A 144,179-nucleotide genomic window follows, 5' to 3' on the forward strand; every position below is an offset into this window, starting at 1 on the left:
TGAGGTCAGAATAGGCTTAACAATGGAAGAGTCAGCAACAGGATGATTAATTAGTTAACAATTTATATTAATGTTCATTGAAAGACCTCCACTTAGAGTGCAATTAATTCTAATTAAAAGAGCAGCTACGGTTATATCGGCAAGTAAAAAAACCTAACAATATAATCAAGCTAATTAAATGGGGGTGGTCTGAAACCCTGCAGTTATCAAGAACTGATGATGCCTGAAAATCAAATGAAGTTGATCCATGTGTTTATGCACAAACACATAAAACAGCTTGTTTTACAACCAAGTCACGACAGTATCTCAATTCATTACGAGAACAGAAGATTACATACACACAGCGGAAAAAAAAGGAAAACCTTAAATCACAGCTTTCTCAAAGTGGGAATTTGGTAGCGCTGTACCAAACATTGAAAACTGAAGAGTACTGTCGATTCACACAGTCCCGTTCTTTTCATCTTTTATTCCTATCTCTGCCCTCCCTGTTTTGTTTAAGTTTGAAATCCCCATAAGACAGCTGGAGATTGACGTTTGCTCAGCAGAGTTCACAGTGGAGGAGCTGGTGTGATGCACTGAGCCCACCCAAAACTGTCAGGGCCGACAAACAGCCCGTCTCCTCGCCGACGCCAGCTGAGATATCACAATGCGTGTCACTGCAAATGGACCACATCCTCTGTGTGTCTGTGTGATAAGGCCACTCACCTCCATGTGACCTGATCCCTCTTTCTCCTGGCTTCCTCTCTCCTTCTCCCTCATCCTACATCCCTACTTTTTGTCACTTTAATTCAGTATGCCCTCCTTCCTCCCTGCTACACACTACTGCTCTTGTCACACACATGCAAATGTGCACACATGTTAAAACCAGCAAAAATTCTCAGATAAGGCTCCCTATGCCAATCAAACTTCACTACTTTTACTCACCGTGACAACCCTCTGTCTATCAGGCGCCACAAATGTCGCATTTCAGTTGCCTTATGTCTGATGGTTTTCAGTGTCACACACCAGCTTAGGCTTGTCACACTCCATCTGTCTGTCAGCCTCTGTCACTCCTCTGTGGCCTCGCTTTCAATCAGGCCTGTCACTCAGCTTGTCCCCTTGCCTGTCTTTTGGTCTGCTTGTCCATCAGTGACCAATTTAATTTCTTCATCAATTCTTGAATCCATTTGCCGCTTTCCTCTTAGTATCTGGGGACCTACATGAAAACACCCATTGAATAACACTAACATAATGGTACGGCGAGCTCCACACAGGTAGCTCTGAGCCCGGCAGCACTGACTGACAACTCATGATTGAACCTGTTCAGCGGTGACATGTCCCAGGTTACTTTGATGTCATGGGTGGCTTGGGAGATGATGGAAATGGGCGGGAGGAAAATTCAACTTCATTCACTTTCTCTCACACTCTTTTTCTCTCTCACTCCGTCTCTCCCTGTCTCTTTTTTTAATCTAACTTTGCGTGTCAAAACGTCAATTCCACACCGAAGGGATGTGACAAGCTCCAGGGCCTGGGGGGGGACAGCTCCGAATAGACGGCCGTAGTGCAAATTGATTTTGATTTTCCTCCAAATCAGTCAAAGTGTTTAGCTTTAATACGAGCTGATCAGAGAGCCACTTGGAGCACGACAGGACGAGGAGAGCGGGACAGTAACTGGGGAGATTAGCCCTGTCATTCCAGAGATCAGTGCCCGTCACTGTCGTTCAGCACACATTGGAAGTAACACACATAGGAATCGTCACACTTATGTTTCAGGCCCCCGTGTACATGTACCTCATACATTATCAAATATCATACATTTATCATGTTTTGTATGTCACACAACTTGCATATTTGTCCAAACACACACCTTCTCTTCTTATCTTTGTATCTGTCAGCTGTGTAGTGCACAGTTTCCAGAGCACTACTGGATCTTTTACATAACACAACTACAAACTGCAGAAGAGCCACATGCACTTCTGAGTCTCGGCACAAACAAATCAATGTTGTTGTATAACTGTAAGGAGTGTCTTTAGTTGACACTTGGGAAAGTGAGTGTAAGAAAGTGGAAAGCATAACTAACACAACCATTTATATTCAGTAAATGATAATATTGCAAAAGATTATGGCATTCACATACACACATCACAATCGATACTATAAAAGCCAAGGAGCCTCTGTGTGTTTGCGTACATGTGTGTGTGTCTGGGGATTCACACAAAATCCAGAAAGAGCTGACTGCTGCAGTTTGGCATACTTACATATTTTTGGTCAAGGAACAGACTAGTGAAAACGGCAAGTTGATAGGACTGATATTTTGGGAGATATTAGTAGTTTTGGAATACAATAGCTTTACAATCATATTGCTATGGCCAGAATGCTTTGGCAGTGACTGCGGGACAAATGCAGTACAGCATGCATGAACACACAACAGCATAAAACCTACCATATCTAGAACGCTAGAACCTTATTTAACCATATAGAGCAGGGGTCTCAAACTCATTTTCTTTCAGGGGCCACATTCAGCCTGATTTGATCTCAAGTGGGCCGGACTAATAAAATAATTACATAATAACCTATAAATAATAACAACTCTAGATTCTTGTCTTTGTTTGTGAAAAAAAAAAAACCACGAAATTATGAAAATATTTACTTTTACAAACTATCCAATCAAAAAAGATGTGAATAACCTGAAAAAACTGAAATTTCTTCAGAAAAATAAGTGCAATTTTAACAGTGTTATGCCTCAACTTATCATTTCTACATGTGCATTATGGATTGGATCTACAAAGACACTAAACCCTTAGTAACAGGCAGAAAGTTGTTCAAATTGTGCTTAATTTTCCTTAGACATTTCAGGTTGTTCATATTTGTTCAGGTTATTCACATTTTATTGTTACTGGATAGTTTGTAAATGTAAATATTTTCATAATTTAAGGTTATTTTTTGCACTACAACAAAGACAAAAATTTGAAGTTGTCATTATTTATAGGCACAGTGTAATATTTTTTTCTTCACATCAAACCGAGAAGAAAATATGGAGTCATTATTTTTTGTAGGTTATTATGTTATTATTTTACTTCATCATCATATTGGTCTGTATGTGGAAACTGAACTAAAATGAGTTCCACAGCCTTGACTGAAATTTTTGTACTTTACAAATTCATCCCAGGGGACGCATTGGAACCTTTGGTGGGCCGCATTTGGCCCCCGGGCCGCATGTTTGAAACCCCTGATATACAGGGTGGGGAAGCAAAATTTACAATATTTTGAGGCAGGGATTGAAAGACAGTGTATGACCAATTAGTTTATTGAAAGTCATGACAATTTATTTGCCACAAGAAAATTGACATAATAGAAAATGTTTTTATTCTATGTGTCCTCCTTCTTTCTCAATAACTGCCTTCACACGCTTCCTGAAACTTGCGCAAGTGTTCCTCAAATATTCGGGTGACAATTTCTCCCATTCTTCTTTAATAGTATCTTCCAGACTTTCTCGTAATAGTTTTGCTCATAGTCATTTTCTTCTGTACATTATAAACAGTCTTTATGGACACTCCAACTATTTTTGAAATCTCCTTTGGTGTGACGAGTGCATTCAGCAAATCACACACTCTTTGACGTTTGCTTTCCTGATTACTCATATGGGCAAAAGTTTCTGAAAAGGTATGGATAATAGTGTTAGGTATGATTATGACATCAATATATGTTTGGTTTCAAAACAATTGACATAGTGCCTGCTGAGAAAAAACAACTAAATGTTCATTGTAAATTTTGCTTCCCCACCCTGTAGAGTCAGAAAAAACATATAATACTGCTGCAGCAGTGAAGGCCATTTTGATGATAGAAGTTTTTTAAAAGTATATTGCAAAGATGTTCCTTTTATTTGTTAAATGTAGTGTGACTGTTTGGGATTGGTTAAAGGGGTTATTCAACCACATGTGAAGTCACATACCACAATACACTTACGACTACCAAAAAACACCAACAAATCAACACCATGTATCCACAGATTGTATCACTCACTGAATAAAGTATAAAGCTCATTCTTTGACACCACACATCTGTGCTATGGGGTTATCAAGTTGTCACCTTCAAATGAAAAACAGCTGGCTATTTTGACAGTCAGTCAAAAAATAACACTGTGTCTTATAATATAATGTTCTTGTGCCACATCAGCTGATAGTTTACATTATAGCTAGCTGTTAGCTTAGCTGTTTTTAGACTGAAAACAGCCACAGTAAAACCACAAATCACCTCTGTTTTCAGTACGGTTTGTGTTGTTAGTAGTTGAACTAAAGATCTGTCTGGAATCCAACAAACAAGGTCAGAACTGTCGCAGTTTAGTCTGAACCATAGATCAACAAAAGGTTGATTTAACAAAGATAACATCACATAATAATGTTATGTCTTCATAAGCCTCATAATTAAACACACCTGTGTAGAAGATACACTGATATTTCAGTATCCAAGTCCATTCTTTTCATTTTCAGCTGTAAATGAAAACAACAGTTCTTCTAGCTTTTATCACTTTGTCATTTTCTTTGATTCTAAAATGTGTTTCTTAGCGGTTTCATCCCATATGTTTACATTCTGACACTTTGGTTAAAGGCCCTGTGGTAGTTTTTCTTGCCATAGAAGACAGAGTGACTCACTACTCCATCTAGTGGTCATATAAATCCACCAGCTCATCGGTGTAAATAAATTAAGTTCATATCTCTTCAATCCAATACACTGGCATCTACATAGAAATACTACATAGAAATACTACATATAGACCAGGGGTGTCAAACTCATTTTAGTTCAGGGGCCACATTCAGCCCAAATTAATCTCAAGTGCCAGTAAAACAACAGCATAATAACTTGTAAATAATGACGACTCCAAATTTTTCTCTTTGTTTTAGTACGATCAAAATTAAATAATGAAAATATGTACATTTACAAACTATCCAAACATAAATGATGTGAATAACCTGAAAAAAATGAGATTTCTTGAGAAAAATAAGTGCAATTTTAACAATATTACACCTCAGCTTACCATTTATACATGCAAACTACGGAATGGATCTACAAAGGCACAAAATATTTCATAACAGGAAGAATAATGTTAAAATTTTACTTACAAAATTTCAGGTTTTTCACATTTTATTGTTCAAGGATAGTTTGTAAATGTTAATATTTTCATAATTTAATATAAGTTTTTACACTAAAACAAAGAGAAAAACATGGAGTTGTCATTATTTATAGGTGTAATGTATATTATGTTTTTCACATTAAACTAAGAAAATTTGGAGTCATTAGTTATAGGATATTATGCTATTATTTTATTTAAGATCACATTGTCCTGTATGTGGAACGAGAATTAAAACGAGTTCGACATCCTTGATTGTTAATATCTTAAGTGTAGTTTTGCAAATTCATCCCGCGGGCCGGACTGGAACCTTTGGCGGGCCAGTTTTGGCCCCTGGGCCGCATGTTTGACACCCCTGATATAGACCATTTAAAGAACAGGACTAATGTTATTATGTTCAAGTTTTGTTTTGAACTTCTATTTCTCTCACATATTGAGAATACTGAAAATTCAACCAAGTGTGGTAACATTTTGTGCTGGATGATTAAATTAATGTTTGCTGACTAAAACAGTTATAAAGTGAACCTGAAACTAGGGCAAGACTAGAGGAACAGGTGCAAGGCCAGGAACTTAAATGACAAGGTGAGTATTTCAAAATAAAACAGGAATCACATAAAAGCTAGGTCAACAGAATGGTACCACAGTTATGTTCTGTCTGTTAAATCTCCATTTATCATTTTAATGGACATTTTCAGGGCAGGGAAACAAATAAAACATAAAATGCAGTATAAAAAGAAAAGCAACTCTTACCTCAACAATAGATGAGAAGACAGTGGATGAAGCAGGATAAACAAACTCTATAATCCATTTGACATTGAAGAGCTGAAGTAGAGTGGTCCACATACAACCTGAGATCCATGACAGGAGCCATGTGGAGAATGATGGACAAAAACAATCCCACAGCAGATGAGGAGCATCAATATATGGGTCCAAACCAGAGGAAGAGGTTTAGAGGTTCATAATAATCAGGAAATATACAGGAAGTGAAATGACAAGAGAAGTGGCTTTCAAAATAAAATAGGAAGCATAAAGAAAACAGATCAACTAAATAATACAGTGCCATCATTTTTGTCTTGAGTCTTGAATTTGTTAATTTCTGCTTCACTGAAGACCATTTACCACTCTTTATGTGATAAAAGACACATGAAAGATACCAAATGTTTTTGACTGTCTCTTATATATATTCATCCAAAACACAGAGGCAAAAAAAGAAGAAAAAAAAAAAAAAAAAAGCATCTATTCAGTTATGTTTCTGCCCATTTGCAGAATAGAACTCAAATAAAAACTGACTGTGCTGTTAAATCAGTTTATCGTTTCACACAAAATGTCAGCCAGACTTAATTTAGCATTTTACAAAGAGCAGTAATATGTTTAGGGCCTTCCAGTCCTGCCTGTCATTGAAAGAGACCTAAGCTAATTTTATTCAGTGGAAAAAAAAAAAAAAAAAAAAAGCACTAACTTTTCAAACCTGTCATGTTGGCAGGGATTGATCCTAAAGGTATGTAAACACTTAAAATAAACACCTCACATGTTATTTAAGCTACATGTTGGGTCGGATCAGACCAGTTTGAAAGAGTGCAGCAGCGTTGCACAGCGCTGAACATGGGGACGAAGGAGATGCCCCTGGCCTCACACTCAGAACAACTCTCTGTACCGGTGTCTCCTCATTTGCAAGAGCTTGATGGCCTTGAACTCTCTGAGTGGATGGGAAGTGACAGCATCAAAGCCTGAGCTGAGCCAGTCAAACTTCACAGCCCCTCCTGTCAGCACGAAACTCCCACGGGGAGGGAGGGAGGGAGGCAAAGAAAGAGAGAGATAAAGACAAAGGAGAGGTTTTCAGGGAAGCAACACAGCTCAGCCCTTCAGTTTACCAACCAGCCCCTGCCAACTTAGTGGTCTCCAAACACTAAAAGGTAAAAAGCCTCCTCTGTGACACTAACACCGCTCTTTGGAAATATGCATGCATATCCGTGCATATATACAACCGTTTATTTCTTAGTCAGGCCTCTGATCTCACTTTCATGCCAGCTTAAGCCCTGTTATGTTTTTTTATGTACTTTAAAAGGCTGGAGAGAGGATCAGAGGCCTGTTTTCCATGAGGTCAGCACTTTCCTCCAGCGCCAGGGATGGGCTTTAAGGTGCCTTGTAATGTGCAAGGAGACGAGACCTAATAGATTGATACACAGGTTTTGACATGCTATTTGAGCGTGCAGGCCCGCTGTAATTGGCCACGTCACCATGCATTAAATTAACGATATATAGAGGAGTGCCCTGAGACGAGTGTCTTGGCCCGATCCGTCAGCCATCAGTGCAAAGTGCATGTGACAGGCCTCTCTGAGAGGAGGAAGAGGAGAGAGGAGGAGGGAAGTGCTTTTTTAAAGTATTACTCTGGTGGAAATCTAATCTCTAACTCTGTCCACTCTGTAGCTTTCTTTCTGGTTATCTACGAGTCATCAAGCCATCAATAACTCATTCACACCTGGCATGTGATAATCGTGCTTTTAACTACCTTACCTTAGTGCATCTTCAGGGTCCAGGGTGTCTTTCTATACTGTTGAATCCAGGTCCAAGGGGCAAACTCTTCAAAACTCACTTTCCTCTGTGAGGCTTCACTCTGCAGTTTTTTGTGTCGGTCTGTTGGTAGTCTAGAATCCACAAGTCTGGACGTACAGTGACCACAGATGATCAAGTTTTGGCTGGTCTAGGTCAAAGGTCAATGTTAAAAAAAAAAAAAAGAAATCCCAAATTCCCAGGTGTTAACATAAGATTTGAGGCAGCGATGGCTCTGGAAGTAGAGTGGGTTGTCCAATAACCAAAGGGTTGGCGGTTTGAATCCCTCTCTGTCCTAGTCAGTCCATTGTGTCCTTGGGCAAGACCCTTCCAGTGCCACTCACACTGGTGTATGAATGTTCGGTGGAGGTCGGAGGGACCATAGATGCAAATTGGCAGCCATGCTTCTGTCAGCCTGCCCCAGGGCAGTTGTAGCTACAGGTGTAGTTGACCACCACCAGAGGGGGAGTGTGAGAGCGAATGAATAATAGGTCAATAATGTAAAGTGCTTTGGGTGCCTAGAAAAGCACTACAGAAATCCAATCCATTATTATTATTAAAAGCACATCTCAATCAAAACTCATTTACTATGTACCTGAAATTGTCAAGACTTAGTGTTGAAAGGTCAAAAGGTCACAACAGATGATGATCTAAAACCACTGTATCTCAAGATTTTGATGCATAGTGATTTCTTTCAAGACCATTTCCTTATAGAAAGCTAAAAATTTATGAATTTGCATAATCAGGAATTAATGGATGTAAGCAGTCAGAGTTAGGGTTTGGGGTGCATACTGGGACTGAGTAAGGCATAAAGTGGTGTAGTGTTCTGGGTAATTTAACTGTTTGAGTGGTGTCTCTTTGTTGGTGTTCTGCCTTTTGTTACCCCACCCACCCAAAGGGGAGGCAAGGGGTATTGTTTCTGGTTTGGTTTGTTTGTTTGTTTGATTGTTAACACTCTGGCAGCAAAACTATTGGTTGAATGCATACCAAATTTGGATTATAGATTGCCAGGGACACAGAATACATCTCAGTACATTTTGGGAAAAGTAGGTCAAAGTTTCCATTTTATATGAATTTTTTAAAATCTTTTTTCCTTTCCCCCAATTATTTATAATGGGCAAAATTTCACGTCTGTAGCTTCAAAACTATTGGTTGAATTCATACCATTTGGAAAAAAATGAAAGTGTCTGCCAAATGCATAATACCAAATTTGGTTTATAGATTGCCAGTGACCCAGAATAGATCTCATTACATTTTGGGAACAGTAGGTCAAAGTTCAAATATTTTTATGAATTTCTAAATTCTTCCTGTTTACTTACAATGGGCAAAATATGTGAGGGCCGTTGTGCCTGGCACCACTTGTTTTGTTTTGGTTGCATCACAGGGCAAAATCTTAAAATAACATTTTAGCATATTGTTTTTCAAGATGACACTGGCAAACTAGATTTTCTACACTTCTTGGATGTATTTTCAGGCTTTATTTATATAGATTATGGCCATGTGAAGATAATGTAGTCTTTCCAGACAGGTAAAACATCCAAACAGGTGACTGACACTGGTAATGACTAATCATAATCAAAATCCACTCAACGTTGCTCTTCATAGAAGCAAAATTGCAGCTTTCCTAACTGTGATGTTGTGGCTTCATTTTTGCATAATGGCATTATATTGTTTATCAAACAACTGATTTGGTTTGAAATTATGACTCAAATGGCATTATGGAGACATCTCTGTAGAGTTGGTAGAAGAAAATACAACATGATTTACACTCCCATTCAAGAGCAACACAATTGCCTCTTCAAAAAATACATACTAAGTTGAAAAAAAAGTAATGGGGGGTGTCATTACATTTATTTGTGGTAACAATTTTGTAGCATATGACTATAATTTCTATGAGATATTACTACCCTCCAGCAAGTGAGTTTGCATCCCCAACACATATCCACATAACTTACATGTCCATGCTTCTTCTGGTAACACTCACAGTCAATATCAGGAATATGTAGATATGAATATATTTAAGTATCATCTTTCAGTTTCAGGAAAATGTCAGTTAATAAGACAGAACTTAAAAACCATCTTTTGATTTAAAAGGCTGTATTTCTGACTTCGCCTCCTATGCCTGTATGGTGTCATTTCCTATGTATGGATAATGAAGCACAATACCATTCAAAATTAAATATACTTTAACCTAAAATTGGAGGATTCTCTCATTAAAACCTTGGCATGTGTAACTAGTGATGCCATTTTCATAGGTTCATTTAAAGAAGTAAACAGAGATGGCTGGGTATTCATTACCTTGTGCAGCGCTTGCCTAAACAAAACTACAACATTCTTTGAGAAATGGTTCAGACACTTAAATTTGAGGTAGAGCATTTAGGTTTTGAACATCTGGCACATGATAATCATGCTTTTAACTACCTTACCTTGGTGCATATTCAGGGTCCAGTGTTTCTTTCTATACTGTTGAATCTAGGTCCAAGGAGCAAACTCTTCAAAGCTCACTTTCCTCTGTGAGGCTTCACTCTGCACTTTTTTGTGTTGTGTGCATTTGTTGGTCTGTTAGTAGTCTGCAATCCGCAAGTTTGGACATATGTATACCTGATGACAGTGACCATAGATGATCAAGTTTTGGATGGTCTAGGTCAAAGGGCTACGTAAAAAAAATAAAAAAATAAATAAAAAATCCCCACATTTCCATGTGTTACCATAAGGTGAAAAAAAGAAAATCATATCTGATCAAAACTCATGTGATTTGATTCTAATTTACTATATACTTGAAACTGTCAAGATCCAGTGTTGAAAGGTCAAAAGGTCAAGGTCACAATAGATGATGATCTAAAATCACTGTATCTCAAGATTTTGAGGTATAATGATTTCTTTCAAGACCATTGCCTTATAGAATGCTAGAAATGTATTAGAGCTACACGATATATCATTCCAACATTGTCATTGCGATGTACGTGTGCGCAATAGTCACACCGCAGGTCCTACAATGTTGGAGGCAGATGAACTCACCATGTTCTCATCTAATTTCAAGGGTACCTGACACACACTGCACAGTGATCCACCAATCACGTTCATTCTTTATCAGTTTGCCGAAGCAGACCACGCCCCTGCACCTGGAGTTTGTCTTTCCACTGGTAAGGTTTTGCTGTGGTGCAGCGCCACGTCCTACCCCCTCAAATTAAAGTTTGCGAAGCTTCAGGAGGTAGGGAAAAGACAAATGAGTGTTAAGTTTCACTTTTACTTCTGCAGGCGGTGTGGTCCGCACCGCCCCGTACCCCCATAGTATTATAAATTGGATGGAAACCGGTCGAATCTATCATCATGATTAATCTAATTAAAAATTTTAACGCAATTAACCAATCTACAGCACAGAATGACTCTGAACGTCTCTGGCAACGCATTTCGGACAGTTTTTCCAAGTAGAGGTACCATCACGTATGAACAAGTGGGCAGTTGGTCCAGCAGTGACAGGCAGTAGAACCAGCCCATAAAAATGGAAGACACTAAACAGCATGTTGTCCCTTTGAATGGAAATATGAGGACCAAAAAAGCCAAGACGGAACAGCTGTTTCAAGTTGTTCTGTTGAAACTGTTGAAAGTGTTTAACACGTTAAGTGCATATATATTCCCTTTTTTCGTGTGTCTGTTTGCTCATGCAAAATGAAATGCTTTTAATATATATTCAAAATGAATGATATTTAATTGAAATTAATCCAAAGTAACCCTGTGATTAATCTGATTAAAAATGTTAATCATTTGACAACACTAATTTAAACATATTGTTATTCAAAATGTCTGAGATGAGAAAGATACTGATACACTAGACATTCTACACTTTTTGGGTCTATTTTCAGGCTTTATTTCCATAAATTATGGCCATGTGAGGCTAATGACACATCTTTCCAGGCATAAAAAATCCCAAAATTCCCATGTGTTAATATGAATATCATATCTCAATCAAAACTCATGTGATTTGATTCTAATTTACTATATACCTGAACTCCTGGTCAGAAGGTCAGGGTCACAATAGATGACGATCCAAAATCACTGTGTCTCGAGATTTTGAGGTGTAGTGAATTCTCCATTATTTAGTGAACAAATAGATCATCCTTGTCCTTTGAAAAACCTAAGTGAGCTTTAAAATGTTTGAGCTTCATTGTGAAATTACACAGTGATATCTGGGAGACTGTAAATAGATTTAATTTTCTACTCACAAGCAGGATATTTGTGCTATCACAAACGCTCTGGAGTCAATTGTAGTCTATCCTGTAACTTTTATAAGTACCCTGTAGAAACCTGTACTGGGATGTCTGCACATACATTGAAAATGGATTTTCAAGACAGAAGAAAACCACTTGTGTTCAACAGCATTTCCAGATTCAGAGATGTTTTTTTTTTTTTTTTTTTTTAATGAGGTGACTACACTTTTTTAATCAAAATCAAATTATCATTCAATATATAGTCTTAGGAGACGACTGGGGTGAATTTACAAGTACACATACCATACTTTAGCCTAAGCTAATTGCCAATGCCTGACCCCCTCCCAACAAAGCCTGATAGTGCACCTTTAACTAAGTCAGAATTTGCATCAAATTAGGTGCTGATGAGCAGTTTTCAGCAGGCCCTCACACCAGTCAACGACAACATCTGGAGCTTCTCAGCATGGACAGTTCTTAATGACATTCAAATCTGTCAAACAAGAACTTGACTCAAAGAAAAGAATGGAAATTCAATCATTAGCTGCTCTGGGAATTAGTGTTGGACTTTACTTAGGTATGTGCAAGTGGCGCCCAGATTCGTTTGCACGTATGAAGAAATGATTAAAAAGTCTCACCTCGGTTCATCTCACCTAAAGCCCGCTGCTTTATTTGAACGACACACGTGTGCGTATCTATTCATGTACATATACCTACTTATACATGTCCGCATGTGATGGAAACAGTGACTCCACTAATCTTTAAATTACCTCCAAAAAGGAGAGCATTGACCTTTACACAGAAGTTATATAAAGTTCAATTTAACAAGCCTCTACTCTGTATGATTTATTAACTCGAAATCTGAAGTGGAGCCAATTTCTTTACTGCTGTGGCACTGTTTTAGCTGCAAGAAGTCATGGGCAGAGAGAAAAGTCACCTGTGGAGAATTTCAAGTGTCCAACTCTCCCAAGTTTCTATCGGTGTGCTTTACATGCTGCTTTTTTTTTTTTTGTCTCAGCTATTTCCCAGCTGAACATTAGCGCTTGTATATTAGCTCGAGTGGCAGCTCAAAAATGGCTGGAGTATTGAAAAGCAATCATGAAAAGTGACTCATGCTTGTGTGCCGTCTGTGTCAGTTCATTTCCCCCTCTTTGGTCTTAGGTTTTTGTTGGCTGCTGGTGTCATTTCATCCCTTCACCTCTTTATCCACTCACTCTCCTTTTCTAGTTCAAAAAAAAAAAAGGAAAAAATATATGCTCCTCCCTTATCCTTCTTACAGTACAGCTAGAGCTCAAAGAGCAGGTTTATGTTCTTAAGACGGGAAGAAAGGAGGGGCAGTTGTAGAATCAAGTGAGAGAGAGTGAGACAGACTGAAAGGACAGAGGTAAACAATTGAGATGAGAGGGTAAATGACAGAGAGAGAGAGAGAGACAGAGAAAAAGAGAAGATGGGAGGAGGGAGATCTCCACAGAGCAGCCAGGCGGTGTTTGAAGCAGGAAGCTGGCTAGACAACAGAGGCAGCTTTATTCCACAGACACAATGAACGAACGCCACAATGGGAGTCCTGCCGAGAGCAGGCCTGCACTACACCGAGCACACACACAGGATTAAAGCAAACACACACTTCACGATCCTCCCCATGAAAGGAAAGGGAGGGGATATCTTACACACAGACACCAACAGAGAAAAGAGAACACAAAAAGCTATCTGCTGGTTTCTTTTTCTTTTTTTTTTTTTTTTTTTTTGTAAATGAAGGCATATTGTGAATAGTGTAATGTTTGCTCACCCTTTCATGGTAGCTGTAGGTGTATTGTGTTTGCCAGGCACCTTTTTGGCATTTTGAGAGATGATCCTAGCATTATGGCAAATAGAAAGAGGGGGAAAAAAAAAAAAAGGTACAAGTGGGGGAGCAAACATCATAGGTGCAGTGCTGCTTAAACAAACCTCTTGTCCAAATCGGCTGTTTGTCATTCGGCGGGGATTTTTATTTATTTCTTACCCTCCTTCCTTCTGTACACCTGGGCCTTGAAGCCACTCTTTTGCTCTGTGTCTAAAGCTGTCGAGACAAATTTGCATAGAAAAACCGTTTGCATATCAAACAGCTGGGACGCAGAGCTCACATCATCTTTCATTGATTTACAGGGAGATGCATGTTGCGCTGACACGCTGGAGTGCATGTCCCCTTTACCTCCGTCTGCCCTTTGTGGGCATATCTTAAACGATCACCGGCGGCTGCGCTGAGGGTGTGTGTTTGCCCATGTAGGTGTCTATTTTGCGATAGTGCGTGCGTTTGTATGCATATTCTCCTGGTGTATGATGGAGGATGTGTGTGTGAATGCGCGACAGCATACCTTCCCACTACCACACACTCTCCTGGTTAGCCCCCTTCTTGACAGGGTGCACTGTGGCTGCTAATAAGGGTATTCGTCACGCCAGTGGCTCGCCTGTGACAGCACTCTCCGACCGGCCGCCTCACAATTGTCCCCCAAATATGAACTTATCATTTAATTACACTTGGGGAGGGACTTGATTGCCTTGTCAAGATGCAGGTTAGTTAAGAGGAGAGAGATCCTGGATAGCCACGACCTCGCCGTCTTGACAAGCGCTCAGGCTCATCACAGAATCATCTAAGCTTCACGCAACGAGATCTCATTTCACTGCCTGGTCTTCTTCTCTCATGTCCAAGCTGGTCCGCTCCGTCTTATTTGCACGTTTCTAATTGATCGCCCTTTCACCAGGCGGAACTCCAAAGGGGAGTCGCTTCCAGAACGTGAGGCAGTTCAGTGGATTTTCCATTGTACCTCTTTTCTGCTTCACATCCCCATTTGTTTTCATTTATGAATACTGTTTTGTATGAATTCAGAGTTCTGTGGTTTGCTGGTGGGTAAGTGTCTCTGCTGTTCGCATGTTGAAATCCCATTCCTTCACTTGCTCTAAATTAGTCCAGTGTCTGAGGTAATGAAATCACTCACGACATCAGGAAGTAACTTGGCATATCTTTTTATTTCCTGTGCACTGCTTAACAGTTCTCCTGGGGGAAACGGGTTCTTGCCAATAAAAGTTCCACCCTGGCACGAGCTGAGCCTTCACAAATGAAGACATATGTCACTAAGAGTGAGAGAGACTGGAGCAAAAAGGCCTGGAGAACTTTTTAATCCGGCACATACCTCTCTGTTAACAAAAAGCCCTCATAAATTCAACCTTTCCAATGAGACACAAATGAAATTTTGAGCCTGAAGTTTTGGCCGTTTCTCTCCTGGATGATTGGAATGAATATGGGGTAGTTAAAGTTTAATATCCTATTATGTGTGTCTGTTTAACTCGCCTGGTTGCCTGGACTGCCAGGAACCTCGCTCTCCCTTGCTCTCTTTCTTTGTCTCTCTCTGAGATTTTTCAATATTTTCCAGTGCATACAAGTGTTTGCAAGAGCTCAACCGTGCTTTTTCATTCGACAAGTTGTCCCTCCAGAGTAAGATTTGTGTCATTTAAGGAGGTTGAGTCTGTAGCCACTGGGTTATTTGTCACACAAAACCTCATGATATATAAACCACATTCAAAATGTGCTGTTATGGACTATTTCAACTAAAAAATGGAAAACATTACACAAATCAAAGAGAGCAAATGACAGAAAAATGGAATCTCATCATATAAAAGCAGCCACAATTTGTTGGAATATACAAATTTTCTATGAATGATATTCTGTATAACAAATATTACTACACAGAAAAGCATGCTGTGTTGTGAAGTTGTATACTGGGAATCTAACATTGATATGATTTACATTAATCATTCAGATTTAGAGTTTAGTGGCAGAAACGCAGCAGGTTTAGAAAAGGATCTAATTTATAAATCCATATAATTGTCATAACAGTCATTTTTTCAATTCCGAGTAGGACAACATAATGGAGATAGTTAACAGTATTTCTAACTTACTGCACATGAAACAATTGATGAAAAAAATAAATACACATTATTTTGCTGTCAGACCCATTATAATCTAGAAATCAATGACAGACAGAAGAGGACCTCAAATTATACTATAACAAAGTAGAAGATGCAAAGGACAAGGAAAGCAGCTGAATAATAGGAGGGACACTTATAATACAAATGAATCTCTTATTTATTTCTTCTGCAAAAATAAAAACAAGAAAGAAAAAAAACAAGGGAGGGTAGACGTCTGGAGCAGGACCCCTCTAGTGCATTTTCAATCCTTGGTTCCTCACACAACCAAAAATATTCATGCATCAAATCATGTTTCAGTCCCTGGATCAGGCATTGACGTTCACATTCCACTTGTTGCCTCACCAAGATCAGGTTTACTTCCTTTGTCTTTTGTGAATCAGGGTGATATGTGTTGTACCATTATCGCTGGTAGAATTACTTGTGCCGGAGGGAAATGCTAAATATATAAACCACTTACATGAGTCAACCATTGTTCATCAAGAGAGCTGAATGTACGGAAAATCTAAACTGAACAGATACATGAGACGTCCCAGAATGTTAGTGCATGTGTTTATGTGTACATTTTCATTCATCCCAAGGCTGTTTTAAATTTTATGGATGAATTGAAGTTCATTTTTGAGATTTAATATAACTTTAGTTTCCTTTTTTTTTTTTTTTTTACTTCCTCTCTCAAGATCCATATGGGATATGCTCGAGACACAAGTGTAAGACAGAATCCACGGTTATAACCAGCCCAGTGGTAGTGGTGTCTTCATGTTTCTTTTAATTAATATCTTAAATTGCTTAAAAAAAGTCATTTATTTTATTTTTTATTTCTTATTTTTTAACCTGGGTTTTCCCTCTCTTCATGCCCCCCCATGACTGTGATAAACCTGCTAATGTGCTGAATGCACCATACACACATTCCAAATCTGCATCACATTCTGATGTGACAAGCGTGGAGGAGTAATTGATTACATTAATAGCTAATTGCTGGCTCATAATTGGATCTGACTCAATTAAAAAACCTCTGGGTGATAGTAATGAAACAGGGCGCTGCGGCTGAGCGGGTGGCGCACGACCACGCTCGCCTTGTGCTATTGGCAAAGAGAGAGTGAGTGAGAAAGAGAGAGAGAGGAGGGGGGATGATACACCTGCAATGCTAAATCATAAGCGCCTCAGTAGATAGAGGCCGGCCTGGGAATGCTTTGTGCTGTTTTTGCAATTCCTCAATGCGGATTTATATCTTTTGCTTTGGGAAAGGTTGTAATATTTCACAGGGCGTGCGGCAGTGGGAGTGCACACGCGAGGATTTGGAGTTGGGGGAGTAGCAGAGATGGGGTGTGGGGTGGTAGTTGCTGAAATACGGTATCAGCATATATTGTAATTTCATTTTGATAAGGCCATGCTTATAGCCTGGTATGGCTCATCTTGAGCAGAGTGAAGCGGGTGTTATTTTACATATTCCCACAGCTCAGGGACACTGAGGTGCCATCATTAGCAGGGCTGTGCTAAAAGGGGATAGGATCTGCAAATTAGGACAGGTGCTCAGCTAGCGTCGCTAGCACAACACACTGGGATGCTGTGATAACACACATACCCAGCTTGAAGTCAGTTTATTTCCCGAAATGTAGATCTGATGCGTGCTGATGTTTGTGTCCATACATGTTCAGATCAGTTTGTATGCAAATGGTTACACATTAATATTCCTGCACTAGTGTGTATCTTGTGTCTCAATCTGACTCCGTGTGTGTATATGTGTCGTTTTTTTTCTGTCTTTGTATCCCTCGTCTGCGTACGTCTGTGTGTGTTTGAGTGTTGCGTTCTCTACCTCCGCCGCCCTGTCAGAGTTTCCTTTCAAAGCCGTCTGATCGGGTCGGGCCTCGTCAGCCTGTCACCAGGACCGGCGTTTCATTAGGGCTGCCGCTCTCCGTCCGTCCGCCCCGCCGAGCACAAGAGCTCAAACACATGTGCAAATTAAATCGACATCCAAACTCACTCCCATACACAAAGCAATTTAAATGATATTCATTAGAGCGATGACAAGTCCTGATGAGCCTTTCAGTACTGCAGAGAGGAAGAGACAGAGAGAGAGGGAGAGAGGGAGAGAGACTGAGTGAGGGGATGAGTACTCTTTTTTTTTTTTTTTCCCATCAGCTTTTTGCCAACTCTGTTTCATGGGCACTCAGGCATGGCGCCCATCAACGCACCTCCACTTAAATAAAAGAAGAGATACAAAAAATACCCATGATGCAAAGCGTATCCTTGTACACCTCAGATACACTCACCTGTCCAGTATCATCACACATCACACAGTACGAGCTACACTGTCTTCACGAACTTTAACCTTTAACAAATAATCATGATGGTCCTTTTTTCTTTATTCAATCAGATAAAAAGAAACTCTGCATTGTTTTTGCTTTACAACTTTTTCGCCTGTGGTTTCTGTAGTCTCTGGTAGCAATACCGGTAGTTCAATGTTTTTTAATGATTTGTTGAACTACTAATTACCAGTCAGAATGTCTATTTAATTCCCATTTTATGCATAATTTCTGTTCTTTTTTTTCCATCGGTGAAGGAATGTTAATTTTATAGTAATACCAAGGTGGAGGAGGTATTATGTTTAATAACCAAAGTTATTTTTAGTATGCAAGCTGCAGTGGTATTAACTACTTATTATTCATTACAGTCAAAGAAATATGTGAAGATGTCATCTTTCTTCACGTCACAACATTCCTGGCTACAGAAAGATGACATCCTCATTCCTTTTTTTTATCCTGCTGTCAATAAGGAACATCAGATCTATGTGAATTGCCTAAAAAATATATATACTTGGAACAATTCAAACAATCGCGCTAGCTGTAATATTAATAGCAGCATGACATTGCAAAGCAAAAAAGTGACAAACTGGAAGATCCAATATCAGTATGCAGTATTTGCATACGCTTATGCTTATTACATGGGATTTGTGTTGGAGTCTGTAGCCACTTTTACACAGAGATCCTGGAAAAAAGATGAGATGGTGATCCCAGCTTTTTTCCACCACTGACCAATTTCCACAGCCAAGCCGAAGGAGTAACAGAGGTGAGACAGGCTGGACTTTTATACACTGGACCTGCATTCCAGAATCAAAGGGGCGGTGATGCCGTGCAGCGTATAGTATGACGCATAAGTTCCGGACAGAAATACCCGAGCATAGTGGTGTTGCTAACCTCTTCAGAGTCTTTCACCATTCCACAAATGTTAGCATGGATAGAGTTCTCCTTCTGAAGTGACAGCAGCTCATGGATCTCAGCGTCTGCCCAGTTCAACATCTTTCTGGTCGTATTGATATGTTTGTTTACTGTACACGGCCCACACTCATCCCCACCCCCCCAAGCATGGGGGTTGCATACGCAATACACCAAATAACACCTTGGTTGCGTAACAAGAGGTGTTCCTTTTCCATAGCATTGTTGAATCATGATTCCATCTTTATCACGGCTCTGTTACTAGCTCCAGAGACGTTACAGAGCCGCGATAAAGGTGGGACCAAATGATCCCACCATTTTGTTTACACAGACGTCATTCTGGAATAAGGGTAAAATATTCCCGTAACAGCAGTGCAGTGTAAAACAGGCTCATGTTGTGCTTAGTTCTGGGCATTTGTTGATGTTAGCTGACTCCATTTCTTAGCTAATGGTAGTTTGTGTTGCATTCAAGGATTAAGGATCCCACCTTGAAATCGAAGCCAATGTAGAGGGAATTATGTGTTTTATTGCTGATGGACACTAAATGCTAGTTTCTAGAATGAATGAATGACTGAAACCTTTATTTCGAACATGTCGACAGTGAAATCAAAACAAAAATTAACCAACAAAATATAAGTACTGGTACGTAAATGATTGATAAGCAAACAAACAGCAAAATAAACAAATAAATAATAATAGTAATAGTAAATAATTAAATGAATAAATAAATAATACTAATAATGATAATAATAATAATAATAATAATAATAATAATAATAATAAAACAAATGAAATGAAATTATACATGCTCGAAAAGAAATACGAAAATATGGGACAAAATCTTGGCTCCCATAGATTTATATTCAATTTCTTATAAATACTAAGTCAATAACACTTTCTGGTCTTATTTGTTTTATTTGGACGCTCTAGTACGTGTTCTGGTGGACCATCTTTACTTACTTAACTCTAGTTGTGGGTCATAGGTCACACTAGGACCATCAAATTATTTTCTTACCCAACCATTTAATAAATCTTTACCATGCCAGTAAGGTCGGATTCTCCCATTAGCTCACCCATTGCCCCCAACCCAAATATCCAAAATGTAGGTTGTTATGATGGATTGATACTGACAAGAATGTTTGGGAAGGTGCTCATTTGTTCAACCATATTCCATTTGGTTGGACATTAATAAAAAGCAAATAATACATATTGTCGCTGTTGGGCAGAAACCTCGTAAGTCCATTTTTGTTCTTTTTTTGTTGTTGTCACAAAACAATTCTATTGGTCAGTCTTAACATTGGTCTGAGGGTTTTAGAAATATTTAACCAATGAAAAGTGTTGAAAACAGCTTGTGACTACATCTCTTAACTCCATTCATTTATTTAGAATATACATCGTTTTTCCAGTTTCCTGAAAATTAACCATTTTGGACATAAGAGGTTTCCACCCGACAGCGACGATATGTCTTTATATGTGTTGCATTGTTAACTCCAGACACACTAAAGAATATTTTCAGGTGAAACTGTGTTTCTTCAGGCACAGTAACAAACAAACACTTGACAGTTACACATTGTTAATCCATTGGAAACTGGTGTCACATTTACCAAACTACAATGACAAAGTAGGTTGTTGGATGCCTTTTTTTAGTTCTGAGAATGTCATCATCTGGTTTCAGCTTTATCTTCTACACTGTGTGTGTCTGAAACAGTATGTTCGTGTTCCATCAAGCACATACTAATTGTTAGACTTGTAGTTGGCTGAGGCAAGGCAACACTGTCAAGTAATTCTGATGCATAAAAAACGTCACAACTGTTCTCCTTCTCCCTCTATTATTTTCTCTGTCTTTTCAGGCACAAGCCAATTAATTCCGGCCTCTCCTCACAGCCCCTAATTAACCCCTTCAGGACTGAAATTATGCTTAACACTAGTGATTGAGGCCAAGCCTGAAATTACCCATCCTGCTCTGTCGTAATGACAAAATTCATGTCCTCTGCTTGAAGTGTGTATTGCCTTTCTATGTGTGTGTGTTTGTGCTACCGTGCATGTGTGAGTGCACGCAGATGCCTGTCTTTTTATGTGTTTGTGTCTGATACCTCTTGATTACCACTATCCCTTTGTTAAAGCTACATGCATGCATTACTCCCCTCCCTCATTAGCATGTGCATAGAAGTCACCCTTTTTTTGCATGCACACACACTGCGGGGAGTATGCTGTACATTATGTGGCATATGTAATATGTTTCTGCAGCCGTAAGAGGCCTACAGGCCCCACAGTGGGCCAATTCGCCTTTTGTTCCTGCGGAGGCCAACCACGCACAAGCACTAACTCTGATGTTGTAATCAATTTGTGCGGCCAGACGTGGTCTGGACGTGTGTGTTAATTAACATTCTTGTGGGAGGAAATAATTTAACCGCGATAATGAGCTTGAAGAGGAGAAGTGAGAGGGGTGTGATCTCCTGGATAGCAGGCAAACAGAAGAGGGAGTGTCCTAAGACTTCCACTCCTGAAATCAGCCGGACACAAGGAGGGCAACTCCAGAGGTGGGTTAAAAACAGTGTAAGGAGTGGTAGTTCATGTAAATGTGATGGGGGGGAATGTTAACTATGAAACCACTGAAATATCCTGAATAAATTAATAAACAAATGATTTTTGCAAGAGTCAGCTCTGTTACAATAAAACCCCCAAAACAATTTACATTTATATCCATATACTGTTATTAAAAACTGAAATGTAAATAGCATTTTTCATCACCTTAAGTAGTGTTATTTATTTATTTATTTATTTATTTATTTATTTTATGTAATTTATGTATTTATTTATTTAATCCTTTTTTTTTTTACCATGTACTCTACTGTAGATGTGCAGATAAAACAGCAAACTTATAAATAGAACTGTAACATGCAACTACTTAACATTCTAAAATATGATCAAGTAATTAAACAAAAAAGATCTAAAATCCTAACAGCATTAAAAGCTGGTTATGCAGGGCTCAATGACAGGTGTGGTTAATTGTCTATTCCTGGAGGTAATGCTAATAGAAGCTATGTAAAATTACATTCACACATGCTAAAAGTGTTAGCAATAACTGTCTAAATCTGGACAGAACTTTAACACTCTAACAAATTTCAGAGAAACTGCTCAATGTTGTTTATATTGGTGTAAAAAACAAGTTAATTCATTTGTATATTAGCTGTAACTTAATTCTTAAAATGACTGTTTTGTATTATCTTTTGTATTTCAGTTTACTGTTTGCACTAGATTCTCCCTGCTCTGAGAAATAGTGAAACTTGCAGATTTTTTGCGTTTATGTACAATATTAAATGGAAACACATAGTATATACATATCTGAAAATAAACAAGTTTCAAAGCAGAAAAAAAGGAAAAGACAAATGCTGAGTAAAAAGTCAGTTTTCTGTTTAACTCCTAAAAATGTCTGTTTTTCAAACTGTGTCAAAATACTGTATGTCACAAAAAGGAGTGACCTCTGACTGGATACACTGAACACAGTACACTCTGAATTTGATAAATCCACTCTCAGCTGCTAATATTTCTTGCTTTACTTAATAATCATATTAAAAGTCAGTCCTCGTCTGTTTCAGTGCAGGTGATACTGTTCATATCTACTGCACTCACCTCACAGTGAATGAACACTTCAGTGTATATGGGTCCTGTTTTAGTTCTGCAACACTAAAAGCCACTTTTGACACCAGATTTCCAGAGAGAAAACATTTTTTGCTTGGGTTATAAAACCATACCACCGTGTTATAAAATCATAGAGCTTCTGTGTGTAGATTACTGTCAGTTGGCAAACGACGCTGTACCAGCCAAATGAGTTTTGCCAACTTTTCGTAACATTTGTCACTTGAACTGAGAGCCAGAACAGCTCAGAGAAACACTGTCCTCCAGTTCCATAGTAGTTACTGGTTCAGTCCATTTTGGAGAGGTAGTGGACCCTCTCCCTCTCCCATCTAACCTCCTGCAACATTGCAATAAATTATAGTTACTGTAGGAGTTACACTATATTTGGGGTGCGACCAGTGTTGGGAGTAATCTGTTACAAAAGTAATGCATGACAGAAATGGATTACTTTATGTGATAATGTAGTAGTGTAAGGCATTACTAATCAATTTTTGGTAATATTTTACTCAGTACATGTTCAATAGTGCGCCCATAATTTAACTGCTCAACTAAAAAACAAACAAAACAAAAAAAACAGTAAGACCTTGAGGAGTGAGACCTTAAGGAATCAAAAATGCAGCAGGAAAGTTCTATTTCCTGTTGGTGCTCAGCCAATGGGTGAAGATGGCAGAAGACAGTGTATTGGCCACATGGACGTATGCTCATTACTAACTCTAACCCTGCTTTACAGAAGCTAGTTAGCATGATCCCTGTGATCAGCAATGACAAGATAAGCTAACGTTTCTATAGCCACTCTTACACAGAGATCCTGGAAAAAAGATGACATGTTGATCCCCCAAAAAAGATTAACAGGCTGGACTTTTACACAGTGGACCTGTGTTCTGGAATCAAAGAGGCGATGATGCAGCACAGTGTATCGTGTGATATATAACTTGCGCATCGGAAATTCCCTGAGCATAGCAGTGTTGCTAACCTCTCCAGAGTCATTCATCGTTCCACACATGCTAGCATGGATAGAGTCCTCCACCTGAAGTGACAACAGTTCGCGGATCTTGGCAACTCCCCCGTTCGTCATCTCTGTGGTTTTGTTGATACGTTTGTTTACTGTACACGGCCCGCACTCATTTTTAAATCCCCCTAACGCAGGGGTTGCACATGCAATACGTCATCAAAAGGTCACATCTTGTTTGTGGAACGAGAGGTGTTCCTTTTACATAACGTTCTGGAAACATGATTCCACCTTTAACACGGCTCTGTTACTACCTCCAGAGGTGTTAGAGAGCTGCGATAAAGGTGGGACCAAATGATTCCACCATTTCATTTACACAGACGTCGCTCCAGAATAAAGGTGAAATATTCCCGGAACGGAAGTGCTGTGTAAAAGGGACTTATGACTAGTTAAGGCAGCAATACACTGTGCGAGTTTAGAGACGGTTTCTCACTCGTGCGACTATTTCTGGGATCGGGCCAGATGTGCCTCTAATCGTGTGTCGTGCTTCGTGCAGTGTACATGGGGTAAGGAGAAGCCATTAACACCTCACGACCACCTCACGACCAGCAATCGTCTGTTTGCAAGGAAAACGGAGCTGTTTGAAATCCTGCTCGCTCCTCGTGAGGGTATCGCACTGTCAAAGCAGTGCCACGAGCTGATGTGCCTGAAACTCTCACACTGTGCATATGCGAATACAATAATAGCCAGCTACTGTAACAATAATAATAATAATAATAATAATAATAATAATAATAATAATAATAATAATAATAATGGATTGGATTTTATATAGCACTTTTCTAGACACCCAAAGCGCTTTACATTATTGATCCATTATTCAATCGCTCTTACATTCTCCCTCTAGTGGTGGTAAACTACATCTGTATCCACAGCTGCCCTGGGGCAGACTGACAGAAGCGTGGCTGCCAATTCACGCCTACGGCCCCTCTGACCACCACCAAACATTCATACACATTCATACACCAGTGTGAGTGGCACTGGAGGCAAGGAGGGTGAAGTGTCTTGCCCATGGACACAACAGCACATGGACAGAGCGGGATTCGAACCGCCAACCCTTCAGTTATTGGACGATCCGCTCTACCACCTGAGCCATGGTCGCCCCCCCGTAAGCTAATTCTAAGCTAACAGTAGCTGGCTATTGGCCTAGTGCAGTTTAGCTGTTGCAGCTTACCTCTAGTTCCCTTTGCTGTAGGACTGACAACCCATACTGTCCACGTCTGGACAACCAATTCCTGCACCAAACACGTCGTCGTCTTTTCTTCTTTTTTGATTCCCTGCAGATAAGGGCACACATTGCCAAAGCAGCTCGTTGGTTTTTGTTTAGCACTACCATTTCGTGACTCACGCCAATACACAATCATCTATGCACTTCCAGATTCCTTGGTATTTTAACGTTGTATTTCCGGATACAACACTGGAACGTGTGGTGCGTCCTCCGGTGTATGGTCCTACAGTGTGAGCAGTCAGGTCGCATACGAGCATCGGTCTGTACAGTGTGAGAACATGAGTCGTGAGCCTGACTTTACGATTGATTCACACAGTTTGAGATGGAGCTGCGAGCAACGATCGAAATAATCGCACAGTGTATGGCCGCCTTTAGAATTCTTTATCAGTTGCGGATTTATCTACCAGCATCCTCAGTGGTAAATGCAAGCATTCCTGAAGGGATCCGAAGAACGTAAACTGTCGTGGTACTCACAGAGCTATCCGTCAACATATACTTCGGGCGCAAATTTATGCATCCCAAGGGCTAACACTAACACTAACCCTACGCGCCATTTATGACGAGAATCTGTATGTAACTCTAAAGTAATACAGGAGTGATGTAACACATTACAATTCTGAGACAGTAATATTGTAAGGTAAGGAATTCCTTTTAAATAACAACAACAAGTAATCTGTAATGTATTACAGTTTGGAGTAACTTGACAGACTGTGATTGGCAGATGCCGCTAAAAAACAGAATTTAACTGAGTCACGATGCAGAGTTTTCTCAAAGTACCTATAACTGGTTATCAGAAATATCTTTTTGTAAATTTTGTAATTTCATAGATTTCATCCTTAATTAAACTTTATTTAGTTTATATTCAGCTTTTTGTCCCCAAAATTTGGTTGAGTCTCATATACTCATCATACTTAAAAGCAAAATCTGTGCCTTCACGGGACTCGATAATGAAAGCCAGGAAATAAATTTGTAAGAGCTGCACATTCCAAACACTCCCTGTAGGTCCCTCTTAGGTCTCTAATGTTACTTCCTAATGACTAAACCTTAGATAATTTGCTGATCACACCAAACAAGATCAAACCAGCATGCTTTTATGTTTGTTTTTTTTTACTGTCAGGCTACTAATAGAGCGATAACTAAGCCAGTCAATAGCTACTCAGATCTTCTCTCTCCACCATCAAATGATGTGCTATAACAGTCTATGTGGTATGCTTCTGTATCAGTGTTAACTGATGAATTTCATTGAATGACAAGTTTCCAAATTAGAGTAAAACCTAATTTGCTCTAATTTGCTGATATGGTAGAAAGCCTAAGCATGAATGGGAACTCTGTTGTGTCTATTAAAGGAAAACACAGTTCATCCTTTGGTATGGGGGTCACACATTTGACCGCATAATGTAGCCATACCATCAGCACCGAAGGCTGTGCTTGGGGAAACAGGGTCCTTAAGGATAACTGCACACTAACACACACACACACACACACTAACACACACTCTCCCATATGCATGTATATACACATTCACACATGAGCACATACATGTAACACTCGGGGCAAATCTGACTGCTGAAGGGATGTTATTGTGAGTCCCTTTTAATGGCACTAAGCACTTTCTCTTATCACAAAGGTCAGCCTGTTTCACCTCTGAACCTATTGACACTTCATCACAGCCTCCGGTAGATTTTCAGTTCCAAACTTGTCTCAGATGCAAGATGCACAAGTCATACGGATGACATCAATGCCAGGAATAATGTAATTTGTAATATTAAAGAATACTATTTTTTTGGGACATTTTGGACATGACTAATATGTATGTATGTGTATATATATATATATATATATATATATATATATATATATATATATATATATATATATATATATATATATATATATATATATATGTCGAGGCCCAAAACGGAATCTGGCCCGATTCAGAATGGAATTCTATTCTAGACCGGCCTAGAATGGAATCCTGCTGCTATAATGTTATTTTTATACCATGTTTAATGCAAATGATCCATAATTCCATAATTTGTCATAATTTTACATTTTCAGTCTTACATACCTTGAGTAACTCTTGTCAGTTTCAGTCGATTTCACTGTACCATATATTGGTGGGGAGTACCACTAGGTTCTATTTGTAAATAAAGTGTATTATAGTTTACAATTAAAATGTTGTTTGTTTCATTTTTTTTTTCACATATTTGCAAATTCCATGTATTGATTTTTGTAATTATTTAGATCATTTGCATTAAACATGGTATAAAAATAACATTATAGCAGCAGGATTCCATTCTAGGCCGGCCTAGAATAGAATTCCATTCTGGGCCGATTCCGTTTTGGGCCTCGACATATATATATATATATACATAGTTTTTAAGCAAACAAGATTTGACAGTGTCTCATGGCCCTGGTGTTTTAAATTCATTGAGAGAGTCCAAAAAAGTGGGGCCTGTTCCATAGAAAGGAGGTCCACAAAGTCCCCATACCAAATGTCTATTCTAAAACAGTTGTGTTTGCGTTCCTTCCAGTTTATCATTATAATGTGCTTTGCTGATAGGAATCCCAGGGACAGTATTTTGTCAGTTATACCTGATTTTACGTTTTGGCTTCTTATTCACAGTAGGGAATAATATTAAATATTAATATTAAAGAATACTTTTGAAAAAGTGCACATGTGTAGTAGATGATCATCTCTCCATCATCTTTCCATCAGAAAGCATTTTATTTATATTTTATGTGTATGATGTTAAAAAGGCATTCATATAACTAGTTATTATTATTAATGTACAGTATGTTCATGTTTAATTAGGAATTCAACATTTGATTTTTTTTTCCATATAGCAATGTGCTGTGTTGGACTGTAATTGTAACCAATGATAGTATGCGTGTATTTGTACCCCTTCATTTTTTTCGCTGACTTGAACTTCTTTTCGTTTTGCATATAACGCTCTATGAACAGACTTATTTAGGGTATTTTCTTACAGGGTCCTCCACCCAAGCCTCTGACCTCTTCACCAAATAGTGTCCCTGGGGAAAGCATTTAAATAAAACCTTCAGACTTATATTTGTAAAACACTAATACAACTACATTTTACTGCAACCAATAATAATTACACATTAAGTACAACAGTGCATTTCCCCAGCTGCTAAAAACAAAGCTTAAGCCTTAGATATGGAGTGAATTTGTACCGTTTCCCTACAAATTGCTGAATATAGCCAAGGTGCGGAACAGCATGTGAATGTGACCTTTCATCTTTATTGCGCACACACACAGTTAATGTAGTATATGTGACCCTGCAGGGAGCATCACAGCTTATCTGATGGGTACCATAGCAAACCAAGCCAAGAACAACAGCACTAGCACATCCTCTGTATTGTTCCTGTAGGACCAGGAACAGATAGCATCTGCACATAAGAGAATGGATTATATTTGGTAATGGATATGGTCTGAACTCACTTACCTAGAACTTTCCCTCTGAGGAGAGCTATTTCTGATTAAACTACATTCACAGATGAAGCCCCACAGAAGTCTTAATTAGCCAAGTCTTCAGTTATGTGATCATTGGTTAGAATTTTAAAGCTTAAAAAAAAAGAAAATAGTAATAGTTGCATGTGCTAATGTTATATGAGAAAAAATAATGAAATAAATAAAGAAATAAAATAAAGTAGCCATCAAAAGGCTTTACTCACACAATAGTATTTTGAGGGAATAAACATCTGTCCTACTGAAATCATTCTAAATGATTTACCTGTGTCCATAAGAAAATATAACACACCATTATTCAACATTTTTACTTTTTTTTTTTTGTAAATTCTGTTATTTAGTGCAGACACATGCCCCATACATATTAATACATAACATAAAGTAAGATAATACATAACATATCTGCACATGGAACTAAAATCAGCTTCTGACACGCTTGCCAAATTTAACTGCTTCTCCCTCTGACACCCTTCTCATGTTTTTTTTTTTTTTCTGCAGTAGTATACACAACTACACACACTTAATGCCAATCAATACTGCCTCCAATTATACATGCTATATTAACTGAAATAGCACACTTTCACTGTGTCACTTGCTTGAACCTGTAGGTGTTGTAATCCGTGATGTCAGTAACATCCGTGACCCTGTTAGCTGCTGCCAACTTCTACAAACCATCCATATAAAGTGGAATAAAGAAAGAAGTGTGAGCTACTGTACAAATGCAGCAGATGTGGTCAGTATTATTACTGATATATATTCCTTTTCTGTAATTAGATCCCCCTTACAAATTCTTCTACGTATGTTTTTTAGAAGGTGGCGTTACATTCAGGTACATTACCATCATCTACCATGTCTGTCTGAGATCTACATGTGATATTTTTGGTCTTATTTGACATAAATCCTATTAATTCTACTGCTCTATTCTGTGAAAAATAGAGTGGTTTCTCTATTCCACCAAAATGTGAAACTGCATAAGATAATATATATGTTTTTTTTTTTTACCTCCGTCAAGGAGGTTATGTTTTTGCCGGCGTTGGTTTGTCTGTCTGTCTGTGTGCAAGATAACTCAAGAAGTTATGGATGGATTTGGATGACAATTTCAGGAAATGTTGATACTGGCACAAGGAACAAATGATTAAATTTTGGTAGTGATTGGGGGTGGGGGTGGGGGGGCCACAGGGGCCCACTGATCTGCCTTGGCGGAGGTCTGCGCTCAACGAGTGCTTCTAGTTTATTTTTGTTTTGGAGCAACAGGAGAGTCAGACGCAAAGTGTGCATTGTCTAATTCAGTTTTTTTTTTGTTTTCTTTTCTACAGGGTGTCCCATAAGTCTCCATACATAGGAAAAATAAACGTTTCTTGACATAAACCATTTTTATTTATATAATATGCTCTATATGACTGCCATTTTGTCTGGAACACATTTCAATACGTGTCCTCCACTGCTGAAGAACTATAAAGAAGAAATATAAAGAAATACATGTTAGAACCATATGTATTATGTCTCCTATGTATGGAGACTTATGGGACACCCTGTACAATTTCAGCTCCTGCAGCCATGGACAAAGCAAACACTGGCTCTAACATGGATATCCAGACTGATCTCATGAAATCACGTTGTATGTGACGCCAGTTTATTGCATTTGGCATGCTATACATATGCATTTTCATCCTTTTGCATGTCATTTAACACCATTTGATGGCGTGTCAATGCGCTAGCTGCTAATTGTGCTAATCGCTAACCCTAACCCTACACCTAACCCTAAACTTAACCCTTACCGTAACTGCTAATCGTGCTAATAGTGTGTTATTTTACGCGGCATAAATATACACGCTGAAAGCTTATAATGCGTACAGATAACATGCCAATTAGAAGTGGTGTGTTACCTGTACACAATTCATGATATCACAATGAAATATCACATACTGCACCTCTACACTTTTGCACAGCTGCTGCAAGTGGATTTGGTAACGACAGTAAATTAACATACAAACAGCTGTCATAATTTGTCATAACTTCCCAAAAAAACATTTCATGCACATCCAAAAAAAAAAAAAAAAAAAATAGTGTAAAACATGTAAACAACAAAAATATACTGTACACAACACATTATGCAAATTGAAAAGTAAACAAAAAAAATGCACTTGCAAGCAAATACAATCCACTCACTGAAACACACCTGAAAACACACACATGGATATACACAGCCCTTCTGTCTCCTATACACACACACCAACATGCCCGATGAGTATGCATCTACTTGACTGTGTGTGTGACTGGGATTCTATTTGTGTCGGTGAAGTGGCTGAGCTGTGTTTGTAGCGTTTAGAGGAAATTACCCTGTGAGCGTTGCCTCGGCCACAGTAGATAGTGGGTCGCCTCTCCAGGCAGCATGGCATATTGATTTCTTGTTGTGAGGAGTGCTGTTCAAGCCCCATTTAAGATTTCCATCCAGCCCACAGCCCTGAGTGCGGCAGCCAGCCGTAAATTAGGGAAATTGCACATTCATCACATGCGTTATTTTAAGATACTTTGGAAACGTGTGAGGCCTGAGAAGATGCATGACGCTACAGGTAAACATGCAAAATGAGTGACGGACTGATGCACCGTGGGAGCCGGTAGGCGTGGACTCAAATGTATGTCACAAAACAGAGTGAAACATAGTTAAAAAATGATCTGAATATAGTGCAAACAGTATCTGAACTCTACAACAGTGACAAAAAACAAAACAAATGATAATATCGAATGAAACGTGTAGTTCAAACAATGCAGAACAAGTAATGATTTACATTTTTTGGTTAGTTTTCTGGTTATTAATCACCACTGAATCAAATATAAAAGTCCTTTTACAGCCAATTTTATGTGAATGTTTAGGCCAGAAAAATATCAGATACTGTTGTATAAAGAAAAACACTAATGTTGTTGATTATTAATGTACAGGGGTTGGACAAAATAATGGAAACACCTTAAAAAATCAACAAAATATAATTTAATATGGTGTAGGTCCGCCTTTTGCGGCAATTACAGCCTCAATTCTCCGAGGTATTGATTCATACAACTTGTGAATTGTTTCCAAAGGAATTTTAAGCCATTCTTCAGTTAGAATACCCTCCAACTCTTTTAGAGACGATGGCGGTGGAAATCGACGTCTTACTTGAATCTCTAAAACTGACCATAAATGCTCAATAATGTTGAGGTCTGGGGACTGTGCCGGCCATACGAGATGCTCAACTTCATTAGAATGTTCCTCATGCCATTCTTTAACAATTCTAGCTGTATGGATTGGGGCATTATCATCTTGAGGTGAAGGTGTTTCCATTATTTTGTCCAACCCCTGTATATAAATCACACGGTATGACTTAGTATGTCGGGTTGTACTACTGCAAACCAAGTGTACAAATGCATATATTTATTTCATCTTTAAGTATCAACACCTTTGCTTTGACTTATATGGTGTTAATTGCAATACTGGTTTGACATGGAAGCATAAAATTTCCTGTTTTTGTTCTATGTTATTACCAAATGATGTACTATATTGAGAGTATGTAAAGTTACACAGTTAAATTTATTGCCAACATGTTATTTGTCCATATCTTATGATATTTCTGAATGATATCTGCATTTGATTGATTCATGTTCCTATAGACAACAGGAGAAACTGTATAAGTATAAGTACACTAAATCACTGTTACATCTAGAATGTTATAATACTATACAGGGTTTCTGCAGGTATCAGTAAATGTAATTTAACGCTTTTTCCATGCCCTTTTTAATGCCACTTTAAACAAATTTAATGCCCATATCCAACTGCAGATACAGTTTTATAAATAGTTTTATGACAGTTTATCGTCGACAGGCTTTAACCCTGTTCTGAATAGTTCCTCCTCCAATCACTTCTGCTCAAACTTGCATTTTCCCATCTTTCCAACATTTGCTAATATTCCTTCTGCTCTTTCGTCACGGCATGAGCACACTCACAGCACGTCACATTCCAAGCATCCGGTGTTGTGACTTCGTGTATCGGCCATAAACAATAGCCAATTAAAGGGTTCCACCTGTCAATCATCGCACTATAGTTCTGATCAAAATTATTAAATGTTTATATAATCAAAATAAACCGTGAATAACAATGCTTTTTTTTTCCATCAAGTGTATCTAATTTTTTAATGCTTCTGGACATTGAATTTAATGCTTTTTAATTCCATTTAAGGCTTTCATTTTCACAAAATCTCTTTAATGACTTTTAATGCTTTTTAATGACCTGCAGAAACCCGGCTATAGTCAAAGTTTGATTATATGACTTGATTTGATTTGACTTTCAGCAGAGAAATGCATTGGTTGAGCTTAGGAAAAGATTGTGCTTAAAGCTAGAATAACATGATAATGTGGGTTACAAGCAATGATATTTACTTTTGGTTTAAAATGGGAGACAGACAGTGATCTCCTGTTGGTCAAACACTGACCTAGATGTCACTGAACAGCACTATGTACCTATGTGTTATAAAATTATTCTTGTATTTTATTCTTTTATTTTGGCTTTTACCCTGTAAGTCGCTTTGAATAAAAAACGTCTGCCAAGTGCATAAATGTAAGTGTAAAATACATGTTATTAAAGTGACCTGAACTGGACAACAGGCTCTATTTGCATGTCTTTCACATGTATTTTTAGTCTATGCTAATTGTTTTGCTTCGTCAAAACTAAATATAATGAGTACAAACTGAGCACAACATGACACACGTGTATTCCTCCTGAGTCCTCCTGTTCTTGACAGTGTTATGTGATCAGACATAATCAGAGCAGAACTGCCTGTATGTAAGAAAATGCGTCATTATAGTAATAATGAATAATGAGAATTATTTCACTTCGAGTAATGGAATAAGGTTTATATATATAAGCCTTTGAAAGCTGTGATGACAATTAATCAAAACATATTTAATGCAACCTATAACTACACCTTCAATATTTAACTGATCTTACACCTGTGAGATACATATAAAAATAGGTAGAACATATATCTGATCAGTGGGCATGTGTGTAAACTATGTTAGAGACATTAAATAGAAAAAAGTATGTTTATTTAAATATAATAACATCAGTGCAAAGATTTTTTTTTTTTTTTACAGCAGCATTACATTTGCTGCTTTTTTTTGCTTCTAGTCTAAAAGTTAACCCATGTAAATAATCTTTAAATATTTAATTTAAAAAACCAAGTAAATGTCATGATTCTACCTTGCAGCTGTTTCTAATGTGTGACTTTGATGTGTAGCTTCCCAGTCTCTTGGCACAGCTCCCATAGACGTCTTAAGGAAACCAGCCCAAGAACCTGCTCAGACAGAATTTCCATATGCCATTCCTATGATCTGAGACATCAGTAGCTGTACAAATGAATAAATCTCTCCCATACAGTAGCAAAACATTAGTGAATCAAGGCCCTAGTAATCTTACCAAGAGGAGTTTGCTGAGAGGCAGGAAGAGTGATCTTTTGGGCTCGCGGAGTGTTTCTTTGATATTTCACACCCGAATGAGTTACATTTAATTTGTTTCTGTGTTGCTAATGCTAATGCTAATGCTGTATATGGCTCACACAAGAATAAGTGTTATTATTATTTTTTCCCAGTTTAAACAGAATGGTCAAATTCCATATTCAGGTCAAGCAGTAGCACTTATAGTAAAGAACAGCTTTTTTAACCCATAAAGACCGGCAACCAAAACCATCTCCTGATCTAAAATGTTTAACCCTTTAACCCCTGACGTGTCTGTGGTGAGCATTCTCAATGTATGATTTATTTTAAATATTCATGAACATTCAATCACTTGCTCAATAAGAACATTTTCAAAACGTGTTGATAGAATAGACCTTGTGCTTTCCATAGACATATGAGCATGTTCAGTGCACCCCCCCCCCACACACACACACACACACACACACACACACACACACACACTGTCTGTGTAATAAGGGGGCAAAATACAGTGAGTGAGACCAACTCACTGTAAAAATAAATGGTTTGGACTTCTTTTTTTTTTTTTTTTTTTTTTTTTTTTTACACCATTTTCCTTGTGGTTTTTTTGTTTGTACTGTCGTGGTTTTCCTTTATTTATTTTACTGTGTTTTTCCAAGTTTTGACTATGTAACTGCTTTTGGAGTTCACTATGGTGTCAAAAAGCAACGTCTCAGAGGTTAAAGGGTTAATACCTATTGATCTACTAATCCTATCAATACGTGTAAATAATTAGGGTAAAATGTAGTTTGTCATCTTTTCATGGTCATCAGATATGACCCACTTTAATTGTGTTTTATTTATTTTAACAACTTTGTACAGTGACCTTGAGTGTCCTGAAAGGCACCTATAAATAATATTGATCATTATTATTATTATTATTATTATTATTTGGACATTCAGAGGCTCCATAGTGAATGTGGAAACACTGTTATCGTCTACAATATTGATTCACCAGTAAAAGCCATGGAGTTTGAACAATGACAGAAGTCGTAGATAATAATAATAATAATAATAATAATAATAATAATAATAATAATAATAATAATAATAATAAATTTTGTTTGTAACGCACTTTACATTTGACACCAAATCAAAGTGCACAATAATACCACAAAAACAGCAACAATATACGATTAAAAAAAAACAAAAAAACAGAACAGATAAAATCAAGATGCTTAATGCTTGTTTTTATGTTCAATCATTGATATCCTTGCTGATAAAGTCACTTTTGCTTGAGTTTTCTCTGCAATAAAATAACCTTTGAATTTACAGAGTTTTCATGAACAGCTACATAATCAATAAATAAAACATAGCAAAAAATATCTGATTTACACTGAAAAATGCAAAATACAAAGGATAATATTACAATAAATGTGGATAAATCACTTAAGAAAGGTTAGAGAGATAAAAATCATTTGGGAACTGGCACAGATGTAGCACTGGGTCTTTAAGGGTTAAATCTGTTCACAGTGGGATGAAAATGCTTTCTATTTGGCCAAGTAAGAAAAAAACTCCCCTATGTACTAACTTCAGGACTGTTAAATGCCTATAGACTTTGCCTGATGTGGTGTTTTGATGATGATTTAGTGCAGTGGTTCCCAAACTTTTTTGGCTCGTGACCCCATTTTAACATCACAAATATCTGGCGACCCCAGACATTCAAAACGGAGACTTTTTTTTTTATAAAATTAATTTGTTTTTGATCATGTATTAGTTTGCTACACTATGTTGCAAATAAATGTTAATTTTAGATGACATTTAGTCTATATAACGTATATTATTCTGGACGGAGGCAGTAAAGCCAGGTGTAGATTACTGCACAAAGTGAGAATTTTATTTTCCTTGGTCAGGATACGTACAGTCAGTCCAGCTTGTATTTACAAGGCTGACAATTAATACTGAACAAACACTAACTCAAACTATGAATTATGAAAGAGCTGCAGCATCTGAAACTGACCACAATGAACATTTGACAGATAAACAGTACCACAGTGCTTCAGTTTCAGCTTCAGTTTGTCATGTCTTTTATGGATTGTGATTGTCTCTGTAAACTCAGCATATATTTTTCATTAGTAAGGTTTTTTTTTTTTTTTTTTTTATCAATTACTAGAAATTTCAGGTGACCCCCTTTGAATTCCAGGCGACCCCATGTGTGGGTCCCGACCCCAAGGTTGAAAAACGCTAATTTAGTCCATTCTGACTCAGGCATCATGCCACATCAGTAGTGTTTCTCTTCGACTATGTTTACTTCCTGATTTGGTCATTTTTTGAGTTTTGTGATGATAGCATCAATAGGTAATTTGTTTCTTTTTGTTGATTTTAATCATTTTTATTGTGCTGTTGCTTACAGTTAATATAGTAATACCTAATAATGAACGACACAGATCAAGTACCTGCGTCTGTATTCTTGTTGTTAAAAATACATTTATCCTCATCATGATTCCATATCAATATTTTAATGCTGTGTGTTCATTATTGATGTTCCTATGGCGATATTATACAATTGGTAGTCTGCACAGGGAATTTAATTACATGGACTGGATGCTCTATGCCATTCTCAGGTCTGACATCCTGTCTGTCTCCTCTGCTCTGTGCATTCTGATGTGGCATCCGTCAAAAAATAGACTCGTATTTTTAAAGTGGAAGTAAAGTGAAATGCCGGTTCTGAGAAATGTCTGACATGTGCTGTGGTGTTTCTGGTGTAGAGCAGCTGCAATCAGTTCAGTGACTGTAACCCTACATGCCTTGGTAGTTCCCATATGTATTATTTTATTTAATTTGTTTACAATATACTCTGTGTAACTTAGTTTTTGTTTGTTTTTTTTCCCACATCAGTCATTGAAGGTATGGTGTGTTAATTCATAACAGATGTCATCCATGGTATCGAGGTAAGTCCTACCCCTTCTCTGAACAGTTCAGTACAAGATACTTTTAGCAGCTTTGTAAATAAATGTGAATTTGTGTTTTATTTAGTCATTTTAGACCAGGGGTGTCAAACTCATTTTAGTTCAGGGGCCAAAATAGGGATGCACCGATCTGACTTTTTCAGTTCCGATGCTGATACCGATGCTGGGGCCTTGCGTATCAGCCAATACCTGATACCCGCCCAATATGATTTTTTATTTAGAGCAGAAGCAGAGGTTCTCAACCAGGGGGGACACTCTCCTGGGGGGGCAGTGATATTGGCATGCATGCAGGTGCGTTAGCGACTACTGTTGTACATCACAACAGCCTAAATCACTCAGCACATACTCCTCCCCCGCTCACAGATCTCAATCCAGTCAGAATTTTTTTTTTTTTTTTTTTTGGGGGGGGGGTGGGGGGGTGGCAGCAGGTAGTCAATGATAAGGGGAGGGGAGGTCACTTTCACTTTCTCACAGCTTTATCTACAGAGCTATATAACCCACTATGTCCTCCACAGGTATGTCGTGTTACTTTTAGAATTACGTTTAAAAATTTAAAGAGGGAGGATCGGTTTTTGATTTGATTTGATTTCTGATCTCAATATCGGATCAGTGCAACCTTAGCCCAAAATGACCTTAAGTGGGCTGGACCAGTAAAACCAAAGCATAATAAGCCATAAATAATAACTCTAAATTTGTCTATTTTAGTGCAAAAAAGTAAAATTACGTTATGACAGTGTTTGCATTTATAAACTCTCCTTTCACAAAACAGTAAATAACCTGAACAATCATAAACCTGAAACTTCTAAATGAAAATAAGTGCAATTTGACAATGTTATGCCTCAGTTTATCATTTACACATGTACAACAACTGAATCACAGTGAATGTACAAAGACACAAAACATGTCGTAACAGGCACCTGGAACTGAAAAATATAGCATTTAACTTTATGATATGATTAAAACAACATGTCAAGACTCAGTGACATCCTCGACTGTTAATGTGGTCTGTACAATTTTTGGACTTCACTAATTTATCCTGCAGTCCGGATTGGACCCTTTTGTGGGCCAGTTTTGGCCCACCGGCCTCATGTTTGACACCTGTGCTTTAGAGCAGGGCTATTCAACTATATTTTCCAATGGGCCAAATTGTCTGAATGCTATGGACTGTGGGCCGGACCCCTGTAGTATTACTCTAATATTGGATGTACAGTTGACACATACCGCCATCACATTTTCAACACTTTTATTCAACTGTCAACCTGTAACTGCTGGCTTTTAGCACACAGAAGAAATGTAAACAGCATTTTTAAAACAATTTATGAGCATCAATATTGCTTTGTTCTCTGATCAAGACAAATCAAATTGTTAGACTTTCTATTTTCACTGTCAACTTTGTGTCTCTTCTCTGTTGAATGTGCGTGTTTTCTATTGAAGCTGGTCTCTCTGGCCTTCCGTAAACACTGGCGGTGCTGCAAAATGATGCTAAGTGTCACAAAATGGCACAAAGTGATGCAAAATGGCGTAAAGTGATGCAAAATGGTGGGTCCTGGCCCTGTGTGAACAAATTTATAGAAACAAATGATCTTTATTAGATGGGAAAATTAAAGTAAATCTTTGTATTTAAATGGAAGCACCAGTGGCGCCAATCAGTTTCCTCAAACGGCCAGGGATGGAATGACCAACCTTCTGAAGGACATCGTCTGGGATATTGTGTTTTCATATTGAAGCCAGTCTCTCTAGCCTTCCGTAAACAGTGGCGGTGCTGCAAAATGATGCAAAGTGCCACAAAATGATGCAAAGTGTCACAAAATGACGCAAAGTGTCACAAAATGATGCAAAGTGCCACAAAAAGATGTAAAGTGCCACAAAATGATGCAAAGTGTCACAAAATGACGCAAAGTGTCGCAAAATGGTGTAAAGTGTCGCAAAATGGCGTAAAGTGTCGCAAATAGCTGTATGTACAGTTTAGTGGCTGTTGAACTATTTATTTACTCTTTGTGGGTAGAGGGGCTGTAGGCCGGTCCACTTTGATTGATGGGCTGGTTCTGGACCGTGGGCCGCCTGTTGAATAGCCCTGCTTTAGATGGTTCTTAGGCCCTGTGTGAACATACTGGTCATTACTGAATCAGCTATAGGGAAACTTCAGCTGATTACTTGCAGGTTTGAGTTAGACTTTTACATTTTTCTGATCTTAAACTGCCATCATTAGAGAAATTGCGGCAGTATTTGCAGACTTTATTGACAAACTTCTGCCGTCCAAGACACCAAGTGGAAGAAATCTGTGACCACAAAGTAGTCCCATATGTGGCACTTGTAATTATCACTAGGGGGCTGACATAATCTGTTTTTCCCAATTGACAGCTTGTATTTATGGAATGTTGGATTTGATTAAACACAGCAACATGGCCCATATCTCTGTATAATTAGTGCGTACTGTCAGTGTAGCCACAGAAAAGTCTAAGTGATGAGCCTGAGAATTTGTTTCAATAATCTTGTCTGTTTGTCTGAACTAAAGCGAGCAGCATGAAATTGTAAAGAGTCTGTTACTGGATCTACACCACTACATGTGAATTTTAAGGGAATAATGCCTTTAAGATACAAGGCGAAAACATGTTGTAAAAACTGTCTGAAAATCAATCTGAAGCGTTTCAGGTCAGCGAGTCGACTGGTTGAATTTGACAATGCTGAAGCAGAGCAGTGGAGCCTTTTAGTGGCTCCAGGCGGATACTTGTTACGAGGCCCTCTTTGAGTTGAAACCCCAGTCAATCAATATCAACTGAGTAAACACAGTATTTGATGCTTTGAATTTTGTTTAAAGGTAAAAAAGAACAAGGCTTCGCTAAAGTATGTAGGGCTGTCAAAATATTAAATTTCACCTTGAAAATATCAGAGCAAAGCATTAGACTGTGATCCTGTTGTTTCCTGTTTGATTGCGTTCAGTGCATAAATCCCTTTTTTCCCCCCAAAAAAAGAGCATTCAACAAAGAGTAGACGTTTTGAACATGATTATTTCTTTGTAAATATGTTGTTTCATAGAGGTTTTTGGCAAAAAGCAAGCGATTTCACTACATACCTAGACATGGATCCTCAGCAGTTTGTGTAGTCTCTAGAAAAAAAATGGAACTCTACAGAGAAAAGGTTTTAATAATAAACACGGTGGGAAACTGAAACCTTTAGTTCTAGTGATCCATTTCAGGTTTCAATCATCCAGCGAACATTGTGATAAACACCTCTCTGTGGGCGAGAAAACACATGAGCTGTATGACAGAGGAATCAAATGTTATTTTATTTTTAATATTAACTCACTTTTCTATTATTTATTACATTTATTCAAACCAAAATAGATAAGGTCTTTTATAGAATAAACATTGTCAGATTACTTTTAAGCTCACGGGCTGATTACATGTAATAACTGCAAGTGAAATCATCTTCCTCTTCCTGTAGATGTTGAGGTTTCTGTGCAAGTGTCTCTGTGGAGGAGAGACAGGGAATGGGAAACGAAAAAAGAAATCAAGAGAAAGTGAGACATACAGGACGCTCTCCCCGTATGTCTTTGTGTAAGGAGTTGCTTGTACCCTGGCTTTATTTGTGTTATGCCGTGTGATTCCATTGTGAGGAGTAGATCCACTGAGCTTGTACTCCCACCCTCCCACCAACCCCCACCTTCCCCCTGCTTTAGATAAAGCTATGTGGATCTGCAGCACACCTTCCTCAAATGCATGCGAGCGGCTTACTGTTGTGGAGGCTTCTCTCAATGTTCCTGGGGGATTCTGACGGTTGCATTGTGTGGGCTACAATGAGGGTGTGGTATACTGGTACATAGCACCATCTCCAGAACCACTATTAAGATGTTAATGTTCAGTGGCATTGCTGGTTTCAAGCAGTGCAATTCCTTTACAGTTTGCGAAGTGTACTTTCCGTCAGATGTTTGTATAGGGCAGTGGAAGGCAGAATATTTTGCAATTACTGCTTTTTTAAGAGGGCCATGTGTACATACTATGTACAGGGTGGGTGAAAAGTAAGTAATAAAATTTATATTTCTATTACAAATTTATTGAACCAAATGATACATGTTCTTTATTAGATGGGAAAAAGGAAGTAAATCTTCATATTTCAACATAAGCACCGGCGGCGTCAACCAGTTTCCTCAAACGGTGAGGGATGGAATGACCAACCTTCTGAAGATCGTCATCTGGGATATCATTGAGAACCTGCTGAATCTGTGTCTCCAAGTCCTCCAGTGAGCAAGGTTTTGTCTTGTACACTGGGGCGCCGATAAGGGAGGGTAAACATGACAAATTCATGGGGCCCAGTGTTTGTGGGGGGGCCATAAAGCAGTGGAGGGGGCCCAGTGGAATTAGAAGTTGTGAAAATTTTGTGTAAGATCCGCTGTATAAGAGAGATGTAGAAGTCGGGAGGCTAACGTTAAAAGGTATGAATGCTAAGTTTCATTTTCATGGTATAGAGGGTATGCACGTGACGTCACTGCAAGCGGAAGTCACCGCGGTTCTGTCCACTGAGTGGCAGAAAGAGGGAGATGAGTAGCGGCTTTGGCTTGAATACTGCAAAAACTTTAGAACAATCTAAAAAATGTGGAACAGCTGTTGTGTGTTGATCACACAAATAGGTTTAAAAAGCACTCGGAGCTATCAGTTTAGCGGCGACCTAAAGCCAAAGACAGAAGAAGCAGATGGATCGCTGCAATTGGTAGAAATAACTGGAATCCAGGCAACGAAACCTGGATTCGTGTCAGGTAACGTTAATTTATCCTGTATTCTTGTGTAAAATCACACCTTAAATTACACATTGTTTTGGCTAACGTTACTTCCTAGTAAAGCTCTTAATGTTAGCATCTGTCATTTAGTTCTAGGTTTCATAACTGAAACATTTTTGTCTTCAATTGTGTGACTGAACCTTGTGCTCTACATAATTTGTGAACTAGCTTAAACTGAGGCTAACCTAGTTTTCCAAATAAGGGGGTACTCTAGCACAAAGCTGTTGTAGTTGTGTCGTATCAAGTATTTGATGTTAACTCTACTTAAATCTCCACAGTACCAGTAGATCATCCACTCACTTGGGTCAGTACTAAGGGTTCAACTCCAGTAAATTAGTAGTGAACTGTGAGCACTACTGCTGGGCCTTTACCTTGGAAATCACCGCCAAGAAAATACGTCTGCACTGACATAAAACCTCCAAAACAATAGTATGTTGAATTGAAAGCACTCACCAGCTGGAATCCTCTAATTAACGATGACGAGGATGTCAACAACTCTTTGTCTTTTGTATGCTTTCAGCCTTTGCATTGTGAATTTTCCCGGCGTTGGAATCAGGTTCATATAAATGTCAGGATACGTGATTTCTGTCCACATATCAATGTTGGTAGACCACTTGTTGTTTGGTAGCTTGTATGGATCCGTGTCAAGTCCAATTGTCTTTAATTTCATGTTATATTCCACATTTTTCCCGGTCTCGCTGTAGTTACTGCTATGCTCCGCCATGTTGAGCTGGTTTGTTTTTGCCACTCAGTCTGACTTAGAGGGGCGTGGCCCAGGGGGGAAGTGACGTATGTGTATTCCCTCTATTGTAAGTGACGTTGTGTATAGACTACACCCCCACATACATACCCCCCTCCCCCTCCCGGCCAGACAGATGGAGAAGATGGTCAATTTCTATAGGGCCCACAACAATTATACTTCCATGGGGCCCATAACTGGTAGCGGCGCCCTTGCTTGTATAGCTCCTCTTTTGTGTAACCCCACAGGTAAAAATCACATGGACTGAGATCTGGACTTCTTGGAGGCCATTCATGAGGTCAGCCTCATCCTGGAAAATGTCGGTCTAACCACACGCGCAAAATGGGGTGGCGCATAGGGATGGGAATCGATAAGAATTTAACGATTCAGTTATCCATTTTGCCTGTCGATCTAATTCATTTTCAATTCTCTTATCGATTCTCATTGAGTGAGGGAATAAAAGAGTACAAATGGGTTTGTTTGTATTAACTGTCTTTTATATTTCCATCTGCACAGAAAATATAACATATACAGTATGCACAAATAATAACAGATGACGCTGGGCCCGGTTCAGGGCAGGGGTCACACTGTACGACCCTACAAAGTGAAACTGAAACTTAAGACGCATTACTAATTCCTCTATGTCTCTCGCTGTCGTGCATCTCATTTTCCTTTTCCCTACCTTCAGAAACTTTTATTTGAGGGGGCAGGACGTTTGTTGCCACCCCCCCCCAGAACTGGGCCCAGATGACACCCTGGTGTTTGTTCTGCCGCTAGATTCACAACTATCGGTAAGTAGTGTATGAAAAACATGACATTCCTGCAAATGAATTACATGCAGTGTGGACAAATGTTTGAGCATACTGGAGGGATTTCCCCCTTTGAAGAAATAAAAGCTTTACAAGTGTTACAAACGGCCCTGGTGTCATCTTTAAGAGTGAACTATAGCCATACTTTGGAGAGTTTCTGCCTTGACACCATGTTGGCTACGTTCTAAACCAAAGCAATGCAGCATACATGTAACATCATCACATATGCGCAACAAAGGTGGGATCGATAAGCAGAATCATTAAGCAGGCAGGCAAACGATTCCAAGGAATTGAGCTACTGCGGACCAGTTCTCAAAAAGAACTGGTTCTTGATTCCCACCTAGTGGTGCACTATCCTACATGAATATTAGGTCACCAATGTTATCCTGAAGAATAAAAGCCAGAATAGATGGCTTTGATAGCAGGGCCCTCAGAACCATCGAAAACATCAGGTGGCCCCAGCGGGTTTCCAACAAGGTACTTCGAGCCCGCACATGCCAGCCCAAAGCATCCAGCCTGGCCGCGCAACGTCGCACCCGCTGGTTCGGTCATGTCCTCCGCCTCCCTCCTGACCATCCAACAAGAGCCATCCTTCAATTTGACCCAAAGGCCACAGGCTGGAAACGACCACGAGGCAAGCCCCGCACCCGATGGCTCGACGTCATTGCGGGCGACCTCCAACAACATGGAGTTACCATGGAGGACACAGAGCAGCTGGCACAAGACCGCCAGCGATGGAAAACACTGGTTCACCTGGTTGGCTCAACACACCGGGACGGGACACCCGCCCCATCGCAGGAGTCCTAGTAGTAGTAGTAGTAATGTTATCACAGCCAGACACCATGGGCCACATGTAATTTTCGAGCATCTGAAGATAACAGTCTACATTCATGGAGTCACGCAGAAGATATGGGCTGACGACTCTTGTTGTCGTCATTCCGCACCACACAGTTGATCCCACCATTGCTTACTTTGAAATATGAAGATTCACTTTCATTTTTACATGTAATAAAGAACATGTATCATTTGTTTCGATAAATTTGTAATAGGAATATGGATTTTATTAGCAGTTTTTAATGCCTAATTACTTTTCCACCACCTTGTAGAGTGCAACTAATGGTGGTCTAAATTACCTGCTAATGCTTGTTAACATCTGAAAAAGTAAAAAAAAAAAAAAAAAGCATATTTGAAGTACTTGTATAACTAATGACTTGTTTTAATTATTGTCTTTTTTTTCATCCAATGACCATAAAAATGTATAGTTACTCTATTGTCAGGCAGTTGTAAGTTATGGCTCTGTGGAACACTTTGTCATCAAATGTACTTGAATTCTACAGTTGCACTTTTTTTTTTTTTTTTTTTTTACCTCAATCCATACCCATATCTATTTACTTTTCTAGCAGCCATTATATCCATCTGCAAAGTACATTATGCAGACAAATGCACAAAACAACATCTGTTTTCATTCATATAACAAATTCAATAAATTACACAAATTTGTAACATAAAATTCATTTAAATATAATGCAGTTAGATTCAGTTACAATACTATAAAACCTTAAACAGCTGTTTGGAAGCAAATCAGTTTAAGGGTTTGTTTTGCGTACGCCATGTAAGTTCGACATAAACCACAATATGTATATTTTTACTTGGTTAAATGTACTGAGCCACAGACTCAAATGATAAACTGAAGGTAAGTGAATGATGAAATAAGTGGAAAAGCTGGAAGTGGAGGGGTCAAATCCTTGAGCAGGTGAAGGGCAATGAAGAGCAGAGTCTTTTGGACAGGTTACAGGAAATGATGAGGGGGAAATCTTCAGGTTGATAAGGGGAGGATAGTGAAGAGGCTGAAAGGAAGAAATGGAAATGGGCAGTTTTCTCGCTGAAGAGGAGTGAGGAGGATGAGGATGTCTGGACAGAGGAGAAGTGAGTATGAAGAGGAACTTAATACTGAAGAGAAATGAGTATGAAAAGGGGTGAGAGGAGATGCATCCCTGCACACTAGGGCTGGAGGAGCCTCGAGTGCAGTCGCGAAGGGATGGCGGCCAAGTACCGGGTGGAGCAGGTGAAGCAAAGTCTACCACACAGGCCAGGGTTTAAAAAAAAAAAAAAAGAAAAGAAAAGAAAAAACTAGAGACGGGCTTGAGAAAGAGTTGAAGGGTAGACTCAGGAGAATAAGGAGGAACGTTGGATCAAAGAGAACAGGTGTAGAATCAGAAACCAGAGGAAAACAGTGGGGGTTAAGACCATACACAAAGGTCAAGTAATCAAAAAAAGGCTGTGAAACCTCTGTGAATGCATGCAAAGATTATCTGGTGAGGAACAAAGGGAAGATGAGCTGAATATATAGTGCTCTGTGGAGCTTCCTGAATGGAAACAGGTGAGTATGGGTTGGAGGATTAGAAGATTACACTATTGGCAGCAGGTGAGCGGATGGGGGAATGAAGACAGGGTCCTGGTGAACACACGGGACTGGAATGGGAAAGAGCCCCAACAGTATTGCTTTCCCTCTGCTTAACCCTATATCGGGTAAGTGACTATTTTTGGTCATTTCTGCATACATTACAAGACAGTGACAGTAACAGTTACAGTCCGTGCGTTTACATGACAGCTTTTATTCCTGGTTTAATGTGAATAAACATTAGATCCTATTTAAGATGCCCATGTAAACACCTTATTCCAGTTGAAAAAGAAAAGTTCGGATTAAATTTAAACCCGATTAAAGTCACTGTTTTAATCCCCTTTTAATTCCGATCTAAATTCTTCCTCGGACATGTAAACCCTTTATTCCGTTTGGACTTTATTCCTGCCATTCTGCACATGCTCGTTGTCTTGTCCTGTCACGATGACGCACACATTCTGCGCTGGCGGAAGAATACGCAATGCAGTCTAGTCAACCCAAACCGTTCCAGTGGGCTATTCTGATGGGATCTACCAGCCTGGAAAACCCTGAAGAGGTTCACCACTTGTTTTCACCACTTGTTTTTTTATTAATTCATTTGTCATGCACTAATGAGTTCGATAAGTGGGCAAATCAGTTTGCACTGCAGTGCACCGACTGCCTTGTTCTTGCAGCCCTTCCATTAGCTTAGCTTAGCCTAGTTTAGCATAATCGCTTCATTCCTATGGTCAGATGTAGGTGATCTTTTATAGGTGATCCGTAGTATTTTATGAGTGATTTTGTGAAATTCAGTTCTCCCTAATCATTACTTTAGTCCAATGGGGTCAATATGATTACAAATTGAGGCTCAATTCATGGCGATGTGACTTACTTCACTAATAAAATCTTGGGAAATAAAAACTAATGCAAAGCTAAAACGGTAAAGCAAAGCTAATTTAGCGCATGCATCCCTTCCAACAAAAAAATTTTCCAACTTCTGTCAACACAACAGTCCCAAGATTGTATGAGTGCAGTAAGTCACAGATCTAAATAAATAATTAGGGAGAATCAGATTTCAGAAAATCACTTACAAAAGACAACAAATCACCTTTAAAAAACTGGCTACGTGTGACCATGGAAATGCAGTGACTATGCTAAGCTAAGCTAACAGAAGGGCTGCGAGAACCCTTTTGCTCACTTACCTACCTCATTAATACCTCATGTAAACCTTTATTCGGGTTTAAGATTTTCATGTAAACAGAAGAGAAAATACTTTAGCTCCGAATTAATTTCTTCTGGAAAAATAAATCGGATTTAAAAAACATCATGTAACCGTACCCAGTGAGTCAACAATCTCAGGTCAGATGTGGTCTACAGGGTCTGTAAGGTCCACCTCTGCATGAACAGTGAGTGTACCTGCTTTGTTAGGTACCACAAAGTAATGGTACTAATGTAAGGAATGAGGTTCAAAGTAGGGCTGGGCAATAAAACGATAACGATATATATCACTATATAACTTTTCCTCGGTAGACATATGAGACATTCTCAATCCAATTTTCAAAAGAAGTCATTACCTTCGCCATGGAACGGCGAAGGTTATGTTTTCATCAGGGTTTGTTTGTTTGTTTGTTTGTTAGCAAGATAACTCAAAAAGTTATGGGCAGATTTGGATGACATTTTCAGGAAATGTTGATACTGGCACAAGGAACAAATGATTAAATTTTGGTGGTGATCGGGGACTGATTTGCCTTGGTGGAGGTCTGCGCTCTCCAAGTGCTTTTCTAGTTTGTCCATATTTTGACCGACATAAGAACAGCCAATCATAATTAAGTAGCGCCGCACCAAACCAATCACACTAGAGCCACGGCAAGTTAGGTTGAAGCACACAGCACAGGCGTAAGATCACACGCTAATGTTTGGGCTGCAGCAGGAGGTAATGAAGGTTCCCTCAGGAGAAAATCTGACTGAGAACTCGGGTGACTGGGTTACCAAAAAGTAGGGTGTGGCATAGAAGCTGGGGGTCATACGGTCAAAGCATGTTAAGTTTCATTTTCAGTTTACGCCAGTTATGGCAGTTAAGGAACACACCCCCTCGTATATATCCCTGGTATTGTTTCATGAAGATGGTCTGTTTTGTTTGTGTTCTCGTTTAAAACTTGAAAGGTTTTGCCTGCGGTCAGACTTTTAGTTTAGTTTTAAATATAAGTACCTGTTTTATTGATCTGAAACAGTTGTATAATGTTCTTCAGCACATCCGTCATGTTCAACCTCTGACAGAAAATAAATCATATTTAATTAAAAAAACTTTCTGATGTCTTCACAACTAACTTATGAGTAATGGAACATTTAAGCTTGACAAAAATAGTGATTTGATTTATAACGTGATACATATTGATATGGTCTGATATGAAAAAAAAAATATCGTGATGATTTTTTCCCATATCCTCCAGTGATATTGTGTATGTTAACAGGTGTCTGGATCAGCACTTATGTTGTACTGCACTAAAAGTGATGTGCTAATGTTCTAAAATACATGTTCCTTTCATGTTACATGAATTTTTTATATTTACTTGTTGGATTTAAAAAAAAAAAAAAAAGTATTTATATTTTGCAACTTACGGGTAAGTAACCAAAGATGGTAACTTCACTGACCAGGATTTTCTACATAACAATAAAAAATGTTGAAAAATTTCACAAAAGTAATAAAGTCTTGTTTTGTTCAGCAATAACACACTAAGGCTGAAATGTTGCATTTCAGAGTTTTTCTGAGTGCCCTATAAGGGGTTAAACTCAAATTTACTTTAGTGCCACACAGATTATATGGCGGGTTGATAGTGTGTTTCAGATATTTGTTGCTCTGCATATAAGGAAATACATGGGTGCATCATTCTTCTATTTTTTTTTATTAGTTATTATAAAACCCTGAGCCCAGCCATAAGGCCCCCCAGGGTACAATAGCACCATCTCCAGGAACTACTTCTCTGTATAACAGTTTTAGTTTCTTTTGTGTGCACATGAGATTGACTGTAATGCGTGCACATTCTGGAAATAATGCAGAAGACCTCAGCCATGGTCAAGCAGTCATTTTTATTTTTAGTAATTCCTAGAGTTGAAACATGGTGGCACATTGTATCCTTAGCATAATGTGTTGTTTGTTTGTGCTTAAGGAGACACAGTAGTTGTTTTTCCTTTACATTTTTAATGAGCAGCTGGTCAAGACGTTTGCTGCCCCTGGTGGTTGATAAACATGTATGGTTAAAAGGTCTTATGGGTAGCACTCAATCAACTGAACTGATACTGATTTTGTAAGAATTTTATTGTCTATCTGGTACTGGTAATCAGACATATAGCTACATTGATATTATATGAATATGCTGTTTAAATGGAATAAATAAATAAATAAAAGAATAAATGTTAGTGTTTGTCTTAGGATCATCTGCGGCTACAGGTCAGCATTTATTCATCACTTTACTCCACCGACTGTAACTAATGGGCTTTTGTGCACATTGTGATTACACCGAGATACTCTGTAGCTGTATGAATGTGAATATGTTTCTCTGTGTGTGTGTGCATGTCCCGGCAGTGGTACCCATTGTCTCCTGCATGCTAGTTTTGAACCTTAATAAGCCCTCGCTTCTGCTCGCCGGATGTGAAGGCAGGGAGAGAGAAAATGGCTTTCTTACACTTCAATTTCACGCATATTTTCTTTGAGGCTAATGAGAGCCTTAAATACGGTGCCAGACTTCAGGCTGCACTGTTGAAGGTTGACATTTTCACACACAGTGGCACCTTGTCACTGCGGATGAAGTCCTTCTACCTGGCTGTTGAGAGGTGTGTGTGTGTATATATGCACATTTTGTGCTTCTGTGTGTAAAAGGAAAGGAATTTGGTCTGTTAAAACCGGTCTGTAAAATTCAAATGTGTGTTTGCATTGCGTACTAGAACTATGTGTACTTACCCACGTGTGTATTTTTTTTTGTAGCGTGGTGTATTAAATGGGAGAACGGAGCAGCAGAAGTAATGTAGTTCAGCAACAAACAGCACTGTCTCACTTTGCTATCTTATGTGTGCCGTTTCTAGTGTTCTGTGTTTGTTAGCGTAAGCAGATTTGTGTTGTTCCAGATGATGTGTGTGATAAAACATTTCTTTCTCAAGCTATTACCTACCTGTGTATTCTCGCTGCTTTATCTGTACTTAACATATAGTGATTCTCAGGTAGATCTTTGGACAGAAAGCTGCTCTTGTACATTTCTTAGCTTTCCATCTCCCTTATCTACATTATATCGTACTGTTGTGCAGCACATATTATCGCATTGATAGTGATACAATTCCTATTTAATCACAGCTGTGGACAGGGGGAAAAAAAAACAAAACAAAAAAAAAAAAAACAGTATGAATAAATAAGTACTTGAAAGGACCTGCTCATCCTGTCAGCATTGTTGTCATCTCCCATGAAGCCTAAACAAATATGTCTGCCAAGTTTCTTACCTTGTGGAGGGTAGTCACAAAATGGACGTCGGTGGTAATTATAGAGCAGGAGATGTGGACGGGAAAAATGTGTGTGAGTGTGTGTGTGTTTACACTTTTATATCCAGCGTGGAAATCTCAGTTGCTCGCTGGTTGACTGATAACTGAAAGGGAATGGATGAGCTGTGTTATTGTATTACTGTGTTATACTACATGACAGGAATGGGCACAGTGCTATAGACTATGTATGCATGCAAACCTGAAAATGCTTACCATGTCCATTACAAAGGCCAAACACAGTCAAATGGCAGCTACTCTGAATTTCTGAACCGAAATAGCTTTTGCATCTAAAATGAGCTTGCATGACATTTCCACATATTTGTTAAACCATGCAATCAAGTCACAGTGGTTGTATGTGCATAGAACAGCTTTCACGCTTTCCGCTCAACTAGTGCGATCGGCCGCCGTCGAGCAAAGATAAAAACAAGTTCTGGTCATTTTATTGTTAATTTTGTTTTATTTTTGGTTTTTTTTGGACGGCCTTTTGCATTCACTGTTTCCCTTACCCTAAGCCACTGGGACAAAAGAAAAGGCTACTGGGAAAGCCCAACAATGATGGTGTCTGAATGTGTGTGTGTGTGTGTGTATGTATGTGTTTTTGTCTCCCACACGGCCCTGCTGCTGCCACTCACTGTAAGATAGTCTGCAGCTCGTCACAGACAGACGTTGACACACTCCCAGTCTAATGTGCTCATTAGGGACTGCACAGCACACACATAATTGATAGCCATGACACACATGATGCACACACACATTATTGCAAAAAACAGGTTCCTTTTTTTAATGCTGCAGTAGAAAACAAGGTTATATGAAGTCATATAATGGGGGTTCATTGTCAAGAACAACAACAACAGAAAACGAAAGAAGGAAATGAAAGGACTAACGGCACAGAATTCATAACAGTATCTGTGCTGTTTACATGCCGATATTTTACACATAAGGATTTTTTTTTTTTTTTTTTATTTCTCTACACTGGCAGCTGTCAGTTACTTCAGCAAATTAACTGCCAAAAATGTAGCAGAACTTGTCACTCAAGAGGTTAGTGTAACCATGGTTACCTTTCATATCCCAAAAAGATAAAGCTGCAGTGTGGATTCATGGCAGAGTAATTAGACAGAACAAAAAAAAAAAAGAAAAAAAAAAAAAAATAGGACCAATTGAAAAGGCATTCAACGATATGAAACAACCAAGAGTGCTTATAAATAACTTTATAAAGTAACATCTTTTTTTGTACAACCTTTAATATCTTTTCATACAGCGGCACATGTAGAGGAGTGTCTGGTAAAAAGAGTCTTTAACCCTTTGAGCACGAGGTGGGAATAAAAAGATTCACCTGTTGTCATCCTTTTAGTCTCCCATTTTTCATATCATTTGATTAAATAACACATTTAGAAAACTATTGTGCAAAACAATTTTATTAATGTCTTCATATACTGTGCACCAGCAGATAGTCATAATCCTTTTAAATTAAAAATATAGAAATGATGCATAATTTAGACAGGAATTCGTTAATATGTTTTTATGTACATATTTTACACAGACCTGAATTAGTAAAGGTCCCTGATCAACCAAAGTAAAAGACATTAGACTTCTTTTTTTTTTTTCTTTTTCATCTTTTACCATATAGCTACAATGCTTGTGTCAAGTCCTTTGAGCATTTTCCAGACCAAGATTACTGTAAGCCCAAAACGTACAACTTTCAATGAACCAAAAATCTCTTAATAAAAAAAAAAAAAAAAAAAAAAAATGCTTTCATGTCAAGGATTAGACTCGTCAAATGTCTGGAAACATAGTAGACACAATGCACATGTTGTCCATCTGGCTCTCACAATAGCTTGAAAAATTTCTAATCTTGAATTTTGTGTTGATGGTGTTTTCCTTCTTGGATCTTAGAAGTGCTTTGACGTACTCAGAGGGTTAAATATAAACTGCCGACTCCAGCACAAAAATGTTATAGAAAAAAAAAAAAAGTAGAACGAGCGGGCAAATAGAAATAAGTAAAAAGTAAATCATGGAAAGTGCACCAGATTTAGTTATAAAATGTTTAACTAAACTGTTTTATTTATGCATGCAGCTTATCACACCCCAGTGATGCCAAAATATAAAGGAACTTAATTCCATTTACACAAGTTTTCAAAATACACACCACTTCATTTTAGAATCTCTTTTTTTAAACCTTCATATACAGTATCATTTCAGTGACGACAGCCCCCATCTGCACATATTGAAAAAAAAAATCAGTCTATCTCTGTCAAATGAGAGCGCAATAAAATTGAATGTCTTGGGCCAGAGTGAGTCTACCTCCCAGAAAACAAAATAAAAAAGAACAAACAACTGCTACAACACAAAATGTAAAACAATGTGCCAAAACTCAAAGCAGTAGTTATATGGCATCCTTGTGCAGTTCCATCACATTAATGGTCCTTTTTTTTCTCCTTTGCAATTAAAGTCTGTGAAAGGCTAAAGAGTAACAGAGCAAGAAAGAGTGAGACGTTACGAAAGAGTGCAGCACTGTCCCCAGCAAACGCTACTGTTTCTCTAGCTCACACACATACATGAGATGATCCTCAGGGGACTTCCCATGAGTCTTGCTCAGGTGAAGCTTGACCGCATGCTTGCTTGCAAAAGTCCGATTGCAGAGCTTGCACTGGTACACGGCCCCACTGTCGTCATCATCGGGGGAGGGGGAGGGGGATTCAGTTGAGGGCAGAGAAGTGGTAAGGGAAGAGGGAAGAGTAATGGGTAAGGATGGGGGTAGTGCTGTGGGTAGAGAGGAAGGAAGAGGGTGGCTGGATGGGTGAATATTTGAGAGCAGTTTTTCAGACAGTCCTTTGGTGTGCCGTTGTTGATGGGGATGCTGTGAAATCTGACTTAGCAGCTGCTCCCCAGAAAGCTTTGCTAGGTCTCGCAGACGGAAACCCAAGTGGGATTCCAAGTGACTGACATAAGTGGATGGGGAGCGAATCTGTGAGGCACAGTCACTGCAGAAGAACACTGGATGGCCCGAATCCAAGTTCTTCAAGAACTTGGTGCCACCGGTTCTCCTTAGCTGGTACTTCACATTAGCCAGCCAATGGGATATTGTAGTCATCGATAGGCCAGTGAAGCGCGAGATGTGCATTCTCTCCTGTGGGCTCAGGTCCGACATCATATACTTGCCATCACTTGTTTGTCTCAGGCTTGAAGCGAACTGGGCTTGGAGGATGAGGAGGTGTTGAGGGTTCCAGTTGGACTGACGGCCTTTGCGTTTCTGGGCTGGTGAAACATCTTCTGTCTCCTCTTGTGTGGCACCTTCGATGTCAGAGCGTTCGGACAGGCTGGTCGGTGTGGAGGCCTTTGAAACCGCTTGACTCTCAGTCAGATTCCGTAGCATGTCAGAGATATCTGACAAGGCATTCTCTCTCAAAGGGGAGGAGGACATAAAAGAAGCTACTGCAGCTGAGGCTTTGGTCATAGTGATAGTGGAGGAAGGTGAAATTGAGGATGGGGTGGAGGTGGTGGAAGAGAGAGCTGTTGAACCCATAGAACCACTTGTGCCATTTTTGTCAGCAGTCTTGCCTTTGGTGAGATCTATGGGTTGGTCATTGTTTAGATGTTGCTGGTAGAAGTAGCGGTCTAGATGATCATTGGTGGGCTTTTTGGTTGGTGCTGGTGGAGTGGAGGCAGCCACTGCTGCTTTCTCGGCCAAGCTGTTACTCATCTTAAACAGCATACTCATGGGGTCAAGGGAAGGTAGGGCAGGTTTGGCAGCCTTCCCCAGATGTACGTTCATTACTGACTGCAGTGCGCTAAGAGGGTTGACGAAGGGCTGCTCTGGAGGTGGATGGTCTGTGATGATGGCTGTGCTGCCACACAGGGAGGCAGGCAGCGGGGATGTCACAGCAGTGGACTCCACTCCGTTTTCCACAGATTCCTTTATATCTCCATTTGATTCTCTGTGATTGGCACCATTTGCATCTCCTAGTCCTTTTTCCACACAACTTGTACTCTCAGGAGTTTTACAGTTTCCTGTTCTATTGTCTTTGGGAGACTCTCCTCTGGCTGAGTCCCCTGCCTCGCTGTTGCATGGTGATGGTGTGGTACGTCTCGGGGGAGATGCTCTAACAGCACCACCAGGCTCTCTCATTTTCTCTTCAACCTTAGCCACTTTTTCTGTCACTTTTTTCACTAGTTCCTCCATAGCATGGAAGTTGTTCTTAGGCAGGGGGGAGGTCTGGCGACTGGGAGGGGAGATGAGAGGCTGGTTTTTACCAGTGGGAGAGAGGATCTCTCCTCCGGGGAACATGTACTTAAGCGGAGAGCTCTTGCCAGAATTGCCTAGAGATAGCTTCATGATGTTTGGGAGCTGGTAGGCAGCATGGATACTAGGATAGCCACCCCAGCTTGGAGCTCCATTCTGAGCTTTGTTGATAGCTGAGGTCACTGTGTTCTCCAGGGACTTGAGGATGTCAAGACCCCCTTTAGGGCTTTCATCCAGATCCTCTTCTGTCAGATAAGTATATTTTGATGAAATATCAAACTTCTCTTCAGCCTCATCTTCACATCCTGCCTTCTTCTCTTTATTTACAATGTTACCATTATTGACAATAGACTCTTTAGTGCATTCCTCCTCCTTCTCCTCCTTTTTTATCTCCACAACCATGGCAGTGGGGGAGATGCTGGCCGGTGGGGGCACTGGGGCAGGTGGAGGGGAGAATGTTGTAGCAGCCAGAGGAACAGACTGCACCTTTTCTTCAGCTGTTGAATTGGATGTTGGAACTGGGGTGGGGGACTCGATAATTGGTTTGCCTTTCTTAATAGCAGAATTTGTGACTTTAATAAAGTGTCCAGTGACCATCATATGAGCTGTCAGCTCCTGCAGCGTGTCATGAGAGCTGCCACACTCCATGCATTTAAGGATCTGTGACTTCCTGGATTCAAACTGCCAGGCATAGCTGGCCCCATTCTGGTGTCCATATCGGTTGTTGGGTGTGATGTAAGGGTTGGTGGCTTTCTGGAGTATATCATTAGAATCATTTAGAGAGGTGGGCTTCGGTGTGGTGCCCCCATTGGAATCTGGTGAGCTGGGGATTTCAAGGTCAATAGGAGCTCTTTTTCGAGCAGAGGAGATAATCTTAGCTGCCACTGGTGTAACAGGCTCTTTCAGAGGCACTTTCTGGTAGTGTTTTGTCTTGATCATGTGAACACTTAGGTCCTGGAGAGATTCAAAGGAGTGACCACAGTACATACACTTCAGAACTTTCTGTGCATCCTCTTTTCCTTCCATCTCTAGCAAGGACCGTTTTCTGGGTTTTGACCACCGTTTAGCACCCTCACTATCTGTCTCATGGTTGTCATCACGATAATGGCCTGTCTCATTCATGTGCACTGTTAGTTCCACAAGTGTGTCGTAGGCAGCACTGCAGTCCTTGCAGCGGAACTTGCTGGCACCGGTAAATATGGAGCCATACAGCTTGGAGCTCTGACGATACAGCTGGACGGTACTGAAGAGGTTGGGTTCTGTGGATGCTGTGGATACTGCCACCGTGGGATGGTGAACCAGTCCCATTCGATTGTGGTGGTTCTGCGAGGCCTGCTGGAGAGTTTTAGCCATAGCAGTCTGGTGCCAGTCATAGCCTCCGCTTCCACAGCTGCTGCTACTACTGCTGCTACTGCTGCTACTGTGGCTTCGAGGAGGTTTTTCTGCAGGTGGCTGGCTCAGGTTGAGATTCAGAGTGGACCAATAAGAGTTGGTCAAGAAGGAGGTGTAAATAGCCTTCATCTTCTCCAGGCTGTCAGCCACAGACCCTGTAGTGGCTAATATAGCATCATCTACACTTATTGGTGTAACGGGGTTGGTAGCAGTCATCATGGAGGATGAGGAAGACAGGGAGAGGGCATTTGCAGGGTCTTTAGAGAGGAGGACATCCTCCTCATTTTTAAGTGAGGAGCTTTCAAAATCAGACATCCTGTCACTGGATTCACTCAGGTGAGATTCACTGTCCAGCTCCTGACCAGAAAAGTCTGCTGCATTTGGGGAATCATGGAAACCAGTGGATCCTGGTCTGTCTTTGAGAAGGAAGTCTTTGTCTTGACACAGGAACTTAGCAGCGGGCTCCTCCCCTTCCTGGGCTGAATCGTCTCCATCCAGGTCCTCATCCAAGAGGACAGCTTCCTTCTCATCTTCAGGTACATATGCTGCTTAGAGACAAGAAATAAAAGAGAGAAAGAAAGTCTTGTTAGTACTATATTCACAACATGTCTACCGTTTTAACTCTGCATTCCTGGATTTCTTTAGAAAGCCAAGGGATGATAGAAACACAAGATAGTGGCATTCATTCTTTCTCTAAAGGAAACAGAGCAATCATCCAATAATATTTACGACAGAGTATTTCCTATCATAAACTGTTGCAGTAATTGTGTTCTAACTTCGCCCATTTATACTGACGTTGTTTTCAAATTGGAATCAAGTCACCACTCCTTCTCTTCCTCTCTCCACCCCCAGGTCTTTGTTCTGTATTGCAGAAAATCAGAGACAGCCAAAGAGAGAGAGAGAGATGGAGGATGGAAAGAGAAAGATGGAGGGAGGGAGAGGGGAAAAATGTCTCTTCAAACAGAACTTGCCACCTTATTCTTCTCAAGGGGCAACAGCTTGAAATTAAAACTAAATTTGAAATTAATGAAGCACATTCTGGCGGTGGCATTCGTTTCTGAAGTAATAAATTACTTGTATCAACCTCGGAGACAGCGGTTCCTGTCTGTCAATTAATATGTCTTACGCTTCTTCTGCAGACTCTAATGCATTCCCTAACAGACACACTCGCCATTTAAATTAAGCATGCATTTTCACTCATTACACTGCTCAGCCCTCGCCTCCTCGTAAATAAAAATGAATGTATGTACGTTTGCCTGCAACAAATCTCTCCTCGCAAAACCCATTTGCTTCAATTACCAAAGATTAGAAAAAGTTTAGAGTTATTATTTACAGTTTAGCTTCAGGGAGTGGGCTTGAGGCTTTCAATTTATATTCAAATCCCTCTAGTTTAAGAATAGTACAATGGAAATCAGAGAAAAGATGTATCAAGACAAATCACAGTCTTGCCTCTCTGTACATCTGTGAGTGTTTTCTTTTGTTAATAAGTCTATCAAAAGGATAAAACAACAACAGATGAGAAACCCTGAATGCTCACACTTTGTCATTAATGCTGAATTTCTGAATAACAATGGGCGCACACACAAGGATACACGCATGCAGTAGACGTCTTCCTCCTTTCAGCAATTACACTGGTAAAGAAGATGAGCCTGTTTGTGGATATAAGTGGCCTTGTGCCTAGTGTTCCTTTCTGTAACAGGCCATCATTCATCTAACCTGGTATGTAAACACAGTGAGCCGGTTAGTGAGATGAGTTTGGCAAAGAGGCCTGATTCCCCCACCACTGTCATTGATGCATAAAATGTAAATAAATGAACACTAAGTCAAATTTACAATGGGTGTGAAGTAAGTAATGAGAGATGATAGTCAAAGCCTGTATAAACAGAAGAAAGGAGTGAAAACAATACGTGCAAGGTGAACGGAAAAAGAAGCCAAATCACACCTCCAGGTTTGGTAAAAATAGGGGTGTGTGCACAAAATGCCTACACAACCTGCCAGTTGTATCATACAACACACTCCAACTGTTGCAGACTCCCATCTCTTACTATGTACTGGAAGTTGTGTGTTTGTGAGTGCTAGTACTGCATCAGCGGCAACACAGAGAGAAAAGTCTCTGTCATTGTCAGGCCACTGGTTGCCATCGGCGATGATACGACACTGCCGTGGGATAAACAGATGCACAGAGACACAGATATCCCAGAGCCCATCACATATCACACACACAAGCAGGCACACACGCACCAGTTGTACTGTATCTGCTGCAGTCGAACAACTCTTTGCCTCCAGGCAATCTCAGGAGCTTCTCTGTCGAACAAGCAGTCTGCTCCAGCATTCAATCTAACAAAAAGGATCCATTTGAAACACTTCAAACGTGTTATATTAAATGCAGTTATGTGCAATTTAAAAATTGAGTGTCAAGTGATGCTCTCATGCTGTGTGGCTTACTGTTGTTTGTCATTTATTTTATTGAAGTACAGCTATCTTAGAACCTTGATGATCTATTTCAGGGTGTGTTTTAAAATTTACGTTTATAAAAATACACACACATACACACACACACACATCCTCACACCCTCCCTCTCTGAGATCTTCCCCGTTTCCCCCTCTCTCTGTCTCGGAGACACATCCACCGCCCGCACATACGTGCAGCCGAGCAGACCCACATGTACATGCCATCTGTTCTGAATCAGCCAAAACGACAGCTGTTTAAGAGAACAATGCTCCGGCTGAGGAAACAGCCGAACACAGCGGCCCGGTGCTCTCATCAAGGCCAAACATCAATGTGAAATCTCCTTTAAAACACAACATACACACTCCCCTTCAAATTAGCTGCCTTTATGTGATAAGAACACAGTGTGTATACATGTCTATGCCCATCTGTGTACCTGCAAGTGTGTGATATGTATGGAGAGAAAGAGGGAAAAAAAAATAATGTGTGCCAGCACCACGCTGAATGAATCCTTGCTGTGTAGGCTACATCCACCTACATGGAGCATGGAGAACACTACTGGTTTCTAGACTTGTTTGAGGAAGAGGGTGTTGAAATATGGAAACATTCTGAAATATAACAGTGGCAACATTATAATAAATACATGCGATAGCCTGCATGAAATAGGCTAAATTAGCAATCAGACAGTTCAATCACAGCCAAGTCTGTTGTTTTGTGATATCATATAGCTAGTAAAATAGCCATGACTAATCTAACCTGCAGACTATAATATATCCATTTTACCTCACCATAATATGCAGCATATGTATTTTAGTGTCTCATGATTTGAGTTGATTTTTTTTTTTTTTACCTTACTGTTGTGCACTGTCATCTTAGTAAACTCACCTCCATGTACAATGTTCTGGTTTCTAAATTAATTGATGTCTGACTTCACATTATCTGCCAAATGTTTCTAGTTGATCGTACTGGAAGATCATTTCCATACCAGACATGTTGGTCCTGGAAATGTTTGTTCAACCTTTGTCAAATTTACACTTTTCTATACTACTTAAAGTTGCAAGAGGTGAACTTTGCAGTCACGCAATTTCTTCTAGCTATTTATTTGACCTCTTTGCTATCTGGTGCAGTAGTTTTCTGAAACTCTTCAGGTGTTAGGTGGTGCTTAGCTGCGGTTGCTGGAAACCGCTTTTCCTGTGCAGCCTGTTATAACTGGTAGTTTTCTGGGTATTGTGCCAGTGACCATAGTAACAAAAAACCGTAATCCCCACATTACTGATTTGTATTCATGGATGTGCACCTTACTCACAAGAGGATGTATGTCTGACCCCAAAACTCACTGCAATATTAATATTACAATGGCTGAGGATGTTCAGTGTCCCACTCACAACTCTACAGTCAACACTTTGCCCAACATGGTTTTGCTAAATTTGGGGGAGTACAAGACAGGAAGAAGGCCACGCTTACCCTTATCCATTATTATATGTAGTACTTATTTTTGTGTCCAAATGCAGTCAAATAATGTGGATGCAGAATTTACAGTGCAAACCCAAGAGAAGGAGAAAGGAGACATGAATAAATGTGGTGGAAGGAGAAGACGCTGAGGGGAGAGGATGTGGAGGAGGGGAGGAAAGTCTTGGAAGAAAGTCAAGACTGAGGCCACACACACACACACACACACACACACACACACACACACACACACACACACACGCAGAGATGATCCCTAAGGCCACTGGCTTAGGTCCAGACTGTGAGGTTCACAACACTATGACCCAGGATACTGAGATAAATATGGAGAAACACATTAACACACATACACACACATGCATAAAACCGCTGGAGTGGAAGAAGCCTGGGCCAAACACACCAGGCATGCAGGTGCTCTTTTAATTAGTAGAGAGAAAGAGAGAGAGGGAGATAGAGAGAGCTCTGGATGAGTTATCAGCAGGGTGGAAAACAAGGTTTGATCTCATTTTCAGGAGATGGGGGCCAGCTGAGATAGCTGATTCCGAAACTGAAGTGAGCGAACAAGCAAAGGGATGCCGCAGTTGCACTTGAAAATCACTTTTGACATCCAGACATATTCACGAAACATTTCTCAGAGAGGAATTAACGGCAATAGTAAGCCTTCGAATATAAGCATAAAGGAACATTTGTGGATATATTTACAGTGAAAATCCTTTAAATAGAGATTATGAGGTTGTGATTATGATCCACGTGTCTTGATTCTTGTCTGTGAATTAAGCAAAGAAATGCTTATGCACTCTGCAGATGTTATGTTGTTAGGAAACAGTTTCTCATGCTTATATAACCACTTAACAGCCCTATCAGACACACAGGCACGTCAACGCTGTCTGTTTACACTTCTGCTTAGACTGTGCAGTTAGAATGTGTGTGTGCGTGTGTGTGTGCGTGTGCGAGAGAGAGAGAGAAAGAGAAAGAGGGAGACTGTCCACATCAGTCTCATGTCAACATTTTTGTTGAGACTAAGATAAAGACAAGCCTGAGATGAAAGCAACCCCCAGTTAGAAATTTTTCCACATGCACCCAAAACTAATGTGTGTTTACAAGTGTTTGTGTGTTGTGTTACACACATCCACCCCCTTGCCATTTCTCACTTGATGAGATCCTATAATCTCCACCCTCACCTCCCTCCCTTCCCTTCTTTCCATCCCTCTCCAATCACCAGTGCAACCCACGTTAATGAAGTTAATTGAATCTTAGATCGATAATGCTTAATTATTGTGATTTGACATGCACAGACAAATTGGTGGAATGGCTTCTGTGTGTGTGTGTATGTGTGTGAGAGAAAGAGTGTGTGTGTGTGTTTGTGTTTGTGTGTGTGTGTGTGTGTGTGTGTGCAGTGGGGGTGATTAAAGGGGCATGGCTGTCTGCAGTGAGTGCCGTGGGTTTGGCGAGGCGTGCCATCGATCCCAAGGGGTGTTCGATCGACCTAGGCGCCTGACGAATGGAGCTGTTCCTTCAACCAGCTACACGACTTACCAGACCTGTAAAATATTTACAGTATCACTGGAATATGACACACTAATTCCCTCTCTATTGGCCACCATGCTCCAAGAAAAATTACCTAACGTGCACCAGTCAAATAATCATCATCAGAGTCCAGGGGAAAACAAAAATGAGTCTGTGGAAATAATACATAAACTACTCTTACTATTTAATTCTGCTTTGCATTGATGTTTATATAGCATTTTTTTCATCAATAGATATTAGTATGGTATAGTAATATTAATCATGCACTTTATATTCTTCGCTTTGTTTTGTAGGATGGCTGTAGAATTAATAGTGACAATATTGTGTTAATGTTGCAAGATTTTTTAATTACAAATGCATTGGCATAATGCTAAGATAAATACATACAGTATGATGCAACCACTGCATGATGTGAATACTGCTAACAAATATGAAAATGGAGGGATTTTTATTTTCAAGACACTTTCAAAAATATATCTATTTTTGTTTAGAAATTGAAAGCAAATTTTGCACTGAAGAAAATGGTTACCGTATCATAAATATACATATGAAAATGTTGCATGTTTTTCCCTCCGGATACACAGATTTAATCAAGATATGTGTGATATTATAGAAAAGTCATCTTGTTTATGGAAACAATACCTGTGACTGACAGTTCTAATCAAAAATAGCCCCTGCACAATTATTTGGACTAAAGTCCACAGCAATAACAGAAGTCCATGTATCCTCAAATAAGGGTTTTCAGTTTTTATGCTCTTATATATACATAATTTATACTTTTATGACACCTAAAGACGATTGCACTTCCAATTTCGTTGTCCCTGTACAATGACATGAAGAATTCTATTCTATTCTATTCTATTCTAAATAGTAAAGCGGGATTTGTGATGGCACGGCCATAATGTGACATAGATGTGTTCTTGTAGAGAAATAAGTCGAATCTGGTATGGCTGCAAGAGCTTGAATATGTAAGCATGTACTACAAACCAAAAACTTATTTTGCTGTTGCATTTATAAAGCAGCTACATTTTCATTCATCATCCATGTTTGAATATGAGAACTTATAAAAAAGAAACCCATTGAAAGTTAATGCAGGGAAAGTGATTAGAATATCATAAACAATATATCAGGATGCATCAAGGTGCTATGAAAAAAAAGCTTGTAAGAAAAAAAAAAAGGCTTGTTTGTAGTGAAAACAGTTTGTTTCTCTTTGTTTTTCCTTGTTAGATGAAATAATGTTGATAGACACAATGCATGATGAATATTTTGCCTTTGTATATGCATCATCAAAAGATGTCACGCTGTATTTTTTTAAAAGTTTGGCATACAGCATTGTCTTGTAATCACGCATAAAAAGGCTAAATTCTTGAAATGACAAAAACAAACAAACAATAGCTTATTTATTTTATTTCAATAATAACTCCTGTTTGCTGTGTCCCTCTAAAATGTGTTTTACATTTGGCTGCTTCTTTTGCAGGCTTCTATCTTTGTGCACTGTATACATATTATTTGTGGAACTAGCTCTTTACTGATAAGTGGTAATGAACAGCGTGATAGTCCAAAATATGCAAAATGCCTTTCAAAAAAGCTGTGATAATATTAGCATATACAGCACATAGTGGCAGTGGCGTTGCAGAGACAGAGGGAGCATGAGAGAGGGGAGATTAGATTTGGAGTGGCAACAGTTAGTGTGTCTGTCTGTGGCTGCAGCAGCGTCGCAACACACTGAAATACTGCGATTATTCAGAAACACAGATGCTGTTGTATGCCTGTGTGTCTGTAAATGTTTGTGCATGTGTGTGTGAGAGAAAGAAAGAGAGAGAGAGAGGGACAGAGAGAGAGAGAGAGAGAGCAGTGTTAGACTGGCTAATCATCTCCCCATGCCACTCAGCTGGGGAGCTGCTGAAAGTGTATTTACATGGTGCTGATACAGTGCCAATACAACAGTGTATGCTTGGGCTGGTGAGCTTCTGACACTCTGTGTGGCGTGCGTGTTCATATGTGTGGGCATGCGGCATTTAGTTCATTTTCTGCACAGATCATTTGCAGCACCGTCCCAAATTAGTTTGCCTGCTAAACAAAGCCAACTCAACACCTAAACACTCCCTGTTAACTCAGGAAATTAGAGGCTGTGTGTGTTTTTTGTGAGTGGTGGGGGCGTAGTCGGAAAGCAGCCGCATTTAGTTATTTATTTATTTATTAAATGGTAACAAAAGTGTAAAAAACTCAGCGCCAGCTAATTATCAAGTCAGAATTTCCAGCCACGTCTGACTCTTGGCATCCTAAACACACATGAGAGAGGTGAATATTTTACACTCTCACACACATGCACACACACACACTTGTCGTCAATGGCACCAAGCCTCGGTGTAACCTCTTTCTCTGACACACTCCACAAAATTATCCTGACAATAAAGCTGCTTGTTAATTATGACGAGCTGTAACTGAATAACAGACATTGTAGACATTATCTCATTTAACATCTTAAAGTGTGTAGCTGACAAGAAAAAAAAAAAAAAAATGGACGAGAATCCGATCAAAAGCAGGTCAAAAAAATGTGCATTTGGTGACAGCGGAATGTGGCGAATTCTAACATACTATAAATAGAAGAAATGTTAAAATGAGCAAAAACAAGTGAGAAGGAATTGTGACAAATGAATTGATGTCTTAGTATTAACACTTGAAAGGGTGTCTTTTCTCAGGTACAGACGATATCATGAGGCAAATTAAATCTCAGCAGAAAGTACCTTTAAATATGTATATCATTCGAGTAGAGTTCCGCATCTCTCTCAAAACCCCACTGAGTGTTAAAGGTGATGCTAGTCAAGGTGCAACTCATATATTTACAGTATATAATATTCATTAGTAATTTTTATATGGTTTTTCACATAGGCTATAGTATATTCACAGCTTAGTGCTATATCATTTAATGCTGCTCATCATTTACCCTTAATGCTGTTAAAAATACATTTTTGCACTTTTGACATAATACTAACAACCTGATATGGTGTAATACAGACACGGTGATATGGAGCATAATTTTACAGCTCGGGTTATCTTTTATTTAGCAAATCACTTGTGCATCATGCCATGTCGAAAGAAATAAAAAATGATATTATACTGGAATCCTTTAAGTAGTACAGAGAAACAATATGTGTGTAGGTAGCAACACACATGCAACAATATCTTGCTTTCATTAGAAGAAAAAAATAACAGTGGCCAAGTGTTTGTCAGTAAATAATCCACTGGCTGTCCTTTGTTATTCAGATAGCTTGCACTTGGAGCAGTCTTACTCTGAAAGCCCACAGGGCAACCCAGGGTCATGAACACTTGTCCCAGGGGATGTGTGTATGTGTGTGCAGAAAGAAAAGCCAGCGGGGTGTGCAGAGTTAGCCAAGCAGGGCTGCACAAGATCCATCATTTCCACCGTCTTTCATTTGTTTCTTCTCTCTAAACTTCCTCCGTCTTTACCTCCCACTTGTCCTGAGCTCTTCCTCTCTCTCCCACTGCCATTTTCTGCTCCTTCCCTTCGCCTCTTCCTCGGCGCTCTGCCTCCATCACCTACTGTACAGTCCACCTCACACACATGTTTGCTCATTCAGTGCTTTGTTTTTCCTCTTCCTTTGATTCTCCTGTCTTTGTCACAGGTTTTTTTGTCAGTCTTCCAGAGAACAGGCTGAGCTTGCCAAGAGGGCATGGGTGCTCATTCAAATGGGCACTTGAGACTGAAGGCACACAATAATATAAAAATACCACATCTCTCAAAACAGGAACAGCATCTATATTGAAAGAATGATATAGTAACACACAGTACAAAGGAAAATGCAGCTGTATGCTAGTGATGATTTTGTGGTAATGCCAGTGCTTTTACACTTTGAATTAGAGAATGTAGTGCAGAAAATGTCTATGTTTTCCATTCCCACGCACACAATCGCACATCCACATTGCTGGAATACACACACGCAGTCTCTTTGCAGTGCAGTCTGGTTAGTTGCTGGGTATCTATTACCTGCCAGTCTGCTCTGATCTCTTTGGACAGCTCTGATCAAAAGATGTCATCCGACCTACTCGACTGGGCTCGCTAGGGAAGTTAGCAAAGGGGAACGTATGTGTACGTGTGTGTGCATGCGCGTGTGTTTTGGAGTAAATCACACAGTGGTCTGGGTGTAAATAAAATGACAGGATCACTTTAAGGTCCTGTCAAGTAGGCAGGAGGCGATTATGATAACGCCCGCTCTGTTCCAACGCAAACGGACACAGTTAAATTCACTGGCCGGGACATAATATACATGTTATAGCTCTTTTTTTTTTTCCCCGCCCGCCTCTCTTCCTGCCTGCCTCTGTGTCTCATCTGTATTTTTTCTCATCTCTTTTGCAATAATGTCCTTTTTTTTTGTTTTTGGTTATCACTTTTATAAACCTGTGGTACATCTGCTGAGACCAAAGTCACTCAAAGACAGAATTAGGCCTTTAAATCCGGCTAAAACAAAGGGATGCGTGTGCACAGGCTCCTCATCCTCACACACATTTGTATCATCAGTCCTTACACACACACAAACATCCGGCATTTACAATTAAAAAGAAGCCCGCCGTGAAAAATTAACCATTCTTTGAATTTAATTTGTAAAAACAAACAAAACCCAAAAACACAGATGTAAAAGAGAACTGGCAAAGCTCCATGTGAGCAATAAAAGGTGTGAAATGTGAGGGGTTTTAGAAGTAAGAAAAACGGCTGGCAATAAAGCTGGAAAACAGCACTGCTCCGAGGCAATTTAGACTGCAAAACACAAACCATTAAGTTTGTGCATTATCTTTTAATTTAATCTTGAATGATTTATAATCCATCACGCAAGGCTTCAACCATATCCAATTATTCTCTGCTGCTTGATTGACAACAAAGGTGATTTATTAAGCTAATAAAAACTGATGTGCTCTCCACTTGCTCTGAAAATAACCAGCCGGACCAAGAGCTTAAAGACACACATGAACATACATCCACACACCTACACACACCTCCTTCTTAAGAGGTACAAGATCAATATTGTGTGCACACGCATGTTTATTCTGAAGTGTGTGTTTTGTGTACAAGGTGAAAGTGTGTGTGGAAACCCTTTGAACAATCACTTAAGTATCTCTCCCTCTCTACTTAAAAGAGAAATCAGTCTCCATCTGTCCCCGCCACTTTCGTGCCTGTGCCAGAAATGTCGGAAATCAAAATGTCAGGCATAGTGACGAGAGATGGTTTTTCCTTATGCAAGACCGAGTGATTATATTAGGCTTTAATTCCTCCATCCATGGCATATATGTCATCTTACTCTCCGCTTTATCTGCTAATGTTACGCTCAATCACTTGATATTAATGGAAAAACAGAGAGCCAGGGGGCCCCGTAATGGCGGTGAGTGTGTATGTGTATATGTAGGTCTTTGTTGATGAGCGGCAGGGTGGGGGTGGCAAGGAGGGGGTTAACGGTCTAGAGTTCACATGCATATCAATGTAGGAGAGTGCCATTAAGAAATATTAGCATGTTTACAGCACCAAGCCATGTATGAGGCTCATTTAATGAGGCTTGGAGTCACAGTCACACATGTTTTCATGTGGCCTGTTTTCCTGCCATACTGGCATTCTTTTTTTTTTTTTTTTAACAAGAAATCAAATACTGTTGTCATTTATGATGACATGTTTGAAAATGTGGACTTCATACGGTTGGGATTTAAGAGCATCTGTGTGTGAATTACAACTGTAGGCCTATACTTATAAGGAACAAATGTTTTCAGAAGCAAAAAAAAGATGAAGAGAAAATATTTAAAAGGAGGGCCGTTTGCCTTTTCTGACTCTTTAAGCATTTGGTTCAAGTTAGGTTGAGGTTAGGAAAAAGTTCAGGCAAGGTTAACCATGCAGCGGTGACTGGTAAATGTAGGAAACTAATAAACGAAATACACGCACTATATTTAAAAAAAAAAAAAAAAAAAAAAAAACATTGACCAAGGATAAAGAAGTGAATGCGACGTCAAGTGTGATCTTTGCAATAAAAATAAAATTCTCAACATGATGTTTTAAATCAGTGCAAGCTGTTTTGGTGTCTAAATAGCCTTCAGACTCATTAATGTAATCCTTAAACTTAACCTCCAGGATCATGTTTCATCTTTTCATCAAAACCTGCAGCAACACACCCACACCGAAGAGCTGCCTGTTTTTAATGTAGCACCAGTTTCAGTCTTCACAGCCACAAAAGGGTGGAATTCCGAGGTCTACAAGTCAGCGTTTTAGGATTAAAAAATGTATTAGACAAGCAGAAGAGAGTAATACAAGGAGGAAAAAGGATTTAAAGTGTGCTAAAGCTCTACAAAGCTACATCAGAAAGACCCTTATGCACCCAATAACAATGTTTTGTCTTTTTTAAAATTCCCATGAATTTCAATAAAAAGAATAACTACTATATGCGTTACCCTCTTACATGAGTGACAGCTGAATTGGGTCATTTAGCTGTCATAATTTTTACCATATGAAAAGAAGGAAAACAAAAGGAAACAACTTTAGAAAACATCAGTTGAAGTGGTGTAACTCAGGAACAAGAGAACAAACATAAACCTGTTTTTTTTTTTTTTACATGCAGTTACATGTAATCCCAAAGGAAACCATCATATTTTGTTTGAGTTTTACTCTCAGTTGTTCTGAGATATGTTATGCCAATGATGAAATGAAACAAAGTTGGAATGCACATAAAGACTCACATAGAAATAAACATAAATATAATGTCATTTGAACTAATGTCCCTCTAAAATGGCCTTAAAGATTATTTTTAAGCTTCATTTCAAATGGTCAGAGCTACTTTTTTTTTTTCCACACTTCCTATTTTCCATGAAAAAAATTAAAGAAATGTTGATAAGATGTTAATTCTGCTGCTTGGAGAGCTTGTTTGTGCTGCATTTGACTTTCCCTTTCTCACTTTAACTTTCCGTCCTTCATCTTCTTTATAGCAACATGCAATTAAAATGCAACCTGAGAGCTGTAGGTAGTTAAAAACAAGGTCACTCCTTGGCTTTGATTTGCAGTTAGTGTGTAGTTAGCATGTTAGTCACATGATGGATCTCTGGTCCTTGCAAGCCATCAACACCTTTCTTCCTGGCCATGGGGTGCAGTGTGTGTGTGTGTGTGTGTGTGTGTGTGTGAGAGAGATTGTCAAGGGAAAAGATGGGTTTTCAGTTTCAAAGTACTGGATGTGTGTGTCTGTGGAAGTGTGCGTGTGTGTTTCCAGCAGGGTGGTAAATACACAGACAGCGATGAATTATGTCAGGAAGGAGACCGCCATTTTTAATCATGTAATTAGGTCTGAAGACCAGAAAAAAAAAGAGAAGAAAGGTCTTTAATGTCATGCAGACGATGTCAAAATGGTTCCAGTGATGTTTGTGTGTGCTTATGTGTGCATGGGCCTTTATATGTTTATCTGTAAAAACACCCCTGTATATGAAAGAGCCCATAAGACATGTCACCCAGGCTACAGGTAGAGCAAGAAGGCAAACAAGGCCCTGTCTAACTACACAGCCCCAGACTGCTGTTATAGCAACCGAGCCTTAAGGGAATACATAGACATGCACATGCAAACACACACATGCATACAAGAGGAGATGAAAGAGCTGAGAATACAGACAAATTGAAAAAGGTGAACTGAAATACGATGGTACTTGTTTTTATACCCTGAGCTCGGCAGTAATATATACACATTTGTTTTTCCTTATATCTTTATATACCGTCCAATTTGTATCAAATAACGTTGAGTGTTGCACGCTTTTCAAACCACCCTCACTGACATGAATTATGAATGGATCAGAAAACGGGACATGAAGATAAGCCTGCTGCGACTGGGACTAAAGGTTAAAAAAGCATGTGTTGTTCTGAAATAATCAAGTTAACCCACTCTTTGTTCGGATATCCTGCTATGGAGCTTTGGTTATATTTTACACCAGCCTTTACTCAGTCCTCTATTTGTCCCAATATATACAAAATATAATGATCTTGCTTATCAAAAGGGTCCAGTAATTATAAAGGTAAAAACAATACAATAAGTAAAGAAAATACTTCAAATTGTGTTACAACAGGTGATGCAGTAGGTAAGACCTGTACATACAGTCGCAGAAAAAATTATTAGACATTCAAAAGTCATCAAAAACAATGGTTATGCAAGCAAGTACTAACTCCTGTGTGTATCATGTGACTAAAACAGACAGAAAAGAAAACATTGAATGCCTAAAAGCACTGTTCTTGTCAGTACAATGTCATAGCTATTGATGTAAGAACTCAAGTGATTTTGGCTATTATCAAGAAAACACGGAAAATGTCTAGATATCAGCTCTGAAATTAAACTCTTATGAGCTACTTTTGTTATCATTATATTTGTCCAAACAAATATACCTTTAGTTGTACCAGGCATTAAAATGACCAAGAAATTGAAGAAAACAAGGCGTGGTCTAATAATTGTTTTCTGCGACTGCATAAATGAGATTACAAGAGCTGATGTTTACTCATTTAATACAATACATACAGTGAATTATCTGCTAGAACTTAAAAAAAACAAACAAAACAAAAAACACTGGCACTAACACTGATTAATATTTAAGTTTAGAAACACATTTGAAGTTCATAGCACATTTTATCTCCCAGTTGTGGGTGGAGGCTTGAACTTCTGGAGTTGTCTGTTGAAATTTTAATAGAAAGATGATGTGCAACCACACAACAGGACACTGTACAAACATGTGTGTGCCAAGAATAAAATCACCGGTCACATGTTGTCCCGTGTATCCTCCCTCTGAATGAACCCTTCAGCATCATTTAAAGCCATAATGATGATGAACAGATAGCGACTGCGTGTTCATCACAGCCTAACATTTGAAAAGGTGAGGAAAAAATCAACACCTTGTATCACTCCCTTTCACCGCTCTAACGGATGATGTTAAGAAGATACTCCCTGACATATCCTTGTATAACTTAGACCAGCACACACTCACACTCAAACACACAATACATACAGTAACTGTGGTGTTAGAGACACATAACTGTGATTTGTGACAGCTGTGTGCAGGACATCATGTGACAGCTGCACACATACACACAAACATACACACACATCCCCCCGATGTAAAACAGACCGTTCGCCATGTCTGGCATGCCTTGACACAGGCCACGATTGATTAGTGTGATTTACAACATAACTCCCACGCACACAGACACACAGTATGCGCACATGCAGACAGTCGCTGTCACTAAGATGTGTGTGTGTTTTTATGTGTGTGATCGTTAGATACTGTGTGTGTTGGTCTGCATTTGTATAAGGCCAGCAAACTAAGTCTTGTCAGGACTATGTCTAACACTGTTTCCTCTTTGACAGGAAGAAACGAGCTGTTTTTCAGTCACACGTACACACACATGCGCACACAGTCTCGGCACACATTTGCTAACATTTCTTATCAAAGCTGCAGTAAAGTTCCGAACTACATCTGAAAATAGACGCATCCCTGGTCCAACAACAGCAACACCAAGATCAGTCTGTTTATTTAGAATTGTGAACATTTATGTCTGTTTTTAATCACAGCCGCTGAAATCCTATGGTCAGATTGGCGATGGCTCTTTAAACAAAAGCAGCCAAACTCGTGGTGTTACACTAAAAATAGCTTGTATATAAAAGTGAATTCTCAATCTAAGCTTGATCACATTATCTCAGTGAGACATAACACACAAAACTACATTTGTGCTCCATCACCGTGGGCACTGTGAAGAAAACAATGGGCCACATTTATCCAGCGAGATGTTGACAAATTTGACCACACAGCCTGTTAAATATGTGAAATGGCACCAATAGAACACAATTTGGGGTCTTTACAAGGACTCAAAAGCTGAGTTACAGTGTTGTGAAGAAAATATATAATTGTTTTTTTTTTACTGTATATAAACCTTAATTTGGAGTAAATGATAGAAACATGGCTAGACCTCCATCATATTAAGTCATTTTACACTATGTGCACTGCCAAACAAAACTATCTCATATCAGCGCTCATTAATTTTAATACACAAATATTTACATTTTCTTCGATACCAGCTTAAGTTAAAGCCTTGAGATGCTCCATAACTTCAACATTTCACAGTGAGTTTAACTTTTGAGTCGAGCAATTATTTTTGTTTCTTGTTTCGCTGTGACACCAGAGTATCAACTGAATCAGCAGCTGCAGACACACTTCCTGTGACCATCAGTCTTGATCACTGAAGTTCTTGACAGAACTATGCAATGCCTGCTCTGTCTGAAGTACCACTTCATACCACAAAACGAAGAGAAAGAACACTACTATAACACTAAGAAATTGTATTACACACAATAGTGCGAGTTCCCTTGGCCCTTAGGCTTCTGTAAAGGCAAATTTTCATTTTTCACACATGGAAAAAAGTAAGCATCACCATAAATGAATCATTTTTCAGTTAATTAGAAATAAGTAAAAATTATTTCAGAAAGAGTCCACTCATACCCTACTGTGAGCAGCATGGGGAGGCTATTTAACACCTGAGCTTATAATGGTCGATGAATCAATAGCAACAAGTTAACCAATCAAGTGTCTATTGACTAGGTTATAAGTGCTAATGAAAGGCATACATGCACTGCCATTCTCTTTCTGCTTCTCTGACTGTGCATGGCTGGCGATTCTATGTCAATGTTCCTTTAAGTAGCCTGTGTTCTTTCATTTAGTTCAGTCAAAAGAGATACTTTCATTTCTGTGTCACTAAGTTGTGTGATATTTATAAGATAGAGTGTGTATGTCTATGTATGTGTGTGTGTGTGTGTGTGTGTGAGGGAGAGAAAGAGAGTGAGTGAGTTCAGGGAGACTGGATATAACCTAGGGCAAGGCTTGAGGCTAAATCATTCCTGGAAGAGCTGCAGAAAAAGGTAGAAAGCAAAATGTTAAATGCTGACGGATGCACTGTCTGCTGCTTCCATCTCTGCTCTCTCTGTGCCTGTCTCTGTCTCCCTTCATCATGTCTATGTATCTGTATAGCTACATGTCTTCCCTCCGGTCTCTCCCTGTCTATCCTCCCTAACTACCTGGGCAAAAAAAATCTGCCAATCTGCGTAGTCTTTCTATCCATCCTCTTGTCTAGAAACCTCCCTCCCTGACATTATCTACATTACAAAATATGTTAAAACTGTATTTTTCATTACACAGATCAGTGTAATCGCTTTGCATCAAGATATGTTCGGTCATTTATTTCCTCACAGTGAAAGATTATTGTGTTCATTCCAACAAATTCCCCTTTAAGGGAAATCTCACCTTAAGCTGAAATCTCCTCCAACACAGTCTTCAATAGTAGATAAATCTGTACTGAATTCTTGGTTAAAATGGACACGGCAAAACTGTAAGCCTTCTTGTTTGCTATCAAGTATTGTGCATCACGTCTAACAGTTTTTTATCTGAAAGCTGCAAATCTGCAAAAGATAATGAAACATTCTGTTTTGCTAAAATGTGTTTTTGGGTTTGCTATTTTCTTATATGAGATTTTATGACAGCCCATTTCTTGGCCAGTTGGCAGATGATTCAGTCTCAGGTCCATTTATACAGTAAAAGTTGTTGGGGAAACAACTCGGGAGCAAGTACAAAAGTTTAAAATAAGCCAGCAGAAAACTTTTAATACCACAGACACCTAAAAGACGCAGCGTAGACAGACAGATTGCCAACCTGGCAACAATAATGCTAAAAAAAAAAGGAACCATAATACTACGTCGTTTTAAAGTTATGCAAAAAGGTAGTAGTCATTTAATCCACGAACTTAGTGGTGGATGTTATCAAATGAAGTATAAGACATTACTAGAAGTAGATATTCATAAAGTCTTGAGATGTTCCAGGTGAAACAACACTGACTAGTTACTGCAAGAACAGAAATTTCTATTTGATTAAAATTTATGCAGAAGATGAAATCCTGTCTGTTTTGTCTTTCTGTCAGTCGTTTTCTCCCTATATTCCTCTGTATATCTGTATATTTCTCTCCCATGCTCTTGTTATGTCTTGGAACCCGGTGGTGTGTACAGAACGTTTGGTTCCTCCGGTGTGCTCGCTCTGTATAAACTCCAGATAATAAATGGTGGTGAGAAAATGAGGGACGTCAAAACACACAGGGACCCGGCTTTGGGAGATCAAAGACGTGACATGGAGGAGAAGGCTCGAGATCCTGTCTGATTCTTCACAACTGACGTAAAAACCACCTATTCGGGTTAAGGCGAGCATTACTGAACACATGCATACTCATTTTCATATCAGAAAAAAGGAAAATTTACCACAGAATCACATTAAGTCGTATCTTTTCTTGGGGGAACAATTTAACCTCTACCACAATTAGAACAGCTTGTTTTTGACAACAAATATCCTCCAGTTTTAGAGCTAAGTAGCAAAGTCTTAAATATGTCTGTCAGTCAACTGAAGTGTTTGTGTTTAATTCTATGCTAACAATAATCGGATGTCTTTACATCACTTAACAATTGCCTTACAAACTTATACTATTTTACGGGCAACAACACCAGTGTTTTGACAGTGCTTTTCCGTAGAACTCTAAATTGACATTGATACTCTCCATAGAAAGCCACAAAGTAACGCCCAAAAAAAGGATAAAATGAGATTAACTCAAAAGGAAAGTTTTGGTCAAATTGGTAAATCAAAATCGTCGAAAAGTGGTGAAAAATTTGTGGTGCAACTTGAAAAATTCCATGAGATACCAGCATTAATTGAAAGTCTAAAAGAAAAGAGACACGTTTGGTTTCTACTACGGAAATTGGAAAGCCTAATCAAATATTGTATTCATATGAAGGCAAAACACTCCAAATTTAACCACAACCTCATTTAAACATTCTACATTCAACTAGAGATTTTGTAGACGACAGCTAAATGTTGACAAGGAGTGGCATCTGGAGACAGTCATAATGATATATAATGTGACTTAATGGGAACAGTAGTTTTTATAATACTAAAAAATTAACTTTGAAATCAGTAAATGCCCATATTGAGAAGATAGTAATTTAAAGAAGGGATTGTGAGACCATTAATTTTATTTGACTAAAGAAAGATGGTGAAAGCTAGTAGAATGTGACACAATTGACTCTTATTGATGAAGCAGAATAATTCCCACTGTGTAGAATATACATATGGATACAGTGGTTGACACACAGCTGTAGAGAGGGGACGTGTACCCTATGGGAGCTTACTTTAGAAAAAAAAAAAAGTATGACATCAATTGTATAGATAATTTTGTCAATTTAGAAGTCAGCATAGTTGCATGTTGTAAAAATTAGAGTAGACTGAGAAAGTTACATCTTTAAAATTTGGGTTTTTCTGTTTTTTTAAAAACATTTTTCCACCTGGATAGGGGGGTAAGTTCACAATTTTTGTAAGAACTGCTTTAATGATGTCAATGTTGTTGATATGGAAAAATTATATATAAAGTTGTAAAAAAAAAAAATTGAGGCAGTTATTAAGTTATTAACTTACAGAAGTTTATTTTAAAGTGATTAACATATTTATCATTCAAAAAAGATAAAAAAAAACAAAAAAGGATTGCCATTGACTATCACACACACTTTTTTCAAAGCAAGACTTTTTTGGAGGCTACAAATGAGACGTTAAAGCACTATAAAGGCTTATTAAAGGTCTAGGGGGTTTGAAGATGACTACTTTATGTGTCATACCAACCCTATCGATCAACTTCATATTCATAGCTGTCCACAATTAAAGCTAGTTTTTTAAGGATCTTGTGAGAGAAAGTTTTGGAAAGTTACAAAAATCACCCTAGAAATATTATGGGGACAAAACTTCAAATGCCGTTCAACCATCCTGTAGGGCACTTTAGGTAAAGTATATTAGCACTATTAGAGTTTTCCTGGCTCCATCTGACTTCAGATCTCTGTCATATCATTCTGTCCTCTCTCCTTCCATTTTCTTCCTTACGGTAAGACTGTCCAAAAAATACTTAAAATGCCAAAAAAAGCAATCTCCGAAACATTGACAGAGCAGGTGGTTATCACTCAGTCTGGTCTCTACATATAGCTGCATATGTGTGACTAGAGGTGACGGATGAATCCACACCAGCTTGAAGAGCTCTTTCATTCTCTCTGCCAGCCCCTTTTTTTCAATTCTTTCTCTTTTTTTTCCAGCCCATCTCCTCCTAATTAATTAGAGCAGTGCCACTGACTAACAGGAGAGCCTGTTTTATCAGCACTCACTCATTCCACTCCTCCACGTCCCTTTGAGTGTTTGGGGGAGGGAGGGTTGGAAAACGAGGATAGAAGTCCACTGCTCAGGCAAACTCTGCAGTCATCAAATTTGAGATTCGTTTGAAGCAAAGTATAATGTTAAAAACGCTAAACCATTTGAATGCAATACTGCAAATAACCTTAAAAGGATTTGTCACACCAAAAACATTTCTGTTTGGTATGGTCCTTTTTTTTTTTCTTTTTGCAGTACAGCAGTGACAAATAATGAAGAGTCCTCTTCTTTTCACCTTTCCTATTTTTTCCTTCTCCCCTCCTCCCTGTCTTCCTGGGCAAACCCGGGACCAAGTGCCAGCAAGGGTCATATCTTTTTAATTATCTTTCCCGCCTTTGATTAATTATTCGGCGTGACAACGGCGCGTTCGTAATGCTTTTCACCTGCCGCCGCTGACTGACGGCCCCTCTGTCGAACTCAAAAGCAAACAGCTGCTGCCATGATCGCCTAGCAACCGGCCGGTGATGGATGAGTACGAGAGATGGATGGCCACAATAAATCACCACGTCTGCCTTGGCGCTATAGAAACCTGGGAAGAGTGAGAGAGATGAAGGGGAGTGAAGGAGGGAAGAGAAGGAGGGAGCATACCAAAAAAAAAAAAAAAAAAGAAACAAAATGTAACTGTTTTTATTTAAGATGGTTTGTGCATATGGAAGGAGTTTTGGGATGAAACCACACAGACAGAGCTTTTCTGTCTTTACTCTCAGATTTCCTCTTCTGTGAATATGAGGAATTTCCAACCAATGTGCTCGAAAGGTACTACTTCAATTACAGTAATTATTACTATCGAGTAAAACATTTTTTAAAAAAGGTACAAAGGAACAGTATTTTTAGTTTGTTGAAAGTTCACATGCAAATATCATGTAATATTGGGTGATACTGTGGTATATGGTATGAAGCGGTAGAAATGCATCCATCGGTAATACCACCTCAGTGTAGGAGTGTATCCTTCAGTGTCTCCGATAGATAAACATGACAGGGTAGGTAGCAAATCAGGGCTGGATTCTCATAATTTGATATTGCAATTGTCGCCTGTTCTTGTGATCTTCTGAGTCCAGGTACCTTATGAAGTAACGTAGTTGAGACCACAGGACTGTATAGCACATTGTAATGTGACAGTTTTGGAACCATGATGCCCCTCTAAAGGCCTATTTATGGTCACTTTACATACGTAAACAGGTTCGCTCATTTCAAACATTGTCCACCATTATACGTTCATGCATCCACTGTGTTGGAATGAGCGTTTGGTGATCAATCCAACAGTTTTTTGAGAGAAGGAAAAGAAGAAAGTCAATAATAACAAACATAAGGATGAAAAAGGACGCATTACTAATCTTGATATTGAGAAGGGTTAGTTGTAAATTTATAGTTGGTTTTTCACCAACTCATAGAGTCACTTTTTTGACAAATTCCGCCGAGATTATTTTCTTTCAATCTCAACATTGCCCCTGTGAGTTCTCCGTATCCCATATTCTCCGTCTGGGTTCGCATCCATCAGCTCACAGAAAACGGACAGAAATACGCACGTAATGAACGCAGAAGACGGACAGAACGCTCCATCCGTATACGTGTTTAACATTAAGTATAAATGGGCCTTAAGAAGAAAGTGCCGAGAAAACTCGCAAGAGGAAAGTGAAAATATAATACCAAAGATCATTTTCACTGCAAAATTAGTCATTTGTAAGAATGTTACTTTTACTATTTTGAGTTTATTTCTTTGTTGTTTTTTTGGTATAGAAGTTTGAAATATGATAGTGAGGGCACTCCTAAACTGAATTCATAGAGCAATCACTATTGCATATGATAAAGGCTGTTACCATGATATAGAATTGGATGTACAATGACAATTTCCGTCATATTGTCCACCTGAAATGTGAGGTTGCACATTTATGTCATAATATATGAGCAGCCACACTGGACTATGGGGCAAGATGGATTTTAACTACAAAAATAGAGATAAAGACTTAAAATTCACTGAAGCCTGATGTACATGTATAAATGCATACTGTACCGAATAAAAAAGTACTTGAATACATGATATTTGTAAGATGGAAATCAGCATGTACTATATGTACAGGTTGAGAAATGTCTGCAAGATGTGTATACTGTATGGAGTGTTTTTTTTTTAAATTGCAAATATAAAACTTCCAGGTATTCAGTCAGCAACTGGCTTGCGATAATTCAAATTATATTTTTATTACCAGTGATTCTATGGAAGCTGCTAGTTGAGGTGTTGGTTGTATAATTTTTTTTTTGTCAATAAAAGTGAAAATCTTCCAGTTTTTTGGCTGTCCACATATGGAACACAGTAACTCACAACCTCAAACAAAACCATATTTACAAGCTGTGCTGACAAAAAGCCTCTGTGAACTGTCAAAAAAGTCTTCAGATGCCAGCTTTTATTATGAATGAAAAGGCCACTGTTAGCATGTTTACTACATCACTACCATATGTATAGTGGGGATTACGTCATTATTAATCCCAGTGGTTCTTTTAGGATTACACTGCCAAAACACTAGACCCCTCAGGTAATGGTCATAGAGGGAAAGCTTTCAACACAGGTTTCTTTGTTTCTGTTTATTTTTTAATTTTTGTAGACCTTAAAACTGTTAACGTAGATCATTCACTGTCCGTATCAGTACTATGCAGCTATTACTAAATCACTCTTATATTATATATTTTTTTTAAAAATCGGAACTGGAAGTAATGTATTGGGTTTAACCAAACTGTGGGGCTTGTTCTGTGTAGTTAAAGACATATTAGTATTTTAAAGCCATGAGATGTCATCGATGAAACACACCATCACTGTGCTTAACATATAAAAATGATAAAACTGAAATAAAATAAAAAGTTGTGTTACTTATTAAGTTTTCTAATACTGAAGTTAAAGGCACTAAAATGAAGAATCCTGTGACACCAGTAATCAAAATATCGTTTTGCTTATGACCTGACATTTCCTCAGGGGACAAGTACAAGAGAGGTGTCTGTGGATGCCAATCATTAACGCCGACCTTTGACCTCATGTCTATTTACAGCTTTGATCTCTCTCTTTTGGGTTTTTTTTAGTCACCTCTCCTCCATCATTTTACAGTTATTCTCCTTTTGTTAAGACCCTGACTGTCCCATCTTCCTTCCAGTGCCCCTGCCCCACCTCCCCTTCACCTGCCATGTCTACGCACACACAGACACACAAACACACGCTCGTAGGTGTAGCTCAGGTTACAGCTCTGTAGCGATCCAGTCTAAATAATATAGCAGTGATGAATGGCAGGGCCAGATTCATATCCATCAACGGGCTCTTTTTTTAAGGAGCATCCATCTTCTATAAGGCCTCCCTTTGAATCAGGGAAAAGCGGAGAGAGACTGCACTGCCCGAACCCATGGGAGAGACTCGTGCGTGTTTGTGAGTATGCGTGTGTTTGTGTGTGTGTCAGATACAACACAGTGACTGATACATGCCTGCACAAACCCCCAAGACACAAGTGAGAAAGAGAGAGAGAGAGAGAAAGAGAGAGAGACATACAGTGATTGTTAGTGACACAAACACAAACGTGTGCCTGTACATGCATCTAGGAGATTAATGGAGGTATGAATTACAATCTATAATTATTTATGATGTGAAATGTGAGTAATTGTGTGTAAAATACTATTTAAAGTTGCTGTACCTATATATCAATATCACACACGTACACACACTGTTTTTCACTCTGTAACCCATGGGGGATATGGAAAGTGGCCAGGCTATAACATTAGTGAAACCAGTCCAGCAGATTTCTTTCTCCTCTCACACACTCACTCACTCATTCAACACCCATAATCCCCCTCTTTCTGTCTGTTTTTTCATCCCTCACTCCCTCCCTCCTCCCTGTAGTGGTGGACCTCAGAGGCAGGGAGGAAGGACTGCCCTACACACGGACACATGCACACGTGCTTGTATACACACACACACTCTGTATGCGAGAGCACACAGCCATGCGTTCCAACACACACACACGAGGCCCTGGCAAGGCCCTGTTTGATAAATGACACACGTCATTGTGTCAGGAGAGAAGGGTGGGTCTGTGATGTATGGTGCGGACGATGAGAGGGGGAAATCGACTGTTTGGCAGTGAGACGACGCTCGTCCACCCGCTACTCTCCTCCTTTGGTTTCTGGAAACCTCTGAAAGCACGCACCTAAACACACGCACACACACAACAACACACTGTCCAATATGCAGGGACATGCATAGTACCAATGCACACCAGATATTCTGCCTGAGAGAATGCGTTTGGGGCAAAGAAAAGGTCGCTCTGTTTTTTTTTTCCCTTTTCACTTTCTCCTCTTTCTTGTGCTCTCTCTTTCTTGGCGTGCCACTTTCTTTCTCTTTTTTCCAGCCCTTTGCTTCCCCTGGCTGAGTTACAGAGAGGAAGAGTTCATCGAGGAAAAAGAGAAAGAGAAGAAAGGGAGAGAGAAGCGGCTCCTAGATCTGGGCAGGCAAGCGGCAAGGGGCGCGCAACAATATCAATCACAGTCCCGTTTGGCAACAGAGATACTAGTATTTCAAATAAAACAGCCAAACCTAGACAAATAGCCTTAACATGGGGCTGTAACCTGAGCACCCCCCAGCACCACCCTGAAACTTCTCATAAAGTGGAGAAACAGAGAGGGAGTTCTGCTTTGTATTTGTTCCCCACCCCCCTTCCCCCTTTTTTCCTCACTGACTATCTTTCTCCTGCCTCTCTTCTCTTTTTGTCGCTAGCAAGCGAGGTGGCTGACATCTGCAGAGTGCATTTAAAGAGAAAAAAATGTGTCAGAGGGGTGTGATGCACTCTTTTGCACGCATGCACACACACACACGCACACGCACACACACACACACACACACACACACACACACAGAGATGGCCCCCCTTGCTCGGTTTCATTAGCTCACTGGCAGGGTGGCACTTCTCAAGCTCATTACTGAGGAAGGATTTATGGCGCGGCAGCCAGTGGCGGAGAAAAGGCATCTGTCAATAATTGCAGGGAGCAGCAACTCCCATCTCCACCAGCTTTGAAATCTCATTAGGTATGCAGTTATCAGGCATAAAGATCAAAAACATTACTCAGCTCCGACAGAAACCGACCAAGAAACATTAATTAGCAACAGGCCCTCACAGTATAAAATAAAACAGCCTTCTTCCCCACTCCTCTCATCTCTCTCTCACTTTTTCTGGCTGTCTCTCTCTCTCTCTCTCCCTCTCCCTCTCTCACCTGCTTCCTCGCTCTTAACCTTCATGAGCTTTGGGAAGAAAGACAAAAACACACAAGCAGAGGTGACTACGCTTCCTCGCGCAGACTTTTCTAACCGCACCCTTGTAAGGCCAGACCATATCATAACATGCATTTTCTGGTTGACTCATAAACCTTCAGATTACACACTCACGCACACGGTTACCGTACAGCACATGGCGAGGATAATTCACAGCATCTGAAACTGATCAGAACATGAGACCAGGAGGAGGAAAGAGCAGCGAAGGTATGTCAGAGTGTCTTTTGGCAATGACTGAGTGGTGACCGTTCAGCTATGTGTGTATAAATGTGTGTGTGTTAAGAGAGAAGAGGAAGGCACTGTCAGCTTGAGAAGGATGTCAGCTCAGGCTGGCCCTGATTACCAGGGCCTCAGACGGGTCCTCACTGGCTCCCCTGCCTTTCATCACAGCCACCGTCTCTCACACACACATACACACATGAGACTGATGGCTGCCAGTCTGATCTAGGTTTAGCCAAAGCCTCCGTGGGAAAGGGAAACAGAGGGCTCTGATTGTATGAGCGCGCACACAAACTCACACATACACACAATTTGCAGACATAAAGGCAACCCCCGCTGTGGGTAAGAAGAAACCCAGACCTGGAGCCAAGCCCAGATGACACTCAAAAGATGCTCACACACACACACACAAACACACACATACACACACACACACACACCTTGTCTTGACACTGTTTCATCCTCCTACTGGGCCTGCAGATCCTTACACTCCATGATCCCCTCTTGCACACAAACACACATTATCCCTGCCTCCTGAACATGACAGGGAGGATAACAGGCTGTACATGCTATGAAAATATAGCTAGCCACAAACAGAAGTCATTTGTTGTATTAGAAACTGTTGGGACAATTACTGACAAATTTCTCCAAATTTACAAAAAAGATTGAGACCAAAGAACTCCATTTTACTTCACTCAATGACAAGCATATCTATTTGATTTTAACTAAACACTCAGATCTCCCTGGATCCTATTTAACACTCCTTTGCTCCATTTTTAATACTCCCGCAGGCCTGGCCTATAACCTACTATATGAGCACATACTGATTCTGCCTTTGTCAGTACAGGATGTGTGTATGAGTGTGTACGTGTGTGAAGATCACACTCCTTTGCTCCATTTCCTGTTTTAGATGTTTTCCCAGGGTGCCTTGGGGTGGGCCCATCAGCCTATCAGACCTCACAGTGAGGAGCTGCTGTTTGGATTAGGACCAATAACCTTTGATCCCTAGTTTTACAGGTATTTTTCAACAAAAAACTGTTACAGAGTTTAATGTGTTTAACACTTTTGTTCACTGAGAGTATTTAGAACTTTTACTGTATTTATTTCTCAGCTGTAAAGAAATGCATTTTGATTAGTTTCCTATTTATTTACTGAAAGAATACAAAACATTGTTTTCCTCATTATGTTCTCATTTACTATAATTTTCATTTTGTTGGTGGGACAGATTCATAATTATTGTGTTTTATATTCTAATCTTACTTCTTCATGTTGCAGCCATTGCCAAAGGTATGTTTAATGCAAAAAATAAAAATAAAAAAAAAGAGACGTATACAGGTGTACCATTGAATCAGTGTTTGTATGCATGTGTCCTGCACTCTGCAACCCCTTTGCACTGTGCACGCACCCTTCTACAGGCACAACCCATTGCTCTCTCCTCACAAAATAATCTTTGGGGAGGAAGAAGAGAACAGGAAGATAGAGGGAGAAGAATTGGGGGGGAGAAAAAAATGAGGGAAGGATGCAGCCTTGTGAGCCAATTTAAGAAATAACTGCTGATGCATCAGCTATTGACTGTTTGAGCGCTCGTGATAACGCTCAAGGCGAAACTGGAAGCAAAATGACAGCATCAACTGCCTGCAATAAAGTGCAGTGCGCCAGACCAAGGGAGCTCTAATTGACAGCTGTCAACCTAATGGGAGCCATGACGGAAGATTCTGGGAGAGGGGGGAAAAGAAACACTGTTTATAAACCATCAGCCACTTATCCTCAAGGAAGGAAGGGCGGGGAGGAGGGGGGGGGGGGGTGAGGGAGCCCAACCTCCCCTCCCTCCCTCCTTCCTCCTCCTCCCATTTCCTCTGTCTCTCTCTCTATGATTGCCGTTTGTCTACTTGCTTGCTTTTTCATTCTCTCCTACTTTCTCTTGCCCGTGCACATAATCTGTTTTACAATCTCATTCCCTTTCTGTCCTTCCCTATGATAGAATATTTAACTATGCAACTGTTCTCCCACTTTATATCATCTCTCTCTCTCTCTCTCTGTTCATTGTGGCAGAGCGTAGTGGGGCAGGAGTACTGAAAAAAGCATAGGAAGGCCATAACTAATCACAGTGTCAGTTAGATGCCTGGGAAAGACTCACTCTGAGCAAAGTAATGCAGGGAGCAGGACTGAGACCGGGACACTGAAATGAAGAGAGACTGACTGGCTCAGAAGCTGTTTTCAGCTTTAGTATGGTTTTAGCACACATGCAAAGTTAGGAAATACAGGGAGTTTGAGTTAGTATTAAGCTTGGGAAGAAGTAGTTGGGGATTTTGTCACTGATTACTGCTTTGTGTATTAATGTGGAGACTGAAGCAAACTGTTTGTTTTAGTTAATCCTCACTTTGTGGAACCAGCTAAATGTAACTTCATGCTAAGTTAGTTTGCTGGTAAAATCATAGTAACTCATAACATAACAACAGGTGTGGCATGAAGTCTCTCAAGGAAGGTGAGAAAAATATCAACAAATAAAATGAAAGTAAATATAAAAAAGAATATAATAATAATAATAATAATAATTAACAGTGATCTATTCAAGAAAAATTGATTGATGACACTGTACCATGAATTAGTTCAGATTTCCAGTCCTCAGGAGTGAAAATAGCGCCACTAATAACAATTGTTTTCCGTTTTTTAAAAATTGATTCCGGACACTCATACGACAATAACTCTGAGAGAAAATTGATGTAAAAAAATCTGTTGTTAAATGGGTGATGTTATCATTCAAAAAGAACAATGACTACATTTCTGTCATATTTCCTTGTAAAGACATATTGACATGACTCATAAACTATGTGCAAAACATTCGGAAGCAGACGGTAACTTCATGCTTTGAATGAGAGGATTTACTAAGTTCTGTTGAGTAAAAATGTTGCTCCATTTATTGCTCCATTTCAAAGGGCACTTTCCTTTATTATTAAGCTGCTCTTGATTGATCTGTCAGCAGACACTAGTTAATGCACATTTGAGAATGATCGAGAAAAAAAAAAAAGGTTAGTCAAAAAAAAAATATGAATATGTCTATTAATATAACATATGCATTAAAACATCACCACCGTTCTGATTAATGGACTTCATTTGGACAACGTAGTGCTGCTATTCACATACTGGTGCTTTATTAGAAAATGGAGTGGACCGATGTGGCTTCATCTCCTGAATTCTGTCTTTAAATAAAGCACCTGAATTATTCTCCTGCCAGGTCATTTCTAAGTGAAGGGAATTCAATAAGCAGGGACTCTAAACTACAGAACAAAAATATAAAGGTCGAATTTTTGTTAATTATTATTATTTTTTTGTAATTAAACTACCTAAAACATTAAATTAAAGAGAAAACAAAAATGTAATTTAAGTGAAGCGCATAAATTTGTGACATAAAATTACAAGTCTGACTCACACAATAATATGCTCAATGATGGAATCACTGGACTATTAAAACAATAATGTAAAGTTCTCATCAACAGCAGACATGACATAAGACTTCTGAATAAGATTAAAGCTAATAGTCTGCTGAAGCAAACGGCTGGTTAGGAAACCATTTCCCTTTCTTAATTATTGATAGTATTATCAAGACCTGCTCTTAATAAGGTTAATTAGCTTAATTTTATTAACATGTTCCATTGCAATCTAATGGGGGGGACTGTAGAGTCTGATACAAGGTGCAGTAAACCACAACATGTTGAATTTTTCCACAAAAAACATGGATAGTGAAGAGCCTTTGCATGCTGTGTAAAACACACATAAGCTAACAGATGATCCTGCGTTTGCCTTTAAATTCAGAGTGTATTAAATGTGTGCTATTCACATCTAAACCATGTGAATTTGTGTGTATCTGTGTGTGTCTCTGCATTGTGAGTAGGTGCAAATGTACCCACTCCCTCTGAGAGCGTGTGTTAGTGTGTGTGTGTATGAGTGAGTATATTTAAATGGGCCACTGCATCTCGACTTAGATCCACCGCGAGTGCAACGTTAACACACATCAAGCATGATTAATCTCTCGCTCTCATCTACAATCAATCACACACACTCGCAGACATACACACACATACACGCACACACACGGAGGCAGAGAAATCACAGAAATCAGCTGCTTTTCCTCCTCGGCTGCCATCTATCTCCTATTGGACAGAACCAGATCTGTCTTGATGTTAATATTTACATAAATCATGCTTAGCCTCTTTGGACACCATGCTGATGATAGGTGTTTCTGAAAAATCAACGCGGGTGAAAAATCCTCCCACTCCGGGAAAGTGTCATTGAGTGGCTAATAATGACCAGTGTCAACGTCATCAATCTGCAGTGGGCTCATAGGAGGACAATGCACACACACACACACACGAAGCTGTGTTAACACGGTGAAGCCATTACATGCTAAACGTCATTTATTTTTAGTTACTCATGTCGCTTTGAAACAATAGATTTGCGGTTGCACATGTTAAGATAAAAGCCATGCACAATTTGGAGTTAAAAAAAAACATCTTAAGAAAATATACTGGATGTTTGATGTTTAAGCTTCCTCTTCTGTAACAATGATCTGTTTGGTCTAGCCTTGCTTTGAAGCTCACGGTTAAAAGCCCGAGCATTGTCCTGTTCTGATGTTATGAGCTGTGAAAAAATAAATACCCACACTCAGAAAAAGGTCGTCCGCATGTGAACGCGCCTGAGCAATACACATAAACTCAGATTTTCCTTAAGATGCGCGCGCTATCGGTACCTATGCAAACATAATTCGTGCATTCCGGCAGATGAAAAATCCTGCAACAGCCAGTTTCAGCTTCCTTCTATCGTCACCACTGTCCAAAACCCTCACCTGTGCTGAGTTGGGGGTGGGAAGGGAAAAACAGGGAGGGGTGAGGCAGGAGGGGCAAATGAGGACGGTGTAAGATCAAGTTGATTACATCAAACTGTGCCGCAGACCTAATTGGCGAGCGTGACAGTGTGCGGAGCTTGTCATCTCCAATCATTAGGCCTGTCAGAGATCCATCAGATGCTCGGCTAATTAGGAGAACGCTAATGAAGCTGGCAAAACAACTCCTCTTTTTAGACGGCTGAGCGCGCGCCGTCGCTGGGTTGGAAGTGTGTGCGTAGTGGTGGAGAGAGGCAGCGAGTTTTGTTGGAAAGGAAAAGTGGAAGAGTGTGTGGGACCACAAAGAGAATAGCATGGGGAAAAAGTAAACGGAATTGAATGGTGTTTTTTTTTCTTTTTTCTGAAGAACCCTGAAGAAAAGTTAGGAAATATTCACTGTGACTGCATGGATGTACATGTGGTCCGATTTAGTCGTATACATAACCAATTAAGTACGCACGAAAAGCCCTAAATTAGCTGGATTAAAGGAGCATTTTAATAAACACCCTGACCTTTAACCTGATTCAGCAGTTTATCTGATTTGAACAAATTTGATGGTTGAATGAATCGGTGCAGCTGAATAAAGTATACCTGCTGCCTCCAACCACAAGCCCTACGACAACGCCTCATCCCCTTCTTAGTGCAAGATTCACAAATTAGAGACATAAAAGAGGGGGAAAAGAGGAAGAGATTTTTCTGTAAGAAAAAAAAAAAAAAAATCAAGGTTGTTGGGGTGGGTGGGGTATTCTGTTTTCCACCCAAGTTCCTAATCAAGGCCTATCATTTGCCATCCTCCTATAACTCTTGCCATCACTACGGCGCAATCAATTTGTCATCACTCTTTGTGTGCCATGCCGTTCTCCTCAACCTTATAACTTGCAGCTGTGAGCGAGGGGAGGAGGCAGGGAGGGAGGGAGGGAGGGAAGGAAGGAGGGAGGGAGGCAGTAAGGGAGGAGGAATGAAGAGTAAAATAAAAAGGAGAAAAATAGGAAGTTGCCAATAGTCTAAAATGAAACTCCTCCTTCGCCTGCCTCGTGTTTGTTCTCATCCGCTCATCAAAGAAATAAATGCCTCATTTTCTCTGGCACGCTCACTCCGGCACACTCACTCGCTCATTCCAGCTGAATAAAAAGGCTTTCAGTCATCCCACTACGCATCCATCCATCCATCTATCCATCCATCCGTCTGTCTGTCCACCCCATTCCTTTGCCCCCACCCATTGTGTCCATTAGGGCTAAAACATTTTGATCAAGTAAGGCCCTGGGCTGAGAATACTCTCTCTCTCTTTCCCCTCTCTCTCTCTCTCCCTCTCTCTCTGTGCCAGCCTCTGATTGACCATTAGGGCCATTGATGAATGTGGCTGTCAGAGGGCAGACAATTAAATCAAATATGAAACAAAGTCTCTCTGACGGGCCCTTCTGATGGAGCAAACCAGTCTTCCGCCTCACGATTAGGCTAATAGTTACATTTTTCATACCACTCTGTGTGTGTGCATTTATGTGTGTGTGTGTCAAAAGTATTGCATTCTTGTTTATATGTACTGTAAAGTCATTGCAGCATGTCTTGTGTGCATGCGCCACTGCACATATGTAATTATGTGTGTTAGTGTGTGTGTGTTTGTGTGTGTGTGTGTACATGCAGTCTGCAGGCAAATTTGGAGACTATCCCTCTTCGACAGCTTAACAAAGTTGCAAACAAGAGTGTGCTGAGGTAATATGGCTTAAAATAAATGTTAAAGGTCATGCATAATCACTCCTTGTTCACTATTATGAATATGAATGGAAATCTGTCTTTTGCTGCCAGGGTCTCTGCAAAACAAGTACCGCAATTATAAAATAAACAAAATGGGGAAAAATGTAATTTTGCGTTAATTTAATTTTCAGTCTTTATGCCAGTATATCACAGGCTTTGAAAGTTATTCTTGTAAAGGATCTGCCCAGAACACAAAACCACAACGTAAAATAAAAGCTGTGTCAGTCGCTATCTGTGTCAGGGCCAAAGGGAAGAGGGTCGAAATAAGAGGTAATGCACGCTAATAAAATTGTCGAAAACAGATGAAAAAAGGCGCAACTGAAAGATGGTGTTAATGACGAGAAGTTTGTGAGGCCAGACGTGACTTGAGCAGGCCCTGCTTCGATACCAGAGTGCGGGAGGGAAGGAGAGAGGGAGGGCTGATTTATTGACACTTATCGGGAATGAACAGATCAAAGGCTCGGCCAGATGACAGGTGATCAATCAGGCGTCAAATCAAAGATGGCAATTGTCCATTAAAGCTTGCTTCCAGTACACTCCCTCCCCGGGCTGTAAAACAATCTTTAGAAGAAAGTCTTTCCCAGAAACTGAAGGAAAAAGGGAGAAGCAAAACAGACCGAGTCCTAATGAAAAACAAAGAATGTAAATCTCAGAGAAAAAGGTTGGTTTAAAGAAGCGTTAACAGGAGAAGTCGACTTGATCTAATAAATTAAGATCAAAGTACTTAATAATGGAAAAAAACTAAGAGAAAAAAATATGATAAATGAAAAGCAGAAATATTATTGGAATAAAATACACTAGAAAATATAAGCAGCAAAGTTATTGATTATTACATGAGCATAATGGAATAACAGTAAGTAGTAAGTCACCTAAAAGACACACTGTTAACATCAGAGTGGTGTTGCACTGAAAAATAAAACACAGAAACCAAAAGTGGCTAAAACTGCTAACTTCCTGTATTTTACTCTGATGTACAAAGTTAAACCTGGTTCTTACAAAGAAATTGGCAAGTGTCAAAGGCCTCAGTGACTTCGTCAGCTGACCCTAAGGCTCCGCCAAATCTCTCCTGTATAGATCTCTAATTCCATAGTCAATATCTACAAGCAAAGACGGTGGAAGAGGAAGAGAAGGCACCATGAAGACGTAAAAAAGAAATGGAGAGAGACCTCGAGAAAGATCAAGAAGCAAAGAGAGAAACAAGACGAATGGGAAAGAGAAGAATCACACTAACACTGTTTTCTAGGACATGTCCACTGGTCCAGGACGGCTGACCTGTGACCTTTTCATCAAGTTGTGGAGTATGCTCTAAGCAGTATAGAACACCTGTGACCGCCCAAACCCATTTTAGTGATACTCATATATCATAGAGGCTAAGTCTTAACAAATCAGAACACCACCAAATAAGAGCCTGACAGCATTTACTAGGAGTAAAAATCTAAATTATAGGATCACTGACATTCCTAAAAACCCTCTTGATATGGTTTAACAAAAGACTACACAGTAGTAAATCAGATGATATTGCAGATCAGCTGATTATTTCCACAATAATTGTAACATGACGACAATGTAGGGCATGTGTGGTAGAACCAGGCAGAAGTTGTGTTGTGGAAGGCAGTGGAGCTGGGAAACTCTTAGAGTGCATTATAGTACAATAAGAAAAGATGATGTTGGGGTTACATAAATGTTACTATGTGGGTGAGGGAAATATCAATGAAAAGTATCTGAATGGGGGACGCATGGGGAGGTGGGGGGGAACACAAACACAGAGGGAGAGAGAGAGAGAGAGAGAGAGAGAAAACGAGAAAGACAGAGGTAAATTGCATGCGAACCAAAGCCAGTGCGTACCTGCGGCGCGCCGAGGCGCTTGCTGCTTCCTCCGCGGCATGTTGGCTTCGGGGGCCCGGCAGGGAGTTCTTCTCTGGCCCCGGTGATCCGAGGCTGCCTGGGGGATCCGCGAAGCTTTGATACACAGTTTTCCCCCCTGGGTGCGCTCTCAGGGCTCCCACATAGATCGGGGGCGGGTGTGTAAAGAGGATGGTGTGCAGTTTTCGAAAACAAAAAAAGAAATCAGCGGAGAAAAGAGCCACGAAATGTGGAAGGTGGGGGGGTCATAAAAGAGGGGGTCGGGAGGGGGGGCCGGGGAAGGGGGGGGGGGGACCAGCGTGACTTCCCCGGTCGGCTGCTCTGTCTCTGTCGGTCGGTCGCTTTCTCTCTCTCCCGCTCCGACTTGGATGGACGCGGTGGGAGCAGGGAATAGAAGGGGGCTCCGCGGTAGGAAAAAACAGAAGGGGGGCAAAAAAGCGCCTAGTGCCTCCGTGTGATCCTCTTTACTTGGCGTCGGAGGCTGCAACAGGAAAGCTTGAAGGGATAAAACCAAATGTCGCGTCAGTCAAAAGTCCGCAAACAAGGGGACAACACATCAAGAGCTGACACAACTGAAGCCCTGCGCCTCCTCTACGGTTCAACCTCTCCGCCGCTGATAGGCGTCACGTAGCTCCCTGTCTCTCTCTCTCTTCCCTCTCTCTCTCTCACTCTCTCTCTATCTCCCCCGCTCTCTCTGTCTCTCTTACCCCTCACACTCCCTTACTGTCATTCACAGCTTGATTCTAGCCCCGTTTATTCCAAAACGAGCAGGGGTAATCACAAGGTTTTAGTGTGTAAACACCAAGTCGTGTGAAATGCGCGTAATGCCAGTCATATTGCAGATGGGTCTAAAGGCGAGGAGCGGGCGTGCAGACACATGGGAACCTAACAAAAACACATATACAGTATCATTCACAAGCATGCACAGGGCTGACAGCGTGATCCGAACGGAAATGCATACTTACTTTTACGGGCTGATCCTCCGTGCGCTGTCCATGAGGCTTTTTGTCCCTCCCGGTAATCACGCACAATTCAAAGCCAAGAGGTAGAGCAGCTGAAACGTGCTTGAAACCATCTCATAAAAATCCATTCGCCTCTGGCAAGTCCTGTCGCTGTTAAGAAAAAAAGCCACATGCAGCTTTTTCAGTTTGTTATTCTCAGGACCGACAGCGGTGGAGAAAAGAAGAAGAAGAGGAGGAGGAAGAGGAGGTGGAGGAAGAAGAGGAGGAGGTGACGGCCGGGACTGGTCGCCCACACGGTGCCCTGCCTGGCGCGGCTGCGTTATTTTGTCCGAGAGCGCTTTGAAAAATCCGCTGAGGGCAAGTCAGTCAGTCAGTATGTACGCGTGTGCGTGTCGGCGCGTGCGCGAGCCAATGTGTGCGTGTTTAGCGGAGCTGCGTGTGTGTTTGCGTGTGCGTGAATCGATGAGATACGTGCTTGATTGGGTCTCCCTTGTTGTAATAATGTACATGAGGAGGAGGAGGAGGAGGAGGGGACGGGCTCAGGCTGCTCCCATGCATGCAGGCTGGCTGGAGCGCACGGATCAGCCGAGCTCTAGCGCCTACTGCCAAACACTTTCTTGGCCGCTGATGGTACTTTTCTCCCTTTTTTCTTTACGTGGCCTGATAGGAGCTATTTAAATCAGCCACGCAGCGAATCAGACTTGTCTCCCAACACTGCGCTCCGCTCTCCTTCCTGCGCCTCAAGTGACCGGAGAGGCGCAAATTCCTCCCCAAGCGCTGTCCCTTTTTTTCTGGCAGGAATAAAGTACTTTTGTTTGTTTTGTTTTTTTACAGGTAAGCTTAAAGCACTCCTCAGACGAGATGTAGCTTGTTCAAAATGTTTTCCGGAGATGCCTCGGTTCCTTTTTTTTATCTGCCAGTGTTTTCACCTTTTCAGTGAGGAATAAAAGTTTTTGGATTCAACTGAGTTGGTGAAGTGGATAAAAATATTCTCCTGTATTTTTCAGGCAATCCTCAGGGTGGACCACGGTGGTGAAAACAAAGGATACAGGATTCTTGAAGAGGGAATGGAAGAACAAGGGAGGGCAATAAGGGTGAGTTGCCAAAGGCTGTCTGTCTCTCCCCTCCTGTCTTCCTCTGCGCCAGATGTGGTGCTGCTGCGCCTCGTCTCTCACGCTCGTCAATAACCGGAGAAACAGCTTTCTTCGTCGGATCCGCCGAGGGAATCAGATTTCCTCAGTCTTTCTCCCCGTGTCGCTCCTCGGGTAAACCGGGGAGTCTGTCCGGTCCTCCGCCGTTCAACGGGCTCGGTGGAAGGTTTGGTGATTGGTGACTCTCCGCCGATCGAGGATGTTTTCGCCCTAATCTCGCCGCGACTGTGTGCGCCGCTCCACCACTGCATGCCGTTAGATCCGCCCAAGCATCTGTCCGTCTTTCCATTGGCGCATCCATCAGTGTCACACACACATACACACACATACACACACACACACACTCACAGCTGCCGTGCGCACATTCCTTGCCATACTACAATACCCCCTCCCACCCCACAGTGTACACTCAAACATAACACACACGCACACACACACAAATACACAAGGTGCGCGCGCCCGTGGGCAATGGAGAGCTCTCCTCTCCGTCTGACTGACACAGTCCGCTTTCTTAAAAGCCCGTCAGCCAGCTCGGGGCGTTTTTGTTTGGCATATTCATTCCCAAAAAGAGACTCCTGGTGCTGTTTGCTACTCTTGGCGACAGTTTTTATCCTCCACATAAAATGTCTAAAATGACAGAGAAAATAACTTGCTAAATGTGAAGACAAGGGACTACTTTTAATGAAACATTTCAGAATAATATATTATGTCACATTGGAAGCAGTGCCTTGCGTTGGACTGCGAAATAATTACAAAAAAAATCGGATCTTTGTAAGTTTGTGGAGGAAAAGACATGAAATGTGACTACATAATTACAGTGACGTTTACCAGCTCTGAGGTTACCAAGCAAATCTCAGTTCAGCTATTTTAATAACACCTTTATATTGGGCAGTAAAAACTGAAGGAAACACGCGAGTTTGTTCCCCAACTTCTGCAGAAAAAGTGAAATAACCATAATAACAATAAGGATAAAAACAGAGTCTTTATATTTGTCGTTTATTCTGTAACATGTATTAACCCCTTTGGCAATTACGCACACAAATTTTTGTCCTTTTCTTTTGTGAAACATACTTGAAAATGAACTAGAAGTGTAATGTCAATTATTTTCTTAAGTTCTGGTGCTATTTGACAAAGTCTATTCACTAACGGAGACGAGGACGCACAGACATGACCCACAACTTTAGACCAACCTTATACTGGAGCATGTCTGAGAGAGAGAGGGAAGGAGGGAGGGACGGAGACGCACCGATTCAGGTTATAGAGCTGCGAAAAACACTCAATGAACAGAAACTCGGGTGCATTCTCACAATATTCTTTTTTTTTCTTTTTAATCCCACATAAAAGCGGGTAGATAGTCCTGAGTCGGAGGTGCACAGCGGATGTAGGTCCTGATGATTTATATACCACTCTACGCGTAAAATAGGTAGGAAAACTTCGCAACTCTTTGTGCGCCAGATGTGTTTGGAGAGTGTATCCAGTTTGCGCCTTTGGACACATTTTGGATTTCAACTCTTGCTTCACTGTAAATATAAAACTGTACTAGCAGTGTAGTTTTAAGAGTTTATGTGTGCTCCTTGACCATCGAGGTGTGAAACAAAATCACACGCCAAAGTACTGTTCGTTTTAGTGTCGAGCACCCGTGAAAACAGCAATGAGAATATTGTATTTCCCATATCGTATAAATGGCCCTTATCGATGTCATGTAATTACTTAAGGGTACTTAATTCACAATGAGACGGACTTATTCCCACCCTGAGCCTGTTTTCACACACAATCTGCTGCTGTTGTGTATTTTAAGTGCATTTTTTGGGGGATTCCTGTTTTGACAAAACAAAGCACTCGTTTTATTATTAAGAATTGTCTTGTATAAAATCAGCTTTTGTTAGTAGTTTTTCTTTAAGATTCTAAAGACAATGACGTTCAGTGTGTGTGTGTGTGTGTAAGAGAGAGAGAGAGAGGGAAGGGGGAAGAGTAAGACACACACAGAGAGAGAGTGTTTTCAACAATCAAGTAAAACAGACTTAACATTTATCTTTACTTCGTATAAAAACGCTCCCGTAAATTTTCCTCATAACTCTTAAACATTGTTAAAACGACATATTTAAAGCTTGAATGAAGTTATTGTAGTGAAAAACGAAAAAGCTCCTGTTTTACTAAAAGTAACTCTACATGTTTAATGTGCGCATATATTTGGGTTATTCAATTAAAAATGCACTAAAAACACATACATGCAACTAATTGCTTAATTGTCAAAATATTTGGGGTTTGTAATTAATCAAAAATGTTAAATAAATTTAGGTCAGAGTATGCATTTGGCTGTAAATGAGGTTCCTCGCAAATTTTCTCAAATTATTAAATAATTTTAAAGGACTTGTCATTGGGAAAGAAATGTACTTAATGTTGTTTGGCTTTTTACGCACGAAGCAGACATGCATTTCTTTATATTTAAATGGGGAATTTATGTAAAACTAAAGTAATAAAAGGGCTAATGGCAACGGAGAATGGCTTTAAAATAAACACCATGATTACAGAACACCATTTTAATGTGATCTGGGTGAAAAGAAAAATAACTGTCACATGCAGGTATACTGTACTCTCTCCCATAAATATATAAGATAAATTTAACCGTATTTTGATTGATTGTTTCTGGTGCCTTTTTTGGTCTGAGACTGACATTAAAACTAATTTAATTGAACTTTCTCGCCTTTGGCTGCTCGCAATCAGAATGTTCAATTCGCACAAATGCCATAAACAGACTTACACTTCTCTCCAAATACAATCCAGTCTACATCGTACAACGGCACATTTGTGGTGACAAACAAAACCACATAATTCATCGGAATTATAAGATGGAGATTCGCATAAAAATATGATGACAGCTGGGTGGATAAGTCTTATTTGAGGGTTTTAGTTCACCTTAGATTGTAAAGAACTATGTGGAGAAAATGATGATACAAAATAATAACTTAATTAAACTACAGTCGTGTATCACGCGCCACTTAAAAAAAAAAAAAAAAAAAAAAAGTTGAGAAGTCAGTGCGAACACGTGCGCACACTTTTGGTGCGTCTTTACAACAAAGCCCTATTACCACCCCTCGTGTGTGAAAACTTCGCACAATGGTCGGTAATATATGCCCGTGTTACTTTACAATTCCGACGCGTGTGTGTGCGTGTGCGCGCGTGTACATCTGGTAAAGGGGTGGCTGTGGAGAATGAACCGGCACCATGCCTCTACCTTCTGCCGCTGCTGTCATTACGCACGACGCGGAGCTCCACGGACGCACGGCACGTCCTGGCACTCACCGTGGACTAGGTGAGTCGAAATTCAATCTGTCGTTTTATTATTATGATGTAGTTCTGAGCAGCTGGAATTGCGTAAAATTACCTAAAAGACGCAAATATTCGGCATCAGTGCGTCTGAAGTGGCCTAATATTTCCATAGCTGTTCCACTCTCTCTCTGTTTAGGAACGAAACCAGTAAGAGCTTGTTCCAAACTTCTGTGGATGTATTGTGTTTTTCAGGGACTTTACCACAGTCCACATCTACTTTTGTAAATTTCCTCCCCCTCCTCAAAACGCAAATAGATGCGTTCGCTTCGGCAGAAACAGGGGGAAGGTTTAGAGTACAACTACTGTGATTTATCTCCGAGCTCCGCCACTCTACACCAGTCGTGATTTCCCCCCCCCCATCCCCCCCCCCCTCTTCTACGATGATCACGTTGGCGTGGAGAGGCGGCGTGGCGCACCGGCTTCACGGCACACTGGTTTCTAGTAGAGTGGATAAAGAGCCAGGGGGAGGGACAGTGCGCAGAACAGCTTGGGAAAAACGCAGAGGAACTGAAAAGAAGGGAATGGTAGGCCATAATCTCAGTCCCCTAATGTATGGCACAGTTCCAGAATCGGATTATTACTGGTTTGACGCACATTTCACAATATAAAGTGGTAACAGTTTCATCCAGATATATGGATTTCATGGTTTAAAGCTTCAGTGCAGATGACCAAACGGTCTTGCATGTACAGTCTAGACTCCTTGCACACTTGTATTGTATTACACATGTCTTTAACTTCATATTGACATAATATATTAAGAAAAAAAAAACTGTGAGATACTTAGATCACTTAAAAAATACAGAAAATACCAAGTAACTTACCATTAAACTGAGCAGTAAATTCCATTTAAACTAAAGGTACATTTAATGCTTTGTTAAAAAAAAGTTGAAACAAAACCTCCACCCCCCCCTATTCAGAAATCTGCTTTTTGTCACCATGTATTTTCTTTTTTTCTTTTTTATTCCTCAGCCTTGGGCCATGCCTGTGGCTGTTGGCCAAAACCCTCCCGCCTTGCCCACCTCAATTTAAGACAGACTGTTTTATTATGTAGTGTTAAGGTTTCGTCGATATCTGAATGACCTCCAAAAGTCGTCTTCTCTAACACAGATCACTGGCGGTGGTATTCGCTAAAAAAGCAGCAAGCACCTATTTGCATGGAGAGGGGAGGTGGGGGAGAGGTGGGGGGTTGAAAGGAGGCCAGGGTTAGTTTCTCCTCAAATAACCTCAAAAGTTACAAACTCTCACCAAAAACAAGCCAACGCATTGACAAGAGAAGCTGAAAAAGATAGAGTGGATTCTCTCTATTTCTCCCTCGCTCTCCCTCTCCCCTCTTTCTCTCTCCCCAGTGTCCCTCCTCCCTCCTGCCTTGTTGGGTGTGCTGCGGAGCTAGCAGGGTTGAGAGGGCAAGTGCTGACCAGCCCTCTTTCTTTCTCTGTCTGCTGTTACTAGGTCACCACACACACACACACACACACACACACACACACACACACACACACACACACACACATATGCACACACACCTCTCCTTGCGGTCAGTGTTGCCACCAGGGAGAGGGGTAATTTAAGCCCTCCTTGATGTAGCCTATTCATCACTGTCCCGTGGTCCACGCTTCAAAATTAAAGTCTGATCTACAAAGTTAGAGTGAAATGAGATAAAAATTGGCAGAGGTCACTGAGGGCCGGGCCAGTCAAAATACAACGCTCAGGTTTAGCTGGGCCGGTATGAAGTGCTGCTTTTATTATTTCTCTCTTTACTTCGAGGGTGGGGCTTGCCTGTTGTGATTCATGTTTATAAGGGAATGAGTAACATTAGTTGAAAAACTTCTTGGGAAGACTGTCAGGCCAGCCTGTAAAGCATCAGGGGAGGATTATAGCCTCAACCTGTGCATTCTGTTTAAATAGCACAAATTGGGCAATAATTATGGTTTATTCAGTATAAATGTGATTACAACTGAAATGACACACAGTGATGTTTAAGACTTTTAAGCTTAAACCCACATGAATGTACGATATAAATGAAAAAAAAAAACATGATGGTGAACAACTGGCTTTTATTAGCATTATAATAACAAAATCAAAGCATTCAGTCCTGCCTGCGTTACTACATAATCCTATTATATTCACATCCTGCAAAATAGTGCATGTTTATAAAAAAAAAGTGTGAGTGAAAAGCAGGTCTAAGATGTCCAGCAGGTAAATGTAGACCGTGGAATCAGGTAAGTTGTCACCTTTTAAAGACACAGTTAAAGAGCAGTTAAGCTTTAATGACATACTTCTGAGTGAAATTTGAAGGGGGATTTGATCAAATCGTTCAGGGATTTAATTTTATTGCTCAAAAGGGGGGGTGGGGTGGGGTGGGGGGTGACTTAGCAAGAACGGAGGAGTCTCTTGAGAAAGCAAAGCCTCCTGTTGGCCTCGTCCAGCAACACCTCCCTAATCCATCAGCATGCTCAGAATAAGGTGAGGTGGGGGTTAATAAATTAGAGTGGGGGCCATGCTGCTTTTAGTTGACTGATAATCGAGTAAATACCTTTTTTTTTTTTTGTGAGTGTGTGTGTTACTTGTTTTCTGGTGTACACCGATTGGGTGAGCGTACGACAAATATAATGTTTTAGTTTGGGGTGTAAATAATAAAAGCGTATAAGTAGGCATGGCAGAGCATTGCAACAGCACAAAGTAAGACTTCTTATTTCACTGTATCTTTAACTGAGCTGCAAAATTAGCGTGTGAGACAAATCATAAACTGTAAATGCACATACTTGGTTATTTTTAGGGAGAGGAGGTATTTCTGAGGAAATGTTTGTGTCTAACGTCTGATGCAAGTCTGATGAGTTACACTGTTTATCAGCGTACAGTGTGACGGCGCACCGCTGAGTGAGTCACTACTTCCTCCTCACTCTGCGTACGTGTGTGTGTTTTTGTGTGCATGTGTGTGCGGAAACCACGCTGACAGCTGCAGCTCATTACAGGCACTATTACTGATGGGGACTGCTGGGGGAAATTCCTTCTTCCACAGAGCAAACCACCCTGTTTACCACACGCACAAACACACACACACATGCATACAGGTCTCACTTATTCATATACCAAAGCTGCAACATCTGTAACTGAAACAAAAATGAAATAGAAACATTTACTAAACATTTACTCCTGAGTGAAAAATGAATAAGACGAAAAAAAAAAAAAAAAAAAAAAGGAAGCCGCCTTCTGGAAAAGGAGGTGACACACATTACATCCTTCCTGTTACGGGAGAATGAGGGACATCCTTCACCTGTGTGTGAAGTATCCTCTTCTACATGATTTGCAAAGTGAGTTCTGTAGGTGTGTGCATGTAAACACACACATATATGCGGACACGTACACACAGCCACAGGGTGAGCACACTAAAGAGGAGATGAGATCACCGGCGCACTCTTAAGCCTCACTATATTGGCAAACAGACACACACACATATGCGCGCACACACACACACACACACACACACACACACACAGTCACAGAGTATACAGTGTCCAGTGACGTTAATGAGAGGGCTGAAAGCCAGACACACATGTGTTAGAGTCATTAGGGAAGACTTCATAGCTACACTTCAGGCCACTACACTCCATTACTGTACTTCATTGGTTACACTGCTTGAAAATAGCGGTTTCTCAAAGTCAGGTCCAGGGACCACCAGGGCTTCTTCTAGAGCCCCAGGGAGCTCCTCTTAAAATAAAAAACATTAGTCACCTGTTTTCCCTTATCTTATATATTACAGGTACGATGTTGTAACAACTGCACCGCTAACACTTAATATGTAAAATCCAGGAGTTGGTAACACTAAAAATATACTAGATTTTGCAAATTATTACTAATGCTGTAGCAGAGCTGATAACAGCATTAGCGCTCCTGAAGAATTAGGTGTGCTGGTAGGAATATGAGCAGCTAATGTCTTGTTTATGTAGTTTTGTGGGAGCAAATGACAAAACAGCACAGTAAAAAAAGTACAATAAGGAGTTTTAATCGTAAAGGTGCACGTTAATAGCAAACTTCAGTAAAAAGTGAAGACTGGATGATTCTGGTTTCTTCATCTGTTGGTTACTTTTTAAGATGTAACTCTTCTAAAATGACTTACAAATACACTTTAATGAGCTAAACTTAAGTTCAAACTAAAACAAAATTAATTTTAGTATTAGTCAGGGTCTACAACATGTTCTATTGTATTGTTTGGATGCATGCGAGTTGGACTGAATTAACTATTAATGACATTTATTAAAGAATATAATAAAAACTAAGACACAGCTATATTTCGATTTTGAGTGCACATAGCAAAGTACATAAAAAGCGTAATATAAATGCATCAAAAGATCAAGATCAAGAATGCACAAATGTAAAAATGTTTATTTATGAATACTATTTTGGTACAAGCATTTTAAAAATTAATAGTAATCTTCTTCAAGCAATGCAATGATTTTTTTAGTGTTAAAATTAACATTTGTTGCACTAAAATATGTTTATGTTTAGAACACACATTAACAGTTGACTTGCATTGTAGTGGTTCCTTTTATCCATGTTTTCACTAATACATACATGAATCCTAAAAATCCCTTTCATTTATTGCAGAATATTTGACTTATTTGAAAGTTACCAGCCTCAAGAAAAATGACATGAGTATTTAGCATCAATACTACCTAGACTTGCTAACGTGTACAAACTGTCAGGGAATGCATGTATGATCAGCCTACGGACACAGCTGGACTAGCGGCCACTGGATGAAACTGCAGCAGGAAGACTTTGGACTTGAAAATCACAAGAAAATATTCAGCTGTGATCTACCAAGATTTAATAAGCCCGTTCTGTCATAACCTAATAATGCCATGCTCGCTCTCAGTCTCCTCATGAACAGAGAAAGAGAGAGATGGTCCACTTCATGCTGTGATGTATCTGTTGCATTAATCAGCCTCTTAAATTGGAACAGGCTGCTTTTATTAATTATGTTCAACGTGAGGATGATAGGACCTCTCCCGAACCATCCGTCCTCATTTAGACACACCAATCATTTCAGGGAAGAAAGACAACAGAGAGCAGCATCACGGGCAAATAAAACAGAAAACTGGGAGATGCAAAAGGGGAACGCAGTGACGGAGTAAACATACTGACGAGAAAATCACAAGTGACTAAAGGGTTCCCACGTAAAGCAGCAATATTTGATTCATACAATACCTCCTGACAAATATAATAAATCTCTTTTTAACTTAATTTCCTATACTCTTAGTTTCACTTCAGGTGTTGCCAGGAAGTGACACTTATTTTGGTGTGCCCCCTTCTTTGGAAAATATTCTCCATAGCAACCTCCAACAAGCCCTGTCGCTTGAATTTATGTGCCACACTCTTTGGAACAGCATTAATAATGTTTTATTAATACTTCAGGACAAACAATATGAGTTTAAATCCGGGGGCTTGCATGATAGCAATATGCGGTGACTCAAGCCACTTAGAATTGAAAAATAGCTAAATAATAGTGATGATTCACATAATGGATCTGTATTAAAAACCATTAGGAATAAATGAAATTTAAGTGACTAAGAAAACTCATTTGGTTCCTTTTTGCATTTTGTTAGTCTAACGCATTATGTGAATAGCTGCACTTTTACATGAGTATTAAATCAGGACTTAACCAAAGACACATTGAGAAATAGAAAATGCTTTTTTTTTTTTTGCTCATTCCAGACACTATGCAAATAAAAGAAGAAAGGTTTGATCATGTGCTTGTGCAGCTACAGCTCCTGAAGTTGGTATTGTATCATCAGCTAAATCAAAAGATTAGTTTTAAGCATGAAAGAAAATGTTGCTGCCAATTATGTGAGGATTCAGGCTAAGCACCGGCGATGTTAAAATATGTTTTTATGAAGTTTACTGTCAACTTTAGAGCTACTCACTCTGGCAGTGTAAATGCACAACAATACAGAGTCTCACTGCAGTTAAATGTACTAGTATGAATCAAAAGCAGCATTTGTTGAGTTTGCATTCAATTTGTTTAGCTCTTAGCCTGAGGTATCACTCTAAAACTAAAATTGTAATGTTACCCATGGCTTCAGCTTATCAATTACCAAGGCTGTTGTTGAGTTAAAACAGACTTATTTTAGTGTAGCTCTAGCCTGTGTTACAAAAGGAAATCTGATCAGATCAACATTGACTGAAACAGGACAAAAAAACAAAACAAAAGAGCAGTAGAAAGCTCTAAAGTAAAGCAGTAAAGAATGCAAATTAACTGCTTTATATTACATTGTAAGAGATACACAGCTGCATGTAAAACTCTTATGCCATCATGAGCCTTTTGTTATAGCAAGTTATCATGACCACACATAAATATCTGTCAGCTTCTGTATCAACATACAACACAGGATATGTAATTAAACCTATTTAGAAAAAAATACTGGAAAACCCAGTTCTTACAGACCAAGATTAACATGTCTTGATGTTTTGGGGTGTTTTTTTTTTTTTTTTTACAGGTAATATGAAATTTACTTATCTTCTGTTCATTTACACTTGTGGTTCTCAATCTTTTTCTCTCAGACCCCCCCACTTCATAGGATGAAAAATCTCCAAGCCCCCTCAACCCCAACAACACAACAACTTTCATGGAAAGAAACATCAATATTGTAATTATACTTTTTGCTTTTACTTGTATAATTTGTTGTGCAAATGAAAAATAACTTAGATTTTTGATTGAACAATACAAATAAACTCAACAAGACTGCTCCCTGAGAAAATAGTTTTCCAAATAAAATAAGAAATGTGGAATTATCTTACAACTATGACAATAAAGTTACTTTTTTTAGAACAACAAACAACATTTGGTGACAAAGATGAACATTTTAATAATATCAGTAGCTGCAATGAGCCCATTTACATTGCACATTTCAGAACATTAAAATGCAAACTGTACAAACTGTGCAAAAACAGACACATTGCACATTTTTTTCCAGTTAAATCCTTGTCCATTCTCCAAACCTAAACTCTTTGTCTAGTCTAGTGACAGTAGATTTGTTTGCTGTACATCCCTAAAATGAGTCCAGGGTGCTCCAAACGCTAAAACATTAGCTCCACCTGCTACATGTTCTAACCTGAAGAAAAAAAAATAAACACCCAGGAGAGATCCCATACCTCCCCTGGCAAGCCTTCACGCCTCCCCTAGGAGGCCCGCCCCACAGTTTGAGAAACACTGATTTACACCAAGTTTAGCTCAATTACACATTTGGATGGGTTTTTGTCATAGGAACAGAGGTCACAATAAATACAGAAATACTGATTTTAGTCTTTGAAAGCCATTTAGTTTTAAGTTCTGTGTTGTGAATATTAGCATGCATTTTGAACAATTATGTATGTTATTTATGACCCTGTAAAAGCAACAAAGTTAAAGATGGTGGAAGACTTCTACACAGTGCTGTACCAGAACTTTTTTTTTTTCTTAATAATGGTAAATCAGGATGCCAGTTGTAAGATAAGGATAGGTGTTTGTCCAGTAAGTAATTAGGTTTGTTATTCTATCATACACCTTTAAATTTATATGTATATGTTTCCAATCAGACAATTGTGGCCCTGTTTTCACTGTATTCACAAGATCCATATTTGCCTTAGCTAAAAAAAAAGGCAGTGAAAAAGTATGATTCAAGACAGAAAATATATAACTTCTTGTCTTTTTGCCTATTTTGTAAGAGCTTGTCGAACAAATAACAAGTACATTTGTATAATATGATATAATTCACAAGTAAATTAAAGTGCTTAACAACTGGAAATTGCCAGCATACAGAACATTGAAAAGATTTGTTTAAAAAATGCTGGCTGCACTTTTTTTCCCCTAGACATTGTCACCAACAGAGAAGTTTATGACGAAACATTACAAATAAACAAACCAAAGTAAAAGGATGGGTCAAGTAGCGGCACTCTATGACTCTCCCCTACCATTAAAATGATGTATTACGACAGAATATTTATATTACTGACCGAACACAAAGCAATAGGTAACACAAACACTCATGGAGGAGTCAAATCCTGTACATTTCAGGAGGTATAGGCAGTGTGTGGGAGCCACTCCACACTAAGAGCTTCAGCGAATACTGATCACACACCAATTGTCACGTCAGCCCTGATCCGAGCCCAGAGCCACTTCAGCTGCAGCCGGTGTTTATCTTACAGTGACATTCTGCCTACTGTTACACTGAAGCCTCCCTCCTCCAGCCCACTTCCACCTCACCGCTAGCCTGTGTAGGCTCCCTGGTACTAAATGGACAGAGAGACAGATGAACTTAATGGTGGCAGAGAGAGTATAGAGAAAGTAGAAGGAGAGAAATGTATCCTTTGTGACAACACCAATGCTGTTTCAGTTATGAGAGTTTGGTGCTGCTTACATACAGCATGTAAACCAGTGTCAGTGTTAAAGTTGGTAAAATAAGGTTAATGTTTCAGCCTTAAAGACCTATAACGGTCCGATCGAGCAGTAACATGTGGACACATTTGGTGTTCCACAGTCTCTGTCATGTAAGCAGAGTAACTTATATGCATGTATTATACACATTTGAGTAGGTATTTATAAGCACTTTAACATTATGTATGACAAAATTTGGAGAGATAACATTTTTTAGGTGAAAATGTCAAATTACTGCTCAGTAACACGTGGACTTAAAACGGACATCAATTTTTTTAAGCTTCACGCAAACATTCAAAACAAGCGGTTCTTGACAGAACTTGATATCAAGTAAGACAAAACCTTTTACATATTATGTTCAACTAAGCTGAAAATAAATTTTGAAGTAAAATATTGAAAAGTCTGTTTTGATTTTGTATTGATATGAGAATGTGGGAATACGTGGACAGGCTGCTATAGTAACACGTAGACAACTCTTTACTACTGTATGCATCACCCAGATTGTATCAAAAGATCATTACTCAAGAATCTGAATTATAAGTAACTTGAAAATTAATAATTGGTATTTTTGTGGTAACACGTGGACAGGGCCTTCTAAGCAACTCACAAATGTTCAAACTCATAAATATCAATAATATTCACAAAATAATGAAAATCTAATACTTGAAATTTAACAATCCTCTATATAATCAACAGACTGAACACATTTTCAAATTTTTTAGATATAATTTTTAGCATCAAATTCAAGCTATGGCTATGGTCTAAAAAGTACAATCAAAAAAAATCTACAAGAGGTATTTTAAAAAGAATAACAGTTCCATAAAATAGAGATCGTTAGCTAAAAATGAGCCCACTTGATAAATGATGTGTGGAAATTTACTTTTTCATGTTGATGTTCACTTTCACTTGATCAGACCCATAACTATTTTTGTGGCAACTTCCAAATATTTTTTTTTCTACATGTAACCTTTCCAAAGTGATTTACCACTCTTCATTATAGTATTATCCTTTGCATTTTTCAGTTAAAAGCAGGTGTTTTCTGTTTTTTTATTTTCTGATCTTGTAGATGTTCGGAAAAGTTCCAAGTAAATTCAAAGGTTATTGTATAAAAAAAGAAAAAACTGAAGGAAAAGTAACTTTTTCAGCAAAATATATCATTAATTCTACAAAAACCAAGTGTCTACAATTCGTCAAACTGTGTTGGTTTATTGGTGAATAAATGTTGCAGAAGTTGACAGTGTTGCCACGTTCAATATGGATTCTTTGAACGTCCAAATGGCTCATATCTGATGACAATGAAAAGCCAAAAAACTGAATTTTACCTGAATGATGTAAATGTATTAATAAAATAATTGGTTCAAAAGTTAGTAAGCATTTTAGATCAGTAGATGCTTTTATTCACCAATGATTGTTAAGGAGTGGTAACTAAGAAAATTAATAAATGACTGTGCTTTTGAAGAATTAGTGTTAAGAAATCAGAGTTTGGTTAAAGGGTGATGTAAGTATGTACCGTCGAACTTGCAAATAAAACCTGCTCTTAAACAGATAATTTGCATAAATATCCAGGTTTTTAAGATTACATCTCCATTAACATAATGAGAACATTTATATTGGATACGTGTGCAGACTGCCAGTGTATTCACTTTGTTTTCCCACAATATCTGCTCCTGGCAATTAAACAGTGATTTATACTGTTATGTAAAGATCAGGCAGTTGAGATGACTGGGTTAGTTGCGAGGAAAGTTCAGTTATATTTTTAAGTACAACATATTTAAAGATAAAAAATAAGTACATGATGTGTCCCATTAAATACCACATGCTCATTCTATGCCTTTTATATACTATAAGGCTATAAAGTGTACATGTATGCAAGAGATTTAAGAAGCATTTGTGTCTCATAGATTCATGTATGACTGGTATGGTGCAAAGTGGTTGACATTTGGGATGTTCACCAGCTCACCTTTCCTCTGTAAGTGTATGCGCTTTGTATCTATACCTATATCTTCACAGCTTGTTTTGTTTAAAGGGGTCATATTTTGCTAAACCCACTTTTATTAGTATTTGGTTCATTTATTTGTGTATTTGGGGACCCCAATAGGTCAAAAAGTTTGAATTTGAACCCTCCAGGTACTGCAAAGCTATTTTTATATTCATTTTGGCAAAAATCGAGTGCATTTCTACAACCTGTTTTAATTTCTGCTTAATTTGTTACGTATATATAATTAGTTATGTCACGACATTTGCACATATAAGGTCAAGACTTTTGACGAACATTTCTCCGAGTACAACATAATTGTTTGTCAGCAGCAGCGGTTATAGTCCTTACTGAAAATACGTCCAAAATTCAACCCAGTTACCTCAAAAGATCAGTTGTTGGTTGAACAGGACAGAGCAGCACAGTAAACAACCTGGAGGGGGTGGGATGTGAAGTGGCTCATTTGCATTTAAAGGGCCAGCACTCAAAACAACCTTTCTGGTGTCATTACTCAGAAATAGGGTTGAAGATGGACCTGTGGAGTTGAATTAATGAAGAATTCAGACCCAATCGTAGCATTTACAGTTTATGTAGACCACAGGGAAATGTTTTAAAATGCATAATTCCATGTAAAAAGCAAAACTGCACTCCTTTAAGAAATGAGAAGCTGTTCACTGCATCAGTTAAAGAGTTAAATAATTTGTTGCAACTGAAACAATATCAGTGTTTTAAAATGCATAATTCTATTTAAAAAAAGCTAAACATCACTCTTTTAAATGTCATGTCAAAATCCAAACTACATCAGTATAAATGTTTACAATTGTATGTTTTAGCAAACCTTGAATACACGTAACCTCAGCAGGATTGGCTACTTGTTCTCCTCAATTGCTAGGAGGTGGCTGAGGTGAGCTGGATGTAAAAAAAAAAATAAAAAAAATTAATAAATATATAATCCAGACTTTGGCTGCCAGAGTGGACTTTTTGTCACAACTCATGAATGTTTTTAGGCTTAGGCATTAACAGTGCTTTGATTACTGTTAGGAAAGGATTGTGCTTTGGCTCTGATACTAAGGTTAAGGTTAGAAGGCACCCGGTGTAAAGCCAGAAGGCTAGACACCCAGGTGCAAGTAGCATCTGCCAAAAAAAACAAAAACGTTTTTAGAGTATACCGTCAGTAATCAAATCCTAAGCCGTTCTGGAGACTTGGAGCTAGTGGACCGATGGTGGACGCCTCGCTAAGACACTTCAGTCTGCTGCTTTTTATTGTGCAAAACTATGTGCAAAACTAACTCGAAGTCATTTGTAGGGGATAGCTGAGTTAATGGATAGGACAGAGCACAGTTACTCCCATATACCACAAAGCCAATGTCTATCAGCTAAACGAAGTGTTAGTGTATCACGGTTATGGACTGTGTTGATGTCTGTGGACACACTCTCCGTACATCCCACTCCTATGAACTCGCACTGACCCCTCAACGAACCTCTATCTGTATATTAGCTCACATCTCTGCATGTACAGGAGATAGCGTAGTGTGTTAAATGTGGGCACCCTGGGGTACAGTGGCCACAGCTTCTCCCTTACAAACTAGCGGTCAGGTGCCCTTGGGCCCTGTGAAGATGCTAGCTGACTTGACATTCACATCAGAGCTGTGTCTGCTCCCCGCCTTTCTGAATTAGTGCTCCAGTGCCGGGGCTGAAACGGCCAACAATCTGCCCCACCCCGAGGGAGGCGAGAGGAGAGGTCAATATGCTCAAATGATTTTCCACTTCTGCAGAGCGCGAGTCCTCCTAGCTTTAGGATATTTAGTGACAAGGAGGATTGTTTACTGGAGTGATTTTCTCAATGTGTCTCCTGCATCTCAAACGCTGAGATGTGGATTTTCATCTGCGCTTGTGATGACTGATGGTTGTGGAAATAGGAAGCAACATCCCTGACAGTAAACAGATGCTGACCAGCAGATCACCATGAACAGGCCTCTGAGGTTTAGCGTTGTCACAGGGATGTATGGGTCCAACTTTATACATATGTGTGTGTGTGTGTGTGTGAGTGTGTGTAGTCCGAGGGAGTTTGTGAAGGCTTTCCCTCTGAAGTGTCAACCTCCCAGAGAGAGGATCAAGTGCTAAGCTGGGGACTCAGGAGCTCAGTGCCTGGTTTCTATATGTGTGTGTGTGTGTGTGTGTGTGTGTATGTGTCCCAGCCCACACTTGTGGTTTTAGGGATTGAGGACGTGATATATCCTTTTATCTGTTACTGTGGATGACCGCGAGCCTGACTCGGAGTCAGCCCCGCAAGGCAGAATGCTCACACTCAAAGGACGGATCAGTGTGTGTAAGCGAGAGTGTGTGTTACGATGCACAAAGGTGCATCAGAGAGCAGGGCCTTTCTCCTGAGGGGGAAGAGCAGAGTTGAGAGGTCAAACACACATGTGGGGGGTCAGTGAGCAGGCTGGCAAGCGGAACAAAAACCTCAAACACACTGAAACTCACATTATTGTGGCTGTGCATCTGTGTGTGTGAAGCAAATGGAAAGAGACTTAAAGGTAGAAATACATAAAAACAAAAGAGGCATAACAGGATTAGAGCATCAACACTGTTTTTTCAAAAACAGATTTCACTGCATCATGTGAAGTGTCTGCAGGGCTGTGTGTCGGGTAGAGGTCAGAAAGTGACGCCACAGTTTCAGTAAATATTTTCTTTTCACCAAAATAGTGTAATTTTAATAGTCATGGTAATTTCAAGTAAAATAAATAATCTAAAATAAGTTACTCAAACTTGATTTAGTTCATAAATTACTTTTATCGCTATTATTATTGCTTATCTGTCTAAAATTTTATTTCAATTTGATGTTTTCAAATTACTCAACGGTTAGCCTAATAATTCACTTATATTTTATTAGTTTATATATCTCCTTTAAGATCTGAAGAGGACGATATACATGAATTACACTGCTCATTCATTGAAATTGTATTATTATTATTAGTTCCTGATAAAGTACCTGCCTGAATTTAATTTTGTAGATAGGTGTGGTTTGTAGAAAACTTAAAAATGTTACCTGAGAGGCAAGTATTTAATTTGTATTCAGCCATAAAAAGACATGCTGCTCATAAGAATCTTTAATAAAAAACAATGTGTTGAAAATGTTTTTTACTGGCCATCTCAGGTTATTAGAACTTTGCCCATAAAATTGGAATAATTTTGTTTTTAGACACATTCCTCTTTTTATTCCTATTCGTACACATCAGTAATTACTAGAGGTCGACCAATATGAGTTTTTCTAAGGCCGACGCCGATTCTTAAAAATTTGGTCAGCTGATGGCCAATATCTACAGCCGATATTTAAGGCCAATTTTTTTTTAAAGCACATTGACTCTAAAATACAACTGAAACACTCAGATAATTAAGATTTTTATGCTGCATTATAAATGAAACTATTAATACGCGTACACATTGTACTCTTTTAACATTTATTGAACTTCAAGTGCTGCCCACACAGGTGCCTGATCAAATATCTTACAACATTTTTACTACTGATCAAACATCGGCTTTCAAAAAAAGTTAAGGCTGATGGCTGATATTGAAATAAATCAATGTATCAGCCCGATATATCAGTTTACCTCTAATAATCACCCTTGACCAGGTGCAGTGATTACATACTGAGGCCCAGTTACAATTTGAGAAAAAATCACAATCATTTCAAGAGAAAAAGTATGTTAATCCAACTCTGTGGACAACAGTGAAGGTTTTCTCTGTTCTATAACAAGATCAATCTCTAAAGCTACACAGCGACATCAGAAGCACAACTTTCATTCACTCTCTGGTTGCGTAAAAACAAAGATGAGATTTTCCCACTCCTAACGTATTATAGCGTGGTTTATGATGTTGTAGCGTGAGGTGACGCATATGTCGGGGGGGGGGGGCACACTACCTGACAACACCGGGAGAAACGTGTTAAAAGCCAAACCGTGTTTGTCGTCATGTTTTCACAGCTATGATCCAAACTACAACAGGAGTCGGTGTTACTATGGCAGGATGACTCAGATTGGTGCTTCACGGTCACAATCTCATCTCTCGGTGTCTGTGCTTTTTTTTCTTTGTTTCTGCAGGTCGGTGCTGAGATTTACATGATGCGTTGTGATCCATTTGACCTGAACTGTAAGCAAGGAATTACCTGGGTATGAAAGAGCACATGCACACGCGCACGCACACACACACACACACGTTTCCATGACTTAAACACATTATTTTGACTTAATCCAGGAGACGTAACCCAAGTCTTCACCGTAAAATTTAATAATGTACTTTATGTGGTCCGATATTTTGGTCCCCGACAAATTTGATGCACCCCATCCCCTGTTTGAGAAAAATACACGTCACCTTCGCTACAAAGGAACACACTCATTTGTTAAATGGAGCGAACTTATCACTCTATGCTAAGTGGAAGTTTCAGTCTTCTCCTCTGCCTTCTTCTCTCGTCTGTCCATGTCATCCTTATTATTCCACTTTCTCATCACCCATCAGTTAGCCTCATACACACACACACCTCTAGACATCACATCAGCCATCAGTTTGCCCGACAGACATAAATGTACATCTTCACATTCACACACTCCTTTACATCACACGTCACATCACAAGGAGAAAAGTGTGTGAGTGTGTGTGTGTGTGTGTGAGAGTGAGTGGGGGGGGGTTGTCGGCAGCGGAAGGGGTTGACAGGATGGAAGAGGAAGTACACAGGAAGTACATTAGTTATCACTCCCTTGTCTTCTCCACCTTTTCACTTCTTATCACCACCCGACGTCTCAGACCCTGGACGAGCTGCTTCTTCTACACATCCCACCCCTTCCCTTTCTCTCCCAGTCTCTGCCTTCCCACACACACACACACACACACACACACACGCCTCTAAAAATGACTTCCGTGCTCCACTTTAGTGTCGGGCTCCGGGATCTAGATGACACTTGGCAAGCCGCAGAAGCCGCAAGACAACAGGATGAAATATTTAAATGAAAGATGGCAGGGGTAGAGGAGGTGAAGGAAAGGAAAGAGAGAAAAAAACAAAAAAAAAAAAAAAAAAAAATGAAGGGAAAGGAAATGCACGACAGAGGACGAAGGGAAGGAGAGATGTTCAAATGGTGAGCGGAATGTGAAGGATTTCTTTTCTTGGCAAAGAGAGGAGCGGTGTGACAAGAAGTGTAGATGAATTGGCTTTCACCTAAAAAAAATGTAGCCTGAAGAGATATTAACCAATATAGTATGAGATCACATCGCTTTGTCTTGGAGTCATCAGCATGTCTCAGTGTGTGTCAGAGTACTTTAAGCAGTGTGCCAGCTCAGCTTCTTAAAGGAAGGCAATGAATCTAAAACATGACCAAGTCAAATTTCACTCTGTTAAAGCAATTTAAGTTTTGACTCATGCAAGACCAAAAAAAAAAAAATACAAGGAAACACTTTCAGGTGTGTGTTTGTGGTTGTTCATTTGTACATGGTGGCTCGCTTGCTGTATAAGTGTCCTTTAATTATTTTCTTAGCCAGTCGTGTGTGTAGAACTGCATGCTGGTAGTACATGTTTGTGTGTAGGCCTGCATGTATTTGCTTTATATGTAAATGCATGCGCTGCGGCTCCATAAACATGCATGCGTGTGTTTGTAGCGTAATTACTGACACGTGTGGATCCAGTCACTGTTCAGTTCTACTTGTAAAGTGACTCAATACAAAGCTAGACGTCGGCTGTCGGCCTGTCAGAGGAGTGAGTGAGTGGATGGGCGCATTAAAACACCAGCTAAATAATTCAAACGGAACAGTGTATAACTTTGTGTTGTGTGTAGTATTGAAATAATTGATTTGTCAGATGCATTTTGGAAAGGAAATCAATAAACAAATAAGGATTTAATGCAAAGTGTGTGTTGTCATTTGTGTTATCAATGCCACTGTTCTGTAGGCGGTGTTGCTCTAGTGAAGTTTCAATATTCCTACATTATCATAAAAAACACAGAATCAATGAAACTGATGTCTAAAGGGTAAAAACAGAAAAATATATAGTCAAAGGTGATATCACAAAAAAAGGGGGAAAAAAGCAGTATATCATGATTTAAGTTTAAGTTTTATGGCATAAATTTCTAAGTGAATGCAACGTGCACATAAGCAAAAAAAAAAACAAAAAAAAAAAACCCTGCAGCATGTGTGTGTTTAACATTGAAACCAACAGTTTCCGGTTACTGTTAAAGGAGCATGTTCTTCATTATCCTCCAGAACAGATTCTGCATGCGGCAATGAAAATGCTAACGTATTGCTATCCAGTAGTTGAGAGTAAAGTATTACTTCAAATAAACATTCTGTTTCCCAGTGCAGGCCTTTGTGAATAAATGGAACAGAGAAGGAACAGAGGGGTTTTCTCCTGCACTGATTGGGTGCAGATGTGAGCTCCAGTCTGGGTTTGGTTAAAGTCCTGCTGCCAGGAATATTCGCTACAATTCAATAAATAGAGCTGTTAGGAGCGAGGCATTTCCTTGTCACCATGTCAAGGTTTCAGAGCGGATGTTTTACATTGGATGTTTTCACTCTGCCTATAGTGTATCTAATGCTTAGCCTATACACTCAGTTTAATATAAAATACTGTAACTCAAGAATGCTGCTATTGAAAAAAAAAACATCATGGGGCAGATCAAATGATGAATCTGATCTGAATATAGATGTGGATTTGCAGGAATATGCACAATAAATTGGGGTTTTAGAGCAGCAATATCTATAGGAATATACTTTTTTGTAACTGTAGATGACATATTGTCTTTTACAATGTTTAGATTTGCATAGTTAGGATTGGATATCTACGATGCGAGTAAAAAAAAAGTAAATACAGGAGTTCAGATTCAGTAGGTACTCCTGTTCTCCACTACTCCTTTACAGCTTCCTTTAACTAATCCTCCTTTGCTTCTCCTCTCCTCTCTTCTGTCCACCCCCTCCTCCTCCTCCTCACCCCCCTCTTCTCCCATCGGCGAGGCGATCAAATCATCGTATGGAGAAATCCTGGGTGATCCAAGAGGGCCAGGCAGAAAGGTCACGGAGAGAGTCCGTAAAATGGATGAAGCCTAATGATTAGCTCAACCTTTACCTAATCAATAATCATTTATCCAACAATATCACCGGCAGCCATAGCCCCATTTGCCATTAACCTCAGCAGTGAGGAGAGAGGCAGTATTGTTTCCTCTGGCAGCTTTATGGCACTCAGATGAGTGGTAGGGGCCAGAATAGAAGCTTAAGGTTGGATCTCAATGGCTCAGATCCTATTAAGAGACTGTAGGTATTTTAGCATAGCAGTGTCATATAATTACCCTTTTGAATGATTGACTGTGACACAGGCCATACTGTTGGAAATGGTAAAGGAGGGAAGCGTTTTTTATGAAGGGATATAAAAAAAGGTGTCTTAGGTGCCTTTTATTAATTAAAAGATGAGCTCAGTGAAATTTTATTCAAGCAGAGACAAAGAAGAAAAGTAAAAGCGGCTACAGTGTGAAGCCATTCTTCGAGGTTTCTTGTTATTTGCCTTGGCTGGAGTTTGAGCAGGCAGAAAAACAATATCTGTACATGTTTAATTATTAATTTTTTTTTCTCAGTGCAACACAAAAAATATTACGATCTGTTGTGTGACACGGAGCGTCTCTACACTACCCTATACCTCCATCTTTTTGCGTCTCTCTCTCACACACACACACACACACACACACACACACACACAGCATCAGTAGCGCCTGTCTCCTCTGTGTCTCTCCATGATGCCATCTTCATCATAACCTCCTCCTTTTTATTGCCTTTAATGACTCCCCTTCTTCTTTCATTAATTCTTTATCGATTCTCCCTGACGTTGCCTGAATTATTTTCCAATTACAGCAAATAAAAGAAACGGAAAACCCATCACAATTGCACTCCAATGCATGTGTGTGTGTGTGTGTGTGTGTGTGTGTGCACGCGTTTATGTTTAACCATGTGATCCCATAGATGCCTCAGCATACCTACAAACACTTATGGCGCCGTTTAAAGTATCGGTATCATTGGTGCATGGGCTTTGGGGAAATCGTCAGCATTTATTTATTTTTTTTTTTTTTCCCCAAACACACACACATACATACATATACACATACATACATACACGCAGGCAAGGAAGTGTGCAAACGTGACGGCAGCGAAAGAGTGGTAAAGGTCACAGGAAGCTAATGGCTCCAGCTATCTTACGTGCAGTAAGTTCAGACACTTTGTCAGATATTTGTGTGTGTGTGTGTGTGTATGCATCGCAGGGGCGTAGCAGGCCAGACGTGCATGGAAAACAATCCGGTGTTCACTCATGTACTTGCACAATAGCGTTGGGCCGCACAATTCACAAGGGTAAACAAACAGAGATACATATTAACATTTGGAAGTCCAATCTTTTATTACGGCATTTTGAGAGGTTGAATGATGCTCCCGATACAAGATAGATTCGGTTGCAGAATTAGCCTCAGAGGTCCATCTGACGGTTGCGGTTAATACCCACAGGTCATTAATTACAACAATTATTCACCTACATATCGCAGACACATATTGACTCTTGTTTTTTTGTACCTTGGCCCTGTTGTCTGATACGCCCAAAAGGCTCGATGGGAAAATAAAGGCAGTGTATTAAGCATGCGCATGTTTTCTTTCTTTTTGTTTTTTTTTTTTTATAATTTTTGTGAGCGGTGGGGATGGAAATATGGAAATAGATTTTTACCTGCACCGGAATCTTGAATTGTTTATTATGTACAGTGGCCTCTCTGTTGTCCAATTAGACCCTATTACTCTGAGGCGGTGTCAGAGAAAAGTGATGGTTAATGATGTAAAACGTGAATCAGACGAGGCCGATACAATCGTGGGCGTGCGCGCGTGTGTGAGGGTTTTGCCACTATCAGTCAGGTTTGCTGTTTTTCTCATGACTTAGAAATAAGCAGCGAGAGGAAATTAAATTAACTTCTATTATGCACTTACCTGAGAAGTGTTTTGTTGTTCTGTTGTTTCCTCTGTTTTTGCAAATGAGAGCCATATGTTATCTGCTGTGTATACAGTTTGTGTGTGTACACGCGGCGTTATGACCTCTCGCTCCATAGTGCATATATTATGTGTGTATTTACAGTTTGTCCTCCGCTGTGCCTCGCTGCCTTTGTGTGTTTGTGTTTAGTTGTGTGTACAAGTGAGTGTGTGTCCTGACCTCTCCCGCCCTCTCTCTCCCATCCCTCCTTTGAGAGTGTGTGTGATATACAGAGCTCTAATTGTCAGGTCTGGCCCCCACATTCCTCGCCTCGACCAGCCTACCAACACCGTGTCACTTTAACAACCGCGAATTATCACCGCAATGGAGATCTCGGCTTCACAGTGGCTCTACGAGAATATAGATACATTTCCTTCAATAAATTACCCTCTCCAACCACCAACACTGCACAACCACACACACACACACACACACACAACTCACTACCTGTCTACTATACAACCCCCCCTGATCCCCACCCCTTTCCACCTCCCTCACATTCACTGCTCCTTGACTGACGTTTTTACCACAACATTACTGCGTCTGCCTCAAGATGGGAGAGTCATCATTGCAGCAAATGCGGCTAAAGTATCTACCTAAAAGGGGATGGGATGAATCCAGCCCTTTGGTGTCATTTGACCAGTGTTATTGATTCTCACAGAGCCGAGCGGGATCTGGAGCGGGTTTCCCATAAAGTCGGTGGCCGAGCGACAGCAGACAGGGAAAGAGGACAGGACATAAAGAGGACGATAATATACATGTCTGGTGACTGGGGATCGTTTCTTCCAATAACATCTGTTCTTACTTAATCTCTGCTCAGGCTACAAGCTACTTCATCTTCCACAAATGCATCAGATCCTCTTTTTTTTTCTTCTTTTTAAGTTGGAGAGGATCCAAAAAGGATGTGTTTCATGCACTGCATTTATTTCCTCCTCTGGCTGTGAAATAATATTTTCTGTAGAGACAATACAGTATGAGCAAAATCACCGTGAGAGTTATCCTTTTGTTCTGTTAAAGAGCTCTTTATCACAAAACAGCTGATATTCTAAATGTCACTTCAAAGCTTTTTGTGACCTAATCATGCACAAATGGTGAACAAAGTCATTATCAAACTGGACCATTAGATCCCAGCCTGCCATGTGGTTCGTTTTTATATCAGCGCTAAACAAAAATAATTCCAACCACCCAATCGGATGCAGCATAAGTAGTTCAGGATGGCTGTGCAAAGCGAAGCAGTCATCTTCTCCAACGGACGGGATGCCACGTAAGTGTTTCAGTCTGTCTTTATAGAAGTCCAGGCCAGCGCCGCTACAGGCTCAGCCAGGACCGGGGGTTCAGCATAATGAAAGGCAGATTGAAAAAGGCTCTTGATTGATTTCCTACATCTTGATTTGATATCCTGAATTAATTATTTGAACTTGAATAATATATAAAGGAAAAAATAAATGTAGAACACACTGGGGAAACAAGGAGAAGGCTTAAGTGCTGCCGCTGCCGCCACAGCCGCTGCGCAAGATACTGTATCTCCTGGTCAATCTCATCCCCTGCTGCTCTGGAGAAAAATGTGTGTGGTATGCATACGTTTGAGAATCTCGCATGTGTGTGGTGCTACAGCTGCAGTGCATGTGTGTGATGTGGTGCAGTTTGTGTCTGTGTGTGGGAAAGCAGAAAAGGAAAAGGAAGGTTGTGTTCATGTTTTGTTGGTTTACTCCTTACAAATAAATCGACAGGCAATTGTGAGCTTTATTTTTTCTGGTTTTTGTGTCTTTTTCTTGATCCAGAAAAAAGGGTTGGTTTCCACCTCACATTTTACCACCTCAGTGCAGGCCACAAACGTTAACAGTTTAATTTCTTTTTAAACACTTAATTGTGATAGCTAGGTGATGATGTGAAGTATGTGTCATATGTGTAGGCTCCCAGGATGGTTTTGTCGTTGATAATAGAAGTGTAAAAAATCACTTTATGTATCCATCAAGAGAGAAAATCCAAGCTCCAAACTTTAAAACAGAACAATTTAAAGCTGACAGACAGATGATCAGATGTGAAGTTGTCATCAGAAACACATTTCACTTCAGATGACAGTTCCGAGGAAACAATGTCTCATTTCTCCGTCTACATATTTTTTTTCCCCTTGCATCTCCATGAAGGGACACAGATGCAAAGAAATGATGCAAGTGAGAGAAAGGATGTAATTAAGGGAATTGGGATGTGCCCTGTTCATTTAATCTTTAACCTCTTGCTTGGGATCAAACAGCAGAGGTCAGGGAGGCATAGGTTGAGTCAACAGAACTACAGCAAAAAATAAATAAATAATTAAAAATGGCATGTATGCAATATATTGTTTGACTGCCTTTCACTGTAACTACAGGATGCATCTTATAGATCTTATTCAAAGTAAGAATAAATCTCCAGCATTTATTTCCATCCAGAATTCCATCAAATATATGCCAAGATCTTGTATTGATAGTGGGAGAGGCTGACCACTGTGTAAACTCCTTTCCGTCATATCCCAAATATTGTCCATGTGGTTCAGGTTTGGACTCTGCGGTGTCCAATCCATGTGTGAAAAAGATAATTCATGTTTCCTGAACAACTGTCACAATTTGAGCCTAACAAATCCTGGTATTGTCATTGTGGAATATGTCTGTGTCATCAGCAAAGAAAAAAACACAGATGTTTAGACCTGGTCATTCAGTATTTTCAGGTTCAGCTGAACTCATTTTATGGACACGTAACGTTGTTGAACGTTGTCACCAGTCACCTGACCAACTAATCAACCCCAGATCATAACACTGCCCCCACAGGCTTGTACTGTAGGCGCTTGGAATTATGGGTAATCACTTCATCTGCCTCTCTTCTCACCCAGATGCTCCCATCACTCTAGAGCAGGGTCAATCCGGACTCATCGGACCATATGACTTTTATCCACTAAAAAACAGTCCAGCCTTTATGTTCCCTACAAACTGATGGTTGTTTACAAAATGAGAAGCTATTCACTGCATCGGTTAAAGAGTTAAAGAACTTGTTGCAACTGAAACATATTAATCACTGCAGTAATTATCCAATGCAAGGCTCCTACTTATTTGCTTAGTTAAATCCACAAGGAGTTTTTTGGCTGGTCAGTCTAAATCAGACAAGGGAAGATTAACATCTCAAAAAAAACAAATTTAAATTTACCTTTTGAAGACTTGTATATTTTGAAAGTACAATACTTCTAGTGTCTAGCACAAGATTTTTTTTTTTTTTTTTTTAGAAAAATGTTTAAAAAATACTTAGATGGAATTAAATTCAGCATAAATTTATGTTTGCATTCTTCGTCTGTCAGTTCAATTCAAAGCATAACTTTGATCCTCTTCTATTGGAGCTATATTATACTTATGACAAGTTGTAAGGTCAAATTCTCTCTTTAACCCCAACTGGTCAAGGCAGACGGCCATCCTCCAGAAGTCTGGGTCTGCTTGAGGTTTCTACCTGTTAAAGGGAAGTTTTTCCTTGATACTGTCACCAGTCACAAGTGTTTGCTCCTGGAGGATTCTGTTGGGATTCTGTTGGGTTTCTGTAAATTGGCTTAGAGTCTGGTTTTGACCAACTCTATATGTAAAGTGTCATGAGATAACTTTTGATATGATTTGGCGCTATATAAATAAAATTTGACTGATTGATTGATTGAATTTAAAAACCTTTTGCTAATCTTTTTACAGTGGGTACAAATTTCTAATAAATTGAGATAAATATGTTAAAATGTATTAAATCAGTTCAGTAAGGTATTTGAATTATTAGATATTATACATATATGCAATGTATGTACAAATATTATGCTGAATAAACAATTTAAATGTGTATTTATTCTCCCTTGTCCATCTGTTACCATTATGGCTGTGTCCATCCATTACCAAAACACCTAAAAGAACTCTTGCTATTTTATGCCCTTAGCTTGTCTATATATTGAAAAAACACAAACTGTTTTGCAAAATAGACCCCCTAGAAGACCAACAGTAAAGGTTTTTACAGTTTCATGAAAATTGGAACTGCACTTTAAGGCAGGTTTTATAAAGTGGTGAAAAATAGATGTTAATTTTTTGTCCATCTGTTACTGAGAGGTTTTTACAATTTTTAAGCCAGAAAATTAGGTTAAAACATTTTTTTTTCCAATCACAAATCTAAAAGTGCTCATTATTCCCTGCAAAATGATGTACCATTCATCTTTTTACCATAGATAATTGTGAAAGGGCAAACAAAAATGTAGTAAAGCTGTACATCCGTTAGCGCTTGACCAGCCCCTTATTTTGATTAAAATCACAGTCAGGACTGAATCCCTTTTACATTTAAGATAAAAGTAACTCAACCTTGGTTTTATCTGGACTTATTAACTGAAAATACTTGACAAGAGATCCTTAAAGCCGCACCTACCAGTGTTTTAGATTATTTGGACATTTACTTTATTGTTGCATTTGTAGTTCACCTTCACAGAGCTATTTAGTTTCTTACTCATTCATATCCACTAACTCATATCTTCCCATGCATGATGTATAAAATTGATTGAGGTTTTAAATTCAAGATTTTGTATTTATTGTTTATTTTTTACCTCTCTTAAATCTGACCTTAGCTTAACAGTTTTGAAACTTGTGGTTTACCTTTAACTCTGCTGTAAGACTTGACTTTAACGCTAAAGCTGGTTATAAGAAAAATATATAAGCTAGGCTATATGGTGAATCCCTGTGATTTGATGCATTTATAATTGCATTAATTTTTTTATCCACTTTGACCTTTTAAGGCACTGTAAATTTGAGGTATATACAAAAGCTTAAAACAGGCAAAAAAGACCTAAAGAAGAGTGAATATCTATTTTGCTGACTTACTTAATTTGAAGACAGATTAACTAAAAATGATAATCGCCACTTGCAACTTTATAAAACCAAATTCATGCCTCAGACTCCCTCAAACTCAGTGTGTTGTATGTGAATGACACCAGACATAAACTCCTCTATGCATAGAAAAGCTGATGTAGTTTCCCTGACAACAAAATATTCAAAACTACGCCATCATCCGCATATAGTTCATTTCCAGGTACAGGTGCTGGAGACCCGGCTCATTCTGTTGTGGCATCAGAGGAAACATTAAACACTCTTCTTGCTCATCTTCACCGCTCAGCCCGGAGAAGAGGGATGAAAGGAAGGCGAGAGATGCTAAAGGAGGGAGGGAGGCTATCAGCCGGAGCTCAATTGGACGACTACACTCTGCCTTCTCTCACTGTCACCCATTTTGCTCTCCATGTTTCTCTGCTGACACCCAGATTATCATAAAAGAAGACGACTGCCGTGCAGGTGCTGATTTACAGGGGGCATGAACCAATCAATCTCAGAAGTTAAGATTAGCAGTAAAGGCTTCAAGCTCCCTCTTCTTTCTTCCTTTACCACCTTCTCTTAGTCTTATTCTCATTCTGTTGTTTCAATTCCCCCCCTCCCACATTGTCTCAGACTTCTTTTTTTTTTTTATGGGGTTGTGGGGGTATTTTAATCTAAGCGAAAAATAAAAGAGGCCTTAAATTTGATTGCGTCAAAAAAGCTCTTTCAGGTATTCATTGCCGCTCTACTTTTCACTTTCAACCTCTCAGCGGGAGGCTTCGACTAATGACATCTTTGTATATGACACCCTGCTCTCAAAATGCCACTGACGCCTTTAGATGAGCTGCACTGTGATCTCGATATACGAAAACACACCTGACAGATTTTTCTTATTGACACACGCCGCAACTGATACCAGCCTGTGTGTCCTTAGCCCGAGGCCTCACTCACTCCCTCCCTCACGCACATAAAAGCACCTCAGTGAATATACCCACAACTAAAACGGACATAATTACTCCCTGGGTATTTTAGGATAATTGTTATAACTTATGATAAATACTGTTTTTTCCCATCACACAACCTGTTTTATGGTGAGGATCAGCAGTGTCATAAAGAACGAGGCGCAGCTCTTAATCATCGGGACAAATACACCATTAACTTTTGAATTCATTTCCTGAATCTGCATCGGCGATGGTAAACTCTTCCTCATTATGGAAGCAGATGCTTTAAAAGCCAGACTGGATGGGATCAAAGGCCAGCAAGGGAGAGAGCGACTGGCTCCCTCGCTCACTGCTTTAGCTCATTTTCATTATCATCCGCTGCCTAAAACATCTATCGCATTATGCATTAACAGTTTAAAAGCTCCTCTTTTCTCCGGCCTCTTGAACACCTTTTCAGTATTAGAGGATGTCATCGTGGCCAAAGCGTGGCAGAAAGCATCGCGTCAAGTCGATCAAATCACCTGCACTAATGATGACAGCTCTGGGAGTGGGTTTGATGGTAGAAAATGGAAGACGAGAGTGTTTCTGTGAATGTGCAGAGTACATCTGCACACACGCACAGTACTGCACAAAAGTCTTAGGCCACCTTTAGCTTTGTTGTTTTTGCAGGTTTGAAATGAGCATACTTATTTACTTCTCATTCTCTTTTCTGCAGATACAAAAAGAAAATACTGGAAATATGTGCTCAGCCTTAAAACTATTGAACTAAATGGGTTGTAAAGGTTAAAGTAACTATTTAGTGTGACCCCTGACCCCATGGCAAGAAGCAGCACAAACAATTAGAAGTATCTGACGTGTCAAAATAAAACCTTATATAAAACATAACAAAATTACTGCAATAAACCTCATATTGTCTGAACAAAAGGGTTAAAGGCATGCAAAGGGAGGTCACACTAAATTAGAGCCCAACCAATATGGGGTTTTCAGGGCCGATGCCAATATCGGGGGCTAAAAAAAGCAGATATTCGACAAATCGGCCGATATATGAAATAAGAACATTGATATACACATGATATAATAGCTTTACATTAGATAATGGTGGACATGGGGTTTAACAGTTGCATCTTTGTTTATCTCTCAAAGGTAATTTACACAACTTTGAAACACTGTATGTGATGTGACCCATGGCGAACCACAGGTTGTAGATGTGGTAGTTTTTATGCTGGGGAGTGCAGACTGTTGGGAAAAGATGTGAGTCTATATTTTATAAGTAGTGACATAAAAAATTGTTTGGCAAATCATTCTTTAAAATGTCCGTGAAAATTAATATACACTATCAATACCCAAGCGTGCCTGCAGAATGAAACTGTTAGGTACACAGGAAGCACACAGACAGGGCTGGGGGGTGAATAATTTGTAAGACGGGGGTCAGATAGCGGTCTGTGATTTTCGGGGGGGGGGGTCTGTTGGTCGGCCGATTAATCGGTCAAGCTCTACACTAAATTCTACCACTCTGGTTAATAAGAGCTCTTTTTTCCCTGAAACTTTTATTTTTATTTCCCAGAAACTGAGAAATGCATATGTGAGATCATTCTAACTTTACTAAACCAACAAACCTAATGTCGGTCTACTACTTTTGCACAGTACTGCATCTAAACACACAATCCTTCACTATTTTACAACCATAGAGTCTAGCAATGTCGGAGTGTGTATGTGTATATATATTTGTGTTTGTGTGCCAGGCATTGGCCAGAGAGCCAAGGAGGCTGATGGTAATGTATTTTTCTCCAAACAAGAAAGATTGCTGAATCCCTGCCTCCTGGAGCTGGGCAGGGGGAGGCTGAGGGTGGGGGAGTGGGTAGTGATGCCGGGGATTCAGGTATATGGATGGCCTAAGGAGGTTTCCATCATTCATAAAGCACGGCCGCCGTACACGCCCTGACGCCGAATTGATCTTGCAAAAGAAGCAGGGTGGCAGAGCGACCACTTCATTAGTCTCCCTGAGCTACAAATCACCTGCTAGCGCTGCGGCACTCAGAGGGACCAGTGTTACCCACGCTACATTACTAGACTACAGCCTCAACAGTCTAAAGTGACCGGCCATTCATGCAACCATTATGAGTGAGTTATGTAGCAATGCAAAAATATTCTCTACACATCTTGCATTACTGTGGGTCACAGCAACACTCCTGCGATAAATGTGGGAGCTTTAAGTGAAGGATAAAGCAATGTTCAAAGGGGAAGTGAGGCCAGGACTGTGGAGCTGTGGAATACTTTTCGCAAGCATTTCATATTGTTGGTCCATATTTTTTTCCATAAAATTACTTGAAATATATTTGCAAATGTCTGTCCAAACACTACATAATTATGTCACATCTGTCTGTATCCCAGCACAAAAATTCTGCTTATCATTTTAAAAAAAACAAACAAAACATAAGGTGTCCTACAGAGGAGGTGATATGATTAGATTTAGTTTCACTGTTTAGTTTACTGCTGCATGATTTTGCATAATTAGACTGAAAAAATACACCAGGAATTCACAAACATTTCTAAGCCTTACTCACTTTTTCGATCAAAGTGATCTTCAAATGCGTGTCAAATATATGCATGTTTTCAATTGCCAACAGTGTGATTATACAAAAGCACTCATATTTAAAGGCCTTAACGCAAAAAAAAGTCTACGTCTCAAGTTGTCAGTGAAATTTCCTTGTAGATTAAATATTTTTTAGTTATTGTATCAGCTTTTCTCTCTCTCTCCTTGTGACGATCCCACAAGGAAGCTCTTCTTTGTTCCAGTTTTCTTGCTGGCAACTTTGCCGATTTGTTTCACACTCAGGGAAACTCCTATAGCGCTGTTTTTGGCCACACCGCAGATTTACTTTGTATGAAGTTCTAAAAACCAATTGTGCACTTTACCTTCCGACCACCAACTAGCAGACACATTTAGTTTGCCATTAAAATCTAGCAGCTGAAATATGAGAAACTGGATCTATGTGAAAAAAGTTGAACTTCCTTTCATTTTCCAATGATAATAATGTTTTGGCTTCGAAACAAAAAGCAAAAAGTGGTATGAAAAAAGGTTTTAATTAACTTTTGTCACCTTCTCTTGATTAAATGACTTTCCTGTTAGCCACAAATATGTGACATTTCCCTCTGAGGATGTTTTATTATAAAAAGTGAATGGCAGAAATCCACTTGCAGTAAGTGGCTTTATAAAGTCATACCTTCGAACACAAAATACATGCAATTGTGGTTCAGCACCAGTATTGTTAGGTCAGCCATAGTAAATAGCTGGGCATTATTCTGTTGTAATAGCTGTTAAAGAGGGTTCATGCATATAGATGTTTTATTTCAAGCTGACTGAAAACAAGCACTTAAGCTTTCATGAGCGGCTTATGGGTGAAAATCATTACCTTGATTGGCTAATGCAGGTCATAGGTGTTACATTAGTATACATGACTGTGAAAACTTTTCAGACACTGTTAAACTGCCCTGGCAGACGCCTTATCCATTTTCCCCTTGAATTTTAACACAAATGTCACACAAGTACCGCATTACCTGGAAGAATAATTGTTAGAATGAATATATTGTTGTGATGATTACAAAAACTGCAACTAAAGACACTCAAATATTAATACACTGGGCTAAAGTACATTTCCGCAAGACCTCAAAGTAGTTTAACCAAATTATGACAACCTAAAGAGCCACTGCATAATAGAAGCATGGCATATATGATGTATTCACTGATAGCACTGGGCTAATGTGAGAGAGCAAAAAAGTACCCAAAACGTATGCCCATTGAAGGCATGGGGCAAAAACCACAGCTCTAAAATGAAGCCATTGAAGGAACTTTTTGAACCTGTAGGCTAATTACACTTATGACCAATTGGATTTAAACTGGGGCATTGCTACCAATTGTGGACCCCATGGAAGGTAAACATTATGGGCCCTTCAGTAAATAAATTATCTGTAAATCTGTCGTCGGAACTGTAACAACCAGAGGTATAGGGGTGCATTTCATAAGTGCTGTAACAACCGCAGTGGATGTGAAAACTAAAGTAAAACTGAACTTTGAACGTCTAACTCCCAGCTTCTATTCCTCTCTTTTACTGTGGACCTTACACAAAATTTTCACAACTTCTAACCTGTATCCACTGGGCCTGCTGCAAATGCTGAGCCCAATAAATTTGTCATGTTTACCTTCCCTTTACGGCACCCCAGGGTTTGAAGCCTTAGATTCCATAGACTTATACTGAACTTCTCTTTAAAAAATACCATGTCAACATTTTGTTCAGAAATCATTCTGATCTCATTTGTTTTACTTAGACTTTCTGATAAGTGTTCTCATGGTAAATCCTTAATTATGGTTCCATTAATACAATTTTGAGGTTAATATAAGTCTTTAACATCTACCGTGTCTGGTTTTAGTTGGTGTATATGACAGCTCACAAGTTTGGGTGCTTGTGACTATTGCACTAAACATATTTTGTTTGTGTTGTTTATCATGCAAATGTTTGATAAAGTCTACCTCTGTTAATGACCAGGTAACAGTGTTTAGCATTAGCTCCGCCAAAACCTTTTGCAGGTGGTTCAGACTTTACACTACAATTCTAAATCCCAATGCCAATATGGTTTTAGTAAAAACACCAACTCCTCGCTTCAAAATGGCAGTTCACACACCAATGGGTAACGTCATGATACCTCTATCCACTAATTATATGCAGTCAGTTCAGTTTCCCAGTGCTTTCACATTGGCTTTCTTCCAACAAACACTGCAATATAACAGTAAAAACTAAATCAAACTGAAAGGAACCGAAACTCAGACCTATTCCTAACAATGCATCCACTATAATACTGTACATCCCACTGGCCAAATACTACATGTAGTAATTTGAAGGCAGTTGACATCAGTGGTGCAGGGTGACATGAGCCCTCTTTGTTTCTTCTCCCTCTGTTAAGACTAGTCATGTAGTCAGTCGCATTGCTCTTCCTACTCTGCATCTGATTTTTATTGTACTATCACTGCTGCTCTGAAGCCTGACATTCCAGTGTCTGTTTTGTATTTGTTGCTATGGGAAATAACATTCAATACTAAGTAAACACTGAGTTCCAATGATGCATAAGCAAAATCAAAATTTACAACAATGACACATGTCTAATTTTCCCTGTGGGTAAGAGCAGACAACCTTCAAGCAAACAGAAAAAAAAAATACTGCAGTCAAGATTGCCATCATATAAATCACCAGCCTTCAAAATGCCTCAAAATGAGTTCCACAGATTCCCTAAACATGAATGCCATACATTGTGAGGATGTATTTTCCTGACTGACACTGGGGTGCAGTTTATTCTATCACTTATGAGATGTGTCTTGTCAAAACCTGGCTCAATGTGAGACAAAAACGATTATAGCCACAGGTACCGTATAACTGGAATACTGCCATTTCTGTTTTTCCTGTATCCACAAGGACTGGTGGAAAACAGAAATGGCAAAAAAAACAACAAAATCTGAAACTATGAAAGTAACTGAGCAGTTTTCCCACGACTTTTGCTTGCAAAGTACAGTAAGTATAATTCTAATTACTGAGTTTACATGCATTAGCTTAAAGTCATCTTTGTTCAGTTAGTTTATTTCATTCATTCTATGAAAACAGCAACATAAAGCAGGATTAACTTTTGGTTCAACCCTGAGTTTTCAGTCAGTAACATGGTTTACTTCTCATTAGGGTAAACTGCTATGGCAAATGAGTCTGCAAAGTGAGCTTATTACTGTCAAAAACTAAATAAGTCCACTTACCCAACACCACTCACCAATCATTTCTACAAGAAGATCCTATGTAGGCCTACCTCAGAACTGGTACTGGATAAAATCAAACTCATTATGGGATGAGTTGCACAGACCACATCCACAACATTTTTTGTACAGGTGTTGTGCCAAGGTACGTATCCCACTGAGAATTGTTTCCCCTGGCTGTGGGAGCATAACTTTGAATTTCCCATCTCATAATTATGACTTACCATGGGGATTTTCTTTCTCAGGGGCGGAAGCGGGCTTCCATACATAGGAATCTCATAATTCTGACATAAAAAGTCATAATTATGAGATATAAAGTTGTAATTATCAAATAAAAAGTCATAATTATCAAGTAAAAAGTAAAAATTATGAGATAAGTCATAATTATGAGACAAAAACTTGAAATTATGAGATAAAAAGTCAAAATTACGAGAAAAAAAGATATTATGAGACAAAAAAAAGTCATAATTATAAGATAACAGCTTGAAATTATACGATAAAAAGTCAAAATTATGAGATGAAAAGTCATAATTATGAGATAAAAAGTTGAAATTTTGAGATAAAAAGCTGAAATTATAAGATAAAAAGTCATAATATGAGATAAAAACTTTAAATTATGACACAAAACAGTCATAATTGAGAGATAAAAAGTCAAACTTATACTCCTGCAGCCAGGGGAAACAATTCTGATATGTACCTTGGCACAACACCTGTTGTAACCAGTGTCATGTAGACGCATGGGGGTCCCCATGACAAAAACCTTAGCCAATACAAAGCATGTAATCTGAATGCAACAACTAAACTTTATATTAGGCACTTACAATAATTATTACACTATAATATCAACTCACCATAATGCAGAATCAGTGGTAGACCTGGGCTTGTTTCCCAGCATATAGACGGTCCCATCTGGGGGTGATGGGAGACAGTGACACTCCAAAAATGTTCCTTACTTCCGTTCACTCCTTTAACAAAGCGGTGTTCCACTAAGAAGGATGGTTTCAGTGCTGACACATGTTGAAGTGGTGGCCCTCAATAACTGTTTGTCACTCATGTTCAGGAGCCTGTCTTTCAATGCAGGGTCTTTTGTCTTCATTAGTTAGCTGCTAGCTGTTAGCTGGTCACCTCTTATTATGCCGAGGGGGTGTGGCGCTTCTGAATCACCTGTTGCATAAAACTGTAACTTTGGGAGAAATATTGGTATTTTCTAGTAAACGTAGCTTTCTTTTTGCTGGCAGTCTTTGACCCTTCTGCTGCCCCATCGTTGGCTCGGTCAACCTTTCCAAAAAAACAAAGTTCTCCAGTGAACTTTTTGGCTAATTTCTTGAAGGATTAGCTTGTGTCGCTGATGCATGAATTAGACGTGTTAATGAGTCACGAGCATTAGTGAGGGGATGACGGAAGTGGTCGTTTTTCAAAATAAAATACCCGGAAGCTTAATGGGAAAAAAAATTATTATAACTTTAAACCTCGATAATTTTTTCTTTATGGCCGGTATTAGTGATGTTCGATACCGTGGATTTCTGGTCGACGATACCAATCTGATACTGATACTTTGTAGCAATACACTTAATTAATTAATAAACGTAATGACTGTAAAATAAACAAATAAACAAACAAATAAATAAATAAACATATACAGTGTATTTCAAATAATACCTTCATAAAAATACAAGACATGAGTGTAATCATTGTTTAATTATTAAGAACATTATAAAAATGAAAACATGCATATTAATTAAATCTGTCAGCCTGTCCCAGGGCAAATGTAGTTTACCACCACCAGAGTGTGAATGTGAGAGCGAATGAATAATGGGTCAATAATGTAAAGCACTTTGCGTGTCTAGAAAAGTGCTATATAAATCCAGTCCATTATTATTATTATTATTATTATTATTATTATTATTATTATTATTATTATTATTATTATTAATTCACATTACATGAACATGTTAACATGAAACATGAAAATACTGAACATGTAACACTTCAACAAAAGCATCCAACATTGACACTTTCACTCATTCACAAGTTTTGAACGAATATTAGCATATTTACTGTTTTCCCCTTTAGTTTGTTCTGTTTTTTTGCTCGGTACAGACTTAGTGAGTCAGAGTTGCCTGAATGAGAAGCGTGACGCAGTACACACTTACCCAGGTGGAAGAAGAAGTAGTTCCCACCAATCGCGTATCATTTGTACAATATCCCAATAGTTTAACTACTTTCCACTGTGTTCCTGATACACATTACCTTGAATGACCAAAGTATCAAAAGTATCAATATTTTGATTTGTGAATCAATGCTAGGGTGTAAAGATCTGGTATCGGAGATATCAATATTTCAGTATTGATTCGCATCACTAACCGTTATCAAACCGGGTAGTTGGGCACCACTAATATATATCCTTTGGCTTTTATTTTTATAGTGATACACAGTATTATCTTAAAACAGAAAGTGATTAAGGCACAAAAGCCTCCAGTTGCTTATGTTATAATATTTGACAGTGAGCCTGCTTCACACTTTGGATTCTGTTTTCATATTTGTTCTTCATTTGCACGCATTTACTCAGTGGACAGTTTGTTGTTAGCTTCCCTTCCTGGCTAAGGCACCAGCAGCTGTTTTACTTTTAGCCTGGTTTTATAGTATTAAGTATGCGTCATATCTGTTTTCAGTACTCCTTTGTGTCCTTAGATCTATCTATGTTTGCGGTTGGTCACCTAGTTCCAACTCTGCCCCTTTAACCCTCAAAGACCTAAACAGCTGCTACCGACCAAAAGCATCTACTCAAGTGGTTAATAACTTCTGAACCACTAATTTTATACATTTAGATAAAAGACGGTTTCTCAGCTTTTCAGTGGCATCAGATATTACACATTTGGACATTCAAAGACTCTTTATTGACCATGGAAACATTGTCACATCAACATATTCTGTGACACTGATTCACCAGTAAAACTCATATAGTTTGACAAATGACAGTGGTTGTAGATGCTTGTTTTTATGTTGAGTTAATGGTATATTTTGCTGAAAAAGCCACTTTTTCCTTAGTGTTCTCTGCTTTGATATAATAACCTTTGAATTTACTTTGAGCTTTTATAAACATCTATATGATCAGTAAATTAAATAGAAAAAAATGCCTGCTTTTCACTGAAAAATGTATAATGCATTGGTTAATATTATAATAATTGGTGATAAATCACTCAGAAATTGTAACATTTCACACAAAAACTGTCCTAAAAAGTAGTTCTAGGTCTTTAAGGGTTAACGTCAACACACTTATAACTAGAGTTGTAAAATTTGAGTAGATGTAGGGACTTGACAACCATATTATATTGTATTATTAGATTACATTATTTTGTAAAACTAGGTAATGTGAACAGATTGTAGGTCTGTTGAACTTGTTTCATGATACAGGCACCAGGTTGCAGATATTGGGATGGGGGATTAGAGAAACTGATTATACTCAGGTAGATTTTTCATGGAGAATGCAATTTCCTCCTCCATGCATTTACACAATCGGCTCCTTGTAAAAAAATAAATAAAAAATCCTGAGTAATATGTGTATGTGTTATCCAATTCCTGCTGTAACCAGGTTTCTCTCAGTAAGCAGATGATTGTAAATGTAAGTAAATCCAGTAACACATGTCGCATCATAACTACAGTGTTCAGCAACAAATGCAGGAAGTAGTTAAGAAGTTTATGGTCACGCTCCATAACTGGCATGGACAATTATACTTTAAGTATTGATTATTAGTCATTTTTATCCCATGTTTCCTTACCTCATGAGTTATCATAAATAGTAACTTATTTTATAAGGAAAGCATGAGGTTTGCCATCTTTGTCTCTACTTAAAGGAGCCATATTTTGCTAAACCCACTTTTATTAGTCTTTGGTTCATTTACTTGTGTATTTGGACCCTAATAGTTCAAAAAGTTTGAATTTGAACCCTCCAGGTGCTACAAAGCTATCTTTATATTCATTCCTGCAAAAACTGAGTGGATTTCCACAACCTATTTCAGTTCGTTTTTAATTTGTTACATCTATAACTAGTTACGTCACAACATTTGTATATATAAAGTCAAGACTTCCGACGAACATTCCTCTGAGTACACCATAACTTTTTGTCAGCAGCAGCGGTTGTAGTCCATTCTGCAAATATGTCCAAACTTTGAGCCGATTACCTAAAATGTTCAATTGTTGGTTGTATTAATGAACTCAAGTAGCTGAATGGGACAGAGCAGCACAGGCAACGATCTGGAAGGGGGTGGGGTCATGTGTATTTAAAGGGCCAGGGCTCAAAATGACCTTTTTCGTGCCATTACTCAGAAATAGGGTTGAAGGTGGACCTGTAGAGTTTAATTAATGGAGAATTCAGACTCAAGCATAGCATTTACAGTTAATGTAGACCACAGGGAAATGTTTGAAAATGCATAATTTCTTTTTTTTTTTTTTTTTTAAAAACAAAAACAAAATATCACCTTGTAGCAACCCCCCCCCCCCCCCCCCCCGAATGAAGGATAACACTTCACTGGTGATTTTCAGATTTATTGGCACTGAATCCTTAAATCAACCGGTGAGGTGTCATCCTTCATTCGGGGGTGGGGTGGGGGGGGGTTATGCTTGTGCTTCCTCCGAGGGGCAGCTTGACACAGAGTTGGCTCTGTGTCAAACATTCTTTGCCCTTTTTTTTAACATTTTTTTTTTTCTCTTTTTGATGTCAAGATAGGAAGTTGCTCTTCAAAATAAAAGTCTGCTCTGTCCAAACTGGACGTTACCCTTTACGTAGTCAAAACAAAAACAATTCACAAAAACACAATTACAGAAGTGAATTTAACAATTGTACACAGGGTTATTTACACACCCCTTTAAGAAAGTTGAAATGGATAGAAAAATTCATTTGGAAACTGACACGAAAGTCCCACTGGGTCTTTATGGGTTAATATATTGTTATCACAATTACGTCATAAGACTGAGACCTTGGCTTAAATGGTTATTTTTCTACAATGTTCAATAGTTTTTAGTCACTAATCCACACATATGCTTTAAAAAGTAAAGTAAAATGGAGTTTTCAGTGACATTATGTAGCTCTTAATGTTGAGGCATGCATAATTCCATTTAAAAAAGCAAAATATCACTCCTTTAACTCAAATAATAATCAAACTTGTATGATAAGGGTTGGATTTGCCTGGCTGTATCATTTATAGAAAAATACATATGAACAACTTTGAATTACAACACCATATGATATTCTTTTATTCTTGTCGTGAAATATTTTCCAAGAATTGCAAGCGGAATATAATAAAAAAGTGCGGATACATGAAACATTTTTCTGCATTATGAATGAACACCCTTACAGAACCTACGCATACAGCTGGTATTTATATTTTCCTTTAATATAAGGCTGATACAGGGTGTTGTCGTAGTTTCATTTCATCCTTAGAGTATGTTTACACATGCTTTCAAATTTGCAGCAGCTTAAATCATTACATTTGACACCACAGGGCTCGCTGAACTATAGCAGGCCTGTTACCACTTTGAATTACACTACCACACCACATAATTAGTCCAATATTCTCTTTATACTGGCAGCCTCAGAGTAATGATGCCAAGCAGTCAGAGGGAAGATGGAGCACTCACTAAGGACTTGGTTTGTGATCTCCGAGGAAGCAACTTCACAGAGGCAGGGCAGAGCGAAACAAAGTGCGAAGGCCTTCCATGTACACAAATCTTGTCAATGGTAATTGATCGCTGCTGGTCACCCGCACAGGACCCAGGACGAAATCAAGTGGCTTCTCCATAAAACAATGTCAAATATTGATGATATTTCTCTTCCCTGCCTGTAGAATGAATAGCCCCATCCTCCCTGTTGTTTTGATGAATGTTTGTTATTGCCTTCCCCTCTTGTTGTCTTTCTGTTGTCATTTTCACAGGGCTGCTTGCGAGGAAGCAGCAGTGCCATTTTGTGCATTTTTCTTTTTCACTTCACAGCAACCAAAACCACTACTGATATTGTATAATTACTGACCTCGCAGGCTAAACTGACTTTAATATGAACTGAAGTAGAGTATATTTGACTTCAGTTCACTTCATATTTTTAGGGATGAAGCTAAATTTGGAGTTACTCACTGCCATATATCCTCGGTGTACCCTGTGTCTTTTAAAGCCTGATTTTTTTTTTTTGTTATGACAGTCTTCTCTCTCAAACAAGACACAAAAGACATGGTGCTATGCCACAAACCCAGTTTTGCCACCACAGAGGCAAAATAGTCGAGACATTTGACTTGGAAATATTTGGAGTTCAATGCCTCTCAGGCCTCTCTGCCTTTTACCCTGTTTCATCTGTCAACAACTCTCTCCCTCTTTTTTAAGAAAAACAAACTATTCTCCCCCCTCTTATTGTCTGTTTAAACTTGCATGCCCCCCAACAGCCTTCCACACTCTATTCCCCCAACTGTCAGTGTGAGAGGTCTAAAAGCTCGTCTAGTCCACTGTTTCACATCAGAAACGGTTTGTGTGTTTGTCAGTTCTGGGTCTCGGGAAGAATGAAATGAACAGAGACAGAGGGAAAGAGGGGGGGAAAACAACATATGGAGTTTATGATGAATGTCGGAGGGGACAGGACATGTTTTCTGTGATGGAGTGGGGGTGGGGAGGGGTGATTTTGGAAGACAAACAGAATATGACACGCACACAAGGCCAGTAGATACACACCTCCTGACGGTCCCTGTCTGACTTGTGCAGCTTAACAAATGCATCTGAAGGATAGACATCAATTATTCAATCCACTTGGTTTGGAAAAGTGTGTATTCCAGTGTGTGTTTGTGCACATTGGGAGGCAGGGGGTACTGGCGATGAGGGTTCAAACAAGTCCCTGAAGGTTAGGCCCATTTGAGAAGCGAGGTTGGGCTAAACGCCAGACAGCGGCGATACGAGTGCAGAGCTGGTCCGAGGGGAATTTGGAGTCCGGGAATGGAGTGATTTGCACCAAATACTGTGGAGCCACGGAGGATTCCTTAAAGTGGAAGATCATATAGTGCTGATCCTACACCGAGGGAGAAGATGTAGGATGGAGAATGTATAACGTCACATGTCTGTATTTCCTTTTCGTTCCTATGCTTTTCTTTTTCTTTATTACTCTAATAAACATCGCAGAGATTCTATAAAAATAAGCATCATCACTGACTAATGCTGTACCGTGTTTTTTCTCTCTACTCTTCTCATTTCTTAGTCAAAAGGTAAAATAAATACACGCAATTGACAGCAATTCATTTAGATCTAGTGTCATATTTTGGCCTTTCATGATTGACTCAACAGATACACTGGATACAGGAATAACAGTTATCCATGTTTAGCAAAATACTGTTGGCAAAAAAAAAAAAAAGCCTTTAAGAAAATCTATTGTATCATTTGTTTTTTAATCACAATAAAATAATCACATATGAAATTGGCACGCATAATAAATATCCATCAATGAAATTCTCTTTTTGAGTTACAAAACACATTTCAATTTTACTTCCTACCCAGAAATGTTAAAATTGCCAAAAAACAACATGTTATTTCCAGTAATGCAAATAATTATTGTATAGGTAAATTCTAATGAATATGATGTTAATATTTTGTTGTTGATAATGTGGTGTCTTGCAGCAGACTTTAAGAATGGAAATGATACTGATCATATATTGATAAAAAAAAAAAAAAAAAAACTCAGGTGGTGCAGTGATACCCTTATTGAACAAAATATAGAATAGTTTGCTATAAAAATTCCTTTATAAAACATACTATAGCTGATTTATTTCATGGTAAAGTTTTGCACAGACCTAAACATAATGTGACCTCTTTGATTTTCTCCAACATTTATATTTAAATATAGAGTTTAATCAAAAACAAGCGGTAACAATACATATGAATTACTAGCATACAGTTTATATTGTTGTTACATACTACAGTGAGTATTTCGTGCTCATTAAGTGCTCAAACTGCACTTAAACATCAAATAATAACCTGTGAGTGTTAGTTGTGATTGTGTAACAAATTTATTTTAATTCAATCATTGCAATATTTTCTTTGTTAAATTGTTGATAACTTTTTTCTTATCATTCACAAGTTATTTTTCACATGAAGAAACTAGAAAACATAAACACGCACAGCGACAGACACACACATGAGAGTGATGCCTTGAGACACATGTTGCTAGGACACAGTGCATCACAAGTGGTAGCAAAGCTGTCTTGTTTGTGCAATGTATAAATGTGTGTGAGAAAGAGTGTGTTTAAAGATATGCATTTATTTGTGTGTGTGTGTGTGTGAGTGTGTGTGTGTGTGTTGGAGTGATAACCTGCCAAGGAGACTCAAAAGAGGCAGCTAATGGACTCCAACCGCGGAGTGCTTGTCACACAAACATTTCTGCTGTCACAGCAGTTTATCACACGTAACACAATGAGACCCCCCCTCCGTCCCCCCACTACTCACACACACATAGTTGCACACATGCACACACAGGTCCCAGAGCAGCCATTTGTCCCAGCTTACAGAGAGTGGATGGGAGGGGAGAGGAGCAGAGAACAAAGGAGAAGAGACAGTCAGAGAGAACAGTTGTGTTTTCACAGTTGTTTTAGCAAATCTGATGTGACAAAGTGAAAAAGAGGGTTTCTTGGCACCACACTGCTCCTGACTGAACACACACTTGACCAGTATGCGTGGGTGTGGGTGTGGGTGTGGACGTGAACAGTTACAATGGTATATCACATATAGCTCTTTGTGACGCATCACATTACAATCTGTGTTTTTGAATTTTTTTTACCTCTTACTGACATCATTTAACAGATTTTACTGAAACGTCACATTTTTTTGTGCCTAATAATTGTCTAAATGCATTTAATAGCAAGTGACTCATTTGCCCAATACTAAATGAAACCCAGATGATAACATTTAGAGTCATCCTGAACTGCAGTGTGTGTGCAAAGGGCAGCTGGATATCTTGCATGTCTTGAAATGACACACAAGTGTCCATAATTAATGTCCAGTTGTAGAGTCAGCAGTGGCTCAGTAGCGGCACTCACAGGATTGTACAGAGTTCACACATACTGTGCAACTACACATACACAACAACAGTACACACACAATCTGCTCATCTAGTTGCAAAAATAGGAGAAAAGAGGAAAAAATACTGCTCATAGAAATTCGGAAACATCCACATTTATTATGTTTCTGGCACAATAATGAAACTTGTAGGAACATTTTGACAGTGAATTGACAAGGGTGGAGAGAACACTTCAGAATGGGGTGTTTCTTTTTTTGCTGAGTATATGTGAAATAGGCTGTTTGGTTATGGTAAAAAAAAAAAAAATCTTCAATTTAATCTTAGGAGCTCTTACTTTTCTATAAGTGTGTAAACACTTTATGTCCACATTCACACCAAAAAGATATTAGACCTGCCTGACATTTTCAGCTTTATGAACGGTCAAATTTCCCGTTGTTTTTTTTTTTTTTTTTTTTTTTTTTTTTTTTAACAGTTAAGGACCATGGACAGCGCACTATGGCTTGTAAATGTCTGGTGAGTCCAAAAAATGCTCATAAAATTATTATGGTTCTCAGAAGTCAGAATTCAATCGGTAATGAAAAAATGTGACTTCTCATTGGCAATAATAAAACTCCAGCACTATATTTATCCTGAACATCACAGTTTGAGGCTCAAAATTGTGGAAAATCATATAAAAAAGAATTGAGTTTGAATAAGTTATAACTAGGGACACAAGGTAAAAGTGTTAAAAAATAGAGGTTGTTCCACAAATTTTAATGTATTTATTCATGTTTTGATCTACTCTAAATAAAGAACAAAATACTTGCAATAGTCATCTGAGATTAGAAAACACATCAAACAGGATATAAATGGGGTTCTTTTTACATTTACTTACCCCCTCACCTTTGCCCTCTTTTAGGACACTGATGCCTGGTTATACAAGGTGTATTTGGCTTCTGAAACATGTGGGGTTTGTGTTGTTATCAATGTGTGGAGGAATGTATAGCAGGGAGTCATTTGGAGATGGTTGAGCCTGGACCAGTAACCCCACCTGACGACCATGAACACATGCCTATTATAGGTCACAGAGAAAATGCACATCTCCACTTCTATTCACAGTAGGTGCAGATCAGACCCCAGACTCACTCATCAAGTGTCTTTTTTTACTATAGGGGTCTGGAGGACTGCAAGATTATGCCAATGAAGGGGAGGTGTTTGGTTGAGGGAGTAGATTTTAGGCCAGAGACGGATCCAAGTAGTAACTGGAGTAACTGAAGTCTTATAATTCAGACATTTACCTTGTGAAGAACTTTTCTGAAATAAGCAGATCCAACAAATCAATTTGGTTGACTCTGTAAATAACTGCTGGATGGATTTCTTCTCAGGAGTTTACAATATTTCCTCCGCAAAACCCCCACCCATCTGCTTTACTGATGCTTTATTAACCCTTCATACAGGGGTTGGACAAAATAATGGAAACACCTTCACCTCAAGATGATAATGCCCCGATCCATACAGCTAGAATTGTTAAAGAATGGCATGAGGAACATTCTAATGAAGTTGAGCATCTCGTATGGCCGGCACAGTCCCCAGACCTCAACATTATTGAGCATTTATGGTCAGTTTTAGAGATTCAAGTAAGACGTCGATTTCCACCGCCATCGTCTCTAAAAGAGTTGGAGGGTATTCTAACTGAAGAATGGCTTAAAATTCCTTTGGAAACAATTCACAAGTTGTATGAATCAATACATCGGAGAATTGAGGCTGTAATTGCCGCAAAAGGCGGACCTACACCATATTAAATTATATTTTGTTGATTTTTTAAGGTGTTTCCATTATTTTGTCCAACCCCTGTAGTTCACTCATAGAAATACTCTGAAATTCAAAATTTCAACCTTAGTGTGTTATTGGAGAACATAACCAGATGTTACCTATGTGAAATTTTTCAATATTTTTTATTGTCATGTAGAAAATCAAAGTCAATGAAGTTACCATATTTGGTTCCTTACCCATTAGTGGCCAAAAATAAAAAATAAAAAAAATCCAAGAAGTATACATTTAAAAAAAAAAACAAAAACAAAAACAAGAAAAACACACATAAGGTGAAAGTAACATGTAATTTAGAACATTAGAACATGACTTTTCTAACATTAGAACATCATAAGTGCTGATCCAGACCCCTGTCCACATCCACATTCTCCCTTTGAACATCATTCCTTACATTAGTACCATTACTTCATGGTACCAAACAAAGCAGGTACACTCACTGTTCATGCAGAGGTGGACCTTACAGACCCTGTAGACCACATTAGACCTGAGATTATTGCTGTCACTGTCTTGTCTTGTCTTGTCTTCAATGGCTTGTAATGTGTGCGGAAATTACCAAAAACAGTCACTTGCCTGATCAAGGGTTAAATGTGATCTACTCTTTTGTGTGTCTTCTCAGGTCATAATACATCTTTGCAATTTTATGGTTAATTTGGTTATATTCCTCCACTAACTCCTCCGATTCTATCACTGAAACCTGCTTCTCTTTGCTCTGTGTTTCCATTCACCATCCTGACAGCATCACTTGCTAAAACCTACATTTATATTATGTTCATCATATTTTACCTGCATTCTCATATGGAGCCTATGATAATCAGTACTGCCATATTCCTGTATTTATACATTATCAGAGCTGGTCACTCCTGTTTGCATTTTTTTTTTTTTTATGTCTAATTTATGTTACTCAGTTAATCCAACTTTTGATCTTCACACTACATCTCTGATTTCTGAGCTGAATATTGGAGCTGAACAAAGTTTTGCAGTTTGAAAGCGCTGAGTTTGTGATCTTATGGCTTAAATTTGTACATTTTTTTATTTATCTGATATCAAACCAGTTAGTTTCGATTAGCGGAGATGAGTGAGGCACAATTAATATCACTTTTGATCTAATAAATTCACCTGACAGTTTACGAAACAACAACAAACAACTACTAATACATAGAAATACACTGTACTTCCATGTGGACTGTTATTTATGCTTGGCACTGGCGATATAAGGACACACCTTATATTCTAATGGTGTCCAAGTCAGTTTGTCTTTTATAAGTTCTTATGTTTTCTGATTTCAAGTAAGACAGTGAATCATTTAGAGAGAGAACGAGAGAGAGAACATTGGCTCCTCAGAACACCATCAGATTTACACCATAGAGAATTATCTGTGTTAAGGGCTGAAAACAAATCTTTGTAATCTGCCGACTTTTTCCTGATTTGCTTTTTCATATCTCAGTTTTCCATCTTTACCTCTCCAAGCACCCCCTCTGCACTCCCCCACCGCCTCCCCCCCATCTCTGTATCTCTCAGTTTCATTCGGCGTACCCCCCCCCCCCCAATCCCCAACCCACCACCCCCCTCCCTGACCCTTCATTTCTCCGTCCTCTCTCCCTTTCTCAGCCTCTCTCCATGCTTTTCTCTGCATGGCTGGGCTAATTGAGTATCTAAACAAACTAATTAATCATGGGCGTCCAGCGAAGACGGACAGGTCCAGAGAGGTGATGTTCATCAAACTGCCCCCCCCCTCCCATTTTGTTTCCTTAATCCCCTCTTGCAGTTTATTTTGCTGAATGCGCACATTCACTCATCCCCCACCCCCCCCCACCCTCACCTCCCATCCCAACCGCCCACCCTCCCCTCAAATCTCTTTGCCACGGCCAAGGTTATACTCGTATACACACTCATTCACTATTTATGATTTTGCATAGAGGATAAGTGCCCCCCCCCCCTCCACTCCCACCCATCCCACCTTTTTTTCCCCCCTCTTTTCCTCTTCTCTTAGAGTCAGGATATCTGGGTACATTAATCAAAAATAATGAATAAAATGATCAGCCTGACAATGTGGCGAAGCCTCCCTCGGTTTCAGGAGAATAACCGACCAACTTTATTAATCAACATTTCCTGATTAATTGTTACAAAGTGTCATCCATAAATTTCCCTTCATTTTAATAGTACTTTGGCCAACACTAACAATATCCCCCGTGACCGCAGATTTATTGAGGCCTTGGCCGATTTGTGAGAGGGGAAAAAGAGAGAGAGCGAGCAAGCAAGCAAGAGAGAGAGGTGGATAGAAGAAGAAGTAAGGAAAACAACATCCCCTTTAACAATGCTTTGAATGGAGGACTGAGACTGTGGGTAGATTTGCAGCTCCTGAACACTTAGTCTTCAGAATTGGCCTAATGGCAGTTTGGTAGCTACAGTATGGCCCCATGGAGCTCTCTGTCCCCCTCTCTCTCTCTCCCTCTCTCTCTCTCCCTCTCTCTCTCGTTCTCTCTCTCCCCTGATAAGGTGAGGCGGCGAAGTAAACCATTACGGGTGACAGTTTCACTTTTCTCCCCCTAATTACTTGTTCCTGCCCATGTGGCATTTCTTAGAAAAATTTGTTGAATAATGACCGGCATTAAAATGGAGGCTCTTAAGAATTTATATGCACCGGCTTAATTCATCATGTACTTTCTTTATCTCTTGTGTAGATTTATATCCTGGCGTGTCGCGAGGCCCTCTGCCTTGTGACAGGGGCCGTCATCTCCTTAAGGGCACGGCATGTATATCAGTGACTGCACCCTCCCTACCCACCCACTACTGCTTTCCATCAGTGGGCCAGGCAGGTAGAGTGGAGAGCGCTGGGAGCGTTTGTTTCTCTTGTCGTTTGTCTGTTGGGCAGGTTGGAGAGCGGTGGCATTGTAGAATTCTCTTAAGATGTGCTTCCTGTGCAAGTGACTAATCTTCTTTGCTAGGGATGCTGCTGGCTGAAAAAGAAGTATGTTTATATTGTTTAGCTTCTCTTGTTTTATCCAATTTACTTGCATGAATGTGAGATTAGACAGAAATATGGGCTAAATTGAATGCCTCGGGGTCGGATTAATTGATGATATTTCAGTGTCACAAGTTGAAGTTCAGACATGGACACTTGTTCCAGGTCATATTCCACTCGTCTGATATGACAGCACGTATCCTGTAATGAATTTATCAATAGTCACTTTTCCATTGACCCTCAAATTGTGCAAATATAACTTGCGCATAAAAATTTACCTAATGGGAAAATTTCGCCAAAAGTCTCATTTTTCGATTAAAAGTTTTTGTGCTGGCAAGAGGTGATTTTTCGGGCGTAGCGAAAATGGTATATCACGCAAAACTGCAATGGAAAGACCTTTTTTCGCAACTAGAGTCAGGTGAATTAAAAAAACGGATTTTGACGGACGTTACAACAAGCGAAGAAGAAGAAGAAGAAACATGTTGCGGTATGTGTGGACACACCAGGAAACCTGATCATTTTTTAATTTAGTACGAGATAGAGGGGTAATATATAATAACAATGAATATATCTGTAAATCAACACCATATTTATGTTCATCGCCATGTTTATGAAATGACTTCTCATGTTATCTCGCGATAATAAATAAACAAATCATTGCATTTGTGATTTAATGGAAAAAACGACATTACGCGCTTCTGTTTTTTCGACATTTAGTAAATATCGGTAAAGTTTTGCACAGATGTCCAAAGGAAAACCAACTAATGAATCACTTAAACAACTGGACTGACTGGAAACTGAACCAGTTAGATAGACTGCAGCAATGTGTAACCTGACCTACTTATACTAGCATTATCTTGACAAATAGTCGCTGATAATGAAGCCAATGATCATATAACACTACTATACAACCTCAAAAATAAATGGTGGTGGTTTTAGGGAATGACAGGTTATAAAAACTGTATCCACTTGAACCAAACATAGCAAATATTCAGTTCCTTACACTCAACAAGGGTTTCTTTTAATTTTGACAACCGCCCTAACCCATCCTGTACCAAGTAGTTTTATTGGTGTAAACCAGAGGTGTAGTGGTGAACGTGCACAGATCCAGTGTATAAGTACCTTTATGATCTGTGGTATTTACCTGTACATTTATGCACTGAATTTAACCCAAGTTTTACTCAAAAACCACAAAACCCAAAGTGATAGAATTCCGTCCATTATTATTCCTTATCTACAAGTTTCATGGAGTGAAAGCATAAAATGGTTGAGCAGAGTAAAACCTTTGTTAAAAAAAAAAAACTACACCAAAGATCATGACTGAACTTGATAATAAATGAAAAAAATTCAGACAACACTGAATGGGATAAAAGTCACAGGCCATACAGAGGAAGCATAAGTAGCAGATGAGACACATGCAACTTAATAATATTCCTCTACATCAGTTATCTGCTGTTAGTATTTGGATCAGCTCCACCTGCAGCAGCTACAGTTGACAATAACATTCTGCTTTTACATGATGGCATCAATAGCTTGATAAATATCCAGAAATAATGAAATGATTTTCTTGTTTCTTTTTGTCTTTTGTCAGTTTGTTCTTTAGTTTGTCACTCATTTATTGTTGTTTTTTTTTGTGGTGTATGTTAAGACTCCTCGAAATGAAATGTTACATCTCAAGGAGTTTATCCTAATAAATTAAATTTCCTGAAACTGCTGCATTGTGATTGGCTGATCAATAAACACACATATTTAGATTTTTACTTATGTAGTGTTTTACTGTCCTTACTAACACTGTTTTGTTAATGAAACGTGAAAATGAATTGAGAAGCACTTCAAACAGAATTGAATTTATTTCTAGTTTTTGATTGGTTGTACATGGTGAACATAGGGGAACCAGGTGTGTGTGGCTTCATGTAAAGTGTGAAACATATTATACCAAGTATCAAGACACTGCTGCACCAGTGTCATGATTTTCGAGGTAATGGTAATGTTGACTGTCTAACTTGTGTAAAAAAACATTTAGATAAATGGATGTTTCTTTCTGCAGATGCCCATTACGGACTAAGCAATATGTTGTTGGCTTGAGTGTATGTTTTTGCGAGTGTCCCAAACATGCCTTTGAAGCCAAGATTAATGTCAGTATGAACAAATGCAGCGCAGATGTGGAGTGTGTCCTTGTGTGTCCAGCAAAAGTGATACATACGTGTAGTGGACTTAAGACATCAGAGCAGGAAACAAATGTATCTGAGATTTAAAAGCACTACAGAGAATATTAAAAATCACATGCTCCGTGTGTGTCCACATGTGAAAACACGGGCTTACATACTGTACATGTACCGTGCATGTTTGTATTTGTGTGCATATTATGCCCCCTCTCACCCCTCCCTATTTAAGTATGCAGAGATTTTAAGTCAGGCATTAGGATGATTTATGTACAGTATCAGGCCGAGCGTTCTGAGAGCCACCTACAGCCTCGCCTTTATTGCTGTTGTTTTTTTTTTTTACTATTTCCTTAGGGTAATTTACTACACGCTCTCTGGAGCATACCCACTTAGAACAGCTTTGTGCTTTCAAGGGCATCATGTTGGGCACCATATATGAAGTGTTCTATTGTCTGAATGGATGGTAGTGACCTACAGAACCGTCTGTGGTGTTTGTTCTTCACTTGAGGAGTTGTAATACTTTAGCATTTGTCGACTGAGAATATCATCCACGCAAACACTAGTAGAGGGGATTGTCGTAATTTAAACTGGTGGGGATGATGAGTTGCACCTTTATTCTGTTATCCAGAAACTATTAACCCTTTAAACCCTAAGCCTAAAATGGTCCGCCTGGACTTTTTTTTCTTATTTTGACTGTAAAAAGTTTAGAAAACATGCTGTGAGTGAGTCCGTTTGCTCATTTTTCTAGAGCACTTTTTTCCCCAGATCTTTCAAAATCTAGCAATTATTTAAAAACTTAAAAACTTCACTTAAAAACTGGCTGAAATCAAATCAGCATTGTGCACACTAGAGCCCTGCAGGTCTCCTGATGCACTTTGCATGTTTTCTCCCATGTGTCTGGATAATCTGCACTACTGCACCTCACTAACAAGAACTGCTTGCAACCAAGTAAACTGTTCATGTTCATCATCACTGGAATCAAGTTTTCTCTGTTTTGCGTTGCATGACCACCTGCTCATGTGCCAATGTCTCTCCAGGTGTTTTACTAATACTTAAAGGTTAACTGTGTACACTGTGTATGTGAACTAATGCTATGTTTATGCATTTGGCAGACGCTTTTTTCTAAAGCGACTTACAGGGGAAAACCAATCAAATCACTCAATCAATCAAATTTTATTTATAGAGTGCCAGATCACAACAAAAAAGTTATCTCATGACACTTTATATATAAAATTGGTCAAAACCAGACTCTAGGCCAATTTACAGAAACCCAACAGAATCCTAATACTATGTAATGTGTGTGTGAACTAATGCTATGTAATGTGTGTGTAAACTAATGCTATGTAATGTGTGTGTGTGAACTAATGCTATGTAATGTGTGGGTGTAACCTTAATTTTTAAAAAATGTTTCTAATTTTATGAATGCTGGTTCTTTACATCTTACCCAGGGACAACAGTTGAAAAATAGCTTTTTTGCTAATACTGGCACATTCACAGAAATGTTCATTAGTGTGTACTGTCCCTGCTAAATAAAACAAATAAATACATAAACTTCCAATTTACTGCATGTTATAATTCTGCTAAAAGGGCTTCTTCTCCAGCTTCTAGTACAGGCATGAGTGAAATGATCATAATGATCCAATAAAACCTTTAAAGTGCAACGTCTCAGGTTTTAGAAACAGTTGGAATTTTTCCAATTGCATAAACAGTGAAAGAGTTACAGCCATCCACACTGCATTTGTACAGGGTGTGCCAGCTTTGACACGTCAGGTTTTAAAGAGTTAAACATAACAACGTATTCTGTGAAGGCAGAAATACACTTATTTAGGTTGAGGTACAAATGTTTGTTGTCAAGGATTTTTATAAAAAATAGTTATAATTCTTTCTAAAGCATCCTTCTCAAGACAAAATGTTCTACACATTCTAAAAACAGGTACGTAAGGGTTAATTCCACTGTCAGTGCTCCTGACCATGGTACTGATGAAGATCTGGAATTGGTCCCAGTGCGCCTTCAATGGCAGCTCCCTGATCAGGATGTTCTATGTGCTAATGCTAATGCTAAGTACTGTGTGTGTATTAGGATGGATAAAATGCAGAGACTGATTTTACCCTACGGAGGTAATTAAGAAAGTTAACCTTTAACCTTGAAGTTATCTGTGTGACACTTCAGGACACGGTCCAGGCTTTAGGTTCTGAGACAGAAATACCACTGACCAAGAAAATATCAGCTTATATTAGACCAAATTTAAGTTAAAGTCAAGGCTTTTTCTGACAGGAAACATAAAAGTGTAAGTCATTATTTTACCAAAATCACAGTTTTGATCTTGGGTGTAGTTAAGTAAAGTCCATTTCTTCTAA

The 144,179-nt window shown here is 39.3% G+C and overlaps 1 protein-coding gene and 1 long non-coding RNA gene across 3 annotated transcripts; one reads left to right on the forward strand and one right to left on the reverse strand.

The window, feature by feature from the left end:
* Positions 1-50,794: 50,794 nt before the first annotated feature.
* On the reverse strand, positions 50,795-90,919 carry tshz3b (teashirt zinc finger homeobox 3b). 2 transcript variants are annotated; one of them, XM_030127025.1, is made up of 3 exons: positions 90,376-90,919; positions 89,393-89,905; positions 50,795-56,217 (listed from the first exon to the last, which is right to left on the reverse strand). In XM_030127025.1, exons 2-3 carry the CDS (start codon positions 89,430-89,432, stop codon positions 52,568-52,570), a joined length of 3,690 nt encoding a protein of 1,229 aa, XP_029982885.1. In that variant the 5' UTR covers positions 89,433-89,905; positions 90,376-90,919; the 3' UTR covers positions 50,795-52,567. The 2 variants fall into 2 exon arrangements, with proteins under 2 accessions (XP_029982885.1, XP_029982878.1); XM_030127018.1 differs by having other exon boundaries at positions 50,795-56,220.
* LOC115413921 (uncharacterized) lies at positions 90,911-111,408 on the forward strand. Its single transcript, XR_003934523.1, has 3 exons — positions 90,911-91,206; positions 91,380-91,466; positions 109,342-111,408. It is a non-coding gene; the product is annotated as an uncharacterized LOC115413921 (long non-coding RNA).
* Positions 111,409-144,179: the final 32,771 nt, after the last annotated feature.

Source organism: Sphaeramia orbicularis, chromosome 3 (genome assembly GCF_902148855.1).
Source record: "Sphaeramia orbicularis chromosome 3, fSphaOr1.1, whole genome shotgun sequence".
NCBI classification, from domain to species: Eukaryota; Metazoa; Chordata; class Actinopteri; order Kurtiformes; family Apogonidae; genus Sphaeramia; species Sphaeramia orbicularis.

Excerpts from the sequence above, each read along its gene's own strand:
- tshz3b (XM_030127018.1), bottom strand. The coding sequence starts at position 89,432 with ATGCCGCGGAGGAAGCAGCAAGCGCCTCGGCGCGCCGCAG. Across the intron at positions 56,221-89,392 it reads AGCGCCTCGGCGCGCCGCAG|CAGCATATGTACCTGAAGAT; the intron begins GTACGCACTGGC and ends CTTGTCTCTAAG.